Consider the following 144,179-nt stretch of genomic DNA (forward strand, 5'->3'; position numbering starts at 1 on the left):
GCGTTTATTTGCAAAGCGAAAGAGAGAGCCGGCGTCCTGTCAAAAAATTAACTTTCCCGTTGACTGGTCGACCGAAAAGCTTTCATAAAAAAATTTAAAAGACAGCCCCAGTTCCTTCACATTTTGGTACAAGACGTCTAACTTGCTGCTTGGCAAAAAATGTCCTCCCAATGTCGTCCCAGAGGTGAAGCTGAATTTCCGTGTATACCCGCGTTAGCTAGCTTGGTCTTTGGAATCTGGCTTTACCACTTTGCCTGTTCTACAGTGAAGCATGGCCATGCACGGAGGGAGTACGATTACAGAACACGGCTCCAACTCTAGTTATACGAAAAGTATCCTTAAACAAACGATTCCTCGCTAAGACGACTTTACATGCGGGTAACCAAGCTATCATTGTGTTAAAATGGTACGTTACAAATCGCGAAAATGGGATGGTTCTAGAGAAAAAATTCGCGCATCGATCATAAAGACGGATTACAATATATACCTTTGTCTTATAAATTGCTGATCTATAATATTTATAGATCGTTCAAGATGTGTTTACTTAGTGCTTGAACAAGTGTCGCTTTCGCACATCTCTCTAATTTTTTGGAAAGGAATGGTAAATTGTTGTTTCTGACATCATATGTATTCTGCAATTAAGGGCGATACATTTTATGCTGCGTACATTGCATGCTGTGTGTAGCGTGCTACACTTGTGAGCAGATTCAACGGCATGTTAAATTTGTGTGTGGTGCTATACAAAACACACACTGCAGAAAAGGCTAAAGCATGTACTGCTGCTACTCGGCGCGTCCGGGTTTAGTGACGTCCTGTTTTGCATTTACAACATTTCGCACACCTTGCATAATGCCTAGTTGTACGATATTACAGATCACACACACACACACACACACACACACACACACACACACACACACACACACACACACACACACACACACACACACACACACACACACACATATATATATATATATATACGACTGCAACCTTGATATGTATATATATATATATATATATATATATATATATATATATATATATATATATAGTATAAGTAAAGAGTCGGATACACAGCAAGAACAATAACAAACAATGTTTACTTACGTAGCGGCAACGGGACTTGCCTTCATCAGAGTAAAGTTACATGATTTTGCAAAATCATGTAACTTTACTCTGATGAAGGCAAGTCCCGTTGCCGCTACGTAAGTAAACATTGTTTCTTATTGTTCTTGCTGTGTATCCGACTCTTTACTTATACTATTTCTGCGCGCTTTGTGAGTTTATCTTTCTCTAGATTTATATATATATATATATATATTCAACATCTTTAAAATTTTTACGCATTAAAAAAAGGTACAAACCTGGTGTTGTTGTGTGGCCGGGGTTTTCGGCGGACATTTTTTCTAACACCGTTGTTGCCGCTAACCATCACGCAAAGAGTGAATTTACGAGTAGTTTACGCAAACCATGCCACTTTAAAAAATTCCACAAGAAAAAAAGATCTGCCGAGATTTCAACCCGACACGTCGATCGTACGCAGGCGACACTCGAAGCCACTGAGGTACGGTGGAGAGCCAACACTCCGCCAAATAACTTGCATATAGTATGCATGTTTTGTTTTCGTGTCGCATCATTAACTGCTGAGAAGGATTCCTGGTAGTAAAACTGAACATTTCTTGAATAATGCTTGCACAGTAAGGTTCCTTGACGCCCCCACAATACCTGAGCAGATAGCAACTGCGCTGCACCGTGGGCAGATAAAGCAAATGCAAATATTGCCTGGCTGAGTCCGTACTGCGGGAATAATGCTTGCCGCCCTTTGTTTTTACGCTTTACATTAAAAAGTTCTCCTGCAGTTACCTCAACTTATATTCTCTACAAACGTGCCGGTAGCTAACTTATATGCGGCTTGCAGCCCCGGGGAAGCGTAGCCGCCGAGGAGTACGGCCAAAACGTTGCATTTAGCGCTTATGTGGTGTATTTTGAGCTTCCTGGGTCCTAACTAAGTTTATTACGCCCTGGAACCTAACAAAATATACCCCAGTTATTATGGCATGAATGTTGTAGGGGAGTTTTCGCTACCTGATCAATTAACGGCGACGGCCCGTCGGAAGACTGGTCGGCGCCGTCCGCAGCACATGTTCGCGCGTATTAAAGTTGCACCATGCACTATTTCTTCATATGTACTTTGTTATTCACCGTCAACACCATGCATCAAGCTATTGATTGAGCACATAATCCATGTTCCATCATCCATTGCCTTATGTGTGTGCTATATGGGCTATTTGTGCATATGTGCTATTTGTGTTTGCCGTTTTGGCAGCTCCTAAATCGCTAACTGCAATTAGCAGCCTTATCAGTGGAGAAAAAATTCTTTCTGTGTAATGTAATTATAAAAAAATACTCATATTGTTGCAGTGCCGCTGTGTTCGCGCAATCGGGGAATTACGGACGCAATCACCCGATATAATGGGAAAGTATCCTTTTGGCAGCCTTATTCATTGTTTTGAAAATTATGTCTGCTAACGCAAGAGAGAATTTACCATTCCGCAAACATTAGTGACGCCAGCGTTGTGTAGAATCAGCTGATCCGGTGGTGGCGCATATATCTGCTGGGGCGCAGTGTGTTCTTTGCCACGACCGCGTACTCTCCAGTGGTTTCGACGGCGTTGCTAGTGATACCGACTGCACTGAAACCACTTGCCGCAGTGCATCCAGCACCACGGACAGAGTTTTGAGTGCTGCTAGTGATGAGTGCCAACGTCCCCATCACCACTACGATTGTCGCTTGTACCGCCAAGTGCAGCGCACTTACACTAGCAGTATTGGCTTTTCCAATAGGGGAAAAGTAGTCTGGTGACCACCAGCCTGAGCCAATATAAGGGACAGGCCTAAAAATAGAAAGGGAGATACAACGATTTTAGCTGAATGGAATTGTCGAAGAATAAAGGACAAAATACAGAAATTGCTGCAGTACATAAGTAATACATTACGAAAGCCCGATACTCTTGCAATACCAGAAACAAACTCGCGACCGAAACTACATGTGTACGTCAATACACCGATTCCAGTGAGCAAAGCACAACAATCCTAGTTCGAAAGAACATACCTCTGATGCAACACGTCACCCGCCAAAGAGGATGTGAATACGTTCTGTAGGAAATTCCCGGCAGAAGCATAGCAAGCAAAGATAACAGCGTTAATCTCAACGCATGGTGCCATCCCTCTAAGAATAATCTGTAGTCATGGAGGGCACGTCACTCGACAGCAAGGGAGAGGCGGGAAGCGGACCACTATTGATACTGGAAGATTCAATGTGTCTTACTTATGATAACGCTACAAATATTGCTCAAAGAGAGGCAGGGTGCTGGCGGACCTATGAATCACCAAACCCTTGCCCTCATCAACGAACGAGACACTTCCACCCGCATGGGCACAAGTACGTCTCGAAATACCAGTCCAGACTTTACCCTACTGAGTGGAACCTTCGAAGTGTCGTGGCAGAACAGAGTGGTTAACCTGGGGTCAGGCCACGGTATACTCAATATCATCATCAGGAAGCCCACGTTCAAAGCTCGAATGGGAACAGCAATGCTAACAGAGTGGGATAAGCCTGGGCCAAGGCAAGCAGCCAACGAAGACGACGACACGAACAGCACCAGACCGTATAGGGAAGGGACGAAGGAACAAAGATAGCTGGTAGAGAAAAGCACCAGCAAATAGTGGCCACACTGCAGCCACTCTTTGTGGACGCAAAGCTTGCCCAATTCTGAAAAGCACGACAAGGCCTCACCAGGAGCTGCAAGAAACAATGACACGACGAGCATACGCATCCATGAACTCAAAAAGCACGCTGCATAATACGTGACCCAGCTGTGCACAAAGAACTGGCTGAGTGTGTGTGGGGGATAGCAGGGAACCCTGTCTACCCGGGAAATGTGGTGTCTCCACAGTCACCTGACCCATCCTCTCTGCAGCAAAAGCTCTACTAATCAAAGCCTGATGCGCATCCTCAACAACTATACTGGCGGCACCGACGAAGTCAACAATGACCTGAAGGCAACGTAACTAAAAACTGACACAGGCGACATCACATCTCACGACTACGCAAGACCTACCAACAAAGCGATTCACGGACACCGAATTGGTCGTGGCAATCTCCAAAAGCAATAAGGGCAGCGCGCAGGGACCCAATACAACTACCAACAGGTTACTCAACAAGCCCGAGGAGAAGGCCCGAAGAAAACTGCTCGAATGCATCAAGTTGGTCTGGTAGTCTGGCAAACTTCCACCAAAATGGTAACAGGCAAAAGTCCGCATCACACCCAAACGTAGGAAGCCAGCTCACATAGACAACATTCGACTGATCTCCCTCACACCGTGCGTGGGGGAAGTCACGGAACGTATGGTACTCAAGAGGTCGCAGCGGCATCTGGATGCCACCAACCAGATTCCGGATACAATGTATGGCTTTAGGCAACACCTGGGCGCCCAAGGTGTTCTTGTACAACTTAACGAGCTAGCAATAAAGTGGGCAACGAAGGAGCTGCCGCGAGTGATGCTTGCGCTCGACCTCAAAGGTGTGTTTGATAACGTCACGCATGAAAGTCTCCTCCGCAACCTACGCAACACGGGTGGCCGTGCGAGAACGTACAACTACATCCGGGACTTTCTTAACAACCGAATGGCCAAGATCAGACATCAGGAGAGGAGAGGTATAGAGGAGCGCCTCAAGCTTCGGTGCTTTCCCCCTCCTGTTCAACATGGCTCTCTGGCCGCTGCCCAAACTTACCGAACCAATGGATGACCTGGGCCATGTATTTTATGCCGCCGACATCACCGTCTGGTCTGCGAGGACAGGTTCAAACGGCTAGACGGAAGACGCGATCTCTAAAGCGGCTGATACTTTCAACAGCTATGCAAAGTCCCGTAGCCCTTGATGTTCCCCAGAAGTGGAAGCTGACCATTGTTAGACCACGTACATCAGGGAAACGAGCGGTAAAAAAATTGTAATCACTCTAGAAGGGATCCGGATCGTTCCGGTACCTAAACTAAAAAATTGGCCGCGTATCTGCTCCTTTTGTTGCAAATGACGTCAAAAGACGATAGTCTTCATCGAGTTTTGCCAAGTAAATGCCTCCCTTCGCTTTCCCGCTCACCTATCATGTTGTTCCTCTTCCGTCGGGCTCCTTCCAAGGTAAAGACTCCAAAAGTTTGCTTAAGTCATTTTAAATTTCCCGCGTTCCACTGCTCCAAACCGGGTGTCTCGATGCCAACGCTGCCGTACGGCGAAGACGCGCGTGAATCTAGGCGCCCTACTTCCACGTTTATAGAACCGCGTTTCCCTAGTCCACGTGCGTTCCAAGCAGAACGTGGAATCTATCTAGTGGAACCTTTCGTAACTGTTGCCACTTGATTTCTTCAAAAGCCGCCTGAAGCTATATTGCGCGGGCGACAGCAGGCGACGGCGGAGTGATATTTTTTTTCTTCAGTTGATGAAGTATTTATTCTCGCCAAAATCAAACATGTACGATTTTTTATAAAGAAACGCTGGAAATATCACTTCTGTATTAATTTGTTGTCTTATATATGCGTAATGTTGTGTTGTTCTTCAACAATATTGATAAGTATGAACATTACACCGGAATTAGACGGGCACATTTAGCTGTGACTATATTGTAACGGTCACTTTTGTCCAGCACCGCTACTTTTGAATGATCAGTCCGGCGATGAAGCACTCAGCTGAAGGTTTCCGATGTTCAAATGTTAACTGGTTTAATTAACGATACTTTGTTTTAAAACATAGAGACACAACATTACACTGTTACATAAAATAGGATAAAAAACAGGCAATCAAGAGTACTCAACGAAACATGGTTGGCGGGCGAAGGGCTCCCGGCGTCTGGCCCCGACGATCGGCAGCAAGCGGCTCTCCTGGTGTTGCTCGCGCTCGCTCCCCAGAGGGGCCGCGTTATATTTGCTTTGGGGGGACGCATTGGGGGAAAAAGCGCATCCTAGCGTGTGCGGACCGGGTGGGAAAAGGCTAAGGCACACCCGCAGCCAATCAGGAAGACGCTTCTTAGCTCCAATCAGACATGTCCCCGCCAAACTGAAAAGGAAAGCATCACACACAGAAGACACAAAGTTCTAACTCGAAGGCGCCCGTTTCTGGCAAAAGAATTACTGGTGAGAATAAAGTAAAGGTATACAAACTCGAAAAGGAGAAAAGAGAGGCGGCCGTTTGGACGAGACCGGGGGTCGGAGACGCCATTGCGTGCCGTAACACAAGACGCGTGGATGGTCCCTCTCGAGAGCCGCGTCTCCCGCGTCGGCCGACGGGCCGACACACACTCGGCAAAAAGCGGGGCCTCGGTGGCCGAAGAGAGATGCTAAAAAATTGAAAAAAGCAAACGGAACCGGGGCTTCGCGACACCTTCCCCGACGGAAAAAGAGTGTCCCCACTCTTGCACAACATAAAAAAAAACATTTTCACGAACTGACGGCGATACTCAAATGACTTGGCATACGGACTCGAGAAGAAGAAACCCACTTTCTAACATAAGAGTCGGCAAACTATCTCCGTCGAATCAGTCAACGCACACGCACTGGTATATAACAACAACGTAGCACAAACACTTCATAGCAACGCCAAAAGAAACAATGAGAGTCACGACCAATGCAAGTCCGGGCACACTCAAGAGTCAGTCCGCGTTCTCACTGGCACTGTAGTATCGTTCCGTGTCACTGTCATAAATGTCTTGCACAGGGTCCAGTCCCGCACACTGGTCTTGCCCAAATGTTTCTGGATCAAAGTACACCTCGGTTTCACTGGCACTTCGAACTACACCACTGGGCCGCTCCGACACTGGCGGTTGGTGGATGCGCTGCAGGCTTTCGTCGTCTGCCGTCTCGTTGTCCGCGTCAGAGTCGGAGCTTGGATGTGTGTAGCAGTGCTTCATACGGACGACGTTGACAATGTCCCGCTTTCTCCCCGTGCGGTCCGTCACCTCCCAGTTGTTTTCTGAGATTTGTCGAATGAGACGAAATGGCCCATGGTATCGATGTAGGAGCTTTGTTGTTTTTCCCTTTGCCTTCGTAGGCGTCCACAAGTACACCAAGTCACCCGCATGGAAAACAGCTGTGCGTCGCCTGACGTCGTATTGTAGCTTGTTTTTCCCCTGCTGGCGTTTCTCTCGTCGGGCGACCACGTTGCGTGCCTGTCGGAGCCGGAGAGCGACTCTGCTAGCGTCCAAGGTGTGGTCGCCTCCCCCTTGCTGCCCAAGAGCCACGTCGATCGGAAGCGTTGGCTCGTGACCGTGAAGAAGGAAGAACGGAGTAAAGCCGGTCGTCTCATGCTGTGATGAATTATAGGCAAAGCACACGTAAGGCAGGAACTCGTCCCAGTCCCGGTGGTGCGACGACACATACATACTCAGTATATCAGCCAGTGTGCGATTGAAGCGCTCGCACAGACCGTTGGTCTGCGGATGGTGCGCTGTGCTAGTGACGTGGTATGTGCCCATTGTCCTGAATATTTCTTCGATGAGATCGGCGACAAAATGCTTCCCACGGTCGGTGATTATTCTCTCAGGCGCTCCATGACGCAGGACAACGGCCTCCACGAACCCCTTCGCTGCTTCCGCCGCTGATGCCGAGGGGCAAGCGACAGCTTCCACCCATTTTGTGTGGTAGTCCGTCATCACAAGAATGTAGCGGTTCCCACCGTTGCTCTTCGTGAAGGGGCCCAGAAAATCCATTCCTACCTGCTGAAACGGCTTGCCAGCCGGCGGGATGGGTTGGAGAAATCCGATCGGCTTGCCGGGCGGCCTCTTTCGGCTCTGACAGTCTGGGCATGCCCGCACATACCTGGCTATCTGCATGAACATCTTGGGCCAAAAGTAACGGCTCCGCACCTTTTCCCAGGTCCGCCTAACTCCCAAGTGGCCTGCCGTAATGTCATCGTGACAGTGCCGCAAAATATCGGTCCTTAGGCTCCTTGGAACAACGAGCGCCGCGGGGTCTTCCCGAAAACCTTTCGCCCTCCTGTACAGAACCCCCTCAATTATCCGAAAGCACCGTGCCGTTCTTTTTAGTTTCCGTGACACCGGTGCACTCGTGTCCTCGAGGTGTTCGATCACTTCTTTTGCCCACTTATCCTCTCTCTGCTTCATTCGGACGTCCACACGGTCCAGCACGAGCAGCGGCAAAAAGTTGTCTTCACTAGCCGGTGCCGGCTCATGTGGCAGGCGAGAAAGCGTGTCGGCGTTTCCGTTCTTTAGTCCCGGTCGGTGACGGAGCGTGATGTCAAACTCTTGTAGTAGCAGCGACCACCTTATGAGGCGCCCATTGGGGTTCTTGACTTTCATCAGCCATGTCAGGCTGGCCTGGTCAGTCACAACGGTGAATGGGTCCCAAAAATATAGGGGCGAAACTGGGCACAGGCGTACACAACAGCCAGGCATTCCTTTTCCGTGGTGCTGTAGTTGAGCTCCGCCTTATTAAGATGACGACTAGCATATGCTATGACATGCTCATCAGGCCCTTCCCTCTGAACCAGAACGGCACCAACACCGTAATCGCAGGCATCCGTGTGAATCTCGACCGTTTTCCCCGGATCGAACTGACGCAAGACTGGCGCCGAGGCCAATTTCTGTTTGAGCGTGTTCATGGCATCTTCACATGCTGTGTCCCAGCGAAAGACGGCGTGCTTCTTTGTGAGGTTCGTCAATGGTCGAGAAATGCGAGAGAAATCCTTAATGAACCGGCGATAGTAGTTGCATATCCCTAAGAAGCTTTGAACTCCCTTCTTAGTGGTCGGTACAGGCAACTTTTCGATCGCGGCCACTTTGTTCGGGTCGGGTCGGATACTGGTCCCGGTCAACACGTGACCGAGATATTTAATTTCCTCTTGAGCGAACTTACACTTTTCTGGCTTCAGGCGTAGGTTTGCCTGATCGAGTGCCCCAAAAACTTTTTCCAAGTCTTTCAAATGAGACTCCATTGTTTTGGAGAAAATCACTATATCGTCCAGGTAGGCCAGGCACACCTTCCAGAGGAGACCACTCAGTACTTTGTTGATCATCCTCTGGAACGTAGCGGGGGCGTTACATAGGCCGAAAGGAACGACGTTGAACTCATAAAGCCCTCGCCCACAGGTGAACGCTGTCTTCGGCTTATCTTCCTCGCGAATCCCAATCTGCCAATAGCCTGACGTTAGGTCAAGCGTCGTGAAGTATTTTGCACCCTGCAATACATCAAGAATGTCGTCGACACGGGGCAGAGGGTGTACATCCTTCTTTGTGACAGCATTTACTCTTCGAAAGTCTACACAAAAGCGCCAACCTCCATCGGGCTTTCTCACGAGCACCACTGGTGACGACCAGGGACTGTAGGACTCTCGGATAACCTCGTCATTAAGCATCTCCTCAACCTGTTTGTGGGCGATTTCTCTCTCAAAGGGAGAATGGCGGTAGGACTGTTGGCGAATAGGGGGAGAATCGCCTGTGTCAATAACATGTTCGGTGATGTTCGTCCTCTGAATGGGGTTATGCCTTCCAGTGAAAAGATGGCGAAACTTGCGTATGAGAGACAATAACTCACCCTCGTCTGATGGCTGCAGGTGAGGCCCGATGTCGAAGTGTAGCTCCTCACCGTCACATGAGTCCCCAGGTGCAGTGATGCCCAGCTGAACGTCGTGGATCGAGGCGGCCCAACCAAGTCTGGTATCACGATGCACAGTCACCGGTGATTTTGTAGGATTGGCCACGCGAACTATTCCAACCCCACACACCACATTTGTCAAAGTCCGGGCCACCTGCAGTCCATTCTTCAGTGTGGCATTTGGTTCGACGAGGTGGGGTCCGTTTCTGGGGATTTTCACCTCGATAATCATCTCGGTCCGGGGCTCGATTCGGACATGATCTTTGCACCGCGCGGTGAGGACGTCGTTGTGCACCGGCGCGCCCGACTCGACCTGTAGCTCGAATACGTCGGCCTCAATCTGAAGCGTCTTCTTGGGAAAATTTATGAGCAAATGTGCCGTTCGGCAAAAGGGGAGGCCACCCAACAGCTCGTATGGGGAATCCTTAACAATCAAAAACTTCTGCGCAATGCGTGTGGAGGCGAATTCGAGGGTGATTCCAGTTTCTCCGATTGGTGAAAACAGATTTCCGCTGATTCCTTTGATGAGGATTCCGGTCGGACTCTGCTTTGAGCCCAAAGAAAGTTTTTCTGCGAAGTCAGCGGATATAATATTCACAGACGAGCCGGTGTCAATTATAAGTCTCGTGCTAACTCCATTTGCGCTGACAGGTACGGTAAGCAGCTGGTTCTCCCATATTGTGCACACAGGTCGGCCAGGCTGGCCCCCTAAGCCCGGCCGTTCCGGTTTCCCGAATCAAACCCTCGCTCACCCTGTCGGTCGCGGCGTCCTCGCTGCTGCTCCTCGTCTCTGTACCGTTGGTGGCACTGGCGATCGACATGGCCGAGGCGCTGACAATACTGGCACCGCGGGCGGCCGTCGTCGCCGCGTGATGTTTTCGGGGGCCACGGCACGGGGGGCCGACGCACTTGCTCCTCGATCGCTTTTATGCGCTCGGTCAGAGCCTCAATCGACTCCGAAATGGCCCTCAGCGCCCTGCTGTCCGCATTCGCATCCTGCCGCTGAACATGCTGTCCGGCTGCGCAGGGCGCCGCGCCGTGAGGGTGATCGCAGGCCAGGTGACTCACCGGCGAAGGCAGTGTTGTGGCGGCAGCTGCACTGGGCATCCCTGGGATGGTCGGTGTCCACGGCTGCATTCCGGTGGCATTGTCGGGCGTCCCGGCGGCGATCGCTGTCCACGGGTACGGGCCGGCCGGCTGGCAGGCAGGAGGCGGGCCGGAGGCACGGGCCATGAGAGCGGCCTGGTTGATGCGTTGAAGGATCTGCAGAAATTCTGCGCAGGAGCCCGGATTAGAGATGACAATTTTCTCCATAGTGCTTGGGCATAGCCCACGCAGGAGATGCCGGAGGCGATCCTCTTCCGCCATGGTCGGGTCCAGCCGTGCACACAGTTGCATCACGTCATAGTAGTACTGTTCCGGCCTCTCTGAAGGTAACTGGATTCGGTTTTGCAGGCGAAGATGAGCAATTTCGGCTGCATGACGACTGCTAAAACACGACTTGATTCGAGTGGTCCATGCTTCCCAGGAATCGGGTGCCTCAGTCAGAATTTGAGTGGTGTACCATTTTTTTGCGTCGCCTTCTAAAGCCAAATAGAGGAATTTTACCTTGGTGTCGGCATCCCAGGTGTTCAAAGATGCGACATGCTCATAGCAGGTGAGCCACTCAGTAACGGACTCTTCCGGTGTCCCTTTGAACGTTGGCGGTCCGATGAAGGGCCTGGCCTGGGGGGTCGCAGCGGCAGCAGCTTGCTCCATAACTGATGAGGGGATCGCGTTGTCTTGACTTCTGAGGGTTGGGCTCATGATAGTAGAGCGGGGCAGTCGTTACCCCGCACACTCCACCACTTTGCAACGGTCACTTTTGTCCAGCACCGCTACTTTTGAATGATCAGTCCGGCGATGAAGCACTCAGCTGAAGGTTTCCGATGTTCAAATGTTAACTGGTTTAATTAACGATACTTTGTTTTAAAACATAGAGACACAACATTACACTGTTACATAAAATAGGATAAAAAACAGGCAATCAAGAGTACTCAACGAAACATGGTTGGCGGGCGAAGGGCTCCTGGCGTCTGGCCCCGACGATCGGCAGCAAGCGGCTCTCCTGGTGTTGCTCGCGCTCGCTCCCCAGAGGGGCCGCGTTATATTTGCTTTGGGGGGACGCATTGGGGGAAAAAGCGCATCCTAGCGTGTGCGGACCGGGTGGGAAAAGGCTAAGGCACACCCGCAGCCAATCAGGAAGACGCTTCTTAGCTCCAATCAGACATGTCCCCGCCAAACTGAAAAGGAAAGCATCACACACAGAAGACACAAAGTTCTAACTCGAAGGCGCCCGTTTCTGGCAAAAGAATTACTGGTGAGAATAAAGTAAAGGTATACAAACTCGAAAAGGAGAAAAGAGAGGCGGCCGTTTGGACGAGACCGGGGGTCGGAGACGCCATTGCGTGCCGTAACACAAGACGCGTGGATGGTCCCTCTCGAGAGCCGCGTCTCCCGCGTCGGCCGACGGGCCGACACACACTCGGCAAAAAGCGGGGCCTCGGTGGCCGAAAAGAGATGCTAAAAAATTGAAAAAAGCAAACGGAACCGGGGCTTCGCGACAATATAAGACTATTGCGCAGGCATTGTTTTACTTTGGCCGGGTGGCTGAAACGAGTCACAGACAGACAGACGGACAGACAGAGAGACATACAGACAGACCAAAATTTCTGGTTTTAAGTAGCCCGAGAAAGGCTATCGTCTTTAAAATCCTGGGTGTCCTGATCGTGGGACACGGCAAGGCAACGTCTATGATCACAAAAATCAAGGTCAGGTCAGACGAGATCATGATCACGCGAGTGGCCAACAGGCGGGCGATGTGAAAAAATCAGACATCGGACACCTTGCGCCTCGTTCAGGAATTATCGACCCATTAAAATACATGCAACTCGTGAAAAAGGACGTCATACAACTTGACACAATTATCAGAAAAACCACGAAGCAGGCCCTGGGTATTTACATAAATTCTTCTACGACACAATTACTGCAAATGGCTGTTCACAACACAGTATCTGATCTTGTAGAAGCCCACCTGTCCAATTATGGGGTCCCACTTAGTCAGACTAAGGCGGGAAGAAGCGTCCTCCGCAAAATCGGAGCGCAAGAATACCAGTATACGCCTCGAGCTTCGCGATCGCTGCGCCGCCTGCCGCCGCTTCCCCGCGGCGTTGACGGGATGTAGCTGCGTGGCTGATAGGGGCTCGTGCAGTGTTTTGGTTCTGTTCCGCGTCTTTTCGCCTTTCCGCGACCTAAAACAAACTTCTTATGGTGACGTCTTTAAGCAAAGAATACGTTTAGGTCACCGAAAAAGCAGCTGCGTCTTCGTAGAGCGCGCGATCGCCTGCAAGAGCTACCCGAGGACGCTGTTCTGCGCGCATCATCGCCGCTCTTCCGGGCGTCGGCGACGGTAGCAGCATATCACCCGTCACCTCCAGATACGTCAGGCACAAATGAATTCTACTGTCGCCTCGTTTAGACCTGACACCGGCAGAGCTAGAGGTTGGCTTCATTTTGCAGCGTGGAGAAAGAATGCGGCTTCGTTTCGAATATATACGTCGCCGAAAAATGTTTCAGGGATGTGATTACCCAATCACGGATAATAACTTCTCCCTTTTATAAGAATATAAACCATGCGAAAATGTTAAGTATATACTTTGTGCCCACACACGCTTTATAGCAAGAACCAAGGTAATCTGATATGAAACCACGGAAAAATACATGCTGTGCAAGTGCGGAAGAAACATAATAGCACTAAGGGAATGAAAAAAAATACAGTGCAGTTTCTGGCATTCTAAAGACGTTCGTCGAAACCTCAGCCAGGTAAGGCTTACCAGATCAACTATACGCACTGGTATTTCACGAGACATAGGGGGGGAGGAGGGGAGGGGGACGCTGTGTACAAATGGGGAGGGGAATCAAGCAGTCAACGTTTTAGTAATCACGCACACAAATCTCGCGTTCACTGTCTGTTTGTTTTTTGACTTCAACGAACAGCTGATCGTTCGGCGGACGCATTTTTGGAAGTATGCAGGGGAGGCAGTTCACAAGCGATGAAAGGTGTCGCTGGAAGAGTGTGGTATATGATAAGGCCATCTGATTTCAGTTTCTGCTTTTTCTGCAGGCTCCGTGTGCCATGTGACGATATTTTGAAGAAGCGTTAAGTCGCGGACGCCGATTATATTCTAAGCCCGTCAGCGCGCTGCTCGCAGAGGATATACGTAGCAGATGTTTGCGGGCGCTCCCATCACGACAAGACGACTCTGGCGTGTGGTGATCCCCGAGTGTAATTCTGCATTATCCGTCGCATTTACGTCTAATATTCCCCAAAATTAACACACACTGGTTTGTAAATGGTGGGGATCAATATATGAGGTATGATATTGGCAAACGTAACTGGCGTGCTGTCAGGTATCAGTGTTCCGCAGAATATTTAAGCGCACAAAACTGATCTAAATCGTAGTGTATGCCCGTAGCATGAAGATCTGAGGAACTGGTGGTTATGGAGACACTGCTAGTAAATTCAGGGCAGTGTAACTACAACCAGGTCCATACATACGCCGGTTCCGTGACTCTGGCCCGTGACACAAACGTGGCGCGTATACCGACCGAATATACCACAGTAAGATCGCGGCAGAAACATTTACACTCTCGTAAACACACCCCATTTGTGAACAGAGTGACTGCTCCACATAAACATGGATTTCCAACGCCCGCAAACGCTAAATCTCAGTCGTGAACATGCCGCAAAAGCATCGGCGACAGTGGGGAGCGGGACGGAGACTCCCGCGCCTGCTTTCGAAACGGGCCGCTAGGGGGATTTCAGTGGCGCCCCTACAGGCCGCGCTCGAGGCGTATACGCGCCATGACCTATTGCCCGAAGAGTGGACTGAGAAGATGGAAAGCAAACCATTAGCGTGACCCATGAAACCCACAAGGCACTCCAGCCGACGCTACGCCCGGGCTAGAGCCAGCTCGAGGACGCTAGAAAAAGACGACACTGTACTGTAAACAGATGCCTCTCTAACGGAACACTCCACAAAAAAAAAACCGGTGGCGGTCAATGTGCGGGACAAGCTGGTCACCTGCGTATCGATCAACACTCCGTCTTCGGAGGGAGCAGGAGTGGCGATAGCCCTCGCACTCCTGCAACCTAACGTCAGCAAGATCATTACGGCCTTACAAGCTGCGTACATGAACTGCATATCTGGCTGGGCATTCTTTGCGGCACTAAGACTCCTCAAAAAGCTATGCCTCATAACCAAAAAATCGAACTAGTTTGAGTACCGGCCCACTCCTCAGCTGAGGGCAACGAACATGCTCGTCACCAGCCCGAGCGCTCACCTCCCGGGTTAATAAAGAAGAGGGAAGGGCATGGCAACCTATCACCAGTTACAGAGATATAGTCACGTATTACAGGGACGGTAGGAAGGCATCCCCCACTCACACACTCCTTGACTAGAGCCAAACAAGTGATATAGAGGCAAATCCTGGGAAGCTCCTTGTATTCAGAAATATAGGAGAACACCTGCTCTTACTTCAATGCTCTAGGCACCCTTCGGCACGTCGCGGGAGTGTGCAATTTCTCCAAAAACCACCTTCACTTATACCCATAAGAAATTTCCATAATACCTCCACCCTTGACGAGCGAAGGGATATTTTGATATCCAGGCCCGCACTGGAAGACCAGCTCTGACTGGTCTACAGGGGCCAGGTCGCCCTGGAAGCATATAAAATTCGTGAAGAGGGAGCCACCCCATCGGGCAGTTAACGCCCGCAATCTCATTATGGGCAATAAAAGCTGTTTCCTTCTCTTTCATTTCTTAATAAACTACGTCAGCAAGCAGGCTGGCACAGGTCACAGCCCTCCTAGAATCGGGGTCACTGAGAGGCTGATGTGTACGCGTCCCACTCCCATGCCATTATGGAACTTTTACTTCTTCAATTCATTGCGCTGCTGAGCACGAGGTCGCGGTTCGATTTCCGCCCGTGGCGGCCGCTTTTCTGATGTAGACGAAAAGCCAAAACGCCCGTGTGTTCGAGATTTCGGCGCATGTTAAAGATCCCCAGGGGTTCAAAATTAATCCGGAGCCCTCCACTACAGCGTCTGCGTTGCGTCGGCGCGTTGAACCCTACAATCAATCAACGTCTTCAATTCAAGGTCTGGGAAATTTTGCGAATTGGGCCCATTATTTCCTCAAAGCTTCCAATTGCGGCCTGTCCTCCAAGTGGCATATGCAACGAAGGAAAGCATAGCAACAACGCCAACAACTTTTCAGATTTGTTTGCTTTTTTTTCTTTCGATCTTCACCGCACTTGTCGACAAAGCTCCCTACAGAGGATTTGTTTTCATTGAGTCCAATTATATTTTTCCCCTCTCTTTTTTCGCCACCTTCGAAATCCTGCTAATCCTCCCTCTCGCGTCCCGCTGCCACTGCAGGCCTCAACTCTCACCTTCAATCGCTTCCCATGCTCTGCTTTCAGCCATACGACGGTGACGCTGAACAAAACCCGTTGAAATGTGTAGAGACCGCTTGTGAGAAGAGATAGGCGCCGTTGTATACGAGTAGAAACGATGCTGCCAATTACGTTTTCCCAAAAAAATGTGCCCCACGCAGCGCCTCCGCCACGCCGACGATAAATAAAACGCAACGTCATGCAACGCCTCGTTCGAAATTATATTGCGATCAGACGATAACGGATGCGCACACCTCCGCTTCAGACGGCTAGACACGCTGTAGACCCTACGGAAGCCATGTCCGGCGAACCACCTAAAATAGAGGCGACGGCAGAGAAAAACATCTCCAGCGATCATATTCCGCTCACACCGACTGATTGTCGACTGCTGGCGGTCGATGGTGCGGTCGCTGCCTACGCTTTCGTAGAAGCTGGCAGTGGCATAAAACGGCGACATACAGAGCCCCACCTCTTCAAAGCCATCTCGAAGTCGTCGCAAACGGGTTTGGTCCCCAGATAACTGCGCAGCCAATGCAGAGTACTTTTGTAGAGATAAAAACAATTTCATATTCCTCCTCTGTGTAAACGATCTGTCGCGGTAGAGATACGGCACCCATGAAGGGCGACCATGGTAGGACATTAAATATATTTAATACCAGTTCATTAATATAGAAATGTCAAGAAATGATGAGGGCGTTGAAACCATTATTGGAGCAGTCAGCATACGCCGGAACCAGAAAAATGCTTACGTTCGGTTAGGCATTGCCAACACCCTACATCTTAATGACAACGTCTGCGATGGTTGGTGGTTGGAAAAAGGAAATATGGAGATTGTTGTTGGTAACACATATTTACTGCTCTTATACGACAATGTAATATATCCTACATCAAAACTATCAGAAAATCGCTGAGGTCCCAACTCAAAACTACAGAACACGCCATGGTCAACGCGCCCATTCTGTGACTCTACTGGTTCATTTTTAATGACACGCCTTACTGTTCAGGGTAATGGAAAATACCATCCGGTAATAAGTGACATAAATATATATCGAATACAACCCGTGTGTTGTAGCCCTCAGATGAGTGACAAGGCTTAATTGAAAATTTTCTGTAACAGGTGCTGGATGTTCACCGTATTATCTTTCTTTCTGTTTTTGTTTTCTGTGCACACATTCCACAATAATTGTATGAACTTCCTCGGCTGTGTAGTTGGGCAGCTGTGTCTAACTTTGACGGTTTCAGTACGGTGGCTGTTCTTCTCCCACCTACCAAAGAATACCTCCCATTTAAAACACAAAAGTTTTTAAGCCCGCCCTTTTTCCATTTTACAGACCCCGCATGCTTCGCCAATATGCATGGTCACAAACCCTTTCGTCTGCAAACCCGCTTTCCAGACTTCAAAAAGCGACATCAGTCTTGATATTAACGCACTTGTTTTCAATTGCAATATGCACTTTTCTGCACGGTACTTGGGTAATGGCGTTTATGATTTCATTTTTATCCTCCAACAGCCCATACAATTTATATCGCGTCGTGTTTGGTCCCCATGGATGAATTTGATGCTTCGCTGCTGCTCATCCAGTTTATCATCATCCTTCTCCTTTTTGCATCCTTCCTTTGCATCTCTTGTAACTCATTTTGTATGCTTGTATCATTCTATCTATCACCCTTCTCCTTTTCCTTAATTTGTATGAAGCTATTAGGTGTAGAGGTACGTAAATGCTGTATTTGCCGGCTTGTCTTGGAGTATCTATTACTTTGTGCTCACTACAATTCACGAGACGTACAGGCAACATATTTCAGTACCGACGTCTTCATTGTATTGGCATCAGCCACTAAAGCCAAACAACGCGCCACTGTTTGCCTAACTTGAGAGCTTGTAGGTGGCTGATTTTAGGTGGAGAAGAATATTCCCCGCATTAAGCCGTGCCAACAACACTCCTCGCTCTACTTTACACTTGGCACTTGGTACACCCTCGCCTGTTTAAGGCTCAATTTTCTGTGATTACAGTCGTTTTACTTTCTAGTTGTTTCTTGGTGAACATGTAGGTTGTTCCTTTCTCAGCTATCGCCCATGTCTCCAACCTCAGTTAAGCACACGGCTAACATTGCGAAGAACACCGACACAGCTCTGGGTATCCGTAAACATTTCGAAGAGTTTTATATGCGATGGCATTTCTGCCTGCTTAACCACCGGTGAGGGCTGTTTCTAATGTTTAGCTGTGATATATTGAAGCTGTTGCGCCGCTCCAAGAGGTCGACAGGGTGCGTCTTCCTGACATATCGTGGCTTCCGAGCACAGCACTCAGAGCCACAGCTATTCTCCCTGCTTTCCAACCTGTTCTTTGCATTCGTTGTATGGCAGTGGTGTTCTTTAGTTGTGTCTTTAATATATGTGAAGCTCGTGGCGAGGAACGCTCCGTAGTACCGCGGGAGCTGTTCCCTGCCGTCTCGGTGTCCGACGCCTATTTAAAAGCCGATGCTGGCTTTTAGGTTCAATAGATGATTTAATGTGGCCGCATTAGAAACATCGGCATCAAAGGTGGATAGGAGCATGGGCTGGCCGTGCCTGTCCACCAGAGAAAAGGCCTTTGAAGACTGAGTACAAAGAGCGCTTCAGCCCGTTTTTTTCTCCTGGCTATGTGATGATCCACAAAATACACAGAAATAACCCAACGACCATTTATGTGGACGCAGCAGAATACAGGCACCCCGATGCATACGCAGTAGCTATGACGGACCTCTGTTAGAGACTTAGAAACTCGGCAACTATACAAGACACCCACACAGAAACGGCGGAAGAGGCGGCCATAGCCTTAACAATAATACGAAATCCCACCCCCCAGAATATTCTTTCTGATTCAAAGACTGCAATTCAAAATTTAGCCGCTCACCGATTATCTCGAGTGGCTCTGAAAATTCTGAAAAAACGTCCACCCATATCCCCAGGCCGGAAAATCCACTTGAGGTGGGCACCCGCCCACTCCGGCCTCGAGGAATACAAGATGGCCCACGAACGCGCCCAAGAGCACTATCACTATCGAAATCATGGGGCGCGGTCTGCGATGGATCGCCTGGTCACATTTAACAATATCACCACCCACTGCAGCCTCCTCTGCCGGATCTACCCACCGGCGGACCAAGAATTGATAACAGCGAAGTTCACAATTGGCGTTTACTACAAATGGACACTTTCCCAACCGAGCCCTTCTGACCCACGTACACACAAGTCTACCCCATTGCAGCCTGCCACCTGTGCGTTGAACACGCCGCCCTATCTCACATAATATGGGCATGCCCCCAGGATCGGTTCCCACTAATCACCACTGAGAGCACTGGGAGGTCGCACTCCGCAGCTCTGAACCGGACCTTCAGGTCAGGCTAATGGGCAGGGCTGACGAGGTCGCTGGTGATTGGATGCCACCAGCTACAAGCGTGGTCTGAATGGCATTAACCGGAATAAAGTTTTCCTGTCTGTCTCTCGGTCTAACTACAAAGATATACCTCAAACTTGTAAGCATATGTACATACGTTAGTATACGTGCGTACACGTTAGGCGCCATATCAGCGTTTTACTGGGTGCTGTAGAAATATGCGATATGTTGATCTTGCTGGCAAAGGCCGCGGTCAACGTTGGACCTCATAAACGATTTGGGTGGACTGTTCAGGGCATCTTGGCCAGTTGAAGGCAGTTTAACATCGGCCCTCGTTGGTTCGGGCTTATGCGCACATTCGGTGCTTCCTGCATTTGACGGCATGATCTGATTTTGTTTTACGGCGGTGTGGATGCTCTCTCCTCCTCAAAATCTTGTGCGGCGAATCGTCACACAGTCCCGTCCCGGAACCCCCGGTTACTGGTCGAAAATATAGAAATAGTACAGGTTGCGCACACGTTGAAAGCAGCTGGTAGCATTAAGAGTAGGCTGTCACTACACGATAGGAGAAGTCGACTAAATTGCAGTGTAGCCTTGCCTGCCCTAATTCTCAAGACCTAAGTGTGCTGTATCTGCTATGGTACCGATCTCGTCCTCTACCTATGCCGTTTAGGTCTAAACATTGTACGTCACTTGCTGTATTCTTAACAGAACGACACCTCTGCCTCAAACATACTCGTAAATGATCACTTGAAAGATATATACATAAGTTATTTCTTTTGCTACGTAAGCATCGCGCATCTTAACGGTTACTCTGAGCGCCGTGAACACTACACCTTCCAACCAAATTAATCGCCGCAAAAACAAATACCGCCTTTATTATCCCAGTAACACTCGACAACTAACCTTCTTCCAAACCGCGGTATGAGACACACATCTTCTTTCCAAATAAGCGCTATTTAAAACATCAGCCAGAACTCGAGGGCCGTGTGGGTATATCTTGGTACGCTAAAGCACTATGTGTACTCAAGCACCTGTTTGTATCCTGTATGATGGTGCCGAGAGCGGTAGAAAAGAACCTGAGTGGTGGGAGGGCGGAGAGACAAGGTAGGTACTTGCCCAGCGGAGCCAAGGTGCATTGCCGCTCGACGTCAACGGCAGCGGAGCAAAGAATTCGACATGGCAAAAACTCCCACCTCCCCTCGCGGGAATCCTTGTGTATATGCGACGCATAGGCGGAGCGGCGAAGGGACCGCGTTTTATAGCGCGCATAACGTTGAGGGGACTGCGTAAGCCGGTCCCAGTCGATGACGACGTTGGCGTACTTGTAAAGCGGCGTGGACTGTAGGTGTTTGAGCAAAGCGTGGATGTTCCTTCGCCGGAGAACGGCACACCGGTTATATGCGCAGCGCGCCTGAAGGAGAGGAAACCGCAGAAGAGAGAGTACTGCACATGCGCCGGCCCCAGCGCGTCTGCCGCGGCTATGACGCAACGTGCCGCGGCTATGAGGCAACACAATCCAACACAATTCACTTTAATCCAATCCAATCCAATCCAAATCCAATCCAATCCAATCCAAGCCAAGCCAAGCCATGCCAATCCAATCCAATTGAATCCAATCCAATGCCCCTCGCGAGAGAGTGTTCGCTATCGGAGAGGAGCGTTGGTGAGCGGCAGAGACCACAGCTGGCGCGGAGAGGAGAATGGGGGAGGGGTGGACAACGCCGACGACGACGACGACGACGCCGGAGGGACAAGGCGAGTGAATCAGATGCTCTGCATCTAAAAAGCGCACTAGGCGGGGGCAGAAGAAAAGACAGTGACACGGGACGAGCAAGCAAAGAATGCCTGCGCCATAGCTCAGCCAACCCTGAATACGCAAAGGGAACGCTTGGCTTAGCATAGTTTTGTCTCGGTTTCCTTTGGTTATCCCCTTGATTTACTCTAATTATTATAATACTCGTTCAAAACATGCCTTTGTCTATGGTTGTTGTGCAACTTCCGACGTCTTCTGAGCGCAATGGCTCGCTCTTTCTCAGTCTCCTATGCTAGCTTCGTGTGTTTGGCATTGCGGTCGCTCTCCAGTAAAACAGATCGCGGGGTGGTCAGAAGCAGCTTCCCGACGATGGCTCCAAGCCCCCAGCCTCTAAGCAATGCTCAGAGAAGATGGTCCCGCCTCACACGTTTTCATGTCCAAGCTCCCATGCACGGGAGTAGGGTACCTCGGTGCCAGAGCCGCCGTACATGATGGAGAGACCTCTTGAACGGCGCCGTGCAGCCGTTCTCCCCGAAGGGCGCCTTATTAAATGAAAGTGCTCAACCCATACGTTCACCGTGGTCGGCCACGTGCCTTGCTGTGCGAAGCCCCTGGTGGAGTTTTGTTCTCACGTACGCTGTACTTTCAAGGCGTATTGCGTGTCCAATGAGCAGTTACTCCTAAGCAGTAATTTGCTACGACGACCGGCCGTTGCATTACCCTGTGCATCGGCTCGACAATGAAACAGCTCAGTATTGCTTTTCCGCAAGATCCATCAACACATAATGAACAGGAAGAACTTAGCGAGTAAACTGCATTGCAGCGAACGTTACATCACGCAGTCCTGCTGCGGCGGCGAGCAAGTGACCCAAAATGGCACCAACAAGGTATACGTCCCGGTCTCCACGCTTTATAGCGGAGAGGCATGTGAATCCAGGCACCTTATAGTGGGTATTGCCTGCGCGAAATCTCTTGGGGCGGCTGCGTGCGTTCGCAGTTGTTTCACAGCTGATTTTAAGCTAGATGCCGTGTAGCCGATCGCAGTGGCGTCAGCTTCTGTGCTGTTCCACTGCTTGGTTCTCACTTCCCCCCGTCTTCGAAGCTCCGCTCTCAGTTTTTCTTTTTTACAGCAAATGTTTGCTGCTTTCATCTAGCGGTTTCTCCGCGGATTCACAAGTTCCCATTTTGACCGGAAACACACCCCTGCGACACACCCCTCAAAGCGCATCGCGCGATTCCCTGGACCAGCTTTCGACACTGCGCACAAGGCTCCGTTTTCAGTCGTTCTGCGCAGCTATCCGCAACCGCCACCGGGGTTGCGTGCGATCAGCTGATCGGCAGCCGACCACCCCCTAGCGCCCCCATGCACCGCTTGGTCGTCTTGCGCCGCGTTAGACGTGAAAGAGGAATGCCGCGTTCGCCGAGAATGAAAGCGTGGCCGGGCCTCCGTCCGTGAGCGTTGCACGGGACCGAACGGCTTTGAGCCGTGGTCGGCAATGGAGCTACATCAAATGTTAACCACGCAAAACCAAGGCTCAACCACACTAGGCCAATCTTTTGCTTTGCATATCCAAGGTTAGCTGGGCTAAGCCGACGCCATTTTTTGTGCGCGATTTCATGCCCCTTGGTGGTGATCGGTTGGCGGGAGATATGGCTGTCTTGTGTGTGTTCAGCCGCTTCTGTAGGTCGTCTTATGCGGCGCAATGTAGCGCACGACCCCGTTTCACGACCTCGGTCGATGTCCCCTACGTCCACCTTTTTTGACTTAGGATCATTTAGCTGTCATGGCCCAGAAGCTCCCTGCTCCTCTACCTTCGGCAGTCAGGCGACTCCTGGTTCAAATTCAACTCAGAAACAAGTTTGATGAGTTTACTTATCTCATTCGGTACCTTGTTACTTGAAGCTTCCCTTAGAAATGCGGTGTACTTCTGAGAATTGACTGTCCTGTTTTCAGGTTTTCAGCAGGAGGCCATTTTGCCGGATTTTTTTGTAGACATAAAGATCAAATGGAAAAGGCCCCTGCACCACAGGAGATCATTCTAAGATCAGTTCGAGAACACTGTCGCGATAACCAGGAGTGATGAATTCAGTGTCACGGACATCTTTGTCATACGTACCATACCCATTCTCTTGGTGGGTGAGAAAATGCGGGTGAGCCGAGCATGTTTTCCAACGAGGCTGCTCATAGTCGCCGGTAATTACTTTTGTGAAGGATAAGGACTCAGTGAATAATTCGGCTGGTTGCGGTGCACCTGCTGCTTCCGAAGCAAGACAAGCACTTTTATTTAATCGAGTTTTATCTCGGAGTTTGGAGTTTCATTTCGGCCGTGGCGCACATGTGTTGTCCCATCAGGGGACTCCGACTGTCAAGCCTTCATATTCAGAACGCCTGACAGGATGTTTCATCGCAACGTGATATCGAACGTCAAAATTCTGTGACTTTTCACGGCTTAGAAATGTAACCCTTCCCGCGCTTACTTAGACTGGCGTGAGTGTAGCGATTGCGCGTCTGACTGCGGTGTGGCGGCACTGGGTCGTACTTGTCGGCAGGCCGCGCTGGTTTTGCGGCAAGACCAATTGCAGCGCTATCTCAGCGCCGCACAGTGTTTGCAGCTAGCACGTTCGGTATATTCATCTCCTGTAACGACAGTGCGCTCCGCTAACTTTTTGGTACGCCCTCACCTACTTTGTAAATAAAAAATGTGAATAATAATCACGTTGGCGTCTCTGAGCCTCAAATGGCAATATTTGCTGCTTGTTGAAAATCTTACAGAAAGAAGAGGTGGCTATTGGCAGCTGCCCCTCAATACCACCATCGTTGTGCAGTTCCATCCGCAATTAAAAAGAATCACTCAAGCCCCGCGGTCCCCGCTTCCGTTTCTTCAACACTGCTTTCAGCAGTTCGCTTCGCGGATAGGTTGTTTTCTAGTTTTCGTATGCGATTTTGACAACGCAGGGACGTTTTACGACTTCAGTAAACAGGGAAAAATGCACACATGGACTTTGACCTCAGCCCGCCCCTCTCGCCTCTCTGGGCGACATTTCTAATCCGCCGACACATGAGATGCTGTTGGCGTGATCAAATATTTCATAAGATGGGACAAAGGGGGAAATAAACATGCCGCTTGTTTCTTTCGGCCCAGCAGGTGGAAAGTTTCTTTTCTTTAAAGGAGCCATGAAGACAAAATACAAGTTGGGTTTATTAGAAAGACTGCTTCGTCCCGATAACAATGATAACAATGATGACTGCATTCTTTACCAGGAAATTAGAAACAGAAATGATCAGCTGAACCTCAACAACGCCATTAATAAAGTAGCTCGATGGTGCAGCGACTGGCAAATGCAAATAAACATTGAAAAAACCGTTTCTATGACCGTGACACGCAAGAAAGTAAAATAAAGTTTTGCTATCAAATTAACGATTTGGTTCTTAAATCAGTTGACGAATATAAATACTTAGGTGTAATAATTTCGTCTAATCTTACCTGGAATGCACATGTGAAGCATGTTACATCTAAAGCCTACAACAAGCTTTTCTTTTTGAAGCGTGCTTTGAAAGAAGCCACGTATGAAACAAAGCTTCTCGCGTATACTCTTTCATACGCCCAGTTCTGGAATACGCTAGTGCTGCCTGGTTCCCGGCATCAAAGGCGAGCATTGCTTTATTAGAAAGAGTTCAACGTAAGGCTGTGCGCTTTATCTTTAACCGGTACAGGCGTAGTGACTCTCCAACTGAAATGTTAGAGCAAGCGGGCCTTAGTGAACTGGAAAAGCGTGCCAAAGTGAACCGCTTGAAGCTTTTGTATTTACTCTTTCACAATTCGTTAAAGACAAACTCAGATACCTACATTCGAATCAATAAAACCCGTCCTACGCGATACAAACATTCACACACACTCGAAGAATACGATTGCAATAACGACACGTTCTACTTTTCTTTCTTTCCCTGCGCCATCAGAGAGTGGAATTTATTAGATCGCTCCATCACTCAACAAACAACAGTAGACAAGTTCACTTCTCTAGCAGAAATGGCTATCCTTTCTCGATAACAGGTTTTCCATGCTACGTGCGCCAATGTGTGTGATTTCGATACTTTTTTGAGCAAGTGCTATCTTTTTTCGGCGTTTACCTTTCTTGCTTTTATTATTGTATAATTTCTGCGTTGGTTTCGATACCTTATGAGCAAGCGCTACCTTTTCTTTTCCTCGCCGTTTATGTTTGTTGCCTCTATTGTATTGAATAATTTCTGTGCTAGTGCAAGCTCTGTACTTCGAGTCAAACGTCGTTATACTTCTTCGTTAACTATTGTAAAAAAAAATCTGTTCGACATGTGTTCTTTGACTATGCCTGCTCCTGTAAAAATCCCAGAAGGGATTGGCAGTATCAATAAATAAATAAATAAATAAAAACCCGATATCATCGCAATCTTCGAACAAATAACGGAGATATAAAAGAAAACGTGTGGAGCAGTCGCGACCCCATAGCCAATTTCGCGCAACTTTTCTATGACGTAATGGAACCTTGTTTGTGCGATTGGCGGCCGCCTAACTGCCTTTTCGCGACGGCACATGACTTCATTTCCACTTCAGTTCCATTTGACCGCATCACGTGAATGCTAACGTGCAGGTAGCGCACTGAAAATTATGCTTTATTTTTGGGCCGTGTGACGTCATTCGTGCTCATAACACGTCACTGTGGCGCAAAATTTGAAAGTTTTTAAATACTTCTTGCTTTTTTTTCGTAAAAAACATTTTTTGTAGCTGGAATGGAGCTGAGTGAGATACTGAATCCTAGTTCTTTCAAATTAAACGAAGTTGTATTTTCTCTTTATGGCTCCTTTAAGCTAGAACAGTGGGTTTTGAATACAACCAATGCTTTACACAATGCCTTTTGGGAAATCCCACCTTGCTTTTGTGCCTCCAGCTGATGCATGTTGGCCCTACATCGGACTGCATAACGTGACTGACGGTGTTTGAGAAGCTGAATAATCACAAAAATTATCACATTCATGCAGTCTTCAGATATTCGGGCAATGTTTTCGTTTGTACGTTGCGAAACATGCATTGTCCATAGGCCTAACTCTGGCCTATATAAGGGTTAACTGGAGTGTTTGCTAGTTTGCTGTTATTTGCCTGTGTACCACTGCACTTAATGCACAATTTCTCGTCTTTTTGCTGTTGGTTCCTTTGCCTTGTCAGAGTTTAAAAAGGGTGACTTGATTATGGTTTGTGTTATTAATGTGTATATGTTATAAGTTTTACAAGTTTGTTGTTCAAGATTCATCTCCGTATTCGTCCTAACTATAATTAAGGGAAAACTCGTTTGTATATATTTAGCTCTTATACTTTGGGATGGCTGTCATTTCACTACTGTGCTGATTTGTATTTATGTACCACCTGCTTGTACAATCTGTACGGCCACCTTCTATGGTCCCGGATTGAGACTGGCAATATTGAAAATAAATAAATATCATCGAGACACGAAGACGAACCGGCTATCTGCAGTATTAGAGGAAAATGTGAGACCAGTTAAAAAAAATACTGTTCCAAATCTCTACAAATGTCCACCACTGAAGCGTAAAAGCGCTAGCTCTAATCGTGAGAGCTATTTCGTCTTTCATGCCAACTGAAAGTATTACCAGTTGATGATTATGTAATGATTTTGAGGGTTCGACGAGGTAAGTGAGATGAATGAGGTTGGGACGCAAAATGTAGCGGCCGGCTCGCGGGGTATTTTCACTGGAAGAACGTTCGACGCTGCATGCTGAGTACCGAACCCCCTCGAAACCAATTATTGGCTCAAAAAAGTTTGCCACAGAGCTGGAAGGTGACGACAGAACCAGTCATGTAAGCGCTAATGTGAAACGTAAAAGCACCCCATGTTTCTCTAGTACCTGCAGCTGCTCCCGTTAACGGTAACGAATGATGGTTTTATGCATAGTTGCAAGGGTCTAATTACGTCTCTGAGAGGGGTATCATTGAACCGCAGAAGGTGGCGTAATGCACGTGGGGCATATCCGTAATAAGCTTTGGGAAGCAGCGCTTGTTGCCGGACCGTCTAAAAGCAGTCAGTGGCTCCGAAGATTTCTCCACACAGTAAGAGAGGACGGCCAAACCACTCAAGTTAGCAGTGCCTGCAGAAGGCAACATCGGTGCATGATGAGCTGTTTCCATGGCAGGTGAAATGTATTCTTAAAATGCTCGAGTACCTTTTCAAAGCTATGCTTATGCCACGCCAATTCGGTAGTGATGTTTCACCATTTTAAAGTTTCAGTTTAAATTTACAACGAGGCGCACTGTACGGAACACCACGTTTCAGATTTCATATATGGGTGCATGTGTGATACTTTTATAAGAAAAGGTCTATTCAGGTAAACCTCATTAGCGAGTTCTATATCGCGGGCGGCATTGAGCGCAAAGTCAAAACCAAAAACCCGCACAGCAGCCTAGTCTGGTGTTAGTCTCACCACTGGCCTCATCAATGATAACGGGATATCCTAAATCAAATAAACTTGCGATGGCTTTTACCATCTTGAATTAAAGTTGAATTCACCTTGCTTCCCGTGATCTTAAACCAAGGCTGCTGAATGCGGACTGATTATGCCTGTAAGTGCTGGTCTCTTTAACAACTGTCTTATAACGCCTGCTGGTGATGCGCCTATGCCCGTGGGATACGCAATTACTATAAGCCTGTATATTATCAGCGGCAAGGACCTCGAGTGAACTCGTGGTTGAAGAAAAAAATGAAGCAATGTTGATGAGTAATTTCAAAAGCAATACGACAGCACTAGCACGACAAATACTTTCGCTGAATTTAACGGTAACCGAATGTGCAGGTGAACTGTCAGACGGTTTAAGAGGGGAGAAACTACGGAAACCTACTCATGTTCATTCCAGCTGGAAAGCCATATATACACAGTGATTGATCTTATCTTTTTATCTATAATGAAAAAATTCTCTGAGGTTGGCGACGCTGGCGGGAGATTGAAGTCGCTTTTTGTCGTGATGTACATCATTTAAAAAAGCGATGCGCTATTGCAGACAACCAACGCCTGTCTTTTAGGAAGTGAAACAACATATGGACTAGTCGCAGGGAAATATATCTTTCGAATGAAATGAACTGTGCGGTCCTTGATTAAAAGAATAATAAAGGATAAGCAAAACTCTTCTGGCTGATTTTGGACTGTTTTGTTTTGTGTTTGTCGGCTCCAAATGATTAAAATCTCAGTTGACGCCTATCTGCTCAGTTCCAGTTGCTGAGCATCCTCATCACGTATAAAAAGTCCCGGCATGGGAGGTTGTTTAGCACAAATCATTTCAGCGGAGAGATGCGTTTACAAGAGTGGGTCACCGTAGTAAGCGTCTTTACCCTTGCCTTGGCCATTCACATGGCTTCTTGCAAGGAGAAGAAGCGGCTGGAACGGAACATCATCGATCCCTTCGAGGTACCCTTGAGTTCGGTCTTTTTAAAATTACTGATTAGTAACCTAATGAAATAGTCTTCGCCTAAAGGGTATTGGTGACTTCAAAAACCGTACTTCTTGCCATTCCGCTCTTTTATTGCAGCCACTTTATTTTCACGCTGCGCATTTTGCCCATCAAAACCAATTTTTCTTAAACCAATTACATTTCTGTATTTTGTATGATTACCCTCCGTGACACCTACAAGAAGAACTGCGGGGCGTATTTTCTGGCAGCATAGCTTCGGGGGGACTCTCAATTCAGGGCCGCCTCTTGTACTACCTTAGTTTAAAGATAAGGCGCTACAATATACGGGACATGTTTCTCATTTATTTTGCTCAATAACACCTTCATCTGGCTCGAATCACCGGATCTGAATGGTGTAGACCAGCGGTGGTAGTTACTGCCATCACTCGAGCCGACATCGCAATCCAGCGTCACTTTTTAATGTATTGTTGCAGTTGTGTTCGACGCCAATGGAGCCACCGGAAGGCCATTTTCAACATCGTTTGCTTTGCTTCTGCTTTTGTTTCGCCTGTTTGATGAACCATTTCGGAGGGTGTTTTTATTTCTAAAGGATTATAATGGTAGTTTTTATAACAATTGCTCTAATGATCGGTAATGTACTTAGGTTGTGTATAACATATATCGTATATTTCCTTCGTTCTAGAAAATGATTGCATGTGCAAGCCCTCCAAACAGCTCTAGTACTTTGCAGAAATATTTATCTATATATACTTCTTAGTATCGCCATTTGTCAGGCGTGCTTTGGCAACCGTGGCCAAAAATGCACGCAAAGAAAGAGGCCGACACAATAAAAGCAATTTAGAATATGCGATGTGGTAATCATCATCATCAGCATCATCACACCAGCCGGTCTACGCCCACTGCAGGGCAAAGGCCTCTCTCATTATTCTGCAATTATCCCGGTCCTATGCTAACTGCGACCACGTTATCCCCGCAAACTTCTTCATCGCATCGGTCCATCTAAATTTCTGCCGCCACCGGTCACGCTTGCCTTCTCTAGGGACCCAGTCTGTTACCATTAATGACCAAAGTTTATTTTGCCTTCGCATTACGTTCCCTACCAATGTACAATTTTTCTTCTTAATTTCTACTAATATGTCCTTAACACACGTTTGTTCCCCTGACCCACACCACTCTCTTCGCGTCCCTCAATGTTACACCTACCATCTTCCGTTCCGTTGCTCGCTGAGTCGTCCTCAATTTAACTTGAACCCATTTAGTGATCTTCCAAGTTTCTGCCCCGTAGGTGAGTACCGGTAAGGTGGAGGGGTTATAGAGTTTCCTCTTCAGGGACAATGGTAGGCTGCCATTCATTACCTGAGTATGCCTGCCGTATGCACTCCACCCCATTCTGGTCCTTCTAATTATCTCTGCCTCATGGTTGGGATCCGGGGTCACAACTTGGCCTAAGTAGATATACTTGCTTACTACTTCCACGGCCTCGCCACCTATCTCCAACCGCTGTGCTGTCCCGAGGTTATTGAGCATTACTTTAGTTTGCATATTAATTTTCAGGCCTGCTGTTCTACTGTGTTTGCCCAGTGCGGTAAGCATGGTTTGCAATTCGTCCCCCAAGTTACTTAGCAAGGCAACGCCATCAGCAAATCTGAGGTTATTGAGGTATTCTCTATTACCCCTACTCCCACCTGTTTCCAAGCCGATGTTCTGCATACTTCTTGTAAACATGCTGTGAATAACATTCGAGAGATTGTGTCTCCTTGTCTGACGCCCTTCCTTATAGGTATTTTACTGCTCTCCATATGGAGGATGATGGTAGATGTGGACCCAGCTTGAATATCCTCTATTACTCTTGCATTATGCTCGTCTACACCTTGATTCCGTAATGCCTGAATGACTAGTGAAGATTCGACCGAGTCAAATGCTTTTTCAAAATTATGAAGGTTATTAATAGGGGTTCAGTATACTCCGCGCACTTCTCTATCACCTTATTGATCGTGTGAATATGGTTGGTTGCTGAATAGCTTTTACGAAACCCTGCTTGTTCTTTAGGTTGAGTGAAATGTAAGGTGGCAGAAATTCTGTTAGCGATTTGCCTTGGTAAGTACCTTGTAAACGACTGACAGTAAGCTGATCGGCCTGTAATTTTTCAAGTCGTTCATGTCACATTTCTTATTGAATAGGATGATGTTCGCGTTCTTTCAAACTTCTAATACGCTCGCGGTCATTAGGCAAGTGTACCGGAATCGTGGAAGACTTGCCTAATGACCGCGAATTTACCGCTGATTCGGCAAGTCTTTCAAGTCTGCAGCATTGGTGACCCTGGGGTTGTAATGACCACAACCTCCACTGAATACGTCAATTAACCCACGGCCCTTAGTCTCCACTGGCTGCAAAGCAATTGACGACGGCGGCGGTCAGACTTGTAACGCAGAAGAGGGTGCTAAGAATACCTAGACCCAGAGAGGCCGCCATTGCAATCTGAACCTGGCAACGTTTAACACGAGAACCTTATCTAGTGAAGCCAGTCTAGAGGTGTTGTTCGATGAATTAAAGGACATCAAATTGGATCTAGTAGGGCTTACTCAGGTTAGGAGGACAGTTGAAACCTTTGCGGGGCTGAAAAATGGACACGAATGCTACCGTGGTCTAGTGGACAGAAGAGAACTGGGAGTGGGATTTCTAGCCAGTAAAAGCACACTGGCAACATAGACGAATAGTATACCATTAACGAAAGGGTAGCCGTTATTGTAATAAGGCTTAATCAGATGTACAAACTCAAGGTGGTAGAAGGCTACGAGCCTTCATCATGCCACGACGACAAGCTAGTTAACGCTTTTATGAAGATGTGGAATCGGCAATGGCTAAAGTAAAAACACAGTATACCGTAGTTACGGTAGACTTCAATGCTAAATTACGCAAGAACCAGGCTGGAGGCAAGGAAGTTGGGAACTATGGTCTGAGCTGTAGAAATAGCAGAGTGGACCTACTAGTTCAGTTCGCAAAACGGAATAATCTACCCATCATGAACGCCTTCTTCTGAAAGTGGGGAAACCGGAAGTGGACGTGGAGGAACCGAATAGGGAGCATAAAAACGAAATAGACACCATAATATTTAAGCTTCAATCCTTCCAAAATTTGCACGTTATGCTTCGTGTACAGAACTACTTGTTGTACCCGAAGACGCGCCATTAGCTTAGAAGTATTGCTTCGAAAGAGCTCCCTGTAAGTACTCAGTTTTTATATTGTGACACAGCTTCTTAAACATAAAACTTTTAGACATCTTCCATTTCGTTGTTTTGTTCAGGCACTTCGTGCATATAATGAACTATAAAAAGTTCACTTCTGTGCTGCAACATATAAATGGGGGCATGTGAACGTATTGGTACTGGAACAACTCCCTGTTTAGTGTTTTCTCAGTGAGACACGTCAAAATGTCATCTTACCGAAGCGAATTTGCAGTTTCGATCTTAAGCTGGCAGATAATTATGCCGAACTGTCCGTTTACTAGAAGGGTGCCAACTGCACTTGGTTTCTACCGCGGAGTTTGTGTTACTGACCATAATTCTCATTTGCAAAAAAACTCCGTGAGCGTATAACCACTTAAGTATATTCGCCAAGATTGGCCAAAATAAAGACCGGGAAAAAAAACACTCCAATGTGCGCTGTAATACTAAAAACCCTTGCTCAAAACGAGAGACACATCATCGCGTACGCACTGATGATGATGATGATTCCTATTGGTTTCCCCTTTGAAGCGGGGTGATGACATGTCATCTTACCAAAAAGGACCATTAAAACCATGTTTTACACTCTTCGTTTAATACTAGCGCTGCTTATGGGAGGCCTTAAAGCTTATTAGGCCCGAAATACTTCCTTTTCCCTGTTACAGGTGGTAACTGTCCTAGGCAATATTCCCCCCTCTGCTTTTCGCCCACCAGCATTCTAATCTTCTTTTCGTCCCCTCGACAGCCTTGAAGTTAACTTCCTCTCTGATACACTTAAATCCTAGGGCCTCTGAAAGCCCAATATTCCCTTCATGTAGATTTGGATGGACACCCTCACATTCTAACACTATGTGCCGCATAGTTTCTGTTTCTTTTCCGCAGACCACACATACCCCATCATTTTGTGAATACTTCCCCACAAAACTCTTAGTTCGCAGGCCACCTGCTCTAGCCTCAAAAAGCAAAGCACTGCCCTGGGAATTATCGTGGAAATTTTCCTTTCTGATGTTCATCTTCTCAGCCCTGTACATCTCTAACGACGTTTTAGCTTCCATTTTTTCCAACCGCCCCCCCCCCCCCCCCCCGTTCGCTTAACCTCGTTCGTCATGCGCATGCGCTCGGTACCTTAAAAAGCCATCGTGCGCTACAACGTCTAAAAGACACCCTGCTTGGGAGAGGTCACAGTGGCCGCCGTATCATCTAGACGTCAGTATGGATAATTGGAGTCATGGCTACGAGTGTTCCACCACTGTTTCGAGTCGATGACGAAGAGCTGGTGGACGTTAACATTGCCAAGGATGGAAATCCATCCACCGCTCACCGCAAAGAAGACTACGGCCTCTTCGATGCTTGTGACGACGATTTCTAGCATCGCAACTATGCATATAAACAATGATACTGAAGCTTGACTATCGGTCCGCAATGCTCACCGACAACAGCTTCGCTAATTCAGGTCTCGCGCATGAGTGCGAGCTTCCCTGAAAATTTTTAGCTTCTTTTGTTCTAGTTTGTTGGGTAAAAACGTCCTTGTTGCGTCGTTGCCGTCAAAATATTCGATAATAAGAGTGAATAACTTTGAGTGATGCATTTCTAATTCAGTCGAACCTTGTTAATACAAAATCGCATACTTCGAACCAACGGATAATTCAAGCTGGTTTATTCTTCTCAGCAAAGTGACGTGTATTTGAATGGAGGGAAAACTCACTAATTTGAACTTGAAGCATGTACCCCGGGTATTTCGGACAATGTTCCCCGTCGGCACAGGCTACGTTTCGTGAAATGGGCAACCGAAAGCCGATGTTCAATACAAAATAAGCCTCCGTAGCTTTCCAAAGCCGTCACCGCGTGCTTCCTCCGCGTACAGGTGCCGTCAGAAGTAATTCCAGCACGGGGGCTGTGGCCAAACAGCATAGGAGCGCCGTGTAGCTAAACCGGCGGTAAACGAAAGTAGCAGAACACGCTTCCGCGCCTGCCGACGGTGATAGCCCATCTATTCATCTCACCCCACTATTATCGGGGCTTCGAGCATTATTCGCAGCAGAGTGGCCTGGGCAATGGCGCTGATAGCGGAGGCGGTATCTGGCAGTGCAGCTAGCACACTTTAAGAGCACGCGAGCTGTTGGAGAAGCGTCGAAATCGCGGGGATCCGATGTGACAGTTTTTGTTTTCTAATATTTTTAGGTGGATCTGCTATCAGCGCCATCGCCGAGACCAGTATGCTGCGAACAACCCTCGAAGCCGCATTAAAAGAAGTGGGTTCAGAAGTATAGAGAGGCTATCCGAGTCGGAAGCAACGCGTGCGTGTTCTGCTCCTTTAGTTCACCGTAATTAGTTCACAGCGCCGTGTTTGTGTGAGTTTCCTGTCGTCTTCTTCCTGCGGTGTTTTTAACACAGTTTAGTTCACCACCGGTGCAGCTACACGGCGCTTTTACGTGGTTGGGCCACAGCTCCCATGCACCAATTACGTCTGACGGATCCTGTACAATCCAGTAGCTGTCCTAAACCACGCGGCTAGGCTTTGCGCGCATGCGTGCGTGTGGTCCTTTTCATTCGCCCGCAGGCGCTGCCTTTTTTTCTGTAGAATGTTTTTTTATTTGTAGCACGTAATTATTTGAAGAGCACCCGAAAGGATGCGCAATACCGTCTACTTAATGTCCCATGCGTTTATAATACTCGTAGCGTGCGCTGTACCACCTACCAAAGGGACCCCCGTAAGTTCGAACTTTGCCCAATTCAAACAGGTTTTCTATCCTCTCGGAGTCGTATTAACGAGGTGCGACTAATAAAGTTTAAAACGGGGCATTAGCGTCCCATACTGTGCTTGGCCTTTCTCATGGGCCATCTAACGGCGACACGACGGCAACAGCCCTATTTAGCAATGTACGATTTTCGGTGCAAAAGCCAGTACTAAGAAGTGTTATACTATCAGATATTTATCCACGTCTTGCGCCTATTTGTTGTATTTGGTCATAAACAGTGTCTTTAATGTTTGTAGGTGTATGAATGGTACCCAATGGCTGTTGCGATATTTGATCAAGACCAGGACGGTGACCTCGACTGCCTGTTAAGCAAACGCACAGAATTTGACATGGCTGCTCGAACGGCAACCTACGTACTTACATTTGGTCCCGATAGGTGAGTCCGTTTTGAATGAACTGCATTAACAGAACTCTGGAAAACAATAACCAGGTATTTTGCATAAAGAAGCGTATTCTGTTCTAGAAGGTTGTTGAGATCACTTCAGCAAGAGATGCATACGTGAGAGCGCATGCGTGATATGCGCTCCCGAGAGGCACATAAAGCAGAAAAGGGAGAGAAGAAGGCAAACTATCAAAAGGACTCTGAAGTGAACTTTTCATTTGTGTTTGCACTGCATAGTTGGCATATGTTTTATTACTGAACAAATCACCAAACCAGCAATTAATTTATACAGTCCGAAAGAAGAACGGATACCAAGCGACGTCTTCGGCTGCTGCAACCACTGCAGCAGTGACATAAAACGGCAGAAACCTTTCTTGCGAGGTGATTGGACGATGTCCAAGCCTAAAGGGAAGGTGAAGCGGTTTTAGAATTAAAAGAAAAGTTGACTAGCAGAAAGTACACATTGAATAGTTCATGTGTACGAAATATTTTCGCAATACATGCTATATAAGCGGCGCAATGAGCAAACAAAAGTGGCCCGATGCCCCGCCCCCATCTCGCCGCGCGATGCCGGAAGACCGAAGAGCGCCGGCGAAAACCGGCTGAAAAACGTCATACCTGGACTTCCGGCCGGATCGGCCGCCTCGGCCATGCTCTTTTCGCCGTGTTTCCTTGTGAATGATACTTGTTGTTGTGGTGGTTGATAGCACTCATTTGTACAATTTTCGTGTTCAAAAAGTATGCACGAACGCCAAACGAGGCATACGTTATCATGCCGTATTCCTAAGCAGAATAATGCCACGCCGGGATGCTTCATAACTTACGGAAGCGAAAGCCGGGGTGGCTGTGCTTGATGACAGAGAATATACTACACTACGTTAAATACTTTGTAAACCGCTCCAATGCGGTTTTTTTTTTTTTGATGCGACGGACGTGAATGTTCACATTAGATTCTAGATTTAGGAAGGATGGCGAATACTGCTGTACTTTGGCCGCGGACGTTTCGTTCCATTCCAGAAACCAAGTCACATTTGTTCAGCAAATACTTGTTTCGTTAAACGCGTCGGTTTTCTTTCCCTATGGGCTCAGGACAGTGTTCAAAAAACATTTTTTTGGCGAAACTAAAACAAGGGGCCAATCCTGATAGAAGTTCTCTCCCGGCAAAGAGGTAAACAGTATTCTTACAAAGTAAAAGAACCAAGACAACCAGATTACTTATTTTGCAAGTATATATGTCACGATAAGGTGATGTTTGTCTGGAATTAAAAAAAAAAACACCATTCCGAACCACCACCGTGCCATAATTTGTGTTGACTGCGGGGGCCTAATTTTTTGCCCAAGATTCTGTGTGGCGGCATATTATAACCTGGCAAGCACTTGTTGTCACTGAACCTCAAGTGTGCTCCAGTGATAGTCGGTGATATATATAATGATGATACTAAAAAAATTAGGAGCGAAGAGTAAATATACGGCCTCTCTCCGACTGGCGCGGTAAATGCTTAAATCTAGAAATGCTGAAACAGGCCAACGATTCATTATCACAAACGTTTGGTGATTGTTACCTAAAGTAACGTAACTACAACGTAACTGCCTTGTCCGACTGGTCTATTAATTATAACGAGGTGGCCGTAATATTGTAGCAGAATGCGCAACGCACAAGCGAAAATTAAGCCCTACTACAGCCAATAATGCTGAGCAGGCACTAGTATGCTGCAGTGTTTTCAGAATAAATGCATGTGAAGCAGTAAGACGCCACTCATCGAAGTGCAGCTAGCAATCGCGGAGGCGCCGTAGCGCCGCTGCCGAAATGGCGCGCGGGTGTGGGTCTGTGTACGGGGATGAGTAACGGGGCTGGGGTGGGCGACAACGAACAAAGGAAATGCGGAAGCAGAGTCTGCTTGTTGGTTTACGCGTGTACCGGCAAGATATGTCTCGCATATACGTTTACAGCGCATGAACGCTATTTTCTCGCGCAGTGCACGCAAGTGCTTTTCGCTGGTAGATTGTTTATAAAACGCCCATTAATCTTCGGCATAAATGGTTTTGCGTATAATAAGAAACAGTTAGGGCAGTACCTAATATTAACATAAGGTATAAAATAACCCCATGCTGGTTGCCCAATTTAAAAATATTTTGATGGAACCCACTAGTCGACGTCACAGTCACTGCATGCTTTGGGGTTCTCTGTCGTGTAAAGCCAATTTAAGCTCCAAGATAACTGAAACAACAGCACGGGAAATTATAAAACAAACTTCCAGTCATGTGCGAAAATTAAACTGCAAGCTAAATTGCCGCAAAGGCAACCGTGCGATCGTTCGCAGTGCTTCCGACAGCCCGCGCGGCCGAAGGGTGTCCTCCTTTGACGTCATGACGGGCGCAACCAATCAGGGGCGTCAAAAGACGAAAAGCGCGCATCTTTCAAACGGGGCCGCGCTTTTTGCAAGATAAATGCCACTTGGACTCATGTACGATAAATTTCAATGTGATATTCGGAATCAGCGCGCAAGAAACTATATAACTGTTAATCTAACTCAATTTTTTTGGAAAGCGCTTCAGCTTCCCTTTAACATTTTGTGGGTCCAGACTTGCGTTGGGTGAATATAATCACTTCTTCATGAAAAACGTAAGTACTATAGTTCCTCTGGTTCCTTCTATAAGCTTCGGTCTTTGTTCTCTGCAACAACACGCTTTGCTTCTGACGTTATCCTAGGTAGAATATCCTCGACACCTCCGGAATCGGCCCGCCGAGCTTTTGCTGTGTTGTCGCCTGTTGAATGGGTCGTATATGCCTGCCAGCAACGCCCAGGGCAGTCAAGTATAGTACCGTTAAAGGCCAAAGCACGAGCCGAGGCACACCCAATGGGTGGGTGCCCTCCGCAACATCAGAGATCTTTAATTGGGATGCATCTCTCCCGCTCCTTTGGAGCTCGCCTCTCTCCTCTATGTAGTACTTGCCGGGTGATATGAGGCGCATTGACGCAAGGCGGACAGTCGGCCAATTTCAAGGTACAAAGGATGAAACCTTAACGTGATTCAAGTCCGCACTGACATGCTATTCGAATAGTGCTCCAGTACTGATCTAACGGGAGATGCCAGGCCATCCACTAATAACAACTGTACTGAATTCCCAGAGGGCTAGCAATTCATGCTGTACATTGGTGTTTCCTAGTTGGATTGCGGCACTTCGAGCGGCTAAGCTTAACATTTTATGAATAACGCTTCCCTCCAGCTCTCACAAATAGGTTATAAAAAAGCGCCAGCGTTAATTCCGGCATAAAAAGCGACAGCATATGTGTGGTCGGGCTGCAGGCAAGTCTGCTAGTTGATTCTCTAAAAAAGTTCTCCCGTACATTGGTTTTGCGAGTAACAATAAATAATTCAGTTTATTTCAATATCTTAACAAGTGGTATAATTTCGCTGACTCTCCTGCAACGTTCAATAGGCTTAAAAGTTTCCGCAAGCGTACGTGTCATACAGGAATAAGCAGCCTGCCACTGCGGCGTAGCCCGGTCAGCGATTTGTGATAAGCCTACATATGTATCGCATCTGCACTAGTGGAGAGTTACTTTGATCTAATGCCGTCTAATCTAATTGCGTTCTAGAAAACAATAAAAAGCCACATGTTTAGGGCAACAAATGTTGTCGGGGCTCCATTTTCTGTGGACAATCGAGAATCGCAAAGGGCACCCTTAAACCACTACTAAAACGTGCACTCGTAGGAAACGTCATATTAAATCCGCAAGGAAGATGGTGAACGGCAAACGGCCCTTGCAAATTGATTTTTACTTGATAAAGACAAATATAAATAAACAAATATAAAGTTATTTGCCTTTTAATACATTGATTACATGAAAAGGTATGAGAAAAAAAGCTGCAAAGCAGCTGGACGGGCGTACCAGCGCCTTGGGTACATGTCAGCAATGGGCAATTATACAGATACGGAGTTGCAGGCAACTGTAGGAGCCATGCTACACACACACATACAACAAGATTGAGTATGCGTGACATTGTCACCTATATTGCAGCCCTAAAAAAAAGGGGGGGTTACCAAAATAGGCGCGAGAGCTGGCTTGACATGCTGTGCCGATAATAGAGGTCACATATACGAAAAAACAAAGAAACGGCCGTAGATACTCTTATCTATGCACTGAGTGGCCTGTGTCTGGACCAATCTGGCACAGCATGATTTATGGGTGCAGCACTTACAATTTGTAAAGAACAACAACAACAACAACAAAAAAAAACAATCCGTACATGTGTAAACGGTGAATAGAAGAAGAAAAAGATGCTAAATTATAAGTACTAACATGGTAATGTATGGTAAGCTCTCCTTGGAAGTTTTTATTTCTGATCCACATTTCGTGCATGGAATTTATTTAAAATACGAGGCAATATGTTCGATACACTTTGCAAACCGTAACCCGTATGACAAGTAGACACTTGAAAGTGTTCCGAGTTTCGGCTGGCATAAGCAGGTTCACTAACACATAGGCCGACAAGTGGGAATACATTATCCCTCCCCTTTTTTATATCTTTAGTGCACGCGTCGATCAGCCAGACGTGATACTTGTCAAATATTGTCTTAATGTTATGCACTTCGAATAACTGAGCCGTGTGCTCGGTATAACCAAGATTCTGAATTGAGCGGAGCCCATTTTTCTGCCAAACAAAAATTTTGTGCTTATTTACCATAGTTGCTGTCCCTCACACTAAGTTTGCATAGTTCAGATGAGGCATGAATAAGGAATAATATAACAATTTAACTTTAGTCGGTAGTAAGTAACGGTGCCGGCTGATGATTCCTGTAATTCTTGAAAGCTTGAAAACAACTTCATTAACACGTTCTTCCCAAGTTAGGTGCCTATTGAAGATTACACCCAGAACTTTAATTTTTTTCCACAACTTCTATTGTGTCCCCACCTAACCGCCAACCGTACATGAGTAGGAATCTCACCTGGTTTGTTTCGCAGTAAAAAAACGCTGCTTTTGATTTTTTGCGTTTATTTTGATCTGGTTAATTTGAGACTAATGTTTCATGTTTTTATTGTGATGTCGGCTTCTTTAGTGACATCCTCAATAGAATTACAGGAAAACAACAAAGTGACGTCATCTGCGTATATAATACATTTGAAATTGGTACCAAAATCTACAATATCCTAATTAGACAGCTTAAACAGAAGCCGCCGTAAAATACTATCTTGCGGCACGCCTGCGAGAATTTGTTTCACGGATGAATGGTGATTTTCAAAGCAAACCTATTGTGTGTGATGGGAGACGTATGATGCAAGGAAGCTTCGAACTGAACCCCTGAAATCGTATTTTTCTAGTTTAAATAGAAGTCGACTATGGTTAATCTTGTCAAAGGCCTGCGAAAAGCCAATGAAGACACCCAATACAACTTTATTTTCTTCGAAGCATCGCCAAATGTATTATTTTAGCTTTAGAAGAGATTCCTCTGTAGATTTGTGTTTAAAGAAACCAAATTGGGCGTTCGCAATTAAGTTATGTTTTTGACAGAAAGAATTAATTCTAATTGGTATTACCTTTGCAAAACCCTTTGAAAATACCGGGAGAACTGAAACTGGCCTGTCATTTGACGGGCATTTCCGGTCCCCGTTCTTAAGCAAAGCTGAAACGTTAGCTTTCTGCAATCGGGAAGGAAACACGGCCGATTCAAAGCACAGATTAAAGATGCATCTCAGTATGGGAACTAAAATATCAATGACGTGTTTTACCGGCCTTATATGTAAGTCGTTGGCGTCGCGGGAGCTGCTGTTTTTCATCGTTATAAAAGCGTAAACAATGTCGGGGCACGTACCCGGATCCATCGACATGGAATGCAGATTAGAAAACGGAAAAAAACACACGACATGTTCTGGGCGATTAGCATATCACTTTGCGCTTCTCTGTCGATGAAATAATGGTAATGGCATCAGACAATTGCATCTCTGCAATACTTCGACCATCAATAATTATCCCGTCAAGAGCAGAATAACGGTTGGGTGGATGACAAAGTTGTCAATTTTTCCCATAGCTTTGAGCTGCTGTGACATGATTCGAAGATTTTATCGTAGTACGAATTTCGTGCCTGTCGTAGCTCTTTGTTGAGTTTGTTTGTGTAGGGTTTGAACTTCGTAAATAATTGTGGATCCCGTGATTGAAAGAACAACCGAAACATCCTGTCTTTAATTTGTATTTGCCGAAGTAGTCGTGAAGCAACCCACTCCTTACCAGCCTTCTTAGCCGGGGCGTGTGTCTCAACTGTGAGTGTTAGAGATATCTATAAACCTTTCAAAAAATGATTGCATGCCATGTGTTCATCAGAAAAAGTGTCATATCAGACTAGTTGACACCAGCTATGGCCAACCTAAAAGCAGCAAAGTTATTATCAGGTATCCCCCTGAAGAAAGGAGGATTCACCTGTGTAGTGTTTATTTTTGTTTTAGTAGAAAAATACTGGAAAATAATAACTAGGTTCATATGCAATGACAAAATCCATAAACCGATCGCTGTCAAAATTTGTAATAAACATGTCAATTGGTGCTGGCTGTAATTTCTGTCGGCTTTTTTTTTATTCGCGTTGACACGTCCGCCGGTTGCAACAATAAAAAAAAATTAATAGCCGTGCTGCTCTCACCAAGAAGGTTTACCCTGAAGTCACCTCCCAGAACGACATTATATTTTTTTTACGTTAACCAACCATAAAACTCTGTCTAGGAACGACAGAAAATTAACAATGAGCCCATTGGTAGGGCGGTACGATACTGCTAGTTTGACTGAATACCCCACACAATATTCATAAACAGGAGTCACTACACAAAATTCCTGTAACAGATCTAATGCCATAGACTTTTTGACCACCACGCTAACTCCGCCACTCCGACCAGATGCCCTGTTCAAAAAGTATGGGGGATAGTTTTCTAGTTGGAGGGCGGCTTCTGCGTTGTAATACCACGTTTCAGTAAGCATAAAAACTTCGGTGTTGCCGATCTGGGAAGGTGTTCGAAATCTGCAGCCTTATTAACAGCCGACCTCGCATTCAAATTAAAACAACGAAAGAAATCATCGGACAGTATTCTGGTCTTTCTTAACTCATGTATCTGATCTGATTTATGAACTGATGTATGATCTGATCTGATGTATCGGATCGTATCTGATGCCATCCATGGTGACAAATTAAGGAGAATGAATTTATCTGACATTCTGAGGATGTGAAGGCCAACAGGCTTCGGTTCCCCATTCCGGTATCTGATAAAAACTGGACCACCATTATGCCACACGAACTGGTAATCGTTGGTCTTTGCCCGGTTCTTAGCAGCTAAAAGAGCGGATGTCTCGTGTCATGTTCTCAGTGATGTACATTTTTGATCCTGGGGTTTTAGTTTGCTTGGCTTGTCTAGCCACTTGTCACAGGTATCTTGTTTTACAAAATGTACAATTGTACTGTGGTCAATGGGAAGTGACGAAGTGAAAATTGAGACCAAGGCCAGTGTGATGCCGCTGCCGCCAATCACACACATAAGCGCACCAACACTGCTCCAAATAGGCGTAAGATACTTCTCGCTTTAATCTGCACCAGCAATCTCCCAATATTTATAAATAATTTCAGTGTTCCTTAACGTGAACCCACGGGCGCTGATGGCCTGCTCTAAAAGCATAATTGTCCGGCCTTGGTGGCCACGATATGCTATTTTTGGAGTGCAAGCATGCCAGATAATCGGCACCTGTCAGCACGTCGGGGAGCCATGGCCTGGTTTGAGAACCATACAGTCACTTTTATAGCGTAGCATTCTTTGCCGAGTACCCCAACAGCCAGGACTGTGTAACGCCCGGCATTTCAACAAAATGCTTAGTTCCGTAAGTAACACCTGTAATCGGAAAAATAGCGCAAATGTAGACGATGGTCGAACAGTATTACAACAAAGAAAATAAGAAGTAGCAAAAATACAAATTTACCAACAATGGTGCACCAAAATGAAAACAGTGAATCTTATACATGTTCCCCCAAAACCCAATAGACAAAAATAGGAAAAAAAACTTAAACATACCTATAACCCAGGGCACAAATGGCGAAAAATGGGCTAACGCCTACGCCTTGCATTTCTTAAAGAATGTGGATTTCGCAAAAAATACGCCAGTAGTCAATATAATACCGTAAATTGAGGTAGATGGTCGAACAGAATTTTCAAACGCCAAAAAAAGCACAAGATTCCCATGAAAACGGTCTGGCAAAATAAAATATACGCCTGATATCTCTCCCCCTCAAACCAACCAAAACAACAGGAATGAACAAAGTTTACGGTAATGTAACGTTCAGAATACGAATCAAAATCTCGCGAAAATCGCAACAAACCTTGTAAAGCCCGTCCTACATGCTGCGTTTTTCGTCTGGAATTCGGTGGAACGGACGTCCGCACTTGCGAAGTTGGCAATGCTGGATATGTCCTGTACATGTCCTGCGAACGCCGCGATCTTCGCCTTTCAGAGGCACATTGTTTGCAGACCGCATTACGTCTGCCACGAGCAAAGCTTGTTGACATTTTAAGAATTAGGTTTTTTTTTATTTTCTGGGAAGTTGTTTCAGACTGTTTTTCAGTAAATATGAGTTTATTTGAAGTTTTATATAGCAATAGTCAATTACTTTCCCATATACGCACACATAGCAGTGAAGACAAACACAGCAAGCAACCTTGCTTGTTGTGCGTGCCTAGCACATATTGGGCTTCTTCGGGTGGTTATTTTCGGGTTATTCTGTGCTTCTTCCGAACTGCTGTAATGTCTGCAACTTGTGGGGACAACGGTTAAGCATTCATTCAAAACGGCGCGCGACCTCTTGTTGTGAACACGCGTGCGTTTGTCCTGGTGCGCCCGCGCTTATTCCTCGCGTATGCTAGCAACGCCAACTGGTTGCTTAGCGGGCAAATGGTGATGCCGCGACGTTCCCCCCGCTATCTTCCGACTGGCCGCAGGTCCGGCCCGTCTACGCCACACGAACGGCGTTCGGCGGACATGCTGGACCGTTCCAGACATTTGGCCCTTTGCCGCAACTACAACAAAAAAGGTTGTTTTGCCGCACGAGCGGCGCCGCATCTGTGAATTCGCAGGAAAAATCGCAGCATGTTGAACTGGTTTAACGCCCTGAATATCCACAAAAATGGAGATTTGGCAAAAAAAGACACCAATAATTGTTATAACAGCGCAAATATAAATAAACTGGTCGAACGGAAGTTTAAGGAACCGAAAAAGTACTAAAATACCAAAAAATAAACTTCAAGAAAAATGATCTCAGAAAATCAACTATACGCATCTGAAGCCCGTTCAACAAAGTGCCAAGTTAGCGTGCGAATTCGCAGCTGCGACTCAGCACGTGCGGAAAAACGATATTTTCTGCTTCGCTAGCAAATTTCCAAATGTTTGGAGCAGTGCCAATTCTCTTGGGAACGGCGCTTGGTATTTGGCAATTAGTTACCCCAGTAAAAATAGAAAAATAGATTATTGTAGTTCACGAACGGCGCCACATCTGCAAATTTCGCATGCATAATTCGGATCATGTAGAACGGGGTTTACACATCTCACTCCAAAACGCAGGAATAAATAAAAAAGTTCTCAAAAGTACGTTTAAACTGCCAACAAATTGCGCAAATAGCGAAAAACCATGTAACGCCCTGCATTCCGCAAAGTGGCAGATTCGGCCATAAAAACACCTGTAATAATCAGAATAGCGTAACTGAAGATAACTGGTCGAATAGAATATTTGCGGTAATGGCGAAGAAGCGCATAACTCTGTGTAGTTCCGAAAAAATGTAGACTTGGTGAAAATCACACACGAAATCGTGATAATAAAGAATATATGGAGATGCTTGATGAAACAGAATTATCAAAAACCGATCGATTGTGGGGTTTACACGCCGACGCGAAGCAGGCGATGAGGCGCGCCGTAGTGGAGGCCTCTGGATTAATTTTGAGCACCTGGGGATCTTTAACGTGCGCCGAAATCTCGTACACACGCAAGTTTTTGCTTTTCACCTCCATCAGAAAAGCGGCCGCCTCGGCCGAGAATCTAAACCGCGACCTCGTACTTAGAGCCAAACGCCTTACCTGCTAAGCCACCGCGGCGGGTATTTTTGAAAAACCAAAAATAGGAAAAATACCAGGGACAAGATTTTGACAAAAACTCAGATGAAATCATAAATATGCATCTGATACATCTGCCTAAAAATTGCGAAAACAATTGTAAAAAGTGGTCAAAAAGACGTGTAAAATACGAATAAAAAATGGTTACAATGGTGATAAACTGTGTACGCCCTCTATCTCAACAAAAATGCAGATTTGGCAAAACACAAAGGCAATCATTATAATAGTGTACATGGAGGTAATTTGTCAGACAGAATTTTTAAAAACCAGAAAAATAAAAAGTACAAGAAACAAAAATTTCACAAAAGTGATTTTACAAAACCAAACAAAAAACATTTTGTACCCCCCCCCCCCCCCCCCAGAAGAAACATGTCAGAAAATGTCCCCAAAAGAACGAGAAAATACGTACAAAAAATTGGCAGCATCTTCACTACGTAAACAATAATGAGGATGCGGATTACGGGGACTCGAAATGACATCCAAGTTGCGCCCCGAGTGACATCCGTTTGTGGTTGTCACTGCTTTGAGCAGGAACATGCGCTTTAAAAGGTACCATCAGAAATATTCATGTGCTCGTTGCGCTGTACAGAGTAAGGCAATCTCCTGAGTTTAGAGAGTTTGTGCCGCGGACTGGAACCAATGCCAAGTTACTTTTACGGTGGCAGTTTACGCTATCAGGAGGACATTTTGTCACGAACTCGTATGAATGCTGGGTACGTTCTTGCGTTCGTCTACGCGCGAAAAAGTTTGCCTGGAAGTTGGCACAAAGGCACCAATTCGCTCTGTTAAATTGGATGCCGCTACATGCGAGCTTGCTGTAATGGCTAAAGAAGCAGTGAGAAAGTGGAACCGAAGGCGTCGCGTAATAAGGACAACTTCCACGCGGCGGGACGCGTAACAGACGATGTGTACTTGGTTGAATGAAGATTTATTTAATAAATATTTAACTTAAGCTAGCCTGTCTTTCATGTAGTTTTCTCCCGATCCCAAGGGGCTTCTTATAATGCTTAACCATTAGTTGCCGTATTCAGCAAAGAGGCGACTTCTTGTTTGATCGAACAATGTAATTTACCTTGGCTGTCAGCGACAAAGTTTAAAAGTATGATGTTATGAGTAGGCGAAGTCGACGACGTTGCAAACAATTACGAAGAAGTGGGCAGCACGCGGCCTGGGTGGTGGTATCATCACCGCCTATACATATACTGCATCGCTTATCATCTTCAACCATCGTTCGTCTCATTTGCTCTGCCGCTACCTAGCAAAGAAGATTGGTAGAAGATGGGTCGGGGATTTAAACTCAGGACCTACGGAATGTTAGTCTAACACGCGTTTCTACCTCCACGGCTATTCCTGGGATTTAAATAACTTAAGGGGGAGTGTTTGACTGCGTTATGCACTTATACTTTAAAAATCATGTGAGCCGCAAGTACTGAGCTGGTTCTACCACAGTAATTTCAGCATGATATTCATACAAACAGCAAAACACGTTTACGGTAGTATCTTGTATATAGGGATTACTAAGGCGCACAAGCAAATGAGAAAGAAGGGAATGGCGCAAAGGAAAAACGACCCGGTCCTTAATAATACGGGTACGCCAGCGCACCTTGGGAACTCATACGAAGTGATTTAATCGTTTTGATCAATAATTTGGAGGAGCACGTTTACCAAAACAGCTCAAATGTAGGGCTAACAAGGGCGATGTGGCCAAGCCACCCACTTATGGTAACATAAGAAGAACATGGCGCAATACGGCCATGGTCATCGCGATGGCACTGAGACGCCGCAATTGCATCACTGGACATATTTGTGTTGTGGGGGCCCTTTACAATGCGAAGGATTGTGAACCGCCTTCCCCAGCGACACCTGTGAAGCGTGGGAACCAGAGGAAATAATTGAGAGAAGAATATGCAACAAAAGAAAGGAATTCCGCACAAGGAGGGGTACTGGCAGCGGCGGCAAGCTTCAACCACCAGCAGCCAGCACCACCAACCCAGAGGCTACACTATTAGAAACAAGAGACTACACGTGCAGGTACAGATCACTCTAGTGAACTTGGAATTGTAGCAAGAGAAGAAGTCAAAGCAATGACACACCTACCATAATAAAGCATCGTTCGCATCAAGCGTAACGTTTTCGCTTTCCTGCCCTCAAGCAGTCCTAATTTAGTTTTTTTTTAACTTTTCATCTATAACCAGTAGCCATACGAAGCAATTCCCAGAAGAATATCTTAGAGAAGAAAAGAGTACGGCACTGCGAGTGGTACTTGCAGCTGCGGGAGGCAGCTGCTGGTAGAAGCATCAACCACCTTGCTCCGTGGCCGAGACCACCAACTGAGAGGCTACACGTGTGGTGACACATCACTCTATGGAACTGCGCATTGTAGCAAGAGAAAAAGTCAAAGCAACGACACAACTACCATAATATAGCTTTGTTTTAATCAAGTGCAATATTTTCATTTTCCCGCAGTTAAGCAGTCTTAAGTTTATCTCTACTTTTTATCCGCAAGCATAACTCCTAGCTTACTTCTTTCCGTTGTTCGTTAGGCCGAATAAGATTTCTCTCCACTGGCTTAGTAAGTCAGGAAGTTCCTTCCACATAGAAAATCCCCTACAGTTCGGATTGGTTACATACCGTTCTTTTTATGGGCCTAGTGCGTTGTATGGTGGCACTACTGATGTGTTCCTTTCAGTGCCATCTTGGGGACAACCAAGGAATGATCTCTGTGTTCCGCTTCCCATGACGTCCCGTAGCATTGCATTCGCCGCAGTAAGAATATGAGCACGAGAAAGAACGAGTGACCGCTATTCTATTTGAAATGCGATACAAACAGCAAACCATAAACAACCAATTCAGAGGATTTCGCAAGTGCCACCTGAAAACGATTCATCACAACAGAACCAGTTGTATACCAGCGCTGTATGAACCCGCCGTCATTTCGCAGCGCCTTCAACTGAACACCGCCAGCGCCGCCCAAATGAAAAATAGAAATAAAAGGACGAAAACTTCTGAACCAACTTGTAAGAAAAAAGAGAGTGGCGCAGCAGTGTGCGTGTGTGTGTATGTGTGCATTAACTACTGCAAGCGATAATCTGTTTGTGAGAAAAGGCGCGATCACTCCACAAATGGAGAAACTTCTGTTCCGTGTGGCCCGGGCCCCCGAGAGTACATAACGTGACGGCGCGACGTCCCAACAACGACGGCAACGCTTTGATGGCTTTCATTTGCTCAGCTGTAGACCGGGTCAAGGTAATAATTGACATAACCTAGCAGTTGGCAGACAGCCATTAGTTAAGTGGAGACCGGCGACGCGACCATAACGGTGCTTCTAGATACGAATTTATCCCGTGTAAACTCCGCTGTACTTTGCCGGTACCAATAGGTGTTTTGATGTCCGTTCTCAGGGCCAAATGGCGGCGAAGCGCTCGTGTGTATATATCGACACCCAGCATATACGACTATACATGCCCGAAGGTTCAGATTTGTAGAGACCGGCATTCGAAAATACGACTTGGCAGAAAATTTCTACTTTAAGGAACACTACGATAAATGTTCAATGGACAGGCCCAAAAAAGGTCGCTTGATGACCTTTTTTTAAGGTGTTCATAGGAATTCAAAAACGCCTATTTTTGATGCTTTTTCGACTTTTATACGTCTGTGGAAGCTTTCACGAACGCCTCTACACGTTTATTTAACCTGTTGGTTACCCTTGTGTGGCTCGACATAGCCGCGGTTTTGGACATGGTGGAGCGCACAACAGTAGCTGTAATTTTCCCCAGATGTTTCCTCTCACATTCGTAGCGCCGTGAAAATAACACATTTTTAATAATAACGATCGCTTCAAAACTGCAAGAGTTTCACCTAATGTTGCCGCAACGACATGCCAAAGTACGTATTTGTGATCGAGAATTGTTTGTGCCAGGAAAAAATATTTTCGACAACCTTGACTTGAATTCGTTTTCTTCCACCTACTGCTAGAGAAATGCAAACTATAAGTTGCACAGGACCGTATGTTTGAGAATTTTGACAGTCGTTTCCACAAAACTGCAGATGCGACTCTTAAAATTCTGGCTGATGCCTGTTCATCCGTTTATTGGGACGCTGTGTAGTGTAAACTACGTTACTCGTGGTTTATTATAAAGCTTTTTTTATATTTTATCTAAATGACTACGTGCAATGGAAGCATGCACATACACGGGATGCTACATGTATATTTAATGTGCATACACAATTACACTGGCGTTCCGTTTTGCTGGATACACTGCAATTTTTGCAGCGATTGAATGCAAGTAGGGTGAAGTTATGCAAATGCACCTATGGTTCTGTTCTCGTTATTTCTTCCAGGGTAGCATGCACGTTTTGTACGTCAGTGTCACAAGAAGGGGATCCGTGTACTGTCGTCGCATTTTAGCAAATTCACAGTATACAAACATTTTCAGGTATATTCCGAGGGGTTTAAATGAACAGACACATATACCGGTTGTATGAAGTATGTTATTACTATACAACACCCATGCACTTGCTTCTCTCTAGCTGAATTTGGATGGGTTTGCAATGAGGTCTTATTGGAAATTGCCAGTACATTTTTTTTATTTTCCATCAAGGAAATAATATCGCAAGCACTTCTAGGTGGCGCCACATGTCACCTCAAAACTACAGTCCACGTGGCCCACAGGCCATGGTAACCTAGTGTGCAATACGTCGGAAGGCTCGCAGAATGCGCTCTGGTCCACTTCGACTACACATTTTGTAACTATATTTTGGCAAGGCACTAAACTCTTCAGGGTACCCATATTGGATGATTGTAGGGTTTGACGCGCCGACGCAACGCCGGCGATGAGGCGCGTCGTAGTGGAGGGATCCGGATTAATTTTGACCCCCCTAGGGTTCTTAAACGTGCACCGAAATCTTGTACACATGGGCATTTTTGTTTTTCGCCTCCAGCAGAAAAGCGGCCGCCGCGGCCGAGAATTCAACCCTCGTCCTCGTGGTCAGCAGCGCAACGCCTTAGCCACTAAGTTACCGCCGCGGGTAGGATACCCATATTTCAAGTTGTTAGTTTTTATTGCATGAGCTGGAGGTGGCGTTTTTTGCACATCCTGCTAACAATACTTAAATCTCACTTGAATATTTATGAAGATAAGCATAAATTTTAGTACATTTTGAAGCCTTCTGTGCGCCATTCTCTCCCGATTCCTCAAATTTGCTTTCCCGCAAGCATATTCCAGTTTAAGTCTGGTTAGCGTTGTGTATGCAAGTAATTAAAGATTAGGTGGAGTATCTCGAAGCTTAAACCTAAGTAAACATAATTTACGAAAAGCAGAAGAAGAAACAGTAGTAACATGTGAATTCAAGCGTAGATTATTTGTTAAAGTTATGCCCAAATATTTATATTCCTGTACTTGGATTAAGGGATTTCCAGTGAGACAATAGGGGAATGGGTGGGGATTCGGTTTTTCGTTGATGCAAAGGGAGACGGCGTTTTAGGGATTTAATATTAACCATGTCCCATTGAATGCTCAAGTAGAGGATTGCAGTGAGTGAGCAGTTTAAAGGTTCTTGGTCACTTATGGAATAAATATTTAAAATAACGCAGTGATCTGCGAAAAGTTCAATTAAAACGGGTTCCTTTATGACAGATACAATATCATTACAGTAAATTAGAAAAAGTAAGGGACCAGCAACGCTACCCTAAGGAACCCCGCAGGTGAAAAGATGAGTACTAGAAATCGAAGCGTTAATGTCTACACTTTGGCTTCAATTCGACAATTAATCCGCAACCCATGTTGCAAGAAAGGAAGGGAGCGCAATGAGATGCAGTTCGTGAATCAGTTTATGATTAAGCACCAAATTAAACGTTTGGTGAAGTTTAAAAAATCACATCTACCTGCCACAATCATCGATTGACGAAGCGAAGGAATGAACAATTGAACATATTTGACTGGTCGTTGAAAACTCCTTTCTAAAACCACGTTGCAAGGGAGATAAAATCTGCTATTCGTCAAGAAAATCTAAGAGAAGAGTTCCTACTATATGCTATACAAGTTTCTATGCGGAGGGGAGAACAGGAATTGGACAAAAGCTAGCCAAAAAAAGAGGGTCATCTTTTTTTTTTAAACATTGAAACAACAGGCGGGACATTAACATCCTGAGGTATAATAGCAGATTTAATCACTTTCGTGGGCACGGTAGGACTACAAGGCAATGGTCAGTCACTTAAAACAGAGTAATGAATTGAACCAACCTGCACAAAAGAGAAGAATGGCTTGGCAAGCAAAGAAGCAATGAACAAAAGAATGGCATAAGGACGCCATGCTTGCGCAAGGCGCACCGTGCCCTCTAAAAATGAAAGTCAGTTTTATAGGGGACCAGTCTGCTGACGTGGAAGGGCCAGATGAGATAGGTGATTCCAGAAGAAAGAAGGGAGGGGGAGGTTCCTGCAGCCGCTAACGTTGGTTCAAGGGTGGTGGGATGGCGCGGGAAATCTGGCTGCTGTGTCCTGTTGTTCGAAGAACGCAGAGGAAGAAGACCTCCTGCTACTCATGTTTGCATTCTTCATTTTCAATGTGTCCCTATCCGCCCCCTATGAAATACCCTCCTAGTGAAGGCCTTAAGAGGTATTTTTAAATAAATAAATAAATAAATAAATAAATAAATAAATAAATAAATAAATAAATAAATATATTAGTTTACTGGCCGGTGAAGTACATCGGCCAGAACAATTGAAAAAAGCTGTGTTAGAGGAGCTTTGCTGGCTAGTCGAGCACACATTCTAGGGATACAAGCTGACCTTAATTTTATGCAAGTTCATAAGTTTATTTGCCTGGCTTTTGACTACTTCATCAGCCGCGCACGCCTTTCGTGAAAATATTTCAACAACACCTCTGAGAGAAATTTAGCAACTGTGTTAAAGTATTGTTACAGTGTGGAGCTCTATATTGCCCACGCAAAGTGCGCATATTTATTGTGAAACTTGGCAATAAAAACTCAATTTGCAGTCCTTGAGAGTGTGGCAGTAATTTGGTAGAAAACGAAAACGCCAGTGTGTCTAACTCTCGGCAAAAGCATAGTTCGCAACGTGATTCAAAGTAATTTGGAGCCCTTCACTCCGACGCTCTTGCTACTCAAGGTGCAGCCTCAACGGGTAAAGGCCCGCTAGCGATATAGGACCACAGCAAATACCACAATAGTCAATGGATATTCTTGCCTTTGTTGACATCGCGATAATATTCCAGTAGTATCGCAATAATACGTTTTGTATCTTGCAGACAAACCATCACTTTCCACATCAAAGATGGACCAACCCCGGGAACCTCGTACATTAATGACAACAATGGTAATTATGGTTAATTTGCCTAAATTTTTTACTGAGCCCAATTTTATAAGACCCTTCTCGAAGTGCACTTAACACACTTTGTTCGCATACCCTGCGGTTCCTCCCCTTTGCATTTGCACTCAAAGTAGAAAGATTCAGCCCGAAGCTGTTTGGTAAAGGGATGTGCCCTGCTGGTAACGCTACTATTTTTCAATTCCTATCGCCAAGCAGGTTCTAGGGATCTTTTTTGTGCAATCAAGCAACACGTAGAAAACACATGGTCATCGCAGACTGTTATTTATGATGTCCCTGGAGGCCTATATTCAACAGATTCCAGTTTTCTTGCCAGTTGCAATGGAAAGATCCCAGATGCTTCGTTGTAATGCTATCGATCTAGGTCCCTCCGCAGGGAACGAGCATATGATTACAAATATGTTGCTCGTGCTTTAGCGAAACCCCGATATTCTTTTAATTTCTCCTGACACCGCTCACACTCCAACAGTTAACGAAAAATTGAGGATCCTGCAGTCAAAGCTCGCCCTCTAGGATTAGCTCAGGATGGGCCAGGAGTTGAGAATGACATTTTGATTCGCTTGAAGATGAGACTACTTCTGTCCGGCGCAGAGACGCGCTGAAAGCCTCGCGAATGACGTTTTTGTCTGTCTCTTTGTTTATACGGGAAGTTGTTGCCAGCGACCGCTGAAAGGGACCCCCTGGCATGTATTTGCTATGTTGGGACAAGCGTCCGATTTTCGCACTCCATCTTGGCACCGCCTCCCGAGCCGAACATGGCCGACAATCGTATCGTCAACCGAAAATATTTACACGTGGTTATACCACAGCAGCCATCCACTGAAAAAAAAAGTGACGCTATGAATAACAACGCGGAAGCAACAGCAGTTTAGCAAACGCGGGGCACGGTATTAATGTGTAGACAGTATGCGTGACAAGTTACGCGGAGTCAGACATTGTACCTATTACACCCAGCAGTTTTGAGGCTAACTGGTCGTGCAGGGATCTAACTTTCTGAACAAACGTAATTTTACTTCACGTGATATCCATGATTAGCCCGGCTTGTACGAAGTTAAGCTAAATGAATGATTTGAACCCTATTTCCTATGCACACAAATTGTTTAATGAGTTGAAAGACTCCTGATCAGCGATTGGTATTGCAGATAATTGATAACTTTTTGGTACAGCCTACCTGCCGAACAAAGTGAGAGGCCTAAGAAATATAGCGCCCGAAGGTCGCGGGAACAATATTTTGCGTCGGTAACTATCCGAGCCTCCTTCATAGCCGGTCGACAACCGCTTAGAGTGCGTGGCAAAATTTCAGTTTGGTTATTATCCCAGCAGTGGCGTGTACATCCGTAGAGCCTCAGCGGAGCAGTAGCGTCCTCGTTTGTGTGTCGATTTCAATTTTCTGAATATTTCTCTCCATTTTTTCACGTGCCCTTTATGCACGTTCACTTCAGCGGCAAGGAAGTACAACACAAGTGTCTCGAAGAGTCACTCCCTGCCTCACATAAAATTACCCGCACCAAAAAATATGCCATTATATAGCCTCAACTCTGCGTCACCCATGTGCCGTTTTTTGTGGGGAATCCGGGACAGCCATTTACATGGTCGGCGGCTGTACACCAAGCCAACATGACGTGGCCAATGCTTTCAACACTTAAGACCTTTGGGAAAGCGCATTGCCCAGCTCTTCCCTTGACGTCCAGGGCAAGTTGGTGGAGAAATCAGAAAACGCTGCCTGTGCCAATGGATTCACGGAATGAACGAGCCCCTCGGAAGCTCCTCTGCTTGATAACAATTATTGTTTACTCTTTCTAGAGGGCTTCGCTATTCAGTAACACAGTATAAGCTACTCTTTCTCCCAGCTGCGCAGAGCAGACATTATTCGTGCATGTCAAATAATAGTCACAAAGAAGAAGTAATAAGTCAATTTCGGCCCGAACGCTAAGAAAATCTGTGCATCTCATCACGAAAACGCTGTACAGCGTTTGAGCAGCACTGTAAGCAGGACCCCTCATAGAAATGACTCGACTGATTTAGAGTAGGTGGGGCACGCGGCTTTATACCATCAAATGGCCGCAGAAGGACCTTGCTACAAAGTTTCCGTCCTTGCCCATTTAATCCACAAGATAAACTTTTAGGTAGTATGGCCCTGAAATTTCTCGGCATGCCTAAATGGCCCTGTACCGAACTCACCTCGGGTCAGAAGACAGACCTGCACACTTTGTTGCCCCATCAAAAAAAAAAAAAAAGACTTCACACCGATGACTGAGCGGCGGGTATAATTGTGCTGGCATTTACAGGGACGCTGAAGCACGCTTTGCCGGCGCAAATGAACCTGCGTAACGTTTAGATTACACTGCCAGAAATACATGAACCAAATACTAAGCTTGCATGTGATGCAGTGCGATGGAACAACCCATTAAAAAAGCTGAAAAACCAGCCACGGCCTCTCGAATTTCTGTTCTTATACATCACTTTATTACATCATTACAACTGTGGCAGTCCAAATGACTGTTGCTGATCAACGTCACGTTGTATTTCTCGCATTTGCGGTGACTATCCGCCGTCGAAGGCGGTGTGCACCTGCTGGTTCTCTGCTTTACCCTGTACAGTGCTCGGCAATTAAAAGGCGATACTCGGAGCGCGTGGCTGCCGGCGGTCGTTGCGCCACTGGTAAGCGGTTGTGAAAGCGGGCCGATGCATTGGGGTATACGGAGAAGGTGATTAACCGGCTAGTATCGCGTTTTGACGGCCGAACACTGCACGTGCTGTTTTGGATTTTTGTAGCGCAAGCTACACTACGGCAACCCAGGCAGTGTTCGCGGGGTGACCAGTTTTGCCCTTGAGCGCTAAAAAGCAAACCAAACCACCCTACGCAATCGCCCAATAAGGAGCCGCAGCCCGATAACTGAGAGAGATAGGCGAGGAGGGAAAGGAGACATGCGCGAGAACCGTGCGCTTGATGTGGTTGAGGAAGGCGAGGAGGCCGCCGCCGCAGCGATAAGCGCGAGCGACGAAGGAAGGCCACGAGGTCACGTAGGGCACAGGACAGTGTGCGATTGAGGAACATGAACAGCCAGCTGTGGTCCCTTGTACAGCGGCGAGGCCTAAACAACGCCGTGTAGCGAAAAATACGGAAAACGCCTCAGTTCGCTACAGCTTCGCTACCTTGAAGTCTTACGCTGCAGTGTAGGTTTCTTCATTTTTGTGTTTCGAGAGCGCGGAGAGTTTGTAGAGACGAACTGCGTAATTTACTTTCAACTAGACCACTCCACAACAAGCTCTTATTGCTTCAAAAACGCCCAGGCTGAGCGTGCGCTTACATGCAACCACTAGTGCCTCATTTGTTTCGAAACACACCGGGAAAAGACTATTGTAGTGTGCGAGAAAAAGAAGAAAACTCATATCGAAGGCCACCAACGGAAATCTCACGAGAGCCGCCCGACCATGCAGGAGACAGCACGCAGGCTTCTTCCGCAGGCGAAACTTGATTTGCGAGGGATCGATAAGGGGTTTTTGTTCATCCCTTGCAGCTACGGTGGTGCTGGACGGATTTGGTTATTCTCGCGGAAAGCCGCTGCTGCGTCAGTACATTCTCCTCCAATGTGCATTATAAATAGTCGCTGGTTAGTGCTGCAGGGTCCCTTTGAGACGACCACAGCTAAAAGAAATCGCAACCACGGCCTTCTACTTTGAAGCACAAAACTGAGCATTTATTTAAATATCCGCACAGCTGTAAATGTATTGAGGGTAGGTGTGACCGGAAGTATTCCGGTTGGACTTACCCGAGAGAAACGCCATAACCGGGACTTACTATTGCCCCTTGGTTACAGGTGAAGGAGACTGGCAGATTGCAACGATGGACTATGCAGAATCCAAAACTTGCTCAGTTATGCAATTTCCTTTCAGGAATCGACAAGGTAAGAGAATCCAAGTTTCTTAGATGAAAAAAACAATATTCACAAAAAGTGATTTACAAAAGCAGTAAGAGTGATATACAACACATGAAATACACGACTGATGCCTCAAAAGTCTACAGAAGCACTAAATAATTTATTAATTTTTGTAAACCTCCGCTAGTGGTCATCCGAGGCAATTCGTATTATGAATATCCTTTTAAGGAATGGTGCACTCTACGACGATCTTTTCTCTAATCATTCATTTGGCAAATCTGTGAAGCTGTTCAATTTTATCATATCGTGTCACCTTTCTCACATCGGTGTCATCTACGCCGAACGTGCTAATTTGGTTACACAATGGTATAGAACGAGTGTTTAAAATATACACAACTGGTCAGCCCTCCAACGGGTCCGCCACACGTATTTCCAAGCTTTCTTATATAATAATAAGTGGTAGTCCGGTATCTACAGAAGGCACAGAAAGACTGACTAAACGCCGTCCAAGCAAGAGGCCGAACTCCATGTGCGTCCCTCTCCGCGTCGTCTTCTTCACTCCTTGATGATGATCCCGACTTGATGGTGGTGTCTCGTAACAGAACCCCCCTCCCGTAAGAGCACCGACTCGGTGCTGCTCAGGGCAAAACAGGAGGCTGTGGACGGTAAGGCTTTAGACGGAAGACATGGACGATGTCAGTCTTGGGAGGGCGCGATGAGTCAGCCGGAACTACAGGGGCGTTTTCATAGTTTACAGCAGTCACTTGGCGCAGGACACGGTAGGGGCCGTAGTAACGGGAGAGCAGTTTCTCAGAACGCCCTACTTGGAGCGCAGGACACCAGAGAAGCACGAGGGAACCTGGCTCAAAGTGGCGGGTGCTGTGGCGTCGATCGTAACGCGACTTTTGAGAATCCTGGGATGACGTAAGCCTGGTGTGCGCTATGCTGCGTGCAAATTCAGCCAGGGCAATGGCGTCTTGGGCATAACCAGAAGGCGGCGTGTTGTGCTCGATTAAGAGGTCCAGTGGCAAGACCGGCTCTCGACCGAAGAGGAGGTAAAAAGGTGAAAATCCGGCGGTATCATGACAGGACGAGTTGTATGCGAATGTAATGAAAGGTAAAGCAACGTGCCAGTCGCGATGGTCATCCGAAACGTACATGGAAAGTATATCCGTTAGGGTTCTGTTAGGTCGCTCCGTAAGACCGTTGGTCTGCGGATGGTAGGAAGTAGTAAATTTGTGCGTGGTTGCGCAGCAGCGAAGGATGTCGTCGACTACTCGCGACAAGAAGTTTCGTCCGCGGTCAGTCAACAGCTGATGAGGAGCACCATGATGGAGGATCACCTCGTAAAGGAGGAAATCTGCGACATCAGTAGCGCAGCTGGTTGGAAGGGCCCGTGTTATTGCGTAACGGGTCGCGTAATCAGTGCCCAATGCAATCCACCGATTTCGGGCCATGGACTGGGGAAAGGGACCAAGCAGCTCTAAACCAACGCGGAAAAATGGTTCGACCGTTATGTCCAGTGGCTAAAGAGGGCCGGCGGGCAGCGTTGTTGGTGCTTTCCGACGTTGGCACTTGTCGCATGCACCGACGTAACGGCGAATAGAGCGGTAAAGCCCTGGCTAGCAAAAACGCCGTAGGACACGGTCGTATGTTCTTGAAACTCCTAAATTACACGCTGTTGCATGGTAGTGCAGTTGCTTGAGGACGTCCAAACGAAGGTGGTCAGGCACAACAGGGAGCAGCTCGGGACCTTCCAGGCGTGCATTCTTACGATAGAGCACACCGTCCTTGAGTTGGAAAAATCGTACTGATGGGTCCGAAGGGGCGTTACACAGACGTTCAATGATCTGCCGCGAAAATTCATCCCGGCGCTGCTCTTTACCAAGTTGGAAGAAAGAGGAAATCGCCAGAAGGGATGGAAATGCGTCGGAACACGTAGGCTCAGGAGGTTCGACAGGGTAGCGTGGCAGACAGTCGGCGTCCTGGTGCAGGCGGCCCCATCTATAGACGACTGAATAAGATACTCCTGGAGGCGGAGAGCCCAGCACCCAAGGTGACCGGTTGGATCTTTCAGTGATGCTAACCAACAGAGCGCGTGATGATCCGTCACAACAGAAAACGGTCGGCCGTAGAGGTATGGACGAAGTTTGCCCACAGCCCACACAAGAGCGAGACACTCCTGTTCTGTGATGGAATAATTTCTTTCTGCTGGAGATAGGAGGCGGCTGGCGTAGGCGATCACGCAATCCTTGCCGGATTGACGCTGAGCCAGGACGGCTCCAATGCCATGGCCGCTGGCGTCCGTTCCGATTTCGGTGGATGCAGACACATCAAAGCGGGCTAAAATGGGCGATGTGGTTAGGAGATGCACTAATGTGGTAAAGGCTTTGGCCTGTTCAGGGCCCCACTCAAAGATGGTGTTCTTCAAAACATCGGTTAGAGGACGGGCGATATCAGCAAAGCCTCCTATAAAACGGCGGAAATATGAGCAGAGGCCCACAAAACTACGGACGTATTTCGATGAGCGGGGCACAGGGAAGTCCTTAACTACTTTTATCTTACCGGGATCGTGCTGTACTCCTTGAGCGTCGAAAAGGTGGCCCAAAATAGTTAGTTGACGCCTCGCGAAGTGACACTTCGCGGAGTTGAGCTGCAGGTTCGGCTGACGGAAAAGAGCAAGACTGACGGAAAAGAAACCTGGGTCTCGGGGGTGGTTCGCGATGACAAGCGGCGTAACGGCACTGGGGGTGCAGCAGGCGGGGCCATGGTGGAGCCTTGCAGATGACGCCCGCTTCCAAGATCCGTGATCAGGACCTGTGAGCCAGTGGTGTCCAGGTTTCACAGCCCACGGAATGAGTAGGTAGAGCAGGACGGGGCCGAAACAGCACTCTCCACCAAATGATACGCGGTAGTCCGGTATCTACAGAAGGCACAGATGACTAAACGCCGTCCAAGCAAGGGCCCGAACTCCACGCGCGTCCCTCTCAGCGTCTTCTTCTTCCGTCCTTGATGATGATCCCGACTTGATGGTGATGTCTCGTAACAATATGAACAATTTTTTCATTTTAAAGTATTTTGTGCCACATTTTGCGCAGTTAATTGTTGATCATTAACGAAGTTTGTAACATCATTGAGTTAGCAAGAGTGAAGTTCAGTTGAGCAGGCACGTCTAAGAGAGACTACTATACAAGGGAGATAACATATTGGCGCCGCTTTCACTATTCGTGCAAGGCTAGAGAAACAGCAGACATGAGTGTCGATCTACCTTCTCCCCACACTGACATCGGACATCAGGAGAGAGGGGGCAGAAAGGGCAATTCCATGCACATCCGTCGTACGGCGAGTGGCCACCCGAGACCGTAACCCTCAACGTTCAAGCGCATTTCCACACGCGACTTGGCACGTACCGCGACGCCGCGCGATGTCCCAAAGCGAATAGGTGGTCGTAGCTTTTTGTCGCCTCGCAATGGCGGAGCCCTTGCTTTCGGAAGGAATTCCCTGATCGGGCGACGGCATCGCAAAACGGGACAGCTAGCTACGGCGGCGGAGTCGACAGACGGAACGGAATTGAAACGTTTGTTTCAATCCGCAATTGTAAACGGCACCTATCCTCTGCCATCGTACCTGTAGTGGAAGAAGACGCAAGGCAGACCTGGGCCATGGCTACCGTTTGCGGGGACGATAACTTTATGGACATAGTGTGAGATAGGCAAGCGAGCCAAGCCTGCACTAAAAAAGTATCGCAGCGAAGATAAGGAAATCGAAAATAAAGAAATGAAAAGAAGAGAAATAAATAGATTAGATCTAGAGATGTTAAGGAATTAGAGAAATGGAATGGAGAGGAAATAAGAAAAGAGGAAAAGAAAGGAAACGGAGTAGATCTACCATCATCACGCGCCACCGGGCTTTGGCCGTTCATTGTCTTTTGTAATTTTTTTGTATTAGTACATAACATAAGTCAAACGTAATAACTAATAAAGCAATAAACAAACTAAGAAAATGAAGATGAACACGAACACAATTCACGGTTATGAAACAGTGGCAATCTACATGATGACGATGATGACTGGTGCATAGCCAGCTGGAGATTTAACATCATCCCGCGCACGCAACGTTCATGTCCTCCGCTGTACAAGCGCTGTACCGCACACCATACTTGTTGGCTTGTCGGCAGCTTCTCCGCCTTGCTCCACGACCGCGTGTCGGCCAATTCTACCATTGTCTTTAAGTACGTGTCTTCAGGGATGATGCACGCGCAGAAAGTCTCGCATTTATTCCGGAAAATTGAGCGTGACGCGGGCTCTTGTCACTATGCACTGATGTCTCGCTTTGGCGCGTATCATACCCCTGCGCCGCGGCGCAGCTTGAACGTGCGTATACAGTTCTTTGGAGTGTTCTTGGAGCTTCGCAACACTGCAACTTTGTACTACGGCGCCGCGCATAGTGCGCTGGGGATCTAACATTTCCTCCGGCCCACGAGATAAATCCTACAGGATTAAGAATAGGTCCACAACCGTAACACTCCGTTTTCTTGCAGGAGATCAATCCTTGTAAAGCTGTCGGAAAACGGTGTCTCTTTTCTTCTCATGCGGTGCTTGCACCGTCTTGCCGATTTCAGGACAGCCCAGTGTCGACACTCTGACGCGCATGACAACTGAACTCTCCGCTCTGCTTTCCAAAAGGCTTCATGCCCTTCAGTCTGGCTGCAGTTGCCCTGAAGATGACGGCGGGCAACCTGGAATGACTTGGTGTCGAACGGGATTCTTAGATCAGTTGTGTCCGCTCCTTCGGTTTTCTCTTCTGTAACTCCCGATCAGGCGAGCGCATTTTCTTAATAGGTGTCAGCTCACAATACGGCTGCGCTGCTTCTTGGGCACATCTCTCTGTTTCTTGAGACTGAGCAGAAGTGAACAGCAACGTTTGTTCTGCTTTTCCAATTACAGTTCGAAAGAGTGAATGGCATTCGTTCAGGACTGCAACCTCCTCAACTACACTGTCGGTTTGAGCTTATCGGCTATTAAGAAGTTCCGGTAAGGACTCGCTCTTCATAGCGTCTGGAACAAAGATGGGCCCGAAACCGTGCTGCGCAGGCTGTGTGTTCCCTTCCACGTCCCTCATTTCACGTGTTGCATCGTCTACTTGGACAGGAACCACTGGGTCGTCCTTCTCTGTGGCGGACGTAGTTTCGTGCTCTTCACGCTTGTCTTTCTTTGCGACGGGTGACGCTACCTCGCATCTGGCTCCAACATTGTCAATATCTGGAACGTTTGGGTGCCTGTGTTCCATTGCCTCGACACTGCACCAAAAACCATTGCACTCACATGGCTCACCGCATAAAGTAGTAGCCTACAGCTTCGCCAGTACGACTGCCGAGGACGGTTGACGTGAGCCGCAGTGAGGGGGGTCGTCTGGACGGGTTGCTGGGTGAACACCGTTGGACACGATGGTCAATGGCCGAGGGTAATTTGGCTTCCCTGCAGTGCCGTTGGTAGTGACTCTCCTGCCGGGCACGTTTTGAGAGTTTAAGGACGAGCGCAGGTTGTTGATGGTACGATGTATGGTTCCTCGGTAGCCCCATGCGTGAATGTAATCTCGCTCAGCTTCATCAAGGTCCAGAAGCTCGATAATTTTCTTTTCTGTCTCGTACAGTGCGGCGTCATTGCTCTCGAGCCGATCAATGGCCGCTGAAGGTCATGCGGATGCGGCGAGGCGGCTTCCAGAAGATCCGTCGCTGCCTTGAGCAGTCGGAAACCAGTGCCGCGGAGGATACGCTGCTTCCGGGGCAGCTTATCAATTGCACACATTCGGTCGGTCATCAATAGGCGGTCATGTCCAGCCATGCTGACCTTCGGCTGAAGGTGGGGCGTAGCCGCGTAAACAGCAGTCAAAGGAGAGGGGCTCTGCGAACCTCAAACCGGAGGCGATGTCGGTGGTCTCCTTCGTCGTGTGCGGTCGTCTTCCCGGGTCTCAAGGCACCAAAATGTAGCAAAAAAACAACGCAAGGTAGACCTGGGCCATGGCTGTCCCTTGCGGAGACGATAACTTTATTGACACGGGATATCTACATGATATCGATGATGACGGGCGCATTGCCAGTGGGAGGTTCAACAGGGTCGGCAGGCACCTTTTCGTGCACTTCGGTTCTTTCGTCCATGACTTCAGCGTTCACATGGACGAATAAATGAATAAATAAATACATAAATGAATAAATAAATATAACAAATCAAGGAACAGTGTGAAAGTATTCACTGCGCAGAAACATGTTTGTAATGTAAAGGCAAGTAATCTTCTTATTACCCAGATGGACAGCTGGACGGCAGGTTGACTTGCAGCATTTTTGTGTTTCTATCGGGAAGTAGTAAGCACAGTGGAGCTTCGAGGTACCATAACTTCTGCGTCTGTGAAAAGGAGCGTGGGATTGACTGTTGTGGTTTGAAATCAGAGGTGCGTGCTTCATCCTGAAACAACATATTAAAAAGAGTCTGCTCGAGTTCGTTATTTTCGGCTCCTCCTGCAACCCGCAATGCTTTCGACACTTTTGCAGGTTATCAAACGCTTTCTATAACAATTTCAACTGTTTTTGTATATTGTAAGTGTAGTATATTTTTTTTGAGTGCAAAGTATGTATGCACCAAGGAAGTAGTAGAGGTTGGATAACAGCTTCGCTAATCGCGGTCCCATCATTGCTGGTCACGTGTATGGACACCTCCTCATCACGCGACATGTGTCGCGCGACGACGCGTGACGCGCCGCGCCCGAGTTGCAAGTGGGACTGTGCCTTAACGGCTTGCTACCCGTCGTCGCCGCGGACAGAGTAAAGCCCGCGTACGTCGCCTCCCACCGAACCACCCATGGCTTCCTCATATCAACTACCCCGCCCCGGAATTCCAAGCTCCACCGACCAAAGAGATCATGTGGGCAGCACTACGGCCTCTGGCCCCACTTAGGAGGGGGAGCCGTGTTGCAAACGGCACGCCACGGGTACGCCGCGCCGAAGATGACTACGAAGACGGGAGCTCTCCCGTGGCGCAAGGCCACGCGCGAGCGTGGATGACGTGGGGCACTCATCACCGGCGGACTCTCACATGCGCTTATTTCTTTTTGCTGGAGCCACTGCGCGAAAGTCGTGCCGTGTAATTCTTCATCTTGGTGCTCTTTTGCTAACAACAACGAACTAACGTCATCTTTAACAGCTCTGCTGCTAAAAAATACGAACCGCAAAGCGCACAGACTTTGATATCTGCTGCGGTGTCTGGCTGCTGCAGTGAGAGGCCCGCCAATGTGCAGGGTGTTTGAGAATCCGGCGTAAGCCCAAATCAAATGCGTTTGGAACCATGTTAAGCTTCCTATTTATTTATAGAAGACCAGTTTAGAAAGACGCAACTCCATCTGGCGTGGACAGAAAATCCCGAGCGCACGTTTACGCGTGCCTCACGGCGACAGCATGGCGTCAACCAGGCTTGCGCGTGAGCTTACGCCACATGACGAGTCCCTCCTTCGTCTTCGTCGTCATTGTGTACCGACCGGTGCGCCACGAATCCGCGGTGTCGACGAGACGATGACGACGAAGCTACCAAGTCATCCTTTATAATCTGTACGCGGAGACTGCCACCGGATCAGCTGACGAAGAAGTAGAGTTCCACCAAAGCGAGGATGCGCTACAGGTCGATTTTCTCTGCGCGGTTGTGCCGTAGGAAGAAGTCGACGAAATGGTTAATGACAATTCGTACTGAATAATACAGTTTACTTTACATTAATGGTCTTTGTTTTACAGTGCCGTTGAAAACAGCTTTGCACTTCTGGAGTCCGGCCGCTCCCTTTCTCCTAAGATCCGCTGTCAGTGTCGGGAGAAGCTAGGTCGACCCCACCTCTCCCGTTTCTGTAGCCTTGCAGCACTCGTGGAAGCTGCGACAATTTTTTTTATATTCAGTGTACAGGGCTACAGGTATCCTAAATAACGAACGAGAACTTGCGCTATTTTTACTGCTTTAAGAAACTATCAAGCTTTGGCTTCAATTATTTCGCAACAACTATTGTGGCAAATTCTCTTTCGCTGCTCTAAACGGCCTAATGCTGTGGCGCCGGGCGAAAACTGGCATATAATTACGTCGTAATGTAGCTAACCTCCGGCGTGGCACCGCCCATTTATTGTTGGCGCTTCGCGGAGTAGCCATTGAATGAATTAGGTTGACTTAGTGCGGGTGTTTTGCACCTCGCAACATAGCGCTCTGCATGCGATTGATCGCTACCGCCTGATTGACTAGGTGGAACAAGATTCCCACTATTTTGCACTGTCGAATCCCCGTTAGAGAAGCATTACACTTCGACGAATGATGTTGCGTCTCTGATATCCGCAAGACGTGTTCTAACGCACTATAGTCCGCCGGATAACTTAGCGACACACTGAAGGATAAGTACTGATGTATTGCTATTGGCAAGTAACATCGCCACCTCGGTTTTGCTGTGCAATTTAAATCTGCAACTACAAAAATGAGGCTGTTGGGCGTCATGTATTTTTAAAGGTACGGCAAGACTATTAACCTACCTCGTAAATCTACCACGAAGATGGCTGAAAGTGCGTGTTTGCAAGGATAAAACTATTATGCGGAAGAAAAAGAACATTCAAGGACATCTAAGGACTTTTTATGGGTGTGAACGCGAACGCGCGAATGAGTAGCTGAACGCCCGAGACGCGTTGTTTCGCCTGGAGCTGTCGGAGGGCTTTGTAACCTTGCGTTTTCATTTACCAGCAGTACACAGGCGGAGACGGCAGCCGCTCGTTACTGACCAGCTTAAGCTCGCACCGTGGAACCGGTCATGGAATGGAAAGCCTCCGAAGGAACCGTTTTCTCTTACAGGGCGCCGAACGGTTTTTTTCGCTCAAATCGTTGTATCAGGCATTCCCCCTAACATGCATGGGAAAATGCTCGGATTGATACGAAATGGTAGAACGAACCAGTTACAAACTAAGCGAAATTATTTGAAACAAAAAGATAAAATTTTTGGCATGGAATTCAATCCCTGGTTTTCTGAATACAAGGACCCATCCACATTCAAACCACTGCCTGTAGACTTTTTTAACCGTCGTTAGGCCTAGGGAATGCCCTAGACGTGAGAATGCTTTTTTGTTAAGAATGCTTTGGGATGCTTTGGCAGAACGTGAGAATGCTTTGGAATGGCTTGGCAGTCGTAAAAAAATAAAACAATGCCCGGATTGACAACAAATCGCAGAGAGAAGATCCTGTAAAATGAGCTTCTTAATTTGACAACAAGTTTTGCACATTTCGTATGGTATGGCAACCATGGCTTCCTGAATGTGATACGGACTCGCATTCGCATCCCCCCACCCCAAACCTGGTGACTTTTGCTAGCCATCGTTAGGCCTAGGGAATGCCCTAAACGTGTGAATGCTTTGGTAAGGCTTTAGTCATAAATCATCGGACAATGCTCGGATTGGCAAGAAATGGCAGAGAGAAAATCCCGCAAAATGAGCTTCTTAATTTGACAAAAAAATTGTGCAAAGTTGGGTATGGGATTTCACCCAGGGCTTCCTAAATGCGAGACGGGCACGCATTCACGTTCCCCCCACCACCTGGCGACCTTCGCAAACCATTGGTAGGCCTAGGGAATGCCCCAAACGTGGGAATGCTTTGGTAAGGCTCTAGTCATAACAAATCGCACAATGCTCGGATTGGCAAGAAATGGCAGAGAGAGGACCCCGTAAAATAAGCTTGTTTACTTGAAAACGAAACTGTGCAAATCAGGGTATAAGATTGAAACCAAGGCTTCCTGAATGCGAGACGGGGACGCATCCACATTCCCCCCACTGCGTGGTGACTATTGCGAACTGAATGTTGGCCCATTTAATACTCCGCTCATTAGAAAGCTTTGTTACTTTTTAGTGTGTGTTAGAGGTCAAAATGGGCTACATTATCGGCACAGTCCACGATGCCCAGCTTGTACGTGAGTCCAGCCGGAATACATTCGCCGTAGGCAGCCCGCACTTTGTTGAAATGAACTGGGTTATGAACGTTTCCCCGGGGCACCCAAGATCGAGCGTCTGTGGGGTCGCTAGTGGGTTGTCCGGCCTTTTCTCCAAGCGTCCGGTCCAGCTAGAATGCCTGTACATATCGCACGGGTTTCCTGGCAGCCCTATGACGTCAGAAATAAAAAGTTGCCAAAAAAAACGGTGATCTTTAGAATAAGGCAATTGGACAGTAGCAATTGCGCAATTGGACAGCAGCGCATTCAAAATCTCTGCATCTTCCGCAACTCTTCTGGGTCCTGCTAAAGTTCTGCGCCCTATAATTAGGATTCATTGCGAATGTTCGTATGCTACGGTATTCGTGTTTTTGCTTTCGTCATTTAACATCACCCGTGCCGCTGGTTACGCAGCCATTGATGAATCTTCGTTTTTTTTCCAGAGTGCATCCTCTGGACAGTACCGGAAATGGCTAATCGCGTTCCTCAGTCCTGCATAGAGCATTTTGAAGACATCTGCGAACTTAGTGCGCCTATTTACGACGAAAACTGTGACTTCATGGGATTGTAGAACACCTGAAACCACGCAGGCGACATGTATAATTTTTAATGTTAAACAGGCGAGTGACTGTACACTGATTGAAGATGCACAATAAAGGCATATACAGCATTTCGCGTTTCCTAATTCTGTAAATATTCCTGTGAAATATAAATTAGAACTAACCACACTGACACTGAAGGATACAGAAACGTGAAAAAGAACCTGACTGGCCAAACATGGGAGCCAGTACATAGCAGCGGAGGATTTTAGTAGAGGAAATGGGATGGTGAAATTGACTTCTGAAAAGAAGTTGCGGCATGTATGCCTCCCATGCAACTGGTGGTAAAATTGTTTACTATAAGACGAGGAAGGTCGGTTGGTGGTTCGGGTGGCGTTGGTGAACGGCGTGAGAAAGGCTGGTGAGTACGCTTCACGTAGTCAAAGTAATTCGGGCGTACATAATCGCGTTCGTAGGCTGCCTAGCTTCGTCACGTTGGCGCCTTCGCCAAAATCGGGAGATGTGGCCCCGGGTGCCACAATAATAGCACACTGGCCGGCCAACCTTGGGGTCGTGGTTAGGCGGAAAATAAGTCGGCGTGGTTTGCAACCGAGGCATGGCGGCGACATAGCCGGGCGGGACCTGTGTGTCGTAATGGGAGTGAACGGTAGAGGATGCCGACCAGCCACGTCCGAGTAAGATGGCGTTGCCACAAAAACAGGTTGGGTTGGAGGCAGAAGTACGGGCATTGCCGCGAGCTCCTCCTTAACGATATCCTCTAGGCCAGGCACAGAAGGAGCTTCGCTGACACAGTGTGTGCACTGGGAAATATTGGAGTGTATTTCCTCGCAAATTAGATAGCGTATAAACGCACGCATGTCTTCATTTCCCAGATGGTGGGAAGGAGCCGTGTCTTGACGAAGGCGGATGGACTGTAGTTTGTCGAGACGCTTACAAGTGGCGATCACGTCCGAGACGGTTGTGAGGTTCTGCGTTGCTAGTGTCGTGGACACAAACTCACCCATTCCTTTCAGAGCATGGCGTAGCTTACGGCATGTTATTGGCGGCGCGACGACACAGTGCCAGAACGTCCTCGATATATGAGACGTACGTTTCATGCGCATGTTGCACACGGGTCTCGACTTTCTTTTTCGCGCTGTCACTCCGAGCTTTAGAAGAGCCGAATATACGGTGCAACTTAGCAACAAAATCGGCCCAGCTTTTCTAGTATCGGTCCTTTTAGGAGCCGCCACGGCGATCCTAAACTGGCAGTAAGGCACGCCCCAAGAAATGTTTGGCTTTCGAAGAAGCCGTGCACAAAATGGCATGCCGGTTATTTAGATACCACGTCTCGGCAACCTTGGTCAGGGAGAACGAAACATTTTGCCGCTTGAGGTTATCGTCCCAGCGGTTGAATGCGCTCAGCCTGTAGTAGGTGTTCAGCCACTCGTCGGCATCATCGTCACGAAGGCCAGCGAAGAAAGGAGGGTCACGCTGGGGGCTCGTAATGATGCACTGGGCAGTTTGTGGAGCCATGGATTTCGCCGATTCCAGCGTCATCGCTGTAGTTTCCGGCATTAGGCGGCGACCCGAGCGGAGTTCCAGTGGGGCAGCTGGAAAGGTACATTATGGGACCGGAATGCACCTTCCACCACTTGTAAGGCCGATGGTAGGCGAAGGTAGACCAGTACGCACAAACAGCTTTATTCGCAGGCCGAGCTGGAAGGCAGCAAGAAGGCGACCGATCCTGGTTACCGATGATGATAGTTCAAGAAGGCGGAAGAATCGGTCATGATTATATATACAGAGATGAAGCCGTGGCCGCAACCAGGCGCCAGTGATGATTGCATTCCCCTGGGACATTGCATTCAGCGGTCCGAACTTCCAGAAACGAGACCACTACTCTAACGCACTATATATATATGTATATATATATATATATATATATATATATATATATATATATATATATATATATATATATATATATATATATATATATATATATATATAAAATACCCGGAAAAAGTTATCGACGACGCTATTGTGCGAGCCAACCAATTAGACCGTAACGAAATCTGTAAGAAAAAAGCCCCCAACGGGAACCCGGAAACTAACTTAGTTTTAACCCACTCATCCTCCGCTCCAAGAGTGTCAACCGTGCTCAAAAAACATCATGATATCCTAATGCAAAGTGACCGCTTAAAAAGCATATTCCCCGAACCACCACGCGTTGTCTACCGGCGTAATAAGAATTTAGGTGACTTTCTTACTAACTCTCGTATCAACCGACCGGCAACTACTGGCTGCATGCCCTGCAATAAACCCCGATGTAAAATATGCCCACACATGACCACTACACAGCGCGCCACCAGCACGGCTTCAGACTACTACGTAAATATAAAAGGTAACTTTAACTGTGACTCCGCTAATGTCGTATATCTTCTAGAGTGCACTGTTTGTAGGCAACAATATATCGGCCAAACCGAAACGCCCTTCCGAATACGGTTCAATAATCACCGCTCTCATGCAAAAAGCTGCCCTTATTTGCCCCTGTCAAGACATGTGAACAGTCCCGGGCATGCATTTGAACATCTTAAAGCAACGATTTTAGAATCCGCCTTCAAAACGCACCACGACCGCGAGGTTCGGGAATCTTATCTCATTTATAAGTTTGGGTCAGCCACGCTTGGAATTAATGAAAGTTACGGAAAAATAACGTGCTTATCCCTCGATTAAAATTAGCGGCTTCATAATTGTTATAACTATGTTCATTAATCCTACCCTCGAGTTTGCCATCAGAATTCGCAGAAACTCTCCTAATACAGCAGCTTTATTAGCCTAATGCGGCTCAACAATGCCATTTGTCCTGGGGAGGGAGGCCTCGTTCCCACCATCACTTAAAGGGGCCCTGAAAGGCGTTTTGAGCACACTAAATTGACTAGCGCAATCGTTAGATTGGGTCGTCAACATCATCTGTGCCAAGTATTACTCATTTACGCGCAGCGGAAAGCTCACACTTTTGTTGCAAAGTTTGTCGCTTTTTTCTCACCCTTTCCTTCGTGTTTTTGGACGCCGCCATCTTCACATGTCTACATCATCGATTCCCAGATGTTCGTCATGAGCTAGACATCCTGCTATTGGGCGGCTTTTTCACGCACTTCCGGCAAAGAGATGAGTCGTCTGCTCAGCGTCGGCTCGCCGGCTGATCTGCCAGCGGAGTGCCGGAGTGCTTGGACATTTTACGACAAACGAAACAAGTGTAAACAAACGCTTAACCGTTTGTATTGAATGCAACAGGGCCATAACACGACATGAATATTCTCTTACTTGAGTACGTTCCATAAAGAAAGCGTTGAAGCCCCGTGGCACTTCTTTCTTGCAATCGCAGAGAACGCCCTGAGCCGAATGCCCGGGTTTGACGCATACATTTTATTCAACTTCCAAACAATCCAGAGATGCGTTTCGAACGAACACAACGTCACAACATGCGTTGCAAGTCCGAACCGCGATTGACAGGCGATGGGTTCCCTCCTCCTGCCCCTCGTAAATTCGGCACTCACCTCGCGCGCGGTTTGCGGGGACGAACAGCAAGTCACTTAACTCTGGCGCGCAAGCCGAGATGGCTTTTAGCCACGCACACTGCACATACGCCATGCAAGGTTGAGTCGTAAGCCGCTTGAGAACGATAATCCAGACCATGGCAAGCACTATCCACCCGCAGAAGCACAACGTCGCATTTCATCGCGAAACAAAGGCGTCCACAACACACACACCATCGCCTCCTGTAATGCCAAACGCATCTCGCACTTCCAAATGGGAGTGAGTAGTATGCCTGCAGTGCCCATATGCCGCGAGGTGGGGCCCCAAGCTGAACCGGGATCACGCAACCGTAACTGACTTCTAGAGCGGTTTGTGCCTTGTTTCTAGGGCAACCGATGTTTGATATTGTCAAAGAAATGATGCTCGCTCCAGCGCTAGAAAGCTCGGAGCCGCGGAGGAGCATGTTTTGCCAACGTTGCCGCTCTCCACCACGCGTCGCCCCAAGCTGAACTGGCGTTTTGTGCACGGGTTCTGTATCGGTTTAAAATGTCTTTTACACATGCCGCCGCCAGGAATTACCACCGCCACAAAATAAGACCCGGCACCAGCGGGGCCACATCTGATACGGCGCTTTTTGGATAAACAGTGCGCTGTGCATCCAAGGGAGGGAGCGCAGGATCCTACCCGTGCGGCTGCGAGTTCGCCGCCGATAAAGAGTCGCGTGCCGCCGTTAGCAAAGTTCTGCAGCAACGTACACCGCGAAAGGGCAAGGCCAGGCCGCCGCACACATGCGGCCAGATTTTTCGTTCGCTTTTCCAGCCTTGAGCGCAGAGCGGGATTCATGGTGTCAACAAAGCTTGCCCGTAGCAGACAGCTGTGTGAGCAGCGCAATAGCGGAAGTACGTCACCGCCGAGGAGCGCAGCATCATGGGAGGGAAGGCTCGCTCGCCGTCAACAGCGGAGAGTAAGTTGAAAGGAGGAGGAAACGCGGCGCGACGATAATACGCGGTTTTTGATTTACGATTTCTCAGCTAATACTCATCGCTTCAACAAAATTTTTGCGGGAGGAGATTGCTAATACATTGCTTTATTTGGTTACATGTACATCCACGCATCGGCGGAAGGTATTTCAGGACCCCTTTAAGAATGTTTAACTCTTTGTGATCTATTCATGTTTACCCTTTGTGACCCTACCTATTTCCTGTTCAATTGCTAGCTTCTGTGAAATGCTCTTTTGTGCCCCCTATCTATTCTCTTGACCCGCGGGGGGCACACCCATCTTCGCTTCCCCCACGAACCAGTCTCAGCAGTCACTGAATACCTCAGTGTATACTCTTCCCTTTCTTTTCAAACCGCGGTTGTCCAGTTTCCCCCATTGTCTGAACTTGCAGCCCGCGCGGCATACGTTGACCCGTCATGGTGCAACCTTGAACGCTGCATTGTTAACACGACCCCTTTTTCTCTCTCTCGCTCCCCCCCCTCCTTTTTATTTTTTTTCTTGTTTGTTTGTTGATGTTGTAACATAGGCGTAGCCCGACTGTATGCACACTCCCCATTTCCGAAACATTTTCCGCTCTTTCTCACAGTTTTATGCAAACCTATATAAGAAATGTGTTCAAAATGTTTGTGATCTATTCATGTTTGTGATCTCTTTGTGATCTATTCATGTTTAACCTTTTGTGACCCTACCTATTTCCTGTTCAATTGCTAGCTTCTGTGAAATGCTCTTTTGTGCCCCCTATCTATTCTCTTGACCCGCGGGGGGAACACCCATCTTCGCTTCCCCCTGAACCAGTCTCAGCAGTCACTGAATACCTCAGTGTATACTCTTCCCTTTCTTTTCAAACCGCGGTTGTCCAGTTTCCCCCATTGTCTGAACTTGCAGCCCGCGCGGCATACGTTGACCCGTCATGGTGCAACCTTGAACGCTGCATTGTTAACACGACCCCTTTTTCTCTCTCTCGCTCCCCCCCCCCCTTTTTATTTTTTTTTCTTGTTTGTTTGTTGATGTTGTAACATAGGCGTAGCCTGAATTTATGCACACGCCCCATTTCCGAAACATTTTCCGCTTTTCTTACAGTTTTATGCAAACCTATATAAGAAATGTGTTCAAAATGTTTGCGACAGCAAAATCATGTAACTTTACTCTGATGAAGGCAAGTCCCGCTGCCGCTACGTAAGTAAACATTGTTTGTTATTGTTCTTGTTGTGTATCCGACTCTTTACTTATACTATATATATATATATATATATGTATGTATATATATATATATATATATATATATATATATATATATATATAGAGAGAGAGAGAGAGAGAGAGAGAGAGTTAGCGAGAGAGAGAGAGAGAAAGAAGAGTTGGCCGTCAAGAAAACCTCGGAAAGCAACGGGAAGGTTGTGGTAGGTCATTGAAACAGATAAAGAATTTGGAAAGAAAGAAAGAAAGAAAGTGGAGAAGAAATGCCTTCCAGGTGGGATCCGAAACCAAGACCTCCAGAATAACGGTCTGGTGCGATAACCACTACGCTACCGGCGGGCGATTTTCCCCTCCAGTTTCTGGGGTATTTATGTTAAGCTTTTTTGTTTCCTGTGCTTGGGGGTGGTAGCCAGCGCCACTCGGACTACTCGGGGTGAAGGGGACCTTCGTTGTAACCCCCGGGCCGTGACTTGAATGTCTATGACATGCCGAGTGGTCGACCAGCGGTGAATCCTCTTAAGCTTCCTATGGCACCAAGACTGCCGGAACACAGGCCCTCGCTATGCATGTAGCGAATCAGAATAGCAAATGAGGGGCTCGTTGAAATAACACAGAAATAAGAGTTGGGAGTCATATCGAGCTGCCCTCCACAAGTCAGGCCACAAGCGCTGTGGGAGTGGAGTGTAGTGGTCTTCAGAACGCAGGGTGATAGTCCTCACCCTCTTCTTGTATATGTTCGAGAAGCCGCCACACAGGACCACGTTTGGCCTGGTCACTCGCTGGCCCCCCTCCCTCTCCCCATGCTCCTACTACACGATCTGAAGACATGGAGTGTAATTAGGATTAATAAATACATACTACAACAACAACAAAACTACACTTATACACTGCATGCCTCACCCCTTCCCAGGTTTCACGTTAGTGGAGATGGATCGGGATTTTTTTCTTTAAAGTTCACATTAAAACAACAACCGATAAGTGGCCATGCATTAGCACAGCAATAGGTTCTGGCTGCAACTCTGATGTGATAACATCTTTTGTTGTTGTTGCATCAATCAATTTTAACACGGCCACTAATTAACCAGCATTAACAATGGTTCCAGGGCAGTTTTCCCGCGCAATTTACACACCTCATTTCATTAGATATGAAGAAACCATGGTCACATTGACAGACATGTAAAAGCATTTTATTTCACATGTTGTCCAAGAAAAACTCCCGCCTCCCCTCGCTGGAACCCCTGTGTAGATGCGACGCATAGGGGGTTCATGTTGCAGCGTTGGACCGCGGAGAAACGGCGCTGGAACGATGGAGCGGAGCGGCAGAGGCACCGCGTTTTATAGCGCGCATAACGGTAAGGGGACGCGCCGGCGCCAGTGCGTCTGCCGCGGCTATGGCACAACACAATCCAACACAATCCACTTTAATCCAATCCAATCCAATCCAAGCCAAGCAAAGTCAAGCCAAGCAAAGCCAAGCCAATCGAAGCCAATCCAATCGAATTCAATCCAATGCCTCTGGCGAGAGAGTGTTCGCTATCGGAGAGGAGAGGGGGTGAGCGGTGGACAGCGCAGCTGGCGCTGTCGTTGAAATAAGACAGAAATGAGAGAGCTGCCCTCCACAAGTCAGGCGTCCCCTTACCGAGGAGAATGGGGGAGGGGTGGACGCCGACGACGACGCCGGATGCAGGGACAAGGCGAGTGAATAAGATGCCTTCGCATCTAATACATTTCACACATAGCATAATGTAAAGAACACCTGAAACATGTCCATTACGCATGCTCACAGCAATTTTTGTTGAAAAACCGGCATCTAGCACTTTCTTTTTGTCGAAATCGACCAACAAAATAAAAGCTACCGACATTTGTCAAAAGTTGTACAAACGTTAAAAAAGAAGGCAGCAAAAGAGTCGCAATGAGGAAGCCAGCCACTGGCTAATACACAACGTACATGCTCTAGAGACAAAAAGGGTAACATGCACAACATGGATGAGGTAACAGAAATAGTCGAATGATTGTGCTTTACTAAGCTCTACGCAAGCAACTGTAGGCCAGCCAACCATCTAATTTAGCCGAGAAATGATCAAAAAAGGGGTACCTTCTCATTTTCACATTCGTGTTAGACACCTGACGTCACGAGGCAATCACATGTATTTCCCGTTAGTGCACTGCTAGAGATAGCAAGCCGACATAAGATGACTTGACCCTAGCACAATGTAATAATCGGCGCTTGTCTTTTGCGTGACCAGCAAATCAAGCACTGAGCTGTAGGGAATAAAAGCTTGTGTCATGCACAGACATTATTCTCTATGCTTGTGGCCCTGTCCATGCAAATTCAATTCCTGTCAATGTCAATTGCAGAAATACCAATAAATACCTAGCGCTTGCCCTCAACATACATAAAAAGGAAGTTTAGCCATGTCTGCATTTGGGGAAAATTTAGCAGCAACATCCAATTGCGAAAAAGGACCTAAAATATCTTTTGTCAATTCTCTAGTATTTCAGTGATGACAAAAACAATGCTTGAAAGGAAGGCTGCAAATGTGGCTTTGGGTTGTACACACTTTGGTGGTATGTTTTCACAGCTCAATGACCTGTTGTGAAAAGTAAGGAGGTTGGTTCGACCCTGGCCATAACAGACATTTTTCTGATGGAGGCAAAAACAAAAATGTCCGTATGCCAAATCCTTGGTTGCATTAAATACCCCCAGGTGGTCAGACTTGATTTGTACCTCTTACAGTTTACGTTTTTATATTACACTTCCACTACAGGTCTTAAGGTTTTACATACATTATAAGAGGCCTGCACTAATTGCGTATTGAGAGGCATTCGTTCATCAAAATATTACCAATAATAACAAACACAGGTCCACAAGGATGGTATTAGGTTGATATTACTTTTCCCGCGCCATGCCTGCAGATTTTGATTTTATTCCAATTTCGTCTTGTAAAATTGCCAGGTAAGACAAACTTCGTAGTGCCTGAATAACAGGGGCAACACTAAGCAAACATTTCTACGGAAATTTCTCACAGTAAGACACGATTACGAGATTATGGCTCAAATTTTCTTACTCCCTTTCAATCATGTTTGGCATGAGGCACAAATACGCTTTTTGCTCACAAGTGAATTCCACAAACACGCAGCTTCGAAGCACATCCCTTGGTCTCAGAAGTGTGGGAATCTCTGATGCTCACAAAAACATGTTCTTATATGGTCAGGAAACACCGATCCTTCTAGAAACAAGACTTCTTTGCACAGCAACATGCACTCATGGCCTTCCCTAACTACTACATTGACAACTTTTTGTATCCGGAGAAAACCTTCTGTCGCGTCGACGAAAGTTGTGTCACTCATGCTGGGCCTTTTGTAGAGCATGCTGTGGTAAACTTGTTAGTTCAGCATGAACCGGTCATAGCAATCAACGCTCTCATATCCGACTTCATGCAGCAGCTGCTTTTCAGTGTCGCTTAGGTCAGGATGTCTATTGAGGCCAAGAAGAGTGACATACTCATTCTGGAAAGCATTGGTGTGGCTGTTGGCTGCCAACACAGCAGCCAACGGCAGGCCGTTGGCTGCTGTAATTGACTTCACAATTTTGCCATTACCGGACTCCAAAACCAAAGCAGAATTAACGCAGAGTGGTCTAAGTTTGCACACACTGCTGGCCAGATGAAGCAGCTGGTGAACGTTGAACGTACCACCTGTGGCACCGTAAAGGTCTGCACAACGTCCCACAAAGGCAGAAAGGAGGTGCTCTGTAAGAAGGTTTAGGAACGAATATTCCGAACTCAGAAACTCACAAAAAATTATTTCTACAGACAAAATTGGTAGCACTCAATGTGTGACAGTAGGTAAGGTCATAAATAAATAAATAAATAAATAAATAAATAAATAAATAAATAAATAAATAAATAAATAAATAAACTTTTGTAAACTCAGCTCAGTAATGGTAAAAATCATCTCAGGAATTTACACTGCCCAATACGTTCCTTCCGATATGTTCCCTGTTCTTTCTGGAGTTCCGCGGGGCCGTGTCCTCGGTGCTCTACTAATTTTGATCTATATTATTGACCTTTCTACTATTATTCAGTGTAATATCCAATTATCCACCAATGATTGCGTTCTTTACCACCCTGTACTTGATCGTTCCGATTCTGCAATTCTTCAGTCAGATCTACACCTCATCCAAACATGGTGCGAAATTTGAGTAATGCACTTGAACATTAAAAAAACTGTACTCATCTCATTTCATCGCAAGCAGTCATACCAAACATTTAGGTACACCATTTGCGGTTCCAAAATTCTTTCTGTTAGCACCTATAACCTAGGCATCAAACTAACTTCCGACCTTTCTTGGTCATCGTACATTTCAGGTGTTTATAGCAATGCTAACCTGCACTTGGCTACATATAACAAAATTTAAAACTTGCTCTCCCATCACTAAATATCTAAGCTTACTTAACACTATAATTCAGCCTAAGCTAGAGTACGCAAGCGCAATTTGGGACCCCTTTCAATGCAATCATACACACGCACATGAAGCCGTTCATAACCGCGCGATTAGATTTATTTACTCAAAATTTTCATATTACACTAGCATATCTGCCCTCAAATGCTACGCCAACCTTAGAAGCTGAGCATCACGATGAAAAACCTCTCACTTTTGCCTTTTTCACAAATTCTGTCACGCATCATCTCCTTCATCTGCTTTCCCTCCCGCCAACCGGATTTCATGCCGCATAAGCCACGAAAAAGGTGTTTATCCATTATTATCCTATACTTATGCCCACTGTATTCATTCTTTGTGCAAACAGCCAAAGGCTGGAACAGCTTGACCATCGACACCATGCACTACTCTGACCCTACGAAAGTCAAGGATTTCATCGATCACCTTCGATCGATCGAGCCCATCCCTCATGCAATGCCCCTAAACAGCTAGGCATCTGAGGTACAATAAATAAATAAATAAAGAAGTAGTGGTTGGAGATTCGATGAACCACTCATGGTGGCTAGGAAGGCACCGTCCCCTCCAGGCGCTGACTGAATTTGCTGTCCTTGCTGTGATATTTTTAATTAGTAAGCAAGTTATAAGAGCTACGCACCACGCAGTTGGTCCAGGGAATTAATAACGAGCGCTACATCAGTCTGGCAGCTGCACAATTTTTGACATTTTCTGGTACAAAAAAATATAGAAAGCTCGGTGGGCCCTTCTTAATAGCCCCTTTCATTGCTACTTTTAAAAACTTACATTATAAGACAACGTAACTAAACTGACACAAAAGCACTAGTGCAACTTAGAATACATATTTCTGTTGTACACCACAGATGCATTCAGGATTTCATGAGGGTGGGGATGCTCAAAAGAGGAGAAAGAATTTCAATGAAAAAAGGAAAACAAAATACAGAAAGACACAACCTAAACGAAGAACACAAAATCAATTGAAAATTGAGAGTAAGAAATTTGGAAGCCTGCATGAATTTTAGGCTATTTTGTGCATTGGTTTTTGGGATATTGCAAGACGGCTCATTGTCATTGTCACACCTGACAACGGAGTACTGCAAGATTGCTGCACCACTTACAACAGAAGCATAATTATGGGTAGTCGTTATTTAATGATAAGCAGTGAGGGGCCTCATGATCCTCCCCTCCGCCCCTAAGAGTGAGTATTTTGGGAGGGAGGAGGGAGAGGGAAGGAGCAGAATCATAAATTATAACACTTTTCCCTTAGGGCCAACCTTCAGCTCTCTACATGCTTCCCATTCACATTTTACTGTATATAAGAAATTACCTGCACGGTCAATGGCACGGGCCGACAAAGGCTCTCACAGCAGGATGTGAACTGCTTCTAAGAGTTTCATGAAGTGCCGCCACTGGTCCAGCGAAACCACACCTTCAGTGCATGGAATGGCATAGTACAGTAGCCACTGATTCCACTCCGATGCCTTCCAGTGAATACTGTCTTCAATCCAACGTGGCAACCGCGTGATATAGTGGGGAGGCTGGATGCACAGTAGACGTCCGTTGACCTTGTCGCTTCGCGGCCGCTTTCCTGCATAAAACAGGAAACCACAAGTCATAGTGTGCCTCCTGCTTTTCAAATAAAGCTTACCTGCAGCACCAATAGGCAGGTATCTACAGCAAGCACAATTTATGCTTATTCCCCCTGCTATAATTTTGATTTGGTGTTGTCATACCCACAGTGTTTGCTAATCCGTTTGACATAATACGGCTGTGCCAATCGCACAATTACAGCCCACTTTTCCAAAGGCACATTTTTGGGCTCAATACCGTCCTGAACCATTCTGTAAACACGGAAATATGGGAATACGGAGTACATTGGTAGCATTACACAAAGACGCCACAAAACAAGGAGGATTTTGAGGAGCACCTGAAAATAAAGCAGTGCATACCTGTCGAAAAATTTGGCACCTGTTTACGTCTGTATTATTATTACAACCGCCAAATCATTGTCCGTATGAATTCCGTGTATACAGAGTATACGGAGCGTCCTTTTGCCTATTATTGAAGATAAAAACACGAGAACTGTGCCAAACGTGCATACTATGGGAAATAATATGATTCCCCTGCTTGTTGCACTAATATCTACTTTGATTACGCTAGGGGGCGTAACACTCCGTATGAACTCCGAACTCCCATAATTCCGTATATACGGAAGGTTTCAGTAGGGTAGCACGACTTAGCCACTGAGCCACCGCAGCAGCAGACCTAATTAGCACAATACCACTTCTGTTACAGCCTTATGAAGATTACAATGACCCAAAATTTCTTTTGGCAGTTTTATGCAGTTTTCTTTGTTAGCACGTTACATCATGTGGGGACAATCGACAGCAACTATTTTTTTTCCATAGAAATAGTGTGATCCCCACATGATATAGTAAAAGTCGCGCTTTCAGAAGCAACAACTGGTGTTTTTAAAGCTATCGTCTTGTCATTAAGAGCTATAGGACACTCAGTAAAGCCTAAGATGTCTCCAGTGCTAAGCCATGTTATTCCTGGAGGGCACAGTCATGGACAATTCAAATACCAACCGCGGAGCGCATGTCCGAAGATACGGGTGCCGTCACCTGGCAGCGGCTGTGGAAAACGTATGGACATGCACAGTTGAGATGTCGCGAGTGAGGCTGCGTGTTCAAGTGCGATATGTTGCCCGCTGCTCGCTCGCATGCTTGCCTTGTCGCCATGTCGCAAGAGCGCTGAAAACAATTGTTAGCGATGCGGCGCGAGATAGCATCTGCGGCCACAGCATGCTCGGCTCAAACGAGCGCCTGCCACCCGTGTGTGCCGGCGTCACATTGCCGAGATAGCTTTGCATGTGGAATGCAGTAACTTGAACAAATAAATAATGATGGACACCTTGATCTCGTAACGTAAACCTCGTAACGTTGGTATTTCCGGGCAGCCTCTATATCTGGAAACTCTCCGTCTGGAATCCGTGGGGCCTGGCCCTCCATTTTCGGCGTTGCGTGCATTCCCTGCAGGCAGAGTACATGCACTGACTCAGCGTCAAACCGATCAAAGCAAACACGTTTGCTTGCATACAGTGTACGCAGCACTACAAGCGTGCTGTGTTGCCGACAGCTTGGTTGAAAAACTTCAAAGCGGCAAACTCTCGCGATTTTTGCAAGCAAAAAATCGTCTCTGTGTACTGGGCCGAAGAAAATGGAGACTATGAGAACTTCTACCCGGCACATGCGACAGCCTTGGCAAGTAACTAGCTATCGGTTTTTTCCCTTTGTCGTGCTTTTGTGCTTTTGTGATTTTTAGTTACTTGTTGCTCTCCTCCGCACACAACTGTGTGCACAGCCGCTCAGATGTTTTGTCACGCGAGCGCCGACCTAGTACGTCAGCGCTAACGGTAACCGTAATAGGCGCGAGCGCCGAGGCTCACGCAGATGCAAGCATCCCGTGCTAGGCTCTTTCCTTTCGAACAAAGCTTTGTTCCCACTTTCCCCATAAAACAGTGGTTGTTAACTACGAGTGTGTCGGGAACCCGTCTTGGGCTTCCAGAAGTGATGCGTACACCACGATGCCATAATTGCGCAATTTGCACATGCAGCTTAAGTCGCCCTCACATATTCAGTGTCCACCTTTTGAGACTGTTTCTTAAGCTAACGCATGTTATATTGTCACAAGATTTGCTCTTGCAGCTGAATTCCTCTCAAACACTTCCCTGCTGCCTTTTGTGAGTTTGGCTTGTGCCCATACCTCGCGGTTGTGCAGAAAGGTAACCTTAATGGCACGGTCCACTTGCGACAAAAGCGAGCGAAAGCGACCGCAATAATCACGCGCGACGAAAATTGGTCCCGACCATTAAAAAAAAACGATCTTCGTGCGACAAAACGATGGAATTTCCGAGCAATCGCTCGCTTTTGTCGCAAGTGTGAACGGGCCTTAAAGCATGTGCGACGTGGAGAAAAACAAGTAACGCACGGCCTACCATTAATTCCGGGGGAACTCAAAATAGTAAAAAGAATTGTGACGTCTCAATTAAACTGATTGCCTCCATAAGCAACGGCCTTTTTTTAGTTTTTTGCCATTTATCTGCATTTTTTTTGTGTATGGCGCTTGTGTGGTTGTTTCTCCACATATAAACAGATCCGCTGCAAGAGCTTACAGCAATGCTGAAAACTTTGCGAAGCCCACTGCCAAAAATAATTCTAGGGAAGGTCACCAAAAAAAAAAACAGTGGTAAGATTTTTTTGTTGACCCGCCCTCTGAAAACTCTTGCATAAGCACAATTTAGAGAATTGTTGGTATCAGTATTTTGGCCATATTCACATCATCATAACTCCAGCATATACAAAGTAAAATGGAATTACATGGTCAAGCTTGCCTGTACCGTGTCTAGAAAGAGGGAGCAGAATGAGCTTGGATGGCCTTGCAATTTTTACTGTGTGAAAAGCACCTCGTTACGACACCCTGTCTGCAGATTGCAGAAATTTATTAATTTTAGTGTCTATAAGACAACATACAACTTCATTCAATTTGAAAGAACCATCTTTTAAAGACTCACTCAGCTCTATTCCAGTTATAAAAGATCCTCTTTTAACTGAAAAAATGCAAGAAAAAAAGAAGGCGCAGCTTGCACTAAAGCTTAAAAGGCTTAAGAAACAGAAAAGCTGGTGGCCTCTCTCTCTTTGTTGGAGACCTGGCAGTCGCACCTCACGTGGATTTCCAAACTTGCCGCTGAAAGACTAGCAGGCCCGTATAATTTTATCCGCAGCTTTTCACATCTCTCTCGGGGTACATCATGTTAGAACGCGCTAAAGCCGGTGGTAATAGGCTCTTAGCGAACTCGGGGTCTGTGCTCACCACTTCAGGTGCACACTCACGTGCACTGGTGGGGAGAACAACCCGTGAGAGATCACACCACAAATTCTGGGCTTGATGTTTTAGCTGGCCGACATCGGGCGTTCCTCGCGAGGCGCACGCTTTTGCGCGCTCGGCTGGGCTGAGTTGTCGGGTAATGCTCGACAGCGGACCTAAAAACTTAAACGGCTCTGCTGTTGAAACTTCTAAATGTAATGCTTCTCTGACGTACTATAGGCAAGAGTGATGCAATGGAGGCCAGCACCGAAACATAGTCATCAGCGTGTTGACTGCACGCTAGCCTTTAAGATATACACTCAAATGACATTTGAGGCCCTGTTAGAATCGCTCAGTCATGTTTCTCGGCAGCCGCTTTGGTCGTTGGCCGCCTATCGCGCAACCAGGAGTTCTATGAAACCATAGAGCATGGGCTGCTGGGGAGTTGCCACTGAGTATTCTCTGTTACTTCATATCTGAAGTATTTTTTTATGTTTTCAATGACATTGGTATTATTGTTATCAGAACATAGTGGTCTTTTCAATAAACCATACCTTATTTTTGTCTTGGTAATGTGGAAGCTGCGACAGCTCGCATCGGAGCTAATGAGCTCCGAGGCAATGCCGTAGCAGTGCATTTCTATGGACTTAAGGTACATTCAAAGTACCTTTGAATAAAAAGTAAGACTTATAGCAAAACTTCGAGCTTTAGTAGCAAAGTGTGCACGCTAAACACACGCAATCAATGGTGAAAAGTGGCGAACTTTCCACCATCAACGTGAAATAACGAACGATCTCTGATAAAAAGGAAACATTGGGGGGTCAAAACAACCTATCTCTGTTCATTAATATATTTTTACTGGTTTTGTCTGCGTCTTGGTTTGCAGGGTCCTCTAGTTCCGTCTGAAAAAGAAAAACGAAAAAGGAAGAGGGAGGCGGCTCGAAACGAGCTGACAAGCATTATTAAGGCCTACAAAGGTGTCAGCAGTGAAGTGGTAAACAATACATAATTGTCATATCATAACAAGCGCTTATCGAGAAAGGGCATTGCAATTTCTTTTAAGTGTCCCGCATGCATTATGAGTCAGGCCTCACCGTTAGGGGGATTTATGTCAACATGGCTAAATGTAGTTCATGCGAGCAAATTGTGCCCATGTGAGCAGTAGGAGGTTGTGAAAAAGCATGATAGTGTGCTATACATACCCATGCATTTGGGGTCACTATACTGTAAAGCGTCAAGCAAGTGCCCACCTAAAGTTTGGGGATCATTCATGTATAACAGAAGGAAAGGGCCGGCAAGCTTGCAGTGGCCAGTGACAATATTCAAAGTGGGGGCCTGTCAACAGGGCATCCTGACAAAGCAAAGGTCAATTGTGAAGTCTGGCATTTTTAAAGAAGGTTTTGTGGGCACTTTTTTGTTATTCTGTACAATGCTTTCGCCAAATTGACTACAATACTGCAGTGCTTGCGCGCAGGTAATTGATTTGCAATCTGCTTGTGAGCGTTTGCGTCTTCCTTGAAATCATGTACAGTAAAATGCTTCAGCCTACCGATTAAACATATCATTGTGGCATCAAGCATTCAGCTTCAAAGTCTTTTTACCATGAAATGATTTCCTCTTTGTTCCTACCCCTCCCTGTTTCGCCTCAAAGTATACAGGCCTTCGATAAAGGCTGTTTGCATTTTAGTAGAATAATAGCATATTTGCAAACAAGCTATTTCAGTTTAAAAACATTAAGAAGCTTTTTGGGGATTATATGCTAATACGGGGGGAGGAAGGGCGGGGGGGTTGGGTGACCTTGATTTGTGTTTTCAGAGTGAGAAGTATGGCTGCAGGTTGGTAGTGGTGGCACTTGTGATAGTTCTCGATTCAAGGCCGGCCATATTTAAAGCCAACCAGTGCAATAGGGAAAGCCAGAAGAAGAAAAGAGAAAATAATTGTATTTAGACGCCAACTTGAGTTCGGAGGTGTTGGCTAGAAGTCCCTGGGCTCTGCCAGTGTTTTCAGCCAGTTAAACGGCCCAGAGTTATTACTTCGGGTTGGGGCTGTGCAGTATATTGTACCCCACGACTTGCTCTTATAACGATTGCATGCTAGTGTGGCTGCTTGCAGACATTACCATGTGCTAGGTCAGCTCGTTTCTGGCACCTCTGGCATTCCGGGGGGTAACGCCCTGGGTAACAGTAGCTGTAGGCAATCGGGCTTGAATATGAGTTTGTCTGTACGAGCTGCGAGATTACGGATTAGGGTTAGTTAGGGAGGGGCGAGTTTTAGCTTGCAGGGTGACATTATATTTAGAGTTGGATTGTTGTGAGACCACCACACATCGTACCAGCAAAACAAACTTGTATGGACAAGTCGATATCAAATACTGAGCAAGCATGATCAAAGTGATTATGGCCATGGATGGATAGTAGTAGCTACAGCACTCTCTTTAACGAAGCCTCCAGGTAGCTGTAACAGCCCGCAACATTGTGCCTTTGCATGAGTAAGTGGCGCATTTTAACATTGCTTATCGAAACTAGGCCAAGTCATTACTTTTGTATCCTGCCCTATTTAGGAAAGTTACAATCAAATAAATAAGCTGAGCGATTCGGCGCATTTGCCCGCTATCGTACAACAGGTAAACTCTGAATGAACAGTGTACCAAGAACTGTGCCCATAGTAAATGCACTCTTGAAGCAAAGTTTGCTTGCATAGTAAAAATGGATTGGTGATCATTACTTCTGATTTTTTCATCATTGTAACGCAATAAATTTAATTTAATGACAGAAACAGTTTTTTTAAGCCCTGAATCCTAGTGGCATAGAAAGTTTGCATCCTGAAGATAACCAATGAGAGCTTTCTATTTGTGGTACACCTTTACAGCCTGGGCAGCAAACAGATGGCGCTGTTTGTGGCACATGCAGTGACTCTGAGGAAATTCAACGCCTGAAGGCTGAGCTGCAAGCCAGCCACCTAAAAACCAAGGAGCAAAAAAATTCAACATCTCGAGGCGTCCATCAAAAAATCAAAAACAGAAAATGAGGTACTGGAGCACCAGCTCGCTGAAGAGCGTACCAGGAGCCAGCGGCTCTGCGACTGCTTGCTGGCAAAAATAGGTGAGCTCAAATCTTGTGAAAATATTTTTGTGCGTGTGCAATATTGTGAAATTATTAGCCTCACATTTGGGTTAGAGTGAAGGGTACAGTTATTACAAAGTTTTGTGTTATAGCTTTTATATATGCAACATCCAGTAGCAATAAGTGGTGCCCTGGGAAATCCCATATGGCCGGTCGAGAGATTACACTGCTGAGCCAGGTGTACTTGAGAGGTGTGCTACACACAGTGTGGTGTCCCCAGGCCGCGGTAGCAACGTACAACTAATGTGCGGTCTTTATCCCTGGTATCTGTATTGACAGATATAGGGCACAATACCAGTAGTGTAAGGGAAACGCTGCCCTGTAGAAGGTGAACAATTAAAGCCGTTCCACTCAATATGAAAGCTGTCGGAAGTGCAGAGCATTGATTTGCCATAATGGGCTGCAGCACCATTATCTGCTCGATGCTGCCACCCAATGCATTTCAAATTTCCCGCCTTTGCAGTGTTCTTGGGCCCCCTGACTGAAACTGCGCAAGTGTGAGTTCTTTTCTTTTTGTGCTTGCTTTAATCTCATTTCCTGGAGCTGTTTTGCATCACTTCGAACACATATTTCATTTATTGCGGGGCAGCCTTTTTCGCTTACTATCGTAAAAAAGAACTCGGCAAGTATTCTTAAATAAATGAACACGGGGGCTGCTGGTTATATACACAGATTTTGCCTGAAGTGTGCCTGTAGTTCTCTTTGCGTTAAACAATGGGGAGATAAATGACAAACGCAGCCATTCACAAGGTTCGAACGGTTGTGACCATTTAAACCACGTGGTTTTTGGAGCCTCAGCATGACCCCCTGACAATGGTACACCAGGCTCTACTTGGGTTCGGTATCTCACTGCATTTTGGTAGTCACAAGAAACGTTAGCGGGCTACAACGGCACGGCGAGCCCACAAAGTGCTCTTCACTTAAAAGTTATTGATTTGGATCGCATTAAGTGGCTGGCTTTGGTGGGACAGTGGCCCTGGCTCACGTCAATATTTCTGTCGCGTATTGCAACGCAGTGATGCCAACCTGCTTTATCTGCACACTTCACTAATTGTGAATGTCTTTGTGTGGTATTTTAATACTTGGTGACCAAATTTTCCTTTAGTAGTAGCAGTAAACGTTCATTTGTCACAGATAGATGAGGGAGGAAGGGGGCCGTGTTGGTTGGCGTCCGTAGTCCTAGAAGCCAGGGGCTGCAACATGTAGCTTTTATTGTGTGGGCTGCCTAAAGATTTTTTGTGTGCTGAAGGCAATGTGATCAGTGTCTTTAAACAGCCTGTAGCTGTTTATCTTGGTGTAATTGTTGGGACAAAATGTACACGCTCACAGGCTCGTCTCTTTCAGCAGGTGTATATTGTGACCCAGTTTTGTTGATCAGCAGAATGTTGAAGCTTATAATTTAGTCTTTCCAGAAATCGCGCGGGACAGCGCCGGCACTGAGAACTACGTTGTAAAAATACTGTTGCAACAGGTATGCTCTTCAGTTTTCTTAATTTATCTTTCTATTTCAAGCGAAGGTGAGAGTGTGTTCACAACAATATGTAATAAATGTCTGTACAGACGTCCAGCCTAAAACCTATGAAATTCTGGTGCAGGGTTCCTTAGAAGGTGCATACGTTTTTATTGTTCATGAAGTGCATATTCTGGGCACAGTTCACACGTATCTGCGTAGGCTCTGATCATATCCTAACCATCATCTTAAGTGTTCTGGTACTGCCTAATGTCTAGTGGTAGCCTTTTTGTCACTCCTCTTAACTCAAAAACCCAAACACTATAAAATAAAAGCCTTTGCATTTTTGTAGTTTAATAACTACTTGTGACTTTGCAGGTGGTTCTATCAGTGCACCAGGTGACTGCTCAAAACAAGGGCACAGGAGCCACAGGAGCTATGTGAGTATTTTTAGCACTTTATAATTATCGTGGCCCATTCGCCATTTTGCAGTCATGTCTAATTGCACGGAGGGAGAATTGCATGGCGCCGATCTCAGTGGCCTTCAATGCAATCAAAAATAGTTAGCTGCATTGTTTTTGTCTGAAGCCGCCATTACAAAAAGCCTAGAAGCAAATATGTTGCTAAAGCTAATGCAATAAGACGACATAGATCATGTAACAAAGGTCAGAGTGATGGCTCTGGATCAACTGCAACACTATCAATTCTTAAACAATCAATTACGGGCTTGGCTGCACAAAACTTTAAAATAAAAAGCCATGGTTGCAGTTTCTTGTCGGCCAGCAGTCCGCCAAATGACTATGTTGGACGGTTAGTCAATTGCGCAGAAGTACAGGCAAGACAAGCCACCTCGAGAGAGCATCATACAAAACGTCAGGATGATCTCGGCGAGAAGGATGCAGAGAGGAGGCCAGCACTTTCGAACAGATTTTTCTACTAAAGTCGCGTAAATGCACCAAATATCGACGAGACATGGCCTACGGTCTGCATACGACAATTTGCTCTAGTAGTCCCACAATGTTTACAATTAACTTCGGTGTCCTTTTAAAGTACGTAATGCTCTATGCATATTCTACGTCATGCAAAATTGCCAGCTTGTGTGCATAACTGCAACACTTTTTTTGCTTGGGTAAATCATTGGTGCTTTTTAGACGATGCTCCCCTTGCAGCGGTCGGCAAATGCCTTCGTGGGGAGGTGAGCCCTACAACGGCTGTAGCTGCCCCGGCCCTTCGCAGGAGCATGACAGGAGCTGGGCCGTCAAAGAACCATGGCGTGGTTAAGAGGAGGTGTTGAGTGTCACTCTGGATTTGCTTGAATCCTGGCAGCCACAATTTTCTTATATTAACTGCTATGACTTTTCTCCGACCTTTAATTGGACTTATATTTTCTACTCGCATACTAGTTATTGAAGCATCGCATGTGTGCTTGCGTAAAGCTAAGTGGACTTCATAGATTTTACTAAGCGGGCTTGTGGTGGTACTAGTGGCTGGTCCTCGCAACTCGAATTGCAAAAAATGAGACCGCGCTAGAGAAGCGCGTATAAAATCAGATGAACATATATCAAAAGGGGACAAGTTCGAATAAATGAACAAGCAGAATGTGATAGTGATCTCTATTCTAAGTTTTGGTAAGGCAGGAAATAGGCGTTGTGAGTTCTCAGTTGATTACTGTCACACTTTTCTTGTTTGGGTAAATAATTGATGCCTTTAGGTGATTTTCCCCTTGCAGCGGTCCGCACATGCGTTCGTGGAAGGTCAGCCCTGCAGCACATGTAGCTGCGCCGGATGTTGGCAGGAGCACGACAGGAGCTGGCCCGGCAAATGTTTCGGGGAACTGCCCGCTTGAACAAGTGAGCACAGCAATTTTTACCTCACTCTGTACGAGCAGTATGGAAAGAACAATGAAGTGGCTAAGAGGAGCTTTTGGGTGTAACTCCGTGTTTGCTCGAACCTTGGCCAGCCACGATTCTACGCCGAACACTGAAATTCTGAAGGCCAGAAAATAAAAAAAAGAACGGGCATTTTCCCTAGTGTAATTAAGGAAGCCAAAATAGGCGAAAACAACAGACCCGCGAAACTAAAACTGGTTATGCGGAACAGTGTTATGCCTAATACTCGCTTTCTCATGACCGTCGCAAAGTGCGCGACTGACCGACGGACAAAACAAAAGTGACGCTGGCCTGTTCCGTGGTTCTTGAGCCCGCACAATCGGTTCTGTTTGGCGTAGCTTTCTTCTGCGTGTAATTTTTTGTTTCTCTTCTCTCCAGCAGCCTCCCGCTCCTCTGCAGAATTGCTTTCCCCTCTCTTTGATGGCAAAGGTCACAGGGGCAGTGTGCCGATGTTCATTTCTCCCGCTCAGCAGTGAATCGCAAACAAGCTTACGCTGACAGGCCTAGACTTCTACATGTGTTTGTACTGATCATGTCATGTGCCCCTTGATTCGCATTGGCTGGCGGGAATCGTAGCAATGGACTGCAGTACAAAGCTTGTTTTATAGGGTGTGATTGGCACCTGCACTGCTTCTTCTTTTCGCATTTACCTTCTTTTCGCATTTGGTTCTTCTTGTCGCGTTTCGCATTTGCCTTCTTTTCGCATTTACCTTTTTTAGTGATTCGGGTTTCCTACAAAGCGCTAGATTTTTTTACATTAAGGTTTGTTGCAAATCTGTCACACATAACTATTTATAGGCGTAACTGTTGTGGTTCAGATTTTGCGGCGCCCACATTTTACGACACTTTTTTATAGGGTCCCAACAAGGTTGTATAATCGGTGTCCTGCTGTAGTTTGGCCACAATAGGTAATTTAAAATCATCAATATGTCCCCATATCTGTCTGCACCATGCTCAGCCAGATCATGGCTTTCGCTGCAGGTGCTCATTGACGACCTACCTGCAAGAAGCTTATTTTGTTCAGATGTATGTTACCGGAAATGGCAGCAATAGGAGCAACACGCGGGGAGTTTGCATCGCTCTGAAAGCATGACATTGTAACTTCGTATTCACCGTCGCAAAAGCACTAGAGAATTCTGTGATGACAATTTGAAACGTGGGTTTAAACGGGGTGTAATGTTCACCCAAATTACCCATGACAGAACTGCTCAACACAATTGAGCTTCTTAACCATGAGATCTTATGTGTTTTTCAATTATTTGCAGAAACATAAATTGTCATATCAAAAGTCATAGATGTAGTGGTGTGCCTTGAATATTATTCATTTGCTATATTCACCTTAAGGAGTTTTATTGGCATGTAACAAAATCTTTTAGTGGGCAGCAACATGCATGTAATTTGTTCTCCATATACACGCATGTTCCTGTTACAAGCTGGAGCTTCAAGAAATCTGAAGCTTCAAACACGCTTCCGCTGTTTGCCGTCAACGATGGCAATGTGTGTAAAGAACCCCACTACAAAAGCATTTGGTATCTTTAGTATACAAAAGAGTGCAATAAATGCAAGGGAAAAGTATGGGTGGTAAACTTTACATGGCACTTAGTCACCTATGGTTTTTACTGCATGCAACGTGCTTTTCTTTGTATAAATGAGAGAAAACCATGATAAAATGAAAAAGAAATATTAACACTAAATGAAAAAAAAAAAATAGACACAGCTGTGTCTCCAAAGCTTTTTTTCTGTTTTGGAAATGCAGTTTTCCTCCTGTTAGCTCATGCAGAAGGCTAATTTACAATATCCACGAGTTAAAATGCCAAAATGATATACAATGGACGAAGCTCTTTATTGGGAAAAAATGTTTATTTTTTCGCATGTGTGACTCTCAATAAAATAGAAGTACGGGCAAGCTGGACAAACCAGGTTGGGATGGTAATAGTGATTGAAAAAAGGATCGATACGTTGGTGTAAAGTTTATTGCCGAAGAAAATTCGGCCTTGTGGTATGTCCATTAAGATGACATTCTAGTTACAGTAGCAAAATTTTCGGCCTGCATGTATGCTTTTTTAAATTAGGAAAAAGAACAGTTTATTCTGGGTGTCCACAGCTATTCATGATTACAAATAAAAAGACAACACTATTTTATGCTCAAGAAAAGGCCGGTGAAAATACGCCAACACAAGAGGGGAGGCAAGACAAGGGCAGTCAGAGGACTTGCAACAAAATGTTATTGAAAGAACTCCCACATATACTTATCCACAAAAACGACGCAGGGCAAATGACCACGCAAAACGACGCACCCCATCAGAAAACCCGAGATAGCCACTGAACTCGCTATCTCCTTATCAGTTAATGCCACCGAAGGCTCAATGGTGCATTTCTGTCCTCATTTCTTGATCAACAAGGCCTCAACCAGTTTCGCTCCATCTTCGAAGCACCCGCCTTAGAATGGACACAGTTTTCAAATCTGGAGTTCACTTACTATCGCGCACGTGCTGCACTAAGTGACTTCCTGCGCCATTATTCAGGCTCCTAGAGTGCTCACACATGCGGTCGTTAATACGCTGGCCTGTTCGGCCGATGTAAACCTTTTTCATGACATGGGGATGTAATAATAAGAAACCACCGCTTCTGCGCATTCAGCGAATTCGGTGCGGTGCTGCGTGTGACAGGCACCTTCCTTCCTGTCCTTGTCAATGGAAGCACACAAGCCTGCAAGCTTTCTGAAGACATAAACTACCAAACGGACGCGATGCTTTAGTGCTACCCGTTTCCAGTTGTGTGTCAAAGCATGATAGTAAGGCATTACTGCGGTTGTCTTTCCCACATTCTCACGCGAGTCAGGTGCTCCTGGAATTCTGGGGGTTTACTTTAACTTCCTCCGCAGCATTACTGCCACATTTGCAATGCTGCACTTTACACATTTCGAGTCAGATGAGTCAAAAGGCACATAGCCTTTCTTAGAGCGCTGTTCATACATGAAGCTAATGTGCTGTTTATCGCCAAAAGTAAACCTTAACTCTAGAAAGCGTGCAAATGCGTTTCCACAATGCTCTGAAAAGGAGCTCTGTCCACTTTGTACAGCAGCACTTCGACCAACAGGTGGAGCGCCTGATAGCTGCCGGGTTTCCCACCAAGCTTTTGCAAGCAGTGGCAGTTATGCTGTGGAGAAAGTTAAAAAAAGCCTCAGAATCCCAAGAGCGCCTCAATCTCGTGCGGATGTGGGAAAAACAACCATGGTAATGCCTTACTTCCATGCTTTGTCACACAACTGGAATAGGGTAGCACTAACGCATTACGTACGTTTACTATTTTTTTTCCCTCAGAAAGCTTGCAGGCTTGTGTGCTTCCATTGACAAGGACAGCAAGAAAGGTGCCTGAAAAAGCGAAGAAAGGTGCCACCGCACCGAATTCGCGAATGCGCAGAAGGGGTGGTTTATTCCACCCTTTTGTCATGCAAAAAAGTTTACGTCGGCCACACAGGCCAGTGTCTTAACGACCGCATGTGCAAGGACTCTAGGAGCCTGAATAATGGCACAGGAAGACACTTGGTGCATCACGTGTGCGATTGCATGTGCACTCCAGATTTGAAAAATGTGTCCATTTTAAGGCGGGGTGCTTCGAAGAAGGATCGAGAACTGGTGGAGGCCTTGTTGATCAAGAAATGAGAAGAGAAATGCACCATTGAGCCTTAGGTGGCAATAACTCATAAGGAGATAGCGAGTTCATTGGCGAGTTCTGTGGGAGTATTAAAAACTCCCACGCCTCCAAAGGGTAGCAGTCAAGCATGTATATATTTTTTTTCTGTAAAAGCGCATCTATCCTGCAGGTTGCCGGCAGATTGATTGTTGCTCACTCTTTTTTTGTATAAATTAACCAATAATGAGCGGGTGTAGTTCTGTGTATTTTCATAGTACATTAAATTGCAAAGTTCTGTGGAATTCACATAGTTGCGTGCAATTTGCATAGTTGCGTGAGATGTACACACATTTATGTGTCTCATGCGTTTTCTACTATTTGCCTTGTATACGGGGCACTCAATCAGTCAAGCCAAGCCACGGCATTTTATTGTGCCCCCAGCATCGACAACTGTTGTAGTTGCTGATGTATGAATAAAGATTTGATTTACCCAAAAAATCAAAGCCAAGTAGTTCATCCCAAGCTTTCAGAAAAAGACCATTGTACTTCCAAATACCATCCCAAGTGTTAACATTTCATTAGAACTCATTATTAGTTATTAACATACTTCTTTCTTTCAGTAAAGGCTCGAAAACGTTTTGTGGGTGCGAAAAGAAACATACATAGCAAAACCTAATACCCATTGTGTGGGCGAAAAGCCCCCTTTTTGTTTGTAAAAGCCTCCCAAGAAAGCATTTAAGTGCTTTCACAAGCTCCCTGAACCTCGGTAAAATGACAATAAAAAGAATAAAATGCTCCCTTTAAACGGTTCTAAAACATCCTCGAAGTTATACAAATGCTCGGCAAGGGAGAAAACATACACTCCTGGCCAACCACCTGAAAATTCCAATAAAATCACTGAAAAGCCCCCTGAAGGAAGTAAAAAATACTCCATTTTAATGTCCTTAAATTTTCCCAGACATTTCTTAAACACTACCTAAACACCACCTTCCCATCTCCTAAAAACACGCTGTTTTATAGAGGTACACAAGACCTCTTAGCCCATGTTCTAAAAAACTCCTAGAAGGAGGATCACTTGAGGGCAGGCGATTTAGTACCTCTAGAGAGTATGGGCTCCGTGCGCTGGTATGGTGGCGACACTAGCACCTGAAAAACTAGCGCCATCTACGGCCACTGGAGGCATTTATCGGATGTTGTTGTCATCGCTTGCGCACTTCCCGTACCACGCCCGTACCGCCCGTGCTACGCTGGGATGACTGCTCAAACCAGCGCGCTCGTTTTAACGGTTTTGGAGAGATGAGATATATTGGCTCGTTTTCTTTTTCATACAAGAAAACCTCGAAGCGTGGTCGCCAGCTACACGCCACAAACTATGTTTACTGCATCAGGGAGGAGCTAGCGAACGCAATGGAGCCGTCCGATGTTTCCAGCAATGGCACTGGGCACACGACAGACATGACCCTGGGCTGCGACTTTTACTTAGAGGCGGGTACAGTGAATGGTTGTCAGTTCTGTTATAAACACGCGGCTCACGCATATCTGCACTTTATTCTGAGTTCAGTGAGTCTAAGCGAGATAGATGGGGGAAGATGCACGCGCAGGGCCGGGTGCCACGGCTCGCGTAAACATGCCGATGTAGTTGCTATGTTCGTCAACGCATAACTGTGAGCACCGGGCAGCTATTGCCAAATTTCAGCGCTGGTATCAACGCCGGTGTTCCAGCTCTGTCCGAATCAACGAAATTATAGTCGTATGGAGTTGGCCGCGCTATCTGCGTCAAAGCAGCCGCCGAGGCCGCACGGGCAGAATCTCCGCGCGTACGCCTAGAAAGGGGTAAGCAGCGATGAGCACCATAATACAGAAGAGGAATAACCGATACAGATTGGTAAAGCATAAGCAACACGTAATGCTAAAATGCCGGGGAAGCATAAGCTCAGCGACAAAAAGAGAAACGAAAACGACCGACACCGTCACTGCTTCAAGATGATTGACGCGCATATTAATGGGCGCATGACGCGCCCATTCTATTAGCTCCGGTGGTTGCCTGTGGAATCAATGCAGTTTCGTGTCAACCGTTATTGTTCTTCATATTGCGTAGCACTCAGGTAAGATTGCTGGGGTGTATGCTGGCGCGCTGTTTTTGTTCCCGATTAAGCTCGCGTTGACTTTGTAAGTTTCGCGAGCTGTCGGAGGTCCCCTGCGAAGTTGTTAGCGGGTTTGCAGAGAAACGAGATCCCCCTAGAGTATAAATCACATTCACACAAAACAGCAAAACGAACGCTTATGGCCAGAAGTCTATCGGCGTTGTTTACATTGCTCGTCGCACTGCGCGGTTTCTCGCTGTCGCCTTTCCGCTTCATTTCAAGGGAACCGAGATAAAATATTTTTTCGTCAGCCTCCTCACGACCTTTTTAAAATGTTGCGGAGCCGTAGACCAAACAATACGTACAGAAATTTGCACTACTAGCACGACTTTTTCACGACTGAGGAATCTCCGCCCGGTAAGCCGCTCTTTCGGGGTGACAAACATCCGATTTTCGACGGCGCCGCTGTTCGGCGGCGTCGGTCGCGCTCGAAACACCAGCGCACGGAGCTAATACGGGAGGATATATTTTTTAGAGTGTTCGTTTTGAACACGCCAGACTGCATGTCGGTCTCCATAATAGCATCTCTTTATCAGAGGGAAAAATGCCTACAGCGCAATGGAGTAATGATGCCTCGCACGGACTCCAATTCACAGACGTGGTAGAAACCCAAAAACCCCAGGCGGCTGACTTCCGTCAAAGAAAAGTAAATATTAGCAGAGTAAAAATCACTCAGCCCTTGGCCTGACGACGCGGGTGGTTTAACGCAGAGCATTCTTGTAAGGATTCCTTGGTTACCGCTGCTTGCTGGAAATGATTTTCATCCAACGGCCGTGCCTTGGTTGTGTGAGTTTGGAATTTGAATGCCAGACAGTATTTAATTCAGTTGCTTGAGTACTGGCTGCTTCAAAATCCTGGATTTTGTATTACAGCGTGAAGGACGGACGGTTTCATATCGACTTACTCATCAATTTATTTCGTGGTTCATGCCTCAGCATGTACCAAGGTTCACAAACGTTGGCCAATCCTACACTGCGAGTGTGTGCTCCTCTGGAGGTATGTACGTGGTATAACTCAGAAACTCTCGTATACGCTCTCCGTGGGCCTAATGTTACGCTTTGGGTTTTATGGGGTGACTTGCTGCTTAGCGTACACACAAAACACAAATTAGCCTGAATGGGAGTTTTTTCGCTGAAATGCGTCTTTTAAACTCCTCACAGCAGGCGGCCTGCTCCCAGGTGTGATTGCATGATAGTGGAAGAACTGCCAGTTTCCACCGGGGACCACGAGCCGTCTTAAATAGGCGCATTTACCACGATTGCGCAGTTCGTTTTTATCAACTAGTGAGCGCAGGTGTTTCGGACGGAAGTGCAATTTTGCGTACCTATAAATAAAAATTCAGACATTACGGAAAGTTGGACACAAAAGTGACAATTGCAGTATCATTACGATTCCGCGTCTTTATTTTTTTCAGGTCGGATGCCCAATATTCTTTCGTATTTCTTGCCGTAGATTTAAAGCGTTTTGTTATCGCTGTAATGGATGTGCTACTGTGGCTGGCTGGGAAACGTGTCAGGAGGGGGGGCAACATCAGCGTTTTGCAGGCAAGTGCAAGCAAACAGCTCATCGATGACATGCTGACCTCTTTTTTTCAAATGAATTGCATTTTCTTTTCGTTCAAGAGTGTTGTAGCAGATATATTTCTTACCATGATACGTTGTATTCTCCATGTAGGTGCATTGTTGATTCAGTGTTTTTATTGTGTATTATGTTTTCACGCGTTTACGTATTTATGAAATAGCTATGCAATAAACTGAATGTGTGGAGAAAACATACTTTTCACGTTTTGTCATTCAAAGTTTGAAGCGGAAAAAAGACTAGAAATGACGTAATCCTAAACGAAAAATGAAAACGACGCGTGTGCGTTCATTACGAACTCCCCATACAGTAATAAAATCCTCTACAGCGCTTATATCAAACGCCCCCAAACAGAAAAAGTACATCGAATGAGGTCAACACTGCCCCCATCGCACCCTTGAAAACTCCAAGTTGGAAGAACTAATATACTCCTAATGGTCTCCCGGACAACTCCCATTGTAGTGGCACTAAAATGAAACTCCCACCTGCTACTGTATAAACTGCGGAAATAAGAGTAGTAACGTGATTCTCCCATCGGAAGGAGTTTTGAAAAATCCGAATTGGTATTGAGTTATGCGACAAGCCATTTACTCACATTTCGGCTTATTTGTGTTCTGTGTGAACAGCGAGTACTTTTACGAGTGGGTGCCGGTTTAAGTTTATAAATCTCCCAAATAATGTGTTGTCCTAACGTCCTAAACCTCGAGATGCAAAGTTAGCCTTAACGTTCTACTGCAAAATCCTTACGGCGTGCAGAGAAACGTAATTCCCATCGTACGTGCAGCTGTAGGTAACGTACGTCGACGTTCACATAAGAAAATGGCGTTAAGCCCGGTCTACACGGTGCGAATTTCCCCTGGGACTTCGAACCTGCGGCACCGCTAGTGGGTAAAACGATCTATTGTCCTGTTTTCAGTGATGCGAAAAATGGAGTGCCAACTGCCTAGTAGCGCGTGCAGGACAAGTTCAACAGTTTCAAACATTTGGAAACTTGTTCCAGCTGTCAGAATAGGTCGTTTTGCCAAAGGAGCGGTGCCGCAGTTGTGAATTAAACGGCGAAATTTCCGCCATGCTGAACGAGCTTTAGGCCTATACGCGCCACCCCGTCGAAGGCCGGCATCACCTCTTCCCTCTGTTGCACGTCAACCGTTAGCTGATAAGGCCTAAGTGAGCTGCTTCTAAGTTTCGCAGAGTTTCAATTTTTCTTCACTTAACGTACGATTATTGCCATGTTCAGGGAATGTTGGCTTTCCTGTAGCACTTTTTGGGTGGACTACCGACGATATCCCTCAGACGCTGTGAGCTTCGGTATAAAATAATTACTTGCATGACACAAAGCATGCAGTATTGGATGAATATTACTTTGCACGCTAAAAGTAATCCATAAACTTGTTTTTGTGCGATTCGGTGGTGATGATTTGATGTTTCGTACAAACACAAAGTTTGTGCGGCAGTGAAACACTTTTGAGAATTCTAAGCAGCGTGAAAACATTGAGTAGTCTTGTGGATGTAGGTACAATAAAGGTTTTCTTTATGAGTGCGTGGAGCCAAGGAACCAATAGCCGAATCTCCCACCTGTGTAACGCTGGAGCTAACAAGGCTAAGGACTTGGATGCATAAGAATTCATTGCGTCCCCTCCGTACTTGTAGTGTTCATAAAGGTGCGTGTAAAGTTCGTCTGCTTGGAAACGCCCTACGTATGTTTTGGTGTTGCGGATTTGCATTAGTTTTTTCTTATTATTTTGGAGTGAACTTAACTTTTTGTGTGCGTGGAGTTGCGAGGTGCGTTGTATCGCGGGTGACACATTTGGTACCGTGCTTGACGGGCACGGTGTCCTGCGGGTCGATGCTGCCAGCAGTTGGCGCGGAGGCCTTTCGTAGGTTCACACGGAAACGATGTGCTGTACAAGGTTGCAACACCATCTCCCGTACGCCTGGCATTTCACTGCACCGTTTTCCTCTCATTTCAACGAGGTAAGGAAAAACTGTAGTACTGTTAGTATGTGCAGGGGGGTTGTGTAAGGAGCTGTCGTAGTGCATTGAAAAAAATGGGTTGAATGCTTTATGGTATGTCAGGTTTGGCTCGAAGCAAGTGGTGTCAAATACTCTAGGACTTCTCAGCGTATTGCAATAAAACAAGCATTGTGCGACACTCGGATTCAAAGAATTCGCTTTATTGTCTATCTCAGTGCCTTCTCTATTGAATTACACTGCTTGTAGTGGCCGTCTTGTCGGGCTCTTGCATGCGCAAGCAGTTTATCCATCGCAGTACTGTGATGTGCTGCTCTGTTCTGCACTGCTGCCACGTCTTACCGGTCATGTGTTTTTACTTGCTGACATCACTTTCTTTTGCGTGGATCCGTTTATACACAAAAGCCTCTATCATCTCTCTGACGTGCTGGTGTTCTTTGTTTGCTGCTATTGCATCCTTAAAGACAGGCGGACAGCGTCTAAACTTTTTGCAGTGCTGGGCAATGTGTAAATAGTTATCACCCTTCAAAGAACGTTAATGCTTCATTAGTTGAATATTAAGGCATCGGCCCATTTGTCGAATATACACGTGACCGGCGACAAAAGGAATCGCATACACCGCACCAACTCTACAAGGCACAAAACTTGACACATGTTTTACTCCACAGCTTCCACGTGCAGCTAAATCTGCAACCTCCCATATACCACCTCACATATCTTCCTTATTTTTTTGGCACCGAGAACAGGATGCTTGCATCATAACGGCTCGGTACATTTTTAAGCCATAGGACAGCACGTGCACATATAGCATGAAAAAGAAGATTTTTCTAGACTTTGCTTGTCTACCCGGTGCGGAACCAGATTTTCCCCACTTTTGTACTTTGTCAACGGGAAGACGTTGCATGCTTGCTGCTACCCCGTCGACGTCAGCCTTACTGTTTGTTCAGAAAAGCTGCTGGCATACTGATGGATATTACTTGCCGAAAACGCTGAGTAAGGAAGATACATCTATGCTAGTCGTAACAATCTTCAATTCCCCTGATTTGAAATTAAGCACTGACTTCCTAGATCTAGGGCTATACCCCAAACAAACATGTTTTCTTTCAATACAAAACTTCATGTCCAAGAATTGATCCAAGAACAAGAACATTTCTGCAGCTGCACCAGAAATTGCGTAGGTTCAAAGCGCCAGCAGTGCCAAGTGGGCACCCATCGGGGTCCTTTCCTCCACGACACGGTATGCAGCAGTTGCTCGGATTTTCTTCCCATCGTCAGAATATCCGCCGATAACTTTTTGACCTAATTACCCGGTAGTCTGTTTGGTACTTTTGAATTTAATCTAGATCTGTCCTGCTCCCAAGGACGAGCGGGTTCGTAAGATGTGCCTAAAAAATTTGTCTCCCGCTAGCCTTTCGAAGACATTAGTAATCGAAAAAAACAGCTACAAGTGCAAAAGGAAGGTTTGTTAATGGGAGACACCACGAAGCCTGCTAGGAGGCCGAGCAAGGAGAAAGAATTAGGAGGTGAAGCAAAACCAACCAGGGTCAAGATAGTTGGGTGAAAACGTAAGCAAAAGTACTTGGTACGTTACTACACTAGGTACGTCACTACCGCGTGAGCTAGCATTCATACCACCTATCAAGCAATTCGAAAACGTTCGATGGGCACTTTGAACAGCATTGTCGTGATTCCGATAGCAAATATCAGCCGATTCATGACCAGAATTCTGTGAGAGGGAAGCAAGACAACCAAACTGTGTGGGATATCATAGAGGCCAACGAAAAAAGCTAGGCGATCGATGCATCAACACCTCTTCTTTTCCTCTTTCAGAAAATGAGAATTGTTTCCTGGCACAGCCATCCCCACCATGTTAATTAAATATTGCGGGGGCAAGTCACATTCCTCGTCTCGCATCCAGGCTTGTTGTTTTCATACTGCCGTTGCGCGTTTCGATTGGGATATTCGTAATATGAATTATATTTCTTGCTCAGAAAGTAGATTACTTTGACGAGTAAGAAAACGCGAAGTATTTGCGATGCGGTGCTAATACCGTCTGATGACATCAGGTGCTCAGTTAGCGTTTTCTTTTTTTCTCATTCTGTTGTTGTCTAGGTGTGTACAAAAACAAGTTTCAAAAGTAAAAAAAAATCAGTTATTAGTCAGCGCTGTGTTCATGCCCTGTCCTCATCTTGGCTAGTGATGTTTGCGGAGTACTAGCCATTTAGCAGGCGTCGATGGTTACTTCTCTCCCCTTGATGCTTGGGTCTCGTCCTTGAGGGTTTACGGATGGCACAACATGGTGCCGAACCAACCCGGGGCTTTTTCTGTCAGGACGTCAGCGACTAGCGCGTTAATAATCCCTCCATTGACAATCTATGCTTGATAGACCTGTGAACCTACCTCCTGGGACCAACCATGAATTCAATTGAACACAAGATGCGTCGCCGAACCGCACTACCTAAAACCTTACCAAAGTATTGCATGAGATTAAAGACGGCCTCTGAAGAGGAACTTTGAACATGCAATGGGAGCAGCGATATCCTTGGGAAGGGTCGAAGCTTCAAAGCGTATGATGTGCCTACTAATACGAACACTGTGCGAGGACATCTCCATGCATACCGCTGACAAAATGGCCATGAATAAGACGTCTTACGTCACTTCGTTCAGCGACGAGGTGGTGAAGATCATAGCGGCCCTTCTATACAGACCACGAACAAGCGCTGGTGTGTGCCTTGTTTCAGAACAGAGCTACCAACGATAGAACCGACAATGTTTTTAAAGACCGTCGTAACTGGACAGATGTATTCGGCGTCCTCCGTCTACAACAATGCTGAACTGAAGGTGGCTGAGATATTTCACTTCATTAAGAGTCTCGTGGCAAGCTCGCCAGCCGCAGTGGTGTCCGTGCTGCCTGCGACCGAACGCTGCTAACAACACAATCGAAGTACCCCGGAAGCGATTCATTAACCGGAATCTGATGCCACAGGATAACCGTTGGGCACTGATTTCTATTAGAGACGTTTCGTCAACAATAGACGCCAAAGAACTCCGAAAGCTCTACGACGACGTACATATGGACAATAGAAGCTTCAATGCCCTTGAGATAAGTGCGGATACGTATTGCTCGACGCTACTTTTATGAACCCTCACTCGCGTCATGCTCTTCAGATGCCATCAGTGGTCAAAAACGTCTAATACATCGAGATCATTCGAAGTAAAGCGGAAGCAGCAATCCACGGGTCTTAAGGAACGTTTGACGAACTGACGGCCTTCTTTCGACACGACCTTCAGTATCTGAACGCAGTTATTCTTAAGTAGTCTCCGAGGACGAAGTTTAAGGCGAATGACCAATCAGGAAAGAAGCGTCGAACAGGAATTATCAAACTTCGACGTTTTGCCACAGCCCTGCATGCCGCAGCTAACATAACACGAAAGTACCTGATTTTTTTTTTCGCCTCACACGATACGGAGTCTTCCTCGGCTGAAAGCGTGACCATGGAGCAGAAGAAGAACCTTCTTACCAAATACAGCCGTTATTTCCGATGCGAGAGCATATCTAAATTCCTGGGGGGTCGAACGGCCTTGTGCGAATTCCAAGCATCTTCTTCCTTGCGGCTGCCTGAGATGCGAATTCAGCCACCTTCTGGTGGGAGGGAGTTACGGACTAGTCAAGCAAAGACGTTTTGCTTAACCGCTCGCGTAGGTAAGCGCTGTTTTTTTCGTCGTGTCAGTGTCTCCATGGTGGAAAAGCCTCTTCATGTTCTCAACCAACATGAGAACACTTTCGTTGGGATGTTGCGTGCATGTCTGCAGCAACTGCTCAGATCGTTCATGCCTTCAAGAGTAGTACACGTTTTCAAAATCTCAATCTTAAATATTCCCAGCTCGTCGGTGTGCGGACTTGGTTCTCCAACCAAATGTAAGCAGAGTCATCAAGATAGCATACTTTCCTCTATGCTTCTTTGTCGTAACTTAGGTTAAATGAGCGGACCCATTCCAGATGTTCCAGCCATTTCTAAGGAACCTCTGAAGGCGACCCGTAAAGTCATGGCGACTCCACTGGTCCGTGCAGAGGAGTGCTAGCAGCGTTGGTGACGGTGGCTGCGCTGTTTGTTTGTTTGTTTGTTTGTTTGTTTATATAGACAGAATACAAGTACATCGCGCAAGGTAGAATAATTTCCAATCTTTGCTGAGGCAAACCGGGCAAAAGGCTTTTGAGCCCATTTGATCGAGCCCGATCGGGCCGCCTGACGAGGCCCCGTCCCTGATGTAGCACAACGGGAGCAGCACTAGTGACGCAATTCAACCACCAGTCAATGAAATTATAAAACATGCAACAAACCAAATGGCATCATAGGCAAACTCTATCAACACAACTGTTGGCTATATAAAACAATAAAAAATCACAAAGAACGTATAATGATAACAGGTATATGCTACGCAAAAGATAGAGACCCTGACACGAGTAGAAAAAGTTTAGGAAGAGGAAGTTTTAGCCGAACAATCCCAAAGCAAACCTTTTTTTTGCTCTTAAGGCGGGTACGCAACATAATTTTAACGGCATACCTAAAATAATATTCAAGGAAACCTGCTCCTTACGGCACAGAACACGGCATATAAAGCGATCGCACGCGAGTGCCGTCGTTCATTTTTGTCCGAAAAAAAATTATATTTTTTCAAGGTAAATGTACCAAAGATAACTTTTTCACGATTGACTTGGGGCACATGGCAAAATGCAGAACCATGCCTGACTGGGCCATGGGACCCTGTAGCTGTAGTGGCTTCGAATGGTAATTTGTTTACAATTTTCACACACAACAACAACAAAAAATATGTACATAACTGAGGAACAGAAATAACTATCATATCACGTAAATAAAGAGTTTTTTTCGTGGCGCCGGTCGTGACGTCTTCTTTCACTTTATCCAGCAATAGTCGAAACTCAGGTTGGAGGCATTGATGTAGGCAGCTGGCACGAGTAGTGCCTTCGTTGGTGCCTTGGATAGCGTTTAGTATGAAGAATTTATAAGGGGACAAGGAGCAGACAACAAAATAACGTCCTCAGGCGAGGGTTGGCAAATTGTGTCGCGCAGTGTTTGCTCTGCGACCATTTGTCTTTTCCGGGGAATATTTCTAGAACCACCTAATTAGATCCAGAATTCTTAAAATGAAAGGCGAACATTCCTTTTAGTAACGACTGGGCGAAACATTTTAGCCACCATATTAAATGGCTGGGGCTTCACAGAAAAAAAAAAATTGCAAATGTTCTTGACTATGAAAACAGAAAGCACAGGCGGGCGCCGCCACACACTGCAACCAAAACGCAAAGATAAATGAGGACAGAATGCCTTGTTCGTGCTATATTAAAAGCCAAAAATGAGAAATATAATCTTCTGTACAAAAATGACTTTCAAAATAAAAATATGCATGTTATACATTTACTGAAACAACTCCAGACTAAAAGAAAAAACGCCGAAAAAACGTTAGAAATCAGAATAAAATGTAGGGCACACTCACAAACACTGTGACGCCCAGCATTTCACCGAACTTCCTAACTGGCCGAAGTAGCACGTTCTTTCTTGAAACTGAAAGGTTATTTCATATTGGTATACAGACAAGGGTCCCAGAGTCGGGAAACTGAAAGGGGACCCTCGATTTTTAATACATACGATTATTGCATAAAAGCAGAAAATGGGCACAAGAGCCCATCGGATCAGTACGCGGTGTAAAATGACAAGGAAAATTAACATATCGTATACATACACTCAGAAAGGTAGTCCCGACCCGAAATTAGTCATTCCGATCTGTCGAAGCCAGAGCCGAAGCTACTGTTTATTTTTTAAGCGACACTTTTAGCCGATGAATAATGTCGTCTGCAGTTATCCCAACCGCAATGCAGGAAAGCCAACATTTTCACACGATGATGATGATCGTTGGTTAATTAAAGCAGAAATAAAACGCTTCTTGTGGGAGGACTCGATGCTGGGTCTCTCGCGTAATGAAGCCGACGTCTATCCGATGACGCCATTCCGGCACATGTTTTTCATTTATTGCCGTACTTCGACACAACACTTGTGCTATCAAACAAAACAAAATAGCAATAAAAGTGCTGGCCAGAACCTTGCTAGACGAAATTGGCGTAATTTGCTAGAGACTCATGAGAGTCTCAGTCACAGACTTTCACTCGGCAAGGTCATGCGGAGCTTTTAACACTTGAATCATTTTCATAGAATTGTATAGCTGTTATTGCGCTTTTAACCAACGTTACGATGGCGTGCGCCCATAGGTGGCTTCTAAATGCCGTGTAAGGTCACAGCCATAACGATGTCATATCGCACCCCCTCATCACTCTCGATGGGCATGAACGGGGTCTTATGACATCCAGAGGGAGACCTCTTTTCCAAAGTGCCCTCACTTACCTCATAAACGAAAACCCATGCCAACCGTCCAGACATATATGTTCGACCTTCTCGGGTTTTTTAAGCGGGTAGTAGTGAACACGCCATGAATAGCACAGTCACAGACAAATTGAAAGCGATCACTAGAATATGAAGCAGAACACACATACCGCGAGATTTCTTTTCATGCAAGTCAGATTGACGGGCTGCTTTTTCGCAGTAACAAAGCTGGAAAAAGTGGCTTCCAAAACACACCAATAGCGCTGTGGTATTCAGAACCACGATAAATAATTTTTTTTATTTTGCGTATCCTGGTTCATAATTTTGTGTTTGCATTTGCTTTGTATATGACTGTAAAGACCTTCCTCTTTTTTCCAATTTTCACTAGTAGCACGCACGCCTGAAGTTCTAAAAGGAACGTCGTAACACATCATGGCACGGTCATATTTTTTTCTCTACAGTGTGTTGTGCTTGCACTGTACGGTACAATGATCCGTACCACAGAACAGGTAGATCAGTATCAATAAGGCCATAGTGCAATCTTTTCTACGTAACTCTAGAAAATTGATCGAATTGAAAGCGGGCACGCAAAAAACTGGCCGCCATCCCGCTTTGTGCAAGCGGTTGTCCAGCGAAGTGGTTGAAACCACTGCACATGCAGCAGGGTAGGGAATCAAACTTTCCTCGTCGTCTTGGCGGGCTGGTCGCTTACTCTCAGCTCCTCTGGTGGCCTATGCTGGGTCCTCCCTAGCTTGACGCATGCGCTCGCCCTCGAACGACGTCAACCACCTTTTCGAGAGCAGCTGCAAACCTAATCTTTACCAGAAACATATGAGGACGTCCCATTGCTCACGGGCGCCTTATATTCCATCACATGGTTTTGCTACTTGTTTGGTGTTTTTAACGGAGAATCACGCTCTATTATTTGTGTCTGATTAGCGCGACGCATGCGCTCGGAGTCTTGGGCGAAGGGTGCTGGGCCCTGTTGGGTTTTTTTTTAGTACAAGGGCACAACATTTTCCGACCAACGAGTTGGTAACAGCTTTGCAGTTAAACTTCGTGTACTGTATCAGTTCGCTGAAGTCCCCTCAGGATGTCCTCTGCAGCCTCCATCCCTGGATGTATATCCGTACATGGATGTATATGGAAACTTATACACATTCGAAAGTCTAGCTTCTCCGAAAACATAATGTAATCTCTGACGCGCAGCTCGATTTCAGAAAACATAGATCAACAGAGATGGGGATAGTCACTTTAAAATAGGAGATTTTACATTTTATAGAAAACAAAGCTGTTTTGGGCGTTTTTGTAGACTTCACTCAAACGTTCGACTACGTAAACCATGCTCGCCTAATTAGCTGATAAGGTTGCAGTGGGGCAGCTAACTCACCTCTTAGGTTATTTCTGTCGCAGCGTTCGCAATAGGTTAAAATTAATCACTCAAAATCCTTTTTAAAAGAAGCAACCTCAGGTGTTTTACTAGGCTGCGTTCATGACCAATCTCTTTTTAATTTATGCATTAAGGATATTTACACAAGTTCAAAGTACGAAAAATATACAATCTACTCTGATAATGTAACCTTGGTGTTTACATCTCATTCTGCAGATGCTACTATTGATCAGGCAAATAGCGCAATGCAGCCAAGTTTCCAATGGTAATATAAAAACCAATATAAATTAAACAAAGACAAAGGAACCGGTATGTTGTGAGACGCAGAAATAAAGTGCCAAGAGTACCGGCAGACTTGTATTTGGCAGCGACCGCATAAAGATCGTTGGAAAAACTAAACTGGTAGGGTTCACATTCAATGGCAACTTGGTTGGGAATATTTATTTTTGTTTTTCCCTCACTCAAGTCGTTACCCAAACCACTGGGCTGCCTTCGTCCGCATCAAACACACTTGACCTAATTTTACTCAGTACATCTGATCTTCTCACGGCTGTACTTGCTCTCAAGAAAATAGTGATCACTTGCTGCTTAACGTTCATAATAAAACTACTGCTGTACTGCGTTCAAAGAATGTGAAACCATCCTCGGCTATAGCACAGGAAACTTAGACGCGATCAACAATCAACTTCACGAATTTACTGATGTTTTCTGGAGTACATTCGACAACAAAGACGTTAATGGGGCAGTTTTAAAACTGCAGCTGACGAATTATTTGGAAAAAATGGCTGCGGCTCACCTAAGTCATCAGCTAACCCTGGATATGCAAGTAAAAAGACTGGCTTAGCCTGGTTGAGTATTGGTTTCACTTGGTTAAGCTTTGATTGAGCTGTCTTTGTTCTACTATTCGTTCAACGCTTGCGTTTTGCCGTGGTTGTGGTCCCGATTTCGGCGTTTCCCGAGTCTCACGGCTCCCATTTCGACAGTACTGATTGATGGATTATGAGTTTTAAGGCACGGGCGCTCCACAGGCGATGAGGCACGCTGTAATGGAAGGCACCGAATTAATTTCGACCACCTGGGGATCTTTAACGAGCGCCGAAATCTCCAACACTTCGGCGTTCGCGCTTTTCGTGTTTAACTGAAAATCGGCAGCCGCGGCCCTCTTCCTCAGTATCCGACAAGAATTGACAGCGGCGACAGACGAAGGACGAAAAAACCACGAAAGCCCGCCCCCGGTCTACCGACCCATTGGCACATGCGTGTGCCACCAACAGCGGGGCAGCGAGGCTGCCGGGTGGTCGGCGGCCTGTCAGCTGAGCGGCCGCTCCCGCAACAGCCCCCGCCGCTCACTTGAGAACAACTGACCGAATTCAATGCATTGTGCGCAGCGCCGAAAGCGGGACCCAGCGAGTCACGTGTTGCGCTGCAAGGGGTGTGTCGCAGCTGCGGTCAAATGAAGGCCACCTTCGGCCTACGTCGAAACCACTGTACGGGATTATTCAGCAAAGCTTTGAGTTAAAATACATATCGAAGCGAGTCATCTCTACGCACGTCCAAAGACCGTGGTGCCCCGTCCATTTCTAGCGTTTGTGTGCTAAAGATGACCGTGCGGATCACATCCCCAGAATCTCACCTTGAAATTTCCGTTGGAAAGCATACAATACTGCCTCTAATGCCTACTTCACGAATATAATTACGTTACACATAACTTTTTTATCTACTGTGCTGCTATAAATTCTTTTCTAAAAAATAAAAAAAATGGCGCAGCCTGCACTAGTGGTGCAAGGCTGCAGGGACCGCAGAACAGGGGGTCGACCTAGCTTACCCCACACTGACAGCGGATGCCAGAATAGAGGGAGCAGCTGGATCCCCTCAGTGCAAAGCCGTTTTGAACTTCACTGTAGAGCAAACACCTTTAAGGTATGTACAGTATTGTTTTATTGGGTAGCAATAGTCGTCCTCCATTTCGTCATCGTCTCTCGAAGGTATAGCGGTGTAGGGAACACCTCTTGCAGAGGGTCCTCGCCTTGGTGAACGCCCACTACTTTGTCAGCTGGTCCGGTGGCCGTCCCCACGCGTGTATTCTGAAGGGATGACTTGATTGATTCGTCGTCATTGTCTTCGACGCGGTGGACCCGTGGCACGCCGGCCGCTACACGATGACCACGACGAAGGGGGGAGCTCCTATTGTGGCGTAGGCCAACGCGCAAGCCTGACGACAGTGGGCGATCGCCGGGAAGCACGCCCTCACTTGATCTCGGGCCTGTATGTCTCCGCTGGACGGATATGTGTCGGCCTAGAGATCTCTGCTGTTAAAAAAGATTTAGCTCTATAAACTCTCTATCTCACGATACTATCACCGGGGAGGAGCATCGAGGAGCAACAACCTCATCTTGGCCTTTACAATGTTGCAGCTTCTGCGAACTTGCTGCCAGCTGCGGGCGAGGCCGGTACCGGATGCGCTGAAGCTTCAAGCCTGGCTGCCTGCCGCTGAGACGAAGAACCAGTCCCTGCTTTTTCGTGGTTTTTTTAACTGATTCTGCTCCTAATTTCGTCGCCGAGAAGCTGACCAGACCAACGGCATCACCACTGCATCAACAATAGCAGCGACACCGTTCGCTACTGTGGACTACCGATGGGCGGATCTTGGCATTTGGCAGTGGCGGCATCGAGGAGCAACAACCTGATCTTGGCATTTACAATTTTTTAGGTCGGTTCATTTTACTGGCGGTTTATTTTGGTTATTCCTATTTTCTGTACCGCTCCTGCCAAACTAGTATCTGCCAAACTTAGTGCTGCTTTTTCGTTCCAGTATTTTGCGCGGCTGTGTGTGTCGGTCGCCATTTGGTGCTGGCGGGCCGGTCTTGACTTGTGTGGAATGTCAGTTTGAGTTCCATATAGGATCCTGTTCTGGTGTCACCGAAGAAACGTATAACTTAAAAGTAAAAGTTTCCAGAAAGCATGGAGGAGCGAGAAGTGCAAGGGGGTGACCGCGAGATCGGAAGGCGACACTGGCAACCTAACAGCTCACAGTGAGCTGTTGTTCAACTGCTAGCGATGAAAAAAAAACTGGACGCGCTTCTTGTTTTGCCTGACAAGGTTGATGCACTTGAATAGTCTGTGAAGCAATTGTCAAATAAATTCGACAAGTTTCAGACGCGTTTGGTTGATCAAGAAAAAACTACAAAGGATTTGTCGAAGCGGCTAGACCAGCTTGAAAGTGCAGGCTCAGCTGCCGATACAGCTCAGCTTAAACTGGAGGTACATGAACTTGAAAGTCGTAGCCGCCGTTGCAACATTGAAATACACTGTCTTGCAGAAACTCTGAAATAGGATCTATTGGTTAAAGTAAATTAACTGGCAACAAAGCTGCTCGTACCGGCGATTACGCGGAGCGATATAGCTGCCCTACATAGGCTCCCGTCAATACCAGATGAGATACCCGGTGTCATCATTAGTTTCGTATAACAGCAATTACGCGATTCTTGGTTGGCAGCTAGGCTAGAACTGAAGAAACAAAAAAGCGATGTGTATATGTGTGAGAGAATGACTCGGTTCTTTCGTAAACTTTTGGCAGTAAAAAAAGAATGGGCCAAAACATCAGGCTACGAGTATACCTGGCATTCTAATGGTAAAGTGCTGGTGGGAAGGAAGAGTGGTGACCGGGTGGTGGTTATCCGTTGTGAAGTTGACCTTGACGTCCTGCCTCAATAACTATCACACTTTCTGCTGGCTGAATACGTTTTCTTCCTTTCATATCTTCTGAGCTTGACTTTTCACGTGACATCACTGATCTCAACTTTCATTCAATTTTCGGTATTTCACTTAAACGCTCACAGCTTGCAAAACAAAGTTGACGATGTTTCATTGTTCTTGTCTGGCTTAAACCACACTTTTGACCTTCTTTGCCTCACAAAAATGTGGCTTCCACATAATACATGCGTACCGATTACTGGCTATGAATGTGTATCTTTAGGACGCACACGAAAGACAGGAGAAGGTGTCGCTATATACATACGCTCTGGGTTAAATTATACGGTTCTGTCTGACTTTAAACTTATTCATTAAAGTTACGAATGCGTCAGTATCCAATGTTGTAATATCCTGTTTGCAGTTACATACCGCCCCCTTCTCGGTCTGTAAGCGATTTTTTTCTACTTTATTAAAATGATGTTAGAAGAATTTTATCTCTCGAAAATTACAAAACTCGTTATTGGGCGAGTTTAGCAAGCATGCCTCAGTTGAAAATTCAACATGTTTAGTTTCCAAGAAATATTCCAGTCATATGGCTGCTGCAACACTATTATTACCCCGAACTACGATAACAGAAAATGTTGAATCTATTTTTGACCTATTGATTACAAGTTTCCCCAGCAGTGAATTGCAATCTGGCAGCTTGCCATGTGATCTCAGCGATCACTTGCCTATATACTGACTTCTGCCTACTAAGTATCTCACGACTTTGAGAAACGGTACTTTAACAAGGGAATTATCGCACAAAATATGGAACATTTCAATGTTAGCCTCCTGTACAAAGACTGGAGTTCAGTGATGGGTGCAACACATGCTGACAGCGCCTACAACAACTTTCTAACGATCTTTCTCCGAATACGGAATTTATGCTTTCCTTTAAAAACACACCAAAGGCATAAAAACACGGAAGCGATAAATCACACGTAAACTATTCGAACGAATTAAATATTGCAACAAATTGTTCTATGCATTCCTACGCACCAGAAGAAAGTGTGATCGGAAATTGTTTAAAACCGTGAGAAATAAACTGAACGCAGCCCTTAAAAGAGCCAAAAGTGAATATTACATACACAAGTTCTCGGGAATATTGGGTAATTCTCGATTATTTGGCAAAGTATCAAGGAACTAAGTTCGTTTCAGCCACCTAAACAAGTCATCGTTGAAAAGCAGGGGTTCTCCAATGTTAAATTTGCTAATATTTTAATAACCATTTTGTCGACATACATGCTCCTTCCTGCGACGTAGCTGGGAAACCTCGCGAGCAATTCATCTGTGTAAACAACATTAATTCCTTATATCGGTTCCACACGGATGAGAATGAGATTTTGTGCATAGTTTCTCGCCTGAAAGATTGTTGCGTTGCTGGCCCAGATGGGGTAAAAGTAAAGCCACTAAAACTTGTTAGTAACATCGTAGGAGTGCCGTTAGCGCGCATTTGTAATTTGATTCTCACGACGGGTGTCTTTCCTATACGCCAAAGGTGTCTATAAGTCATCAACGACAAAACTACTTAAACGGTCTTGTGTTAGCGGAAAAAATACTTCACGATTAGAAATATTTCCCCTATGCTACAACATCACAAAGCGACAAATACATTGATGTTTCCCGCACCCTACGACATCAAAACGGGGCAAATGTCCTGACTAAAGTTAATCAATTTAATTCGAAAGCGTGAGAAGCTTTAGACAAGGAATTGTCAGACGATTGGCAGATAACTTTTTCTGCCCCGCTCCACACGTACACTGTCAGGTGACTCCCTCGTGCCCTAAACATACGACGTTATCTCTTTTGAATTGTTTTTCCGAGGTTAGAACCCCTACAGCGTAGATGAGTTATCTTTACGCTGTAATGTACTTCATTGTGAACGAGTGAGCTTATTATGTGCACACTACGAAAGCACTATCCGTCTGTTTTGGCGTAATGTACGCTAGACATCGGCGAATTACAGCTCATTAGCTTGATATAATGGCAGCAGAATGCGGTCTCCAACAAAAGTAACGTGTAACACTTCGAAACAGAAAGCAGATTTGATTGCCTCCAGATAGTTGTCCTGCGTGCGGAACGCTTCAAGTAATTGATAGATAGATAGAAGCAACTTAATTAAGTCGCCTGCAGAGCGACACCACCATTAAATGGCGCCGCGACGCGGGCACTTACGTATTCTCAGCGGGTGGTCTTTACTCGACTACGGCGCGGGCTACTCCCGCGTTCGGCCGCCCTTGGGGGCAACGTCCCGGCGGTTTCGCTCGGCCTTTGTCTTCCAGGAGCCGCGGAGACCTCCTGGACGGCCCAGGTTTGGATTTCTTGGTCATAGCACTTCGCCGCAGCCGCGAGCCGCGGCGGAATCGTTGTACTTGTCGACGCTTCTTTGGGGAACTTGGTGCAGTCCTATAGGATGTGTGTTAGGGTGTCCCTCTCCCGCTGGCACACGCGGCACACATCACTCGCATACACTTGGGGGTACACATATTTCATCAACACTGTGGTGGGTAAGGACCCAGTCTGCAGTTGTCTGAAGAGCACCGCTTCCGCTCGGCTCAGCCCCGGGTGCGGGTGTGGGAAAGTCCTTCGAGCCAAGCGGTGGAACTGTGTAAGTTCGTTGAACGTCGTCATTTGGTCCTTGGCGCTACACCACAGTGGACGGTCGATTGCAGCGGCGCGGTTGGTTAGCGCTCGCGCCACTGCGTGTGCCGCCTCGTTGTGGTTGTCGTGCTTGTCCGACGCATCGTTGCCCGCGTGCGCCGGGAACCACTTTATTTTAACACCCCTGTTCTCTCGTTGGAGCTCGGCCGAGCACAGAACGCGCACAGCCTCACTGCACACTTTGCCCTTGGCATAATTCCGCACTGCACTCCTGGAATCGGACAACACTGTCTGGCACATGGGGTCGGCAATGGCCAAGGCAATGGCCATCTCCTCCGCCTGGCACGCCTGTCGGACCCGAACGCTCGCCGCTGCCCTCGTCGCGCCGGACGACACCTCGATGACGGTAGCCACGAATGCCTCGCTGTCTTCCTTGGAATTCGGCCGCGTCCACGAACCTTGCGTGCTCGTCCTTGGCGTACAAGAGCGGCGAGGGCCAAGGCGCTCAAAAAATTGAATCGTCAGCGGGAGACTGTTGGGTCAATTCAGACAGGTGGGCACCAGTCGAGATGCAGGGAGGAGGGATTAAATATCAAACCTCCCGGAGTGTCGAGCGCAGTTTCGCACAAAGGACATCAGTTCAGGCATGCGTTTGAAAGCAGGGGTCACTGCGGCAATATTCTGCGTCCTGGGTCTGGCCATTCATGTGGCTAGCGCCAAGGAGAAGAATAAACTTGCGCGGAATGTCACTGATCTTTTCGAGGTACGACCAACTTTGCTTCTATTTCATAAACTAATTACGCACTAACATGTGCAGGCTTTACCACCGCGGAATCGATCCCTCAAAGAGTCCCAAGTTTTTCAGTCTACGTTTTGTACAGCCAGGATATTGTCACACTACTAAAGTTGTGTAAGCAAAAAACTGTGCGGTAATCACTCGGCCGGATGCTGTCCCACGGGAAGCATCGTGTACCCTTATGTGGGGTATATTTGCGGTTTTGCAGTCAGCCGCTTCACAGTAGCATTTTGCGCCACTGGGCGCACAACCACTGGCTTGCGTTTTGCACCCTGCGTCCCGTGACATAGTTGTGTTTCGTTTTGTTGATAACGCGTAGATGGGATGGAGTTATACAGGGTCGGTATCGTGAGTTCATCTGTTTTTAAAACACGAGTTTTGGGCGCGTTGCATCGTGACGTACTTCCGGTTGTGGGCCGGCTTTGTGTGGAATTTTATGCCACCTTCTTTGCAACCACATTTTACACAACGAAACTTAATTTAAAATATCTTTTATGTGTTTACTTGAACCTAATTTGAAAACCGTAACACAAAATTTTTCTACGATGAAGTTGAAAGTTCTCACCACTAGGGGACGAATAACAAAGGAAGGACTGATAAACCCGCTTGGACCTAAAAGTAAGGAATCGTTTATAAGGGCAATAGATAAGGTGATAGAAACCAAACAAATACCAGAGGACTGGTTAGAAAGTAGGATGAATTTAATGTATAAAGGCAGAGGAGACAAAGCCAGTATTTATTCATACAGACCACTCACAGTAACGTCAGTGGTGTATGGTTTCTAATGCAGTGGATAAAATCAGAAATTCAAGCATGGATGGAAGAAAATGTAATACTTGGGGAACTGCAGAATGAAGTTAGACGAGACAGGCGACTTGATGACAATTTGTTGTTGATAACGCAATGTATTGAAATTGCGAAAGCACAGAATAGACCACTATGGATTACGTTCTTGGACATTAAAGGGGCATATGACAACGTAAACAGAAAATGGCTGTGGAGAACACTGAAATTTCAGGGATTAGATGACGAGTTAGTACAGGTCCTTATAGCAATCTATAAAGACAATAGAGTGCACCTTACTTGGGAAGGACAGAAATGCGCCCAGCAGGTCAACGTCCATCGGGGACTGAAACAGGGATTCCCTTTGAGCCCAATACTGTTCATGCTTTACATGGCACGGTTAGAAAAGAAACTGGAAGAAAGTCAAGTAGGCTTTAGCCTAACCCATATGCTGCAAGGCGAAGTGGTACAACACTTATTCCGGGAATGTTATACGCAGACGACATTGTTCTTTCAGCTGGTAACCAAACCGATATGCAGCGGCCAATAAATATTTGCGGCCAGGAAGCCACCGACCTCGAGTTAGATTTCAGTGCAGAAAAATCAGGAATAATGGCCTTCAATGACGCTACCACTGATGTAGTGTCCATCCAGCAAGGCGAATGACCTGGAGTGAAGGAATATAAATACTTGGGAGTGTGGATAAACGAAGGGGATAACTGCTTAAGAAATCACGAGGAGCAAGTTAAGGTTAAGGGAAAGCGAAACGCAGCTATAATGAAGCATAGAGCTCTGTGGGGGCATAAGAAATGTGAAGTAGTAAGAGGAATGTGGAAAGGAGTAATGGTTCCGGGTCTCACGTTTGCTAATGCTGTACTCTGCTTAAAATCAGACGTTGTATCAGGTCTTGAAGTAAACCAGATAACGGTAGGACGTTTGGCCTTAGGCGTGCATGGAAAAGCAACTAACGAAGCAGTTCAGGGAGATATGGGCTGGGCGTCGTTTGAAGTTAGAGAAGCTCACAGTAAAATATGCTTTGAGATGAGGTTGAGGACAATGGATCAACGAAGGTGGGCAGCTAAGGTTTTTAAGTATCTATACTTAAAAAGCGTGGACACGCAGTGGTTAAGAAAGACCAGAAGTCGAACGATGAAATATGGAAAGAACAGTGGAGAATCCAAAACAGCCAAGGTAACCCAAAAAGAGGCAAGGCAGATTGAAACGAATAAATGGAGGGAAAGAATGGAAGCTAAAACGTCGTTAGAGATGTACCGGGCTGAGAAATTGAACATCAGAAAAGAAAATTTCTAGGATAATTCCCAGGGCAGTGCTTTGCTTTTTGAGGCTAGTGCAGGTTGCCTGCGAATTAAGAGCTTTGTGGGAAGTATTCACAAAATGATGGGGTATGCGTGGTCGGCGGAAAAAAAAAACAGAAATTATGCGCCACATATTGTTAGAATGTGAGGGTATCCATCCAAATCTACATGAAGGGAATATTGGGCTTCCAGAAGCCCTAGGATTTAAGGGTATCAGACAGGAAGTTAACTTCAAGGCTGTCGAGGGGACGAAAAGAAGATTAGAATGCTGGTTGACGAAAATCAGAGGGGAATATTGCCTACGACCGTTACCACTTGCAACAGGGAAAAAAGTATTTCGGGCCTAATAAGCTTTAGTGCCTGCCCTAAGCAGCGCTAGTATTAAGCCAAGAGTGCAAAACATGGTTATGTAGTCCTTTTTGGTAAGATTACATGTCATCACGCCGCTTCCAAGGGGAAACCAATAGCAATCATCATCATCATCAGCAGGTGCAGCCAGCTGTTTCCAGTTGCAGTTAAGTTTAAACAACGCCAGGACTGTTCAGTCTTTCGTGCTTGAGCCTCAATTTTTATATGGGGGAGAATGCACGTGTTGCAAGATAAATAACCCTCTGTAACGTATTTCGGCATCGACGCACTTGGGGCATGCTGATGCGAGCTTTTCCAGCAGCCTCGAATTGTAAGTTTCGGCGTTGGCGCTTGTGTAGTAATATCCTAGTGACAAAAGGTATGAGTGGTTGGAATTTTTGTTACATAACTACACGTCTGCTTCGCGTCAAGTGTACGACGTTAGGGTGGTATGTGTATTCGTAAAGTACCAATAAAAATTTGTTAATTTTATCCCGGGTGCGAGTGTAATTTCAATGGTCTTCTCGACAGCCATCAAACACGCACGCGGTCGTTTATTGAAGTGGGTGATGGTGACGCCGTAGGGGCGCCGGCTTGCGGAGGACGGCGGCAGCGATATCGTTTCCTCGCTGCCGACCTCTTTCCGAAAGCCCCAGGTAACAAATAAATTAACGGCGCATATCACTGGGTACTTAACAGTGAGCCTGCGCTGTGGCCGGCGCAGTTTGCCACAGCTCGTCGCGCCGCCGGTGCACAGTCCTCTTCGTTAGGCGGAAAGCTCTGCATGCATTTTAAATGGGTTAGCAGTACTTCTTGCCCTCCTCTTCTGCTGGCGAGCCAACAGGAAGGTGATGACCGCTACATGTAAATTCACCTCAACCCTACAAAATCGCTTCTTCGGGTAAGGCGCGGTTAAACGCAGTAGTGCTTGCGTTGCGTCACATGCCGTTGTTCACTTTCAGCCAATCACGACCCGCTCAAAACGTACACTGTGAGCTGGACATGCAACGAACTATACTCGAGAATACCACCCAGATGTTGGGGCAAAATCAAATGACTGTAGGTAATTGCATCAGCCGACCAGATAGAACGAGCCCGAAATTTGGTTTTATCTTCTGTTTAGAGTGACGCTGCGAGCGGCAGCGGGAGGCAGTCTTACGCATAGTGTAGTTTAGCCCTACTTTAATATGACATTTATTTTACACTTTCTTAAAGGGGACATTCGAAAGATTGCCTCGTTAGAATCACACTGACACCACTTTTAACGCACACGGTGCTCAAATAGGCTATATAACTAGTAAAACACCGAATGGCCATGCGACCCGTTAGCTCATCTCGCGAAACAGAACTTATGGTGCTATATGTGCCCAGCTGTGCGATTGGCTAAGGCTATCAAAAGTAAACGCAAATTAGGCACGGCCTTTACGTTTGCCGAACGAGCTATTTTTTTGCCCTCAAATCTAATGCATGTTCAGTTTATAGCCGTAATAATGGTGCGGTAATTAATGAAAGTTCCGACAATGCACGTAAGCATAGAAGTGCCGATGCGCACTGCTGTTGATACTGGGCGGCCTAAACTCTTTTTAGCTGCACAGCAGTCCGCCGCTTTCGAGTTGTCTTACATGACACTGGCCGATTGGCGTAAGCGACTGTCTGTTACGTGACCCTGTTTGTCGAGGATACCCAATTGTTTGTAAAAATACTACTTTCTACAGTAACAAAAACAAGTCAGGTGCAAATACGGTCAAAATAACTCAACCTTGGCAACGACGGACAACGGCCCGTGGATGAGTGTGGCAGCGCCATCTGGAAGGACTGAAGTAAAGCGAGGCTGCAGAGCCGAATGCCGCAGTGGAAGTTCGTTTCAATACGGGCTGAGATGACTTTATTGCTGACGCCACGACACCGCGTGATTTGGCGGGGGAATGAAAATTTCAACCTATATGTATCAATTTCTCAATGAATACGGCATCATTTGCTGGCGGACAAGCGCAGGGGGCACTACAAAACACGAACTCTCTCGAATAACCCAAACTTGTATATTATCTTAATGGCCGCTTTAAAATTCAAAGGTAACAAATGGCCGTTTTAAAAACGAATTAAACCTTCAGTGATTGGCGTCTGCAGTAGCGAAATGGCTTCTACCGGGCGAAATACATGTGCGGAAAGAGACGCATTTCCACATGCATTGCTGTCCCTCGCCAAACCTACTCCTGCACCTTTCTTGCGTGTTCCTGAGTGCTGGCAGACCAGTTACCAGGGGCAAAAATGTGCAGAATTTTAGAGAGCTGCGTACTAGTTTGTAGTGCTATTCTTTTTCCGTTTGCCTACATTGCGAGTTTTTACAGCTTGATTTGGCTCTGAGTTGCAAACGACGTTTGGATTTTATTGATTTAAGTTTATTTGGGCTTGGTTTTTGAAACATTGTAAATATATACGATAATTGACATTATCCGAAGCAGCACAAGCAAGTACGGCTAAGCATGAGCTGTCCATCTCTGGCCGGGTAATGTCTGCTTGGCCGTTGCTCCAACTGAGTGTAAAGCCCATACTCAAAAGTGGGCCTTGGCCGTGTGCTGAAAGTTCTCTGGTGTAAGCTGAACAGCTGCTCACCTTTGACCAAAGCATCGCCAAGGGGCCTACAACGAGCCCTTCGGGTGCCATACTTTTCAGTCGCCTTGCCGTTCTTTTATTTGCCGGTGGCCGTTCAACCTTTAACAACCGGCGGCGTTCAACTTTTACAGACGACGGCTATTCATCCTTGCTTGGGAGCCATCTGTTGAACCAGAGCCGCTCAGCCATGGTTGAAATTTTGCCATGCAATATACTCGTCTGGCAGTTCCACTGCAGGAGGCATATTAATTGTGGGGTTCTAGCTTTCATCCAGCCCTAGAATGGCTATAGTCGAGCTGTTTATACAGCCAAGTGCAGAATTTATAACCTCGTAACAGCAATAATTCGTGCTTTTAAGAAAACAATTAAATTCACCGAGTGACAAAGAATGTTGATCACAAAATGTGGTGCAGATTTATTTTTTCAATTGCTACACAGTGCGTGAGCGGTGTCGGACGTGCGGGGCAGCAAACCTCGTGTATTTATTTTAGGAGCTGCGTGCAGCACTTTGGAGGCTACATTGTTGTGAACAGTCTGCGCACAGATGGCACCTAACTGACCGTGAAGGAATGCTACAATAGCCGTCGGGCCCTTGCAGTTACACCTGCCGAGAGGGCAGGCCGAAGTGTATAGGGCAGAAGGCCCCCTTCACGGTTAGTTCGGCGTGCTCAGTTGGTGAATTCTTGACAACAAGGTAGCCTCTAAAGTGCTGCACACAGCTTGTGAAGTGATGTGTAGTAAACCTCTCACTGCCTGCGGTTCTTTCCATGGCGCGGTCTCAGGTGTCGTTCTGGGCCGTCCTGCATGGCAGAACGAACCGTACCGCCACAGGGGCTGAGGCTTATACGCAGTCTGGAGCCACAAGCTCAGCTGTAGCGCAAGTTGACCGTGCACGCTACCTCATCGCAGGCACGCCGCACAGGGTTACCAGAAAAACTGGGCACTGTTTGGCTAAAGGGCTACGTTGGGCGAATTGGCTACTAACAAAGTTATTCATCGTAGTAGCGAACACTACACTCTAAACTTTTTTTCCACCCATATACTCCCTAGAGGTTCTTTTTCAACTGTCCTCTAGTGATCCTCCTTGTAGGAATTTTTTTACTACATGGAACAGGGAGGTTATGTTTACCTCCTCAAAACAGGGTGTTTTTAGGTGATAGAAAGGAGGTAGTTAGGGAGTGTTAAGAAATGTTAGGGAGAATTTAAGGAGATCAAAATGGAGTATTCTTTACTTCCTCAAGGCGTTTTTAAGTGATGTTTATGGACTTTTTAGGCGGTTGAATAGGAGCCTATTATGGCTCCCTTGGGAAGTACTTATGTTATTTTAGGGGCGTTTTGAGGAGGTTCAAGGGAAGCATTTACTTCTTTTGCATGGAGTTTTACGTTTTGTAGGCCTCGCGAGGGGAGTTTTTAGGAGGTTCAAGGGAAGCATATATTTCTTTTGAATGGAGTTTTGCAAAGTTGGGGCGGTTTTGTAGGCCTTCCGAAAGGAGTTTTTTCAAGGCCACAAGGGAGAGTTTCTAGTTCCCTGCGGGAGTACTGATTTCACACGGTTTTTCTCGGTTTCAGGTTTATTTCAAACGAACTTTCGCATACAAGTTTACATGGTACATGGTGTACACAAGGAGGCTCCGAAATAAAAACTTAGGGCGACCTCCTATCAGAAAGCAAATATGATAAATTGCTAAAAACACGCCGGTTAGGAATGGAAGACAGCAATAGAATGCTAGTTGAACAAACCGTAGAATTAATATTACTACAAGAACTGGAAATACGCGAAAAACAAAGATGGGCGCAAACACAACCACATGGTAAGTGAAATCATTATATAATAATAGCGGATCGAGAACGCGTCAGTACTTATCAGAACTTATCAGAACGCATCAGCACTCAGTACACAAAGTGAAAAAAATGGTTGCAGTGGTTTACAACAACAAAAAATTTTCAGTTGGTGGTGAAATGAGCGATCTGTGTGCTAGTTGAACAAACTGTAGAAACAATATTACTACAAGAACTGGAAATACGCGAAAAACATATAGGCACAAACACAACGGCATGGTAAGTGACATCATTATATAATACTAGAGGATTGAGAACGCGTGAGTACTTATCAGTACGCATCAGTACTCAGTACACAAAGTGAAAAAAATGGTTGCAGTGGTTTAAAACAACAAAAAATTTTTTTCAATTGGTGGTGAAATGAGCGAGAGTTGTGTAACGATTTGATATTTAAAGGTAAACGAGCATTTTGTAGATGGTAAAGGCACAAGAGATAAATGATGTAGGAGACAGACAGCAATGAGATGGCTATGGATAAATGAGTAATATAAAGAACGAGAAATATGCTGCGGAAAATACCAGTGCGTTTTGATAGACACAAATGCGCCAAGAAAAGTGATCCAGTCTGAGGGGTTAATTGCAAGGATATAGAACAGAATGGGTGGTATCGCGACAGCTTCTTCAGAGTGAGAAGAAAAAGCCATGTAATTCGTGTTTTTCCGATAATTTTGAGTTGATTCATTTGGCACCAGTTGCCAACATTATTTAGATAATTGTTTCAAGTTATATTAGTTAATTAATATTATTGCTTCACTAAAAGATAGCTGTATTATCAGCATACAGAAGGGCCCATCAAATATCCCCTGTTCAGTAAAAAAAAAGAAAACGTCAGAAACATAATACGAAATTATTTAAACTACTATCCAATGATTACAGGATTGAAAACAAATAAAATTTTGGTGAGGGATATTGATGCGATAAAAGTTAATTAGTTCTAAATCCTTCACACGTGGTTTGGTGCTGGCAAGGTCCAAAAAGGCATGTTCCACAAACGTTAGAGCTCTGTGTGCCTTCTTGGGATATTGAATGTTGAAAACCCAGAACGATGCAAACAGACTACACAGTCCTCCCAGTAAGGATGATGCAGTCAAGACACTCTGGCCATCGATGCGGAGGCTAATTTCCCCGTTCGCGGAATGCAGGCAGGGAGTCAAAGGAACATCTACCTGAAAAAGCAAAAAAGAAAAAAAAATGCCCCACATGTAAAATTCAAAACAGACACTATGGTTAAATGAACTTAATAATTCGGTACAGTAATAAAATTGTTATGCCAGGTTCCCTGCGAAGATTCAGTACTTAAATTAGGAATGTAAAGGCTTCATAAAACCAAGTGCCAGTACATTAACCATCGTGGCTTTTGCAGCAATTAAAAAGATATTACTTCCGCACAATATACTCGAGCACAACTTTAAATGACAGTGAAGTTAAAATGCAAGTATCTCTAGGTTGATAGATTAGCTCACGGAGAACACTATTATACCCTTCTTACACCTGGCATTTTTTTTTAAATAAGGTTGAAACTAGCAAAAACACGTTTTCACCGGAAGGGCTTAAGTGGCCTGACGCGCACAACTTCTATCTTGGCTGCCGCTGGATGGTGCTACTCGTCCATACTTGGGGTGGCAGTACCGCTTTCCAAGGGAGCATGCGAGCTACGCATGAGAAAATCGTTCGACGCCAAAACTTGCGGGGCCTCAAAAGGCCAATGTTTTTCTTCAGTGAAGCGTAAATACTGATCACAGGTCCAATGGATAAACATTTTGCTTAGTGGTCTCGAACGGCAAATGACAGGGGAGTTTGGGGAAGCATGAGCGATTTGACCGGAACTGACCAAACTGCTTGGTACGTGGTAATGTTGTATTCAGTTGCTTGTATACTGCTATTAATCACCGCTGCTTCACTTGCTTCCGGTTTATCCTGATGCAAACAGCGACTGCAGTCGTGTTTGCGTCACGTTTGATGAGCAGTTGAACAGCGATTTCTCAGCACTTAAGGCATCTTGGCACTAAATCAATGCTGAAATGGCTATGCGGAGGTCCGACTTCCGTTTGAAATCAACTTGCTGGTTGTCTTCAATGACCCTTTAACAACAAGTTACCCTTATGCCTCATCACTGCAACCGACTGTTCATCCGTGTGGTGCAAAGTGTGTTACTGTGATTATTTTCAACGTGAAACGAACCGTTTCTGTGATTTGTAGGACTGATTCTGCTATTAATTACTGCAGTGACAACAAGCTATGAAAGAAAATCCCGCCATCTCCACGAAGTGAATGATGATGAGAGGGGCGAATCTAAAATGCTTATCAGCAGACAATGTGACGCATTAAGTGCAAGCTGCTTTCATAGTGTGTGCATTGACATTAGGATATGGCCCCCTGGCAGAATGATGCGCTGCGCGAGATTTTGCCGTACCTAAACGGACAGGCAACTCATTTTTACGGAGTGTAGGATCTGTAAAAGGGTTGCGAGTTGGGCAAGTTGGTAATTATGCATTGCAAAAAATAAACTGCGCGCAAATTAACGAGGCCAAGAACACATGAAGACGGCACAAGCGCACACTCGCAACTAGTTTATTATTGCACAATTCAAAGCTTTATATGCCCAAGCGCCCAATTGCCGCGCCCCCAATGCGTCACAGTTCTCGGCGCACTCAGCCGAAAATACTAAAAAACCGTAACAACAAAACCACAAAACGAACTTTGAGGCTCACGAAAGGCGAAAAATCAGCAAAGATAACCGCATCATACATGGATTAAGACCCCCCTCCCACCCCCAACACGCATTCCCAGAAGAAGCACCGAAATAGCGCTCAATGTGCGTCTAAATATGCGACTTCTCGATTAAGCAGGGCGATAGAGGGATGACTGATACGTTCGGAACCAGCTTTTCTGATGTGGCTGGCTTCTACAATTTCTCGCGTTTGCTGGTTCTTATGTCGCAAAAGGATGGCTGTGCGCTCAAACACAGGGACACAATCAGGTCTGCATGCGCGGTAATGAGAAGATAAGTGGCTCAGGTCACGTTGAAAAATGAAAAAAAAAATATACGGTACTTTTAGACGTCGTACGCTCGAGGTTGTGACAACGTACCCGTGTGCGGCTCTGTCCTGAAGTTCGGAGAAATGCAGGCGGGTTGTGTTATATTTCTCGTCTTCCATTACGCTTTCTTTTATATATTAGCGCCCTCTTTCCCGATCTCTCTACCTTCCTTCCCGCTTCCGTCTGACTGCCCTGATTTTCGCCAGCACGAAGTAACCGCCACGTTGCTTTGAAACGACGCCGCGCGCGACAAACGATTTTATCTCGAATGCCCTGTTACAAACCGGCCTACAAAAGAATGCGAACGCATACCCCAAAACCCACAAACAAGTAAAATAATACGAGTGTGCGCTTTTTTCTTTGCCCGTGCGTGTACGAGCTGTGAGCGGCACGGGTACCCGGGTACTTCGCTGTTAACCCTATCCATACGTTTGACAAACGCATCGACTGATGAAAGACCACTTACCAGCGAGCTGTCCACACATGTCGCCGTATCCAAATGCTGTTTGCGGCCGTTCCTCGTGTGACAGGGGCACATGAAAATCTTTCCACCAAATGGCACTACTAGTCCTTCACAAATACGAAAAAACGACGGCCCAAGGCAAGGCTTGACGCTCCGGCCGCGCCGAGTCACCGGCCGCGCTGCGTTGAAAGCACAGAGGTTGTTTACATCCGGGCAGCCAGTCGTGCCGCCAGGGCAAGTTGAGTCGCTGCAGTCGGGTGCGTTGGCGCGCTGGCACGAGAATTTAAATCGTCTATGTATGCGCAAGCAAGCGAAGCAGATGAACATTGCAATTGTTTGCAACGGCGAGAACTGCCTCTTCGTTAGCAGCAGAGTTTGACAACACCTATCGCCAAAATAAACAGATTGAGACAACACGGCCGCGCTCTCTGCCTGTGACCGCGCTGGTTGAAGCATCTATACGGGTATACGTACGGTATTGGTTTTGTAGCGGCGTGCAACCGTCGCGTCCTGATCACTCGTTCTATTAGCATTAGGCCACGGTTGAAGTGCTGGTGCACGGAGACAACAGAAGACTAACATGGCGACCGCCCGCTTGAGATGATTACCTCAGATAGGGCGTTTATTGTGAACGTGGTATTATACAAGGAACGGAACGCCATCTCACAAATGGTGTTAAGTAGTTCTAAATCCTCCCTTTTGCTACCCGGATGGGCAAAGGTACTACCATGGAGGTTCGTCCACTTCTTTAGATCATGCCTAGGGAGTACATTTTTTGCTATAGGTACTTTTCAGGGCACATTACTTGATTAAAACTCCATTTCCGGCTAGTTTGCGTTTACAGTGTAGGACAGGGAAAAAAAAGCCAAAGAGGAGACGAAACACACGCTAGATTTTGATTTGATTTGGCATCGAAGTTTTTCTTTTGGATGTGCGGCTATCTTTGGGCTACATTGGGGTTTCGAACTACCGAGCCTCTTTCAGATTAAGCATGTAGAGGTTCAACGAGACGAAAAATATAACAAGACGAAAGGTCAAACAGCGGATATTCCGCCTATACCCACAATATACAGCCCAGAAATGCTATGTCACCTTCTTACCTTTTATCTAAACACGCTTTGACACTAAACAGATTTGTCTAAAAAATCAGTGTCTCCGTTTAGCACTGTACTGTTAATTTGATGCCCACTTGTTGTCTAGTGATTGCATAACTATGTTTTGCGTAATTTGTCTTCTTGTTTTTTAGATATCTCGTTTTACGTTTTGCTCTGTCTCCAATTCAGGTTGCTGCTATGCGTATGTACATTGTCACGTTGCCAAAGACGACTTAGTTGTCTTTAAAAAAACAAGTTTATTGTACCGAGCTTGTGCTCCCGTAACAACTCAAAGAACACAAGGCGGCAGTAGAGCAATCAACAAAGTGACCTGCGTAAACTAGTGTCTCCGATTCGAATGCCATGCCGTCTGCTCTGCAGGCTTTTATCTCTTGGCGCGAGTGTTTCTGGAACCGTCGATTTACATGCAGAACATTGTAGATGAAAGAAGATCATTCTGGGATAGTGACGTTATGGTGAGACAGTCTACTTATCTGATTGTGATATCCCGTGCGGCATAAAAATAAAGAATGGAAGACGCGCTTCCCTTGGGACGCAGATAACACAGCCGGGCATGGCCAGGTAGCAAAAACAAACAATAAACTTACACATGGTTCGCGGCATTACCAGCCTCTAAGAGTGCATCTACCCGATGCTAAAATAAAAGACAGTCCAAACAACAACAACAAAAAAACTCCTCCGAACGCTGCAGGTATCCTTGGACATCGGGGTTGAGGTCGTCGTCTTCTACATGAGGAAGCATGGCATCAAGCATCATAGCCGGCAGTCTTGCGTAGACAAGCTCGAACGGCGTCCTCTGCGTAGTTTCCTGGATACCTGTGTTGTACGCAAGCGTGACATACGGGAGCACTTCGTCCCAAGTCTTATGTTCAACGTCGACGTACATTGACAGCATATCCGCGATCGTCTTGTTCAGACGTTCTCTTAGTCCGTTCGTTTGGTTCGTACGCCGTCGTTCTTCGGTGATCCGTGTTCTGTAGCGTGAGATTCCTTGCATAAGCTCCGCAGTGAATGCCGTTCCGTGGTCCGTGATAAGGGTTTCAGGTGCTCCATGTCTATGCACAACTTGGTTTATGAAGAACTTGGCGACATCTTGTGCAGTCCCCCTCGAAAAAGCGGCGGTCTCTGCGTAGCGCGTCAAGTAGTCTGTCCCTACAACAATTCACTTGTTCTGTGACCGTGACGTAGGGAACAGGCCTAGAAGGTCCATTCGAATCTGTTGAAAGGGCCTCGACGGAACGGCGATCGTTTCCAGAAGTCCGGTGAGTCTTCTAAGCGGCGTTTTTCGTCGATGGCAGTTACGGCAACTCTGAACGTAGTGGGTGACGTCGGAGGTAAGGTGGGGCCAGAAGTACTTCGCCTTGAGTTTTGCTATAGTGCGAGCTGTGCCGAGATGTCCACAAGACGGGTCATCGTGGCACGCTTCCCAAATTTATACACGGAGGTCTGCGGGGCCGACAAGCAGATAATTCGTTCTCGCTCCGGGGCTGAAATTTTTATTCACGAGGACGGAGTTTTTGAGGTTCAATGCTGGTAAATTCCACTTGAACGCCCTAGGAACGGCGACATTGCGTCCTTCGAGGTAGTCTATCATGACGCGCAAGTCGGGGTCGGCACGGTGCTGGCCGGCTAAGTCGCTCTCACTCACGACTCTGAAGAACGCACTGTCTTCATCGGAGTCTTCTGGTGGTGGGTCGAAGGGAGCGCGGGACAGGCAGTCGGCGTCGGAGTGTTTCCTTCCGGATTTGTAGACGATGGTAACGTCGAACTCTTGCAGGCGCAAGCTCCACCGCCCAAGACGGCCAGAGGGGTACTGCAAGTTATCGAGCCAACACCGCGCATGGTGGTCTGCCTAAACCTTGAATGGTCTACCATACTCGTATGGGCGATATTTTGAAATGGCCCATATAATTGAGAGGCACCCTTTTTCAGCCGCTGAGTAATTTTTCTCCTCCTTCGACACACCACGGCTGTCAAAGGCGACTAGTTTTAAAGCCAAGCTTTTTACCTCTACCCCCCAAGGGTGCTTTAGCGACCGTTGGTGTCACCAGAAAACTCCAGCGAACAAAGAAAAGAGTTTACTGCCAACGCCGGGAATCTAACCTGGAACTAATAGACTAACAAAGCGATAGCCCGTTGTCTTACCGATTTAGCTACGAGCCCACGCGAAGATGAGGAAGACAGGTGGTGTACTCACAAAGCAAATCTACGGGTTTACCTCCTGCGTTCTCGTTGAATGCCAAGTGAAAGCGTCACGCGACCACTCACGCCCGTCTAGAGGCCCGGTGAGCACCTTGCTCATGTGCTAAGAATTACAAAAATTAAAGGAAGCTCACACCATTTCATGGCATCTCACTTCTAGTACGCCAATGTGCTAAAGCCTGTGGCCTCCAGTGTTCGCGTAAAAAATCACAGCTCCTTGTCGTCCGCCCTCAAGCCAAATCAAGGAATACATTCAAATACTCCTTGATGGCCAGGTCATCACTCCAAGAAACAGGATCAAGAACCTGGGCCTACATCTCAAGGCTAACACCAAGAGTGAAGTCTCATTGCAGCGCCTGAAAAACAGCATCAATCAAATCATACACATTATCGCGAGAATTGCAACCAAGAAGCGAGGCCTAAAGGAATCCGGTACCTTTCGATTATTTGAAGCTTTTGTCCTTTCGAGAGTCACTTACGTAAACCCCCTGTCTTCTTCTCGACAAGGAAGACAAACAGATGCTTTATATAATGATTAGAAAGGCGGTCCAGCCGGCCATTGGTGTTCTCATGAGTACGTCCACACAGAGGCTGCTTAGCACGGGGCTCCACAACAAGGTGGAAGAGCTGATGGAAGGTCATTTTTCTAACCAGAAGGTCCGACTAAGAAGTGCGGTGGGTAACCGCATGCTTCATCAGATTGGCTGGGCAGCCCAGAATGTCACTCCGCTTGGCGTACTCCCATAATCTTGACGACTAAATCTAAAGATGCTCCCTTTGCTTAGAAATATGAACCCTTCACATGACGAGGGTCACCGAAAAGCACGGGCTCAAGCGCTAAACACCACCCTCGGTGGGGATCACGCAGTTATCTACACAGACGCCTCCAAACATCGACCGCAGCAATGCGCCAACATCGTCGCTACCTCCAGAACCAACCTCCTTCTTTATGTCTACCTCGATAGGACCCAAGAAATGAAAGCAGCAGAAGAGGCAGCCATCACCTTCGCTTTCACTCAACCAGGGGCTCGGAGGGTAGTCACCGATTCCCAGCAAGCCCACTGGAATTACTAGTCGGGTTGGGTGTCCTGACCTGCACTGCGCGTGCTAAAAAAATACTCCCCAAGCGGTTCCATTCAGCTCATCTGGACACCCCCTCACGCTTCAATAGAGGGAAACAAATATGCCCACCCAACAAGCCTGCGCTTGTACCTCCCGTGCTATTATGCTGCACAAGGACAGTCACCCGCTTGTCAAGTTCAGGGAGATAGCCCAGCATTATCGCCTTCTGAGACAGACCGTACCTTCGCCTTACCCTGACCTTTCGAGAGAACAACAAACTACCCTACGGCTCATATAATCCGGGCTCCTTCCCACAGCCTACGCGTCTTCACTTAATGCATCCGAATCGCTACGACGCTGAATGTAAATTTTGCTCAGAAGTAGGAACACTCCGCCCCGTCATCGGGGTGTGAGACTTTAGCCCTGAGCTCCATCCTCTCTTTCCGTCAACTACCCAACAAGAGCAATGGGAGATGCTGCGGTCCAGGCCCTCTCTACCTACCCAGCTTCAGCGGGTGGACAGAACACAGACCGCGCGGACTGCATTAGGGCCCAACAGAAGAATGATTCACTCCCCAGGGCTGCACTCTGGCCCATTCAGAAATCTGAACAGAAGTATTTCTTCCTGCTCTTCCTCCTGCTAGGACGCAAATCTCCTCACCTCCGTCCGCGGCGCAGAGACGGAGAAACCATATCGTCTAACACCGGGCTGAAGCTTAGTTCAATTTTATGAAAAAAGTTTCCACTCTTGTGCTACACCAAAACAACTCAACCAAACACCGTTTATGCATCATGCATTGATTTAACCATAGCAAGAATATCTCTTTGAAGTAATAAATGGCATGGTTAGGTGCATTTCACTTCTCTCTGATTTTACTATTTGTAGAGCGATGTGAGTGAATTTAAGTGAGGTCACATGGGTAATCGTTATGGGTGCCATTTACAGCTTTGCTTTCCAACCACAATCACCGGGTGGATTGGCGCGATTTTTTTTCGCAACCGCTTAGCTGTTGGACGAGTACGGCTCCCATCTTGTCATAACTTTCCTCAGCTTAGACGCAAATGGTCCGCTCATGACTGAGTAGTCGGCTACCGTGTCTATGAGGGCGACTACATCAAAGCTGTCGATGGACACCGTGACGTCACATGCCACCTTCCTCGGGTTCCGGGTGCGTCGGGGCGTCCATCTCGGCTTGTGCGTGTTAACGGTCGCGTACTGTGCGTCGTCGCTGTCGTCGTCTTCTCAGCGGCAGATTTGGTCACGATGGGTACGCGTCGCGCCGTGTGTCTGTCGTCGTCTTCGGGAGTCTCGTAAGGGTTGGGTCGGGTCGTCGGGATGAGGGCATGTAGTGAATCACTGTCTCCAACGAGTCGCTGCGTCGTGGGGGGGTTTTCATTTTTCTGCCGTTGTGCAACTTTACCTCCCGAAGTTGCTGCTTTTAGTTTCCCCTGCTTGGGCTGGGGGATCTTCCACAGGAGAAGTCGGGATTGCCACGGCGGTTCGGCGATTGGTATGGGTAGGGCGACGGCGAACGGTTGAAACGGGCTGTACCACGGTTGGTTTGAGAAAGGTAGTCGTCGATCTCACGTGGTCGTTGCCCAGGAGAGGGCGAGGTGCGTCGACGGAGAAACCACGCAGTCCGAGTCTCTTGTATAGCCAACAACGATAGATGTGATCGGCCTCTCTGCAGTGGTAGCACAGCGGACGATTATCGGCGGTTCTCCAAACGTCGGTCTTTCTCGGCGTCTGGTTTTGAGCTGTGGACGGCGGTACGGCGGAGCTTCTTGTAGACGGGCTGAAGCCGGGCGGGGTCGAAGAAACAGCCGTGGAGTAGGTCATCGCCTGTGGCTCGCGGGGTGCCTCGGATGGCATGAAAGTGCCGAAAGTGTGTTGAACCTCTTCGCAGATGATGTCAGTCAGGGAAGCCACTTCAGGTTGCGGCGTCATCGGAAAAAGCTTCCGAAGCTCCTCCCTTACCACTGCTGGGATGGTCTCGCGCAGTGTGTCGGAGCTTGTACCCCCGGCACTGATCGTCTCCGAAACCAGTGCGTTGACCAGGCGATTGTACTGCCTCGTTCGAACTTCCAGCGTCTTCTCCATTACGGCCGCCTCAGACGTGAATTCGGTTACCGTCTTAGGAGGGTTCGGAAAAGGCAAGCAAAAAGCTCCTGCTTTACCCCTCGCATGAGAAACCTTAGTTTTTTTTCTTCTGTCATCTCCGGATCCGACAGTCGAAACAACCTCTTCATCTCCTCAACAAAGATCACTACCCCTTCAGTGGGGCGTTGCATGCGGTTTTAAGCAAACGTGTGGCTGGTTCTTTTCGCACGACGGTGGCGAACGTTTTAAGGAACTCGCTCTTGAAGACAGTCCAGTCAGTCAGAGAGCTTTCATTGTTCTCGAACCAAGTTCGACCTGCATCCCCCAAATAGAAGATGACATGCCGAAACGTTTCGGCGTCATCCCATGTGTTAAAGATCCGAACACGCTTCACTTTCTCCAACCAGTTTCAAGGATATTTCGTGGTGATCCATGAAATGATGGTGGTTCCCGGGGTTGTTGCAGAACTACAGGATGGCTCGTGGTCATCGTGGATGCGTTGTTCATGGCAAGGGCCGTGACGTCATCCGCCTTCAATTTATCTGGCAGTAGTCCAAACTACGGCTCTAGGCCTTGCTCTCGGCGGCTCTTACGAGTTGGGCTTCCTTGACGACTTGAAAAAGGTTGAGGGTGCATGTACCCAGCACCTACCAGATCTCACGTTGGCAAAGACGACACAGTTGTGTTCAAGAAAAACACGTTTATTGGAGCGATATTTTGCTCCCCTAACAACTCAAAGAATACAAAGCGGCGATACAGAAATCAACAAAGTGACGTGCGTAAACTGGTGACGGCGATCCGAATGGCATGGCGTCTGCTCTGCAGGCTTTTATCTCTTGGCGCAAATGTTTCTGGAACCGTCGATTTACACCCCGAAACATTGTAGATCAACGAAGATCATTCTGGGATACTGACCTTAGGTCGAGACAGTCTGCTTGTCTGAATTTCATAGCCCGTGCGGTATAAAAATAAAGAATAGAAGACGCGCTTCGCTTGGGACGCAGATAACACAGCCGGGCATGGCCGGGCAGCAAAAACAAACAATCAACTTATACATGGTTCGCGGCAACATCTTCTTGCGATGAGATTTGTATTGTAGCATACATGTATGGTAACTTCCTATGTGTTCTGGTTTGTATGTATAGGTGGCGTCAAAAGTAATTGGAACATGGCCGCATAAATATGCAGGAATTTTTCTTCTGGAAACTGCCTGGCTGTGCTTTGGTGTGAGTTTGAGTCCTCCCTAATAAATAAAGCTTGCTGTAAATCCTGTAAACCGGTAACGGGTGTCATAAAGCCAGTAAGAAAATGTTTTGTGATATTCACAAACCCTTGTTACAATTATTAATGATGGCACCTGTACTTATGTCGACGGCAAGCCGCTGCTCCCGCTTGCGTTGCACACAGGCGGTAGACCCTGTCAAGCGGTGGCTTTTGCCCGCTGTCCCGAAAACAGATGTTGTAATAAAAAGATTGATTGATTGAAATAAAAGCAAGAATCTGGCATGCGCCTCCTCCTCGTGAAATGGGCGCATTCCGGACATGACATAGTCGTGGGAGTTATTTGGCCGAAGCAAGCCCACCGCAGAGAAACGACCCATGCCGTCGGGATCGATTGATCTTCTTTTGTTCCTTAACCAGAAGAGTGCAGTCCATGGCCTCGTCTCCCACGGCAGGAGAAGGTCCCCAATTGCTCTAACCCGTAATGTATGTCTTCTTTCTCACTCGAAACAACTCGCACCGAACACACTGGCCCTGCGGGGAGCTCCAGTCCAGAACTAGCCAACTGGCCGAGGTACAAGGGCAACTACAACAAAGGCTGCGAGAAGAAGCCGGTCTGCAAAGGTAATATATGTTCGTCTTTATGGGATCTATAACCACTGTTGTTAACATCACATTGGATGCTCAAATTTGAGTAAAATTGATTGTTGAAATGGTTGAAAGGCAGGAGCATCGTGTTCTTTGCAGCCAGTCACGCACATAAATTTGCACCTCCATTGCTCGCTGCTATGTATCCTCTCACCCTCTGTGATTAGAAATAAAAATAAAACCTAATTTTGGACTTAACGGCATTGAAATGCAATCTGTGGTTTTATGTTCCGCTAGTTACCGAGAGAGCGCGGCTAACACCTTGTACGGCTCCGGAAACAGCTCTTTGAAAAGGAAAACGAAGGTTCCCGGAAGTTTTCTGAAGAGAAAGGTAAACATTATATTTGCGTTTTCATTAGTAGTAAAGATTCGTTCGCATGACCTAGCTTTCATCTCGATGGCGTATATTTTTTTTGTTATTGGAGTTTATGCATGTCGTTTAAGTGAAGCTTTAACACGGCGCATGCTAGTTCTTTTGAGGGAACTAGAAGTTTTTCATTTAGGCGTAAAATTGAAGTGTTGGCCGCATTAGTGAACAGCAAGATATTTTCATGGTTCATGTGCCCCCTCTGCGCAGGAATTTTTGACAACAATAGGATGAAATATTAAACTGTGTCTAAAATTAAATTATGAAGCGCCACCTTTTTTTTGCATGTGCAGACTGGCTGTCGTCTTCTGCTTTGGGTGAGATGGCATACAGTTGCGATTGCAATGTTGAACTGCGCCCCACCTCCAAGATTTGAAACTACAACGCGCAAAAGAAAAATGTGCCAACAACATGAATTTTTCCACTGGAACCAAGAACGCAGGGCAAACGGCATCATTTCTGGAAAGAAGGCCGAGAGAGACCTTTTCGAGGTCCTTCAATGAGCTAAAGAATGCAAAGCTGCGCCTGGCTGCTCATGCTGCCGTCCACGGGAGCTTTCTGAGAGCTGACCACCAGGCTCCCGTGGTCACTGCGTGCTTCAGCGATTCGACGTTGGGCCGAACCAAGCTTGCTGCACTCGTCACAAAGGAACAGGGACCAACGCTTAGAGAGGAGCTCTTGAAAGACATGTCGGGCGCACATGTATTCGCTGTTTGGGAATGAGAGCATCGTCGTCTCACCTACAAAAGAACTAGCTGTCGTGACGCGTCTTTCTAGTAATAAAATCGTATTGTTACAGCCTTTCTCGGCCTGGTGCCTGTAACTGATGTATATTTGGCGAGAATATTTTCTAAAATAAAGATGCTGCTAGCTAAAAGCACACTTGTCATCACATTTTGTGTAGGCCTATACAGAGACGGGTAAATAGAAATGCGTGAGCAGAAAAAGAGATTTTGCAAGAAAATGAAGGCAGAGAATCCTCGCATTATACTAGTAAAGTGTGCGCCCCCTTGATTGCAGCTAGCCTGTAAGGAAGCGAATGATGTGCTACCTACGCTCACTGAATACATTATGACCCAATTGGTTCGCGCATTTTCCAAAAAAGCAGCAACAATACGGTGAAACCTACGCTGCCATTACCTCTGGCAATGTCACAAATATATTTACAGGTGTCTCTGAACCAAGAAGCGAAGCATTGCAGCTGCGTGCCTTGCGGTCAATTTCGAATGAGCGGGCTGCACTGCGATTCCATTTCGAAGCAATGAAAAGTAAGAAACGCTGCAGTGGAGAAAAGCACTAAGCTTAGTGCACACTGATCAGAAAAGTTTACTTTTTGTTACGTTTTGAAGCCGAATTATAGAAGGACTCGAGCGAATGTGAACAAGCTGTTTAAGTGCGAAGACCCGGACCCTAGCTGTCATCAAAATAAGAATTTCATTTCCTTTGTGAAAACGCTAATTGCAAGAGATGTAATGACGGCCTACACTGAGCCTGACAACATTGAATGGAAGCAGCACGTACTGTACGTCAGGGCATGCATCTTAGAAGTGATTTTTGTCGCCTGTCTTGAGAAGTTTACCCTAGGTGATTCTGAAAACGTTTTCTGTTGTAAAGGTGCCACAAATTCATGGCCGCTTGTATCAAAATTTTGCTGAATCACATTTCTGTGAACCTGAAGCTTCTGATTGGCCTACAGGTTGTTGAACCATAATTATCATGCCTCATTAAATTTTTGTATCGCTCGTGTCGTGCTTTTCTAGCGACAACTTCTATTTCGGCTTTAGGATTCATCTGAGTGTCGTTTGCTCCAAAAGAAAGTATACAATGTGGTGGAGGATACACGAACCTTGACAGAATTCTGGGACAGCTTAAAAACGCAAAAAAATGTTGCCAAAAACCCGTATTTTCAACTGATGTCTAGGCTGGCCTTTCCTTTGTCATCACTTACCGGTGTTGAACGCCGCCGTGGAACGAGTTTGCAGCCAAGTGTTGCTTACTAAAGCCGACCTTTGAAATTGAACGTCGAACGAGACATTGAAGCTCTTCACGTAAAGTTTGGTCTAGCCGGAAATGAGGGTTGCTGCAAGAGTTTTAAACCGGGCCGAGAATTTTAACAGCGGAGATGTTTAGAAAATAGTTCGGATTTTGTGCCCCCAGTTAAAATACAAAAAAAAAAATACCGAGTGCTCGTGAGCGCGCACACGGAGCGGGTGCATCGCGGCGACCGCCCAGCAGTTAAAGAAAATCGAGAAAATGCCGAGCCCTAATATCTGCGCGCCACGCGGCGACCGCCCAGCCTCCCCGGGCACGTTTGTCCAGCTAAACCAATCCACTTAGGAAGCTTGGCCAGAATTGAATAAAAGGCTCCAGCATTCGCCGTATGATTATTAAACACACCTGGTAGCTCAGAGGTGTCAGTATGATGAAGCGTTCTAACGCACACATGTTTCATGCCCCATGATTATGACTTACACATAATGGGCTTGGTCACTGTTGCAATGAATGGCAGTGGGAATCACAGTGTCTTCAATACTGACATCTGCATATAATGTGGTAGAGCAGACTGTAAGCTGGCTATCCGTGCCGGTGATGTGTTGTTAAAGGGCAGTCACCGAATTGTTTTATTTATTTATTTATTTATTTATTTATTTATTTATTTATTTATTTATTTATTTATTTATTTATTTATTTATTTATTTATTTATTTATTTATTTATTTATTTATTTATTTATTTATTTATTTATTTATTTATTTATTTATTATTACTGTTGACCCTCGAGTGAGGCTCGTTAAAGGGAGGGAACAAACACTGCAATAACGCACAGTCACGAACAAAACACTGGAAAATACTGCAAGGGAACAAAACAAGGGAACAAAACTATGAACCAAAATACTCTAATAGCGCGCAGTCATGAAGAGATTGGGGATGACGCACTATTTCTAAAAAAAAACATAGCTATAGCTTATTCATATTGTTGTACACCCGAGCTCTCCACAGCATCGTTTGGTAGTTTTTTTTTTCATATTTTAATGACATCTGGAGAAAACGAATACCGATACACGTGAGCGTGCGTATTAACAGTTCGAATCGCTCTGCTGTGATTTTTGCGGGAACCATGTTTTCGAGTCGCGTTCATATAGTGTTCCTTATGTAGTTTTAATGCGCCATACAATTTCTGGAAAAAAAATTCAGCCATTGCCTTGTTTTTCTGCTTTCCAGAAGTTCCAACCCACACTGCTGAAGTATATCTGTATTTAAGTCTGTGCAGTGATATCTAGAACATATTAGACGTGCTGCGATTCGCTGTATTTTTGTACCTGCTTTTTTAAACACTTTTGGTGTGGGCTCTATACAACATTGGCCTATTCTAAAACGGGCTGTATGAAAGTCTTGTAGGCAACTAAATTTCTTTAGCCACGTAGAGCTATTGGTATGCTTGTAGTAGGCATTATGAACATAAATGCGCCAGTCGAGTGTATGTAAGTGGGCGATGGTCAGTTGGCGTGTTGCTGCTCAATTGCACGAACTGAAACGGGCGAAGCAGTCGCTGTGCTAGGGCTTGCCACGTATGCGGGACTGCGTAAGCTATGAATGCTTGAGCAGAACCACACAATAAAACCTGCCGTTCTCGTGCTTTGCGACGTTAATAAATAGGTTCATCCAATGTGTTCATTTGGGCATGTTCCTAAAGAGCAACTATGGGGGTGACGCGTGAGAGTGCAGTAATTACTCTCATAGCCTCTCTGTTATTGCTTCCGGTCAATCCCAGTGCGCTGCCGTCAAGTGCTGGAACTGAGCAGAGTAGATCAAGCGCGGTTGCAATACTCCTCTCACTATTTGTGAAGCCACGTTTCAGCTTGCACCACCAGATTTGGGAACTATGCGGGGTACTACTGCTAGCATTTGAGCAGCTTGGTGTTTAGCCTGACCTAGCCAAGCTGTCGCCGTTCCTGAATGGTGTGTTATTAACCCAAGGACTTTGATAGTGAGGCTCTCTTGCAGTGGTTGCACAGCCCGTTGAAGGTGTATGGCACAAGCAGCCAGGGTTCGGCGGCCGCAGCGGTTTGCAACAGGTTTTGCATGTTATTTTACTTGTTAAAAGCTGAAAGGCCACCCAAGAGCCAAAGGCTGCGGTTACATCTAGGAATACTTGCAGGCACCTCAGTTGAGTTTCCAGGTGATCGTGAGTGCTCCACATGGTGATGTCATCAGAATAAATGATAAATTTAACATCCGGTACATCGTGAAGGCGCCATGCCAGTTGAATAAAGCCTATAGTAAACAAGGTCGGGGCCGATACCGATCCTTGGGGCACACCACGTAGAGGAACAAAGCACCCAGCAGCTTCTTCGTTAAGGCGTACGACAAATGTCCTGTCGAAGAAATGACTGGACGAACTGCCGCACCCGCCTGGGAAGGTGCAGTATATAAATTGAGTCCAGGATAGCAGCGTGACTTTTGGGATATCCGTTGGCTTTTTGAGTGTCCGTTGCCCGAATGGTTCGTCCACCTTGTTTGCGGGTTGGCGCCAATGTTTACGCTGCATAAACACTAAGCCTGTCCTCCGTGCCAAGGTATGGGCGAAAGCCAATTTGCGCTGGGTGGTAATACCCATGCTGTTCAAGACACCATGACTAGCGAGGGGCTAGCATTTTCTCTACCTCTACAAGTTTGCAAATCGTCGCCGTAAGTGATATTGGCCGAATTTTTGTAGTACCATCGCTGTCTTGCAAGGTTTTAAAATAGGAACGACATGCGCTGCGTTCAAGCTGCCAGGAACGTCGCCACTAAGCCATGCCTCGTTGATTTAATCGAGGAGCTAAGCGAGCACATCATTGTTTAAATTCTTGAAGGCTTCGCGGGGTATAGTGTCTAGACCAGGTGCAGTTTTCCTCTTACCACAGTGTATAGCAGCTAGCAATTCAGAAAGCAATTCTCGGTGCAGAAAAATAAATTTCTTCGGTGAGGTATTCCCATCCATGCATAATGCAGAGAGTTAACAACGTCACCTGGACATACGGATGCAATGCTCTGAAAGCAAACGCCGCACTATGCAAGAGGCGCACGAACTCATACACCGTGCTCCTGGCGACCCCGACTATCACACTGCCCTCTTCGATAAAGGTTAAGAAAGAACCCTCATCCTATGCCTAGCAACACAATCTTTCCCCTTTAACAACGAAGTCTCAATGCCGAAGAAGCACAAACTCTGTGGACGCAAAACCAACACGGTTATCTGTTGTTGTTGTTGGTAAAGTTTATGACACACACGCACACAAAAACACTAAAGTCCGGGGTTCTGAAGGGGAAAACAATTATCTATCCAGATGGGAGGACCTGACGAATGTGAGCCACCAGAGCTCGCCACCAGGCCGTTCGGTGCGGTCCCTCCGGCGGCGCGAGCCAGTCTTGGAGAGAACAGGGAGGAGGTGAAAGGAATTTAAGATGAGTTGAGAGTGATGGTTGCGACGCAGAACAGTCCCAAAAAAGATGCGGCGTGTTTTAAAAGCCAGAACAATTAGAGCCCCGTGCAGGGCTGCGATGGCCTTCTAATCGATGTAGTATGTGTGGGGTTGGAAGGCTATCTGTCTGCGCTTGCCGGATAAGACAAGCATCTGCCCGGGGTAAGAAGTGAGATGGAGACGGTAGAGTCTGCCTATTGCTGAATAACTCGTGCACAGTCTGGCGCAGATGTTGAGGGGCTTGCGCCTGCGTGGGTGGGTGGAAAGGGGTTGGCCAGGGTGTCTCCGAGTCTCCCGGTTGGGACGGAGCACGGGAGAGCTGATGCGCCAGCTTGTTCCCCGGGACAACTGCGTGACCAGGAACCCAGTCCAGCACGTAGCTACTACCAGTGTGTTTGGCCAGATGAGAGTGAAGTGCACGCATCATATTGATGGGAAGCGACTGCTCAAGACACAAGCGGAGAGCATCCTGACTGTCGCCGAGAATCAGGTGGTTACCTTGAGTGTCTAAGGATAAGAGGGCGTCAGTGATTGCTTGAGCCTCGAGAGACAGGACGGAAGGAACGCCCGAGTATAGTTTCTGCAAGGGCGGGTGCGCCGGACGATTAACTACTGTGACCCCGCGTTGTGTTTTTGGTGAAGGAGGCATCTGTGTACGTCACTGTTGTTAGGTCACCGTAGCGGTAGCGAAGAGTGTATATTCGAGCTCGACGACGTTTTGGATGTGAAGTTGCGGATACGTTGATTGGAATGGTAGACTGTTACGCGGGAGAGGGGATACCAAGGGAGGTATGTCGGTATAATGTCGGGTAATGACGATACCTCGTAATGAAGTGAGGATAGCAGAAGACGGCCGTGCGAAGTAAGCTGGAGACGAGTGTTGTTCCGCCAGATGAAGCTCAACCTGATCTTACAGTGACGCGAATGGCTGAGCAGCCTCTAATGTAGCGAGGGGGGTGTATCTAGGTACCGCTAGAGCCAGTCGTGTGGCAGGCCGGAGAAGCCGCTCGAGCTGGGATCGCTGCGATGACGTTAATCTTGCGTATGGCAGGGCGTAAAGAATACGCGTATATATTACAGAGTTCACAAGTCTCGTAGTATCGTGTTCTCGTAGGCCTTGGCGACGTCGGGTCAGCCCGCCGATTATGTGAGGGAGTTGGGTGATTTGAACCTTACATCGATTGAGTCACTTAGAGGCCTTCCCACCATCCTGCAGGTCAAAGCTGAGGTCGCGCTGCAGGCCTTACATGGGAGAGGGGTGGCATCAATCATGAGTTCTACTTGAGAACGTTGGTCGCTAGCTTTAGCCCGCAAACGCTCGTCAGTGACCACGACGTACTCAGATTTCTGTGGAGATAGTGTGAGACGTACGCTTGACCCGAAAGAGTGGACAGCATCAATACCAGCATAAAGTGTGTCGAGCAGATTAGCTGGGCTGCCTGTAGACCAGCATGGGGTTATATCGCCAGAGTACAGTCCAAACGGAGAGTCAGAAGTAGAGTAGAGTGAAGTCCTGTGGTCAGAAAATTGTGAATGAAGTTGTACTGTCGGGAGCTAGGCCTAAGTATCCGGATTCGCTCAAGAATGGCCGAGTGAGAAACTGCATCAAACGCCTTTTGGAAGTCTAGACTCACGATTTCTCTAAGTTGGGCTGCACTCGGATATGCGTACACATCTTGTTGGATTCGTAGCATTCTATCGTGTGTTGACCTGTGAGCGCAGAACCCAGTCATAGTCCAGTCAAAGAATTGGCTATGTTCGAGAAGCGAAGGGAGACGATGCAGGACCATACATTCCATCAGTTTTCCAACACAGGACGTAAGTGAAACTGGGCGTAGACTGTTGAAAGCAAGTGATTTTCCTGGTTTGGGGATGAGGCGGATGTTAGCAGTCTTCCACTCAGGGAGGATAGTGCCTGTTCGCCATGCTTCATTGATGAATTCTGGAAGAATTTCTAGAGCGGAGTCCGGAAGGTTCCTTAAGTGGGAGTATGTAATCATGTCCGGTCCTGGTGTTGTGTGTTGTTCGCAATCGGTGAGTGCTGCGCGCAGTTCAGCAACCGTAAATTCTTTGTCAATTGGTTCCTGAGGAGCCTTTCTGAGAATACATTCACAGTGTAGCAGCAAGGCCTAGTGGCAGCGGCAGCCGCGTGACTAAGACCAACGAGCCCGCTCACCAACCGGAGGGCTAGCGCGCCCCTGGCATCAATAGATCGAGACCCCACTACGTTCGGAATAAGATCAGTTTTGCTACGTGGTCTGGTTCCTTCCTTCAACTCCGTAGCATGCCCTCCACAACCTCATTGGAAATTTTCAGCAAGAGACCGTTTTGCCGGATTTTCCACACACATATAGAACTAACACTTTCGTAATAAATAAGGGCCATACACCTTAGGACATCATCCAAACATCTGTTCGTGGACACGCTTGCGATAACCCTGAATGATGGATTCAGTGTCGCGGACATGCTCGTCATGCATACTATACCCATTCTCTTGGTGGGTGAGAAAATACGTGTGAGCCTAGCACGTTTTCCTAAGAGGCGGCTCATAGTCGCCGGTAGAGACCTTTGACGCATTTTGTGAACGATAAACGCTTATTGAATAGCTGCGCCGCTGGCGGCACACCTGCTGCTTGAAAAGCAAGACAATTTTATTCACAGTATTTTTATATTAAGAATAGTTGGGAGTTTCGTGTCGGCCATTTTGTTTCGGCATGGGCGCATAAGTTTTCTCCGATTGAGGGACTCCGGCTATCAAGCTTTCATATTCAGAACGCCTGGCAGAATTTGTTATCGAAACGTAATATTGTGCAGGTGCCCCAAAGATAAACGCAGCAGTGGTCCGTGAAATTAGAGTAATTTTGAATTTGTGCGGCTGCATGCCTGAATAGAATACGTGGGGAGCGATTTTATTTTAGAATGACTTTCTTCAAATGTCACTTAGAGGTCGCTGGCAAGGTGGATGGCGGAGAAATCACTTCAAAATTTCCAAACCGTGCTCCGTTTACTTTTTGAAGCACCTCTACGTACAAACTGCCCGCGTTTTGAAGGCTTAGAAAAGGAGCACCTTTCGCGTTTACTCAAACTGGCCTGCGTGTAGCGATTGGCCATCTCACTACACTGTCGAGTTGCCGCACGGCCGATCACAGCGCCATCTCAGCACGCACAGTGTTTGCAGTGATCACGTCCTGGTATCTTCCTTCCCTATCGACGACACTGCGTTCCGCCCGTGTTTAGGTACGCTCTCACCTCCTTTACCACATTTCCCAACCCTACTAGACCTATAGTAACCACTTTTAAATGAAGAATGACAATAATAACGATAAAATGTGCATCTCTATACCCCAAACACCGATATCTGCCGCTTGTAGAAATTCTCTTCGCGGAAAGATAGTTTTCGGGTGTTCGTATCAGATTTTGAAAACGAAGGGACATTTTACGACTGCAGTAAACACGGACAGATGCACACAATCGCGACCTCCCTCCGCTCGCCCCTCCGGCTGACATTTCTAATCCGCCACCGATTGAGAGGCTGTTGACGTGATCAGATGTTTGATAAGATGGGTGCTTCGTAAATAAACATGCCCTTGTTTCTTTTGGTCCAGCATATAGAACGCTTTTGTTTTCATTTAGGATAGTCTAGTCCGTTTCTGAATACAGCCAGTTTTACACACGATGCCTTTTCGGACTTTCCTCCTTGCTTTTAGGCGTGCGGCTGATGCATGTAGACCATACATCGGATTGCACTGAACGCGACTGACGCTGTTTGAGAAGCTGACCAATAAAAAAAAGATCACATTCTTTCACTCATCTTGATATTCGAGTAACATTTCTGTTTGTACGTTGCGAAACCAGCGTTGGCCATAGGCTTAACTGCACATCGAGACACGAAAAATAAATGGCTGTCTGCCGTATTATAGGAAAATATCGGAACACTTGCGGGCACACGACGAGAGCACACTATGATTATCACTACTGTTGGAAATTTCTCGAAATACCCACCACTGGAATGAAAAAGCATGAGATCGTAGCCTGACAGCTGTAGTTTCTCCCGTGCCAACGGAACGTATACCTAGCTGGTAGTTGTGTAATGGTTTGAAGGGTCGATGGGGTAAGTGATACGGACGAGTTTGAGGCGCAAAATGTAGCGGACGTCGCACTGGGTATTTCTACGCGACGAACGTTCGTCGCTTCATGGTGAATACTGAACCACTCGAACCCATTGTTTGTAGAAAAAAGTTCGCCAGATGGGCGGAGGGTGGCGACTAAACCAGTGAAGTTGAGTACTAATGGGAAACGAAAAAGCGTCCCATGCATCTCTGTTATACGCAGATGCTGCCGCTTACGCTAATGACTTGCACTGGCTAATGGTTGTGTTTATGGTGGAAACGGTCTGATTACGTCTAAAGGAGGGGTGTTGAATCGCAGTAGGGGGCATGATGCACGTGCCATGTCCAGGAGAAGGTTAGCTAAGCAATGCGTTTTGCCAGACAACGCGAAAACAGTCAGGCGCTCCCGAAAGTTCTCCACAGGCTAGAAGATGGTGACCAAACCACAAAAGGTAGCTATGCCTGCGTGCGGAAGGCAAGGCGAGTGCGTGTTGAAGTCAAAGCTTTGGCGGCTTTCATGGGAGGTAAAATGTAGAATTCAAATGCTCGCGTACTTTTTCAAAGCTCTAATGCTTCTACGCCAAATCTGTAGTGATGTTTCACCATTCAGTTTAAATAAAAAAAAACAATTTGTAACGAGGGGTACATTACTCCATTCCATATTAACCATTTCACATTTGAGGACATGTGTGATTTTGTGTACCAGAAAGTCTATTCACGTAAGTCTCATTGGAGAATTTTATATTGTTGGCGACATTGAGCCTAAAGTCAAAACTTGAAACCCGCACAGCAGCCTAGGCTGCGGTTAGTCTCACCATCGGCCTCACTTAATGAGAGGAGAATTTGTGAAAAAAAAAATAAACTTTAGGCTGTTTTTTGCCGCCGTGAACTAAAGTTAAAGTGAGCTTGCTTCCCGTGATCTGAAACGGACGCACTCGAATACGGAGGGACTACGCCTGTAAGGGCTGATCACTTTAACAACTGTTTTTTTTATAAGTCCCAAGGATGCACCTATGCCTGGGGGGTAAGCAATTACTACAAGCCTCTATTTCATCACAGGTAAGCAAGTTCAGAAAACTCGTGTCGGATGAAATGAATGAAACAACGTTGATGAGTAATTTCAAAGCCTACACAAAAACCGAAGTGCAAAAAATACTTTCGTTGACGTCAGTACTAACTTAATGCGCAGGTGAACTTCCAGACGATTTTCCAGGGGGAGGGACTACGTAAATATACTGTGTTGATTCCAGCTGGAAATCCATTGTGTACAGAATGATTTACCTTATCATTTTAACTCTAATAAATAAATTTGACTGAAGTTGGAGCCGCTGGCGGGAGATTGAAGTCGTTTTTCCCCGTAGTGTATATCATTTTATACGAGCGATGCGCGATTGCAGAGCAACTAAACGACAACCATCACCTGTTTTTTTTTAGAAAATGAACCGACATATGGAATTGTCGTACCAAAATATATATTTTCAATGACGTGAACTCTGCAATTCTTAGTAAAGGAACATTAAAAGTAAGGGAAAACGCCCTTGGCCGAGTTTGGGCGGTTTGTTTGTTTGTATATGTTGTCAGCTGCAATTGATTGCAATCGCAGTTAGCGCCCATTGGCTGAATTTATATTCCTACAATACTTATCATCTATATAAAAGCCCACGGCATGGCCTAGGTAGTATAGCGCTAAGTATTTCAGTTGACAGAGATGCGGTCCCATGTGTACTCCCTCGTAGACGTCTACGACGTCGTTCTGGCCATTCAAATGGGTTCGAGCAAGGAGAGCCAGCGGCTAGCAGGGAACATCACCGATCCTTTCGAGGTACACTTCAGTTAGGTATTATTGAAATTACGAATTAGAATCATGCTGGAGTAGTCTGTCTGCAGGGTGTTGGTAACCTCAAAAAACGTCTTCCCATTCTATGATTTTAAGGCAGCAACATTTTTTTCACGCTACTCATGTTCGGCATGAAAATCAATTTTGCTGAAACCAAGTAAATTGCTCTATTATTTATAATTACGTACTACGACACCTACACAAAAAACATGAGGCGTAATTTCTAAATTTCCTCAGGGGAATTCGCAATAACCAGCCGTGGCAGTTAGGCAGGGTTCAGACTGTGGCCGCAGCTGTCGTAACAACTTTGAAGAATGACATTATTTTACGTCTCAGCTAACCGAAGACCGTGACACGCCGTTTTTTATGTCCATAGATCACTAAATGACTTTTGCGTTGGTAGTCATAACATACCCTTATTACAATCACTCGAGACGATATCGCAATCTAGCGTCGCCTTTCTGTTTTCTTAGTGTTCTGTGAGACGGCACTTCTGGCACCGCAAGGTAATCTTTAATAACGTTTGCTTTGCTTTCCCTTTTTGTTCCGCCTCCTTGAAGAATACTTGGCTAGGTTAAGTTTCATTTTCAGTAATAAGACGGGAGTTCTTATTAGAAATTGTTGTAATGTTGCCGATGTACTTAGTTTCTGCTTAATATAGACCCTATACCTCCTTCGCGCTAGAAAACGGTTTGGATGTGCGCGCCCTCCAAACAGAGGTAGTAGTTTGCGGAGGCCTTATCTATAAGATCTTCCTAGTGGCTCTGTTTGTCATGCATGCTGTAGCCACCCGGGCTAAAAATGGGTGCAAAGAAAGAAGGCGAAGATAATTGCGATGCAGAATATGCGACATGATTATACTCAAGCATTCATCCTTCCGAAGTTTGCAA

General features: G+C 46.3%; 1 protein-coding gene across 1 annotated transcript; it reads left to right on the plus strand.

Annotated features, from left to right (window-relative positions):
• Positions 1-28,578: 28,578 nt before the first annotated feature.
• Positions 28,579-67,112, plus strand: LOC144169243 (uncharacterized). The gene is made up of 5 exons (XM_077698300.1): positions 28,579-28,735; positions 34,959-35,098; positions 52,504-52,571; positions 56,405-56,491; positions 66,892-67,112. The coding sequence occupies exons 1-5, from the start codon at positions 28,619-28,621 to the stop codon at positions 67,017-67,019; spliced, it is 540 nt and encodes a 179-aa protein (XP_077554426.1). The 5' UTR covers positions 28,579-28,618; the 3' UTR covers positions 67,020-67,112.
• Positions 67,113-144,179: the final 77,067 nt, after the last annotated feature.

Source organism: Haemaphysalis longicornis, unplaced genomic scaffold (genome assembly GCF_048455015.1).
Source record: "Haemaphysalis longicornis isolate Haplotype H1 unplaced genomic scaffold, Haemaphysalis longicornis Haplotype H1 scaffold_2, whole genome shotgun sequence".
Lineage (NCBI taxonomy): Eukaryota > Metazoa > Arthropoda > Arachnida > Ixodida > Ixodidae > Haemaphysalis > Haemaphysalis longicornis.

Excerpts from the sequence above, each read along its gene's own strand:
- LOC144169243 (XM_077698300.1), top strand. The coding sequence starts at position 28,619 with ATGCGTTTACAAGAGTGGGTCACCGTAGTAAGCGTCTTTACCCTTGCC. Across the intron at positions 35,099-52,503 it reads CTTACATTTGGTCCCGATAG|ACAAACCATCACTTTCCACA; the intron begins GTGAGTCCGTTT and ends TGTATCTTGCAG. Across the intron at positions 52,572-56,404 it reads GTACATTAATGACAACAATG|GTGAAGGAGACTGGCAGATT; the intron begins GTAATTATGGTT and ends CCTTGGTTACAG.